This window comes from Sarcophilus harrisii, chromosome 6 (genome assembly GCF_902635505.1).
Source record: "Sarcophilus harrisii chromosome 6, mSarHar1.11, whole genome shotgun sequence".
Classification (NCBI taxonomy): domain Eukaryota; kingdom Metazoa; phylum Chordata; class Mammalia; order Dasyuromorphia; family Dasyuridae; genus Sarcophilus; species Sarcophilus harrisii.
In genome coordinates, this window is record NC_045431.1 from 84696036 (window position 1) to 84840214 (window position 144179).

The 144179-nt window shown below is 34.1% G+C and overlaps 2 protein-coding genes across 5 annotated transcripts in view; one reads left to right on the forward strand and one right to left on the reverse strand.

Annotated features, from left to right (window-relative positions):
• Positions 1–15740: 15740 nt before the first annotated feature.
• On the reverse strand, positions 15741–62789 carry GASK1B (golgi associated kinase 1B). 4 transcript variants are annotated; one of them, XM_031943438.1, is made up of 6 exons: positions 62400–62789; positions 61829–61998; positions 59966–61094; positions 40266–40480; positions 21482–21708; positions 15741–18615 (listed from the first exon to the last, which is right to left on the reverse strand). In XM_031943438.1, exons 3-6 carry the CDS (start codon positions 60852–60854, stop codon positions 18408–18410), a joined length of 1539 nt encoding a protein of 512 aa, XP_031799298.1. In that variant the 5' UTR covers positions 60855–61094; positions 61829–61998; positions 62400–62789; the 3' UTR covers positions 15741–18407. The 4 variants fall into 4 exon arrangements, with proteins under 4 accessions (XP_031799298.1, XP_031799297.1, XP_003773152.1 ...); XM_031943437.1 differs by having other exon boundaries at positions 59966–61209; XM_003773104.3 differs by lacking the exon at positions 61829–61998.
• A 34542-nt stretch (positions 62790–97331) lies between these two features.
• TMEM144 (transmembrane protein 144) overlaps positions 97332–144179 on the forward strand; it is a 53242-nt gene continuing 6394 nt past the window's right edge. The window contains 10 exon segments of the mRNA XM_023505891.1: positions 97332–97446; positions 108754–108876; positions 112777–112788; positions 112791–112875; positions 127198–127265; positions 127724–127737; positions 132238–132314; positions 134196–134314; positions 137937–138056; positions 141504–141596. Coding sequence (XP_023361659.1) covers positions 97332–97446; positions 108754–108876; positions 112777–112788; positions 112791–112875; positions 127198–127265; positions 127724–127737; positions 132238–132314; positions 134196–134314; positions 137937–138056; positions 141504–141596 — 826 coding nt within the window.

Sequence of the window (144179 nt, forward strand, 5' to 3'; positions counted from 1 at the left end):
ACATCAATATTATACAGCAATTAATTCTGATGAATGTGACACTTTCCAATAATAAGATGACTGATGTCATTTCTAATGATCTTATGATGAAGAGAACCATTTATACCCAGAGAGAGGACTGTAGGAACTGAATGTGGGTCACAACATAACATTCTCACTCTTTTATTTGTTGTTTGCTTTCATTTTGTTTTCTTACTCATTTACTTTCTTTTTTTTTGATCTGATGTTTTCTGTGCAGCAAAAGAATTTTATAAATATGTTTATAATTAAAAATATCTCATTTGATCAATATTTGATATGTCTGATACACATTGTAGTTTATAGTGCTAAACTAGTCAACTAGGATAGTGTTCACCAAATTTTAATATCTTTGGTTATCATTCATACTGATTATTTTTAAAAACTACATATATATGCACATGTGTTATATATATTACATACTAATAATTGTAAACATTATAAAATTTACACTAAAAATTTAAAAGGATTAAGATGAAGATGAAATAAATATTTGATCCTAGAATCACTGCAATCAATCCTACACTTTGGCAAAATTACTTTGGCAGTTTTGTAAATGATTGACTAAAGATGAAGTGGACTTCAGGCAGGGACTCCATATAAAAGGCTATTTTGGTAGTCCATTATAGAAGTAATCAATCCTAAACTAGAGAAGTAGCCATGTAAGTAAAGATGATTCAATGTAAGAGAAAAAAGGTAGAACCTATAATTTTTTGGCAATTGATTGGCTTTGTGGAGTGTGAGTGAGAAGTCTAAGACACTAAGGATGTGAGAACATGGGAGGCTAGAAGAGCTGTCTGGAAAAGGAGTGCTTTGTAGAAAAGGAGAGTGATAAGGCAATGTGATTGCAAGTTCTGACCTATCTATTACTGTCAACTTCTTCGTGACTGACTCACTATCCCATCCAAAAAGCAAAGGTGAGAGACAAAATCTTGGTGACTGCCACTGTGGCAAAACCCAACATCCATGAGACAGAAAACTACTAGTTGTGAGTGTCTGAAACCATCGAAGGAGTAACAACTAGCTTAAAAGGGGAAAAGATAGAAACATGCACAGAGGTAAAGGAGAAATGAAGAGAAATGGGAGAAGTTGGATGATTAAGAGAGGTATAATTATATTGTAGATAAAGCCAACATTTGAAATTGCAGTATATGGTGATGCTCATAACTTTAACAACCTCTTCTTTAGGGAAAAAAAATAGTATGTACAGCATACTTTGAAGTTTAACATTGTCTTTAACACTTTCTTAAGTCCAGACAACTAACAAACAATAAATCAAAACCAAATTTCATTTGCTGAACTTCCAGCATATAAATTCTGACATTGAAAATTTAACAATGAACTCCAGAAAGCAGGTATGAGCTTGCTCCAGCACACCTTTGTATCACAGAACTCCCATAAATTCACTACAAGAAGTCCTAAACACCTTGGAGACCTACTGAGCTGTGAAATGACTTACATATTTTAGGGTAATATAGCCAAATGTATCTAAGAGGCAGGATTTGAATACAATTCTTCCTGACTATGAAGCCATCCCCTTAGTTTCACCACCTTCTTATAATGTTGCATACTGAATGCTTAATAAGTGCTTTTGGACTGATTACTTACCTGTCAACCTCCTACTTAATAGTGGACATTGCCTCTCTGTGAACAGTCTCTCCTCCCTTGGATTCCATAGTATCACGTTCATTAGGTTTTCCTACCACTATTCTGACTCTGTTTCCTTCATTGATTCCTCCTACTTTATGTCCTTAATTCATTCTGTTCTTCCTTATCTCTTAACATGAATTTAAATATCACATCTCATTGAACCCCTTTAAAGTTTATTTCCCTCTTGAAGTCCAGATCCACATTTACAACTGCCTCCTGGAAAATTCCCTAGGTAAATGAATTTTGGCAACACCTGTGATTAGGCACATCCCTTCATCAGTGCAATAGCTGTCTTTGTTGAAGAACAGCAGAGGTCAGCAGTTTGGGGCAGGTGATAATAATTATAGCCCAAGGTAGATAATTACAGCACATAGAAAAAGCCACATCAGAAGTTCATCACCACTAATTCGTAAGCAACTCCATTGATTCTGGAGATACAAGAGTTATTATGGTACATCTAGGAGATATTTCATGCACAACTGGCTAAAATGGGACTGATAGATTAGCCTAGTTGCTAAGCTCCCATTGAAAGAGAATCTTTTTTCATTGATGTCAGTTCTTCTTGCGCTTCCCTAAGGTTTCTTCTTTTGGAAATCAACCACAGGAATCAGGCCGCAATTATACATAATCTCTAGGAGTGAAGATATCTGAAAAGACTTCCATCATTGGCATGTCTCTGTAGTCATAGAACTAAGATAAGAAGTTGTTTTAAGAAAAAATTCAACCCCAAGTTCTCCTGCATAGTGCATTTTCTTTGCTGATCTTAAATTCTTTACATTAATTTGCTCCAGTTCTTCCTGGCAACCCACTCACACCCCATAAGTTTTTCTGTGTCATCTTCTGGATGCATAATTTTCACAATTTTGGAAACTGTTAGTGTTCCATGTCTCTAAACCATACACTAGTAGCATATTAGTATTAAAATGATGGCTTTTGTTTCTGGGAGAAGTCAAACTATCTCTCTTTCTTTGGTTAAATTCTGGGCCTGATTTGTGCATTTGAAATGTCTGTCCAAGATATGCATGTATACTTTTATGTGTGTGTGTGTATTTATACCATAGACATACACATACATGTATATACTTATAAATGATAGATGGGCTCCATAAGTTTTTCTTGTAACTGCATGTTGTATTCTAAATAAAAAAGAGGTGCTTAACTGGGGGACCATTGACCAGAAAAGGTTTTATAAATGGATTTCAAAGAGTTCTGGAACTTAAATGAGATAAAAATCACTTTATTTTTTATTTTATAGATTTACTCCAATTATTTTATTTTCACTAATCATTAATTTCCTTTGAAATCCTACGCATTTTGTTTTGTATTTAAAATATTATTCTGAGAAGTATTCTGTAAGAAGTAAAGATAAACTAAGGCACAGTTTTGAGCATTATCAATATATTAACAATGCTAGTAATTGCCAATAATTTGGATCCAAAGCTCCTCAGAAACCAAAGATATCCGTGGCATAATACAGGACATTCTTATGATCTAAAAAAGAAAAGAACTAATCAACATACATATTCATGAGATCAATACATATTCATGGTACTGATGCATATTCATAGATTTACAGAAAAGTGAAGTAGGTTGATTTTAACTTTAGGGATGTGAGTGTTCCCAATGCCATGTGACTAAATCAAACTTTAGCTTTCTCATTGCTTTGAGTGATTACTGAAGCAACTCAATATCCTTTGAGAGCATCATGTACTATTTTATAAGTTTTCATGAGGCTAAATGAGGAATTAATATTTACAAAAAGGAAAACTAACACTAAAGGGGAAGTCTTACAAACAAGGAACATAGGCTCACAAATAATGGAGAAGTTAACTCTTAACAAGTTACTAATAAATGCTAGCTTAATTTAAATTTAATCATTCATACCAGGCCTTAACTAAAAATCAAGTCTGATTAAACTGATTGAACACAATTCTCAATTTGCATTTCTCATCAAGGATTCATAGTTTTCATCAGATTGACCAAAAGGTTCATGATAGAAAAAAAAAAAATTAAGAATGCCTAGTCTAGATAATAAATATTCTCCATCTTTTTTTTTTTCCTGACAGTTCCCTGAGATCAGAACCATGTTTTTTTGCCTTTCCTGCATTCTCCAGTATTTAAGCACAGTCTACTGGCATTTACTAAGTTCTTAATAAATATTTTAATGGCTAGAAATAGGTGTTTTGAATAGTACAGATCTGTTCCAGAAGGCTCTGCAATAGCCCGGGGCTTTTGGCTTTGTTGCTGTCACTCACATCTGGGTCTAGTGGCAAGATAAAGATCAGGATGGCCTCTGGATATGGTATTGAATGCAGTGGCCTTTTTAGGCTATGGTCTTTTACAAGTTTTAATTTGACTGAGGCAATACCTACACAGTGATTAAGGTTAGGTAAGAAAGAAATGAAGACTAGGTTTTGTTGTTGTTTGTTTGTTTGTTTACCTAGTCATAAATAAACAGATAGATAAAAGAGGAATCAGTCTGAAAGAGAGACTCTCAGGGCTTCTAGCCAAAACAACAATTGGTATTTACATACACTTTGAGGTAATCTGAGCCAAAACAAAGATCAAATGGACTTGTTCTGGGATTTTTTTTTTTTTTTTTGGCAACCCAATGGATGATTTAGGTTTAAAGTATGGTCCTTAAGGGGAAAAAAACCCCATAAACCCCAAGATAGGAAGAAATAAAAGCAAGAACGGAGGGAGGGAAGAAGTTGTGTTAGTTGGCCCCTCAGTAGGACTCCTACTCACAGAGGTTATTGTTTCCTTCCTTTTCGAATATTACCATGACATCAGGGGGGTAATTCCTTGATATGCAACTTTTTCCTCCAAACCCATGTGGATCCAGGGGCAAGATATAGATCAAGACGATTGGAGATAGTATATAGAATGAGTAAAAATATCTTCTCTATCCAGGTACAGGGTAAGTTTTATAATAAGTAGAATAGGAATTTTATATTCTGAAATACAGAGAGACAGACAGAGACAGAAGAGAGAGAGAAAGAGACACACAGAGACAGAGCGTTTCTTTTCCAGTTCTGTATTTTGGGGAGATAAAATTTTTCTGAATTTAAATTTATATATTCAAAATAACTGCATATAATATATTTTGTGGAGAACAGCTAGATGGGACAAAGGACTAGCCCTGAAATAAAGAGGACCTGAATTCAAAACCCACCCTTTGCACTTAAAACTTCCTAGCTGTGTGATTCTGAGCACGTCACTTAATTCCAATTGCCTCAGAAAAAAATGGTAATAATAAAATAATAGGCTATATGGGTAATCAAGGCTTTATTTCTTAAAGAGGAGAAAGTTCTGGATCAGATTACATTCCAGATGGAATGTAATAAGACTAAATCTAAGATAATCACAAGCTATAATAAACAATATTTCTTCAGCTAATAAGTTGTGAAAAATTCATCTTCATCATTTCATCAAAATAAAAAAGATATTATCTGTGATATAGTAAAGTTCTTTAAAAATAGTTCTTTCATCTCACATATTTTCTTCTCATAGTAGTTCCCATATTATAAAGGATTCTCTTGGATTTTGGCAATAAAGATCAGACTTTATTCCATCATGGGACAACATAATTTAATTCACCTAAGCCTAATAGGTAAATAGTTCTAATAACTTTAGCATGATCCTGTTTTATACTTATACTAATCTTTGTATAGCTGTGAGCCATGGCTCTTTATGTTGGCAAATCTTTTAAAGAATCTTGAATAATTTTGCAGTATGTATGGGAGACACTGTGTAGCAAAGTATCTAGTATTCCTCAATCCATCCATTCATCAACCTCATTTAAATGTCTATCATGTGCCAGACACTGTACCCGGATCTGAGATACATGTACAAAGATACAATCTCTACTCACCACAAGTTTACATTCTAATGGAAGAGATATCAAGTACAAATAAAATTATATACAGAATACATTTAATAAATATATAGTAGTTAATTTTGGATTTAGGTTATTTCAAAAGTTGGGGAGATAAGGAAAGGTTTCTTTTAGAAGATGGTGTCTGAACTGCATCTTAACAGAAGTGAAGGACTTGATGAGATAAGCCCTTATGAGCCGGAACAGATGTGGAACATACTGAAGGGAGAAAAAGCTACATTTGGCAACTAATTAGATATGTTGGCAAGATGTTCAGGATAAGGCTGTGGTTATCAATCCAAGATACTAGATCAAATCTGGTCCCTCTGACAGAAATAGAAAAGTTTGTAAGAAGAAAAAGATTTAGGGGGAAAAGAATGAATTTTCTTTGAAATATGTTAAGTTTAAGATGGCTCTGAAATATTCATTTTCAAATGGCAAAATGGCAAATGAAAATCCATACTCTCCTCTCCATTTCCACTTTCTATCTCCCTAGTTCCAATCTACATTGTCTCAGTCACTGCAAAGACTATTCATCCATCTCTTTGCTTTCATTCTACAGTCTATCAGAGGATTATTGCTGGTTAGTTTTCCAAAAATTCTCCCTTGCTCAAAAAAAACCATCATGTTGATCTGCTCTATGATATGAAAATGTAGGTCAATATTTACTTTAGCAAGTGTTTTGTTGTTATCATTTGTTCGTTTTCTATCTCTCCCAAATTGGAAGTATAGAAATAATTTATTGGCTCAATCCCACTACTGATTGTCATGGGAATCTGATCTGCTCTATTTATGACCTGGGATGATTGGCCAGGTGCCCTGACCCTTTCCAAAGTAAACCATATTGGTGGCAGAATGAATAGACAACTGGCTTAGTAAAGTGAAGCTCAAAACTCCAAAGCTTAAGTGGTCCAACAAGCCTCAACTTCATGAGTAGCAGGAACAATAATCACATACCAATAAGACCAGGCTAAGCAGGTTTTTAAAAATGTCTTGAGAAAAAATTTGACTCCAAAGAAGAAACATTAAAGGAAATGTCTCCCAGTATTTTGCAGATAATGGGTCCAAGATACTGAATAATTTTTTTTAAAAAAATAGTAATAAATTTTGCCAAATTTTTCTTTTCCAAAAAAAAAAAATTAAATGGGTCTTGAGGAAATATTGTACCTAAGAATTTGCATAGATATCACTTCATTGCTATAGATGATATAACACTAGAAGGGAATGATGTGCAAGAGTGAATTACAAAGTCTCCAGACGCTGAAACACAAAGAGAACATAGTTTCTTTTTTATAAAAAGAAATAAGGAATATAGAGCAAAGGAAACAGGACCAGGAAAACAGTTTACATAATGGCCATAATGATGGCAAACAAAACCAACATCAAAGAAAATCGGCACTCATTTCAATTCAGTGATCAATCATAATTTATCTTCAGAAGGCTGATAATGAAACAAATCTCTCTGGTGTCAATTGGAAAGAGATGGGCTGTCCGTGAGAAATGAGCTATCATAATCAGACATGGCCAAGGGGTAGTTTTGTTACACTTAACTGTACTTTGTTAGTTCAAAAGTAGGGGAGGGGGACAATCATTGGGAAGTAATATAAATGTAAGTAAAGGGCACCCATAAAACATCTTTTTTAAGGACCATGGGGTGATGTCTTTAATTACGAATTTGTCTCCTCCACTGCCAAGCCAGATGCTTAACATAATCTCTCTCCAGCTGGTATTTATTCACCCGCCTGGGATGCAAAGAATAATGACATACCAGAGGCAAAAGGGCATTCCATATACTGCTTTCCAGTCCCTGTGCCCATGGGACAGCCCAGCATGTAATCAGTGGCCTGTGACCTGATCTGAGGGGAAGGGGGGCAGGCTTCATTCTAGCTATAAACATTTTCATTGTATTCTTAAACAAGAGATGAACTGCAGCAGAACACATGGGACCATTCATACTCAATTCCCACAGAATTAGAGTGCAGAACTGGACTGCTCTTTTCAGAAAAATGTACTTGGGGTGATGAGGTTGGGGGAGGAGGGAGCAAATGTTGACTTCAATTTTAAATACTCCCCGAGGCCTGAAATAAGAGGACACAGAACAAGATCTCTTGTTCTCTAGCAATAGTTGAGCCAACTGAACTGTGTGCATGCAGCCTAACTACATAAGGTACCTTAGGAACCAAACAATGTCCGATGTCTCAGAGCTAAAGAAAATGTTGGCATAGCTTGCCAAGCCACAGCTGTCTCCATTTCATTCAGTGGTTATTCTCCCACTCTGGAGCCCACTTTGCCTTTTGAAAAGCAGCAGAGATTTGCTTCGGCATGTGATTAGGCCAACTGTCTAGTCAGGGTTTCTTTTCCTTAGCTTTCTGTCTTAAAATCCTGAGAGATTTTTGACAAGTGCTGATTTTTAAACACTATAAATTACTTGCCCAACCCCCACCCCAGAATGGTGAAAATGCGCTCTATTTTTATCAGCTGTGTGTGCAATTTGGCTCATGGGGGTGAAAATGTACTCTGAGAATTTTTAAAAACTTTTTTAAACCCAGCTTGTTTCTCTCTTACCACTACTTCTGTCATTTTTTTCAAAAGAGAGAGAAGAAATAGATTATACAATAAATAGATAAAGAGATACATATTTATTGTTGTTGCAATGCATGTAGTCTTTAAGGTTCACCCACTTTCTGACATCACAAGAGGATCTTTTCATCACAAGAGGATCTGGGGTTCTTCAAACCAAAGCATAATTTTCCCCCTTTTTTAAAAATAGAAGTCTCAGAATGGGACAATATATGCATAAATTAAAGCAATACTCAGAACCATCTCCAAAAGCCCAGATTTACAAAGGGAAAGAAAACTTTCTGTTGCACATTTCGTGGATATCTTGCCACTTGGGGAAAAAGAGTAATCTGGCTATATTGTTTTTCTTTTCACAAAGTAGCCACTCCAAGATCAGATTCAAAAAAAAAAAAAAAAAAACTGCACCACAACTGTGTGTAGGAGCTCAAATATAATATTAAAGTCCAGATTGCTCTACCATCTATGAAAAAAATTACCATGGAATCCAAGGCATTATAAGAAAAGTAACTATAAGAGCCTTCTGGCTATAATGGAAAATTCTAAGATTTTTTAGATGGGAATTATTTCAAGAGATATGTAAGTTCATATGTAAGTTCAGGGTACCCCTTTCACTGTCCCAAATCATGACATGAAGATAGTACTTCTTGAATTGCTATTGCCATTATCATTATCAACACCACCACAAAAACAATAATAATAAATTTGAGTTGTTGTAGATGGTGATCACCCTTTTAGTTATAGTTATTTTAGAATTTGTTCTGATCAACTATAAACAGTCTAATACCAGGCCTGTGCTAGTCTTTCCAGCTTGGTTAAAAACCTAACAGAGTTTGTTCTCTGTTGGCCTAGCCTTAAGAATCCAGGACCACCTACATTCCAGAATGAGTCTTCAGAGAACTTTAATAGAAAAAAAAAATAAAATAAAGATTTTTTTTTAAATGGGAAAAATAATAAGGTTCTCTCCTTCCCAGAACAAAATCACAACCTGATGTGTGACTGAGGCATGAACTTCAATGGATAAAGGGACAGAGGTTTTTTTTGCTTGTTTGTTTTGTTTTGTTTTGTTTTCTCTGCTGTAGGAGATAAGACTAGAGGTGAGAAAGCAGGGAAGGACAGAAAAGGTACCTGTATTCAAATAGTGTTCTAGAAGTAGTCATGATCTGTTTGACTTCAGAGCACTGACTTTGGGGCTGTGACTGTGGGTAGAACCTAAAAGTTGATAAATTTAGAACTTATATAAGGAAAAATTTCCTAACAATTAGAACTGCCTAAAAAATGTCATAAGCTACTTCAGAAGATAGTGGGCTACATCTAAGTTATTACAATAAAGTAGCACAACTTATCTAGAGAGACATGAAATTTATACATAAATGAACTTTCCAAATAATACGTTCAGTGTCAAAGCTCTTAAAAAACATTAAACAATTTTTATGGTAAACTCCCTAAAGCTTCTTAAAGTGAGTATAATTAATATAATTTATTCTTTTTTATTTTTAATTCCAAATGTGTTCTTTCTCTTTGATACCTCCCTCCCTCACTGAAAAAACAAGATAATACAATGCCCATTATACCTATGAAAGCATGCAAAATATATATTCCAATCTGTACTCAGTTCATCAGATCTGTCTCTAGAAGTAGAAAACAGTTTTTCATCATAAATCTTTTAGAATTGTCCTATATCATTGTATCAATAATTTAATCTTTTGGGATGGCACAAGGTCCTTATTATTAATCATATTAATTGTGGTACAGTTTGGCATAATAAAAAGATCCTGGGACATTGATTTAGAAGATCTTATTGAAAGTTCTGGCACTTTCTCTGACCTGCCACATGACACTGAACAAGGCAATTAACCTCTCCGAGCTTCATTTTTCTCTTCTAAAGTCAGTGGAGGTGAATTAAATGGTCTCTAAGGTCTTTTCCAACTCTTAAATCTATAATCCAACATCTGGTCTTTTTTTGTTTGTTTGCTTTTTGACTGACACAAGTCTTTATAAAAAGCATCACTGAGCTTCAAGATGAAGAAAGTGATATTATTATTTATTATTATTAATACAAATAATATTAATATTTAAAATAATTATATAATACATAATTGTATAATTATATAAAGTAATAATTAAAATAATAAATATTAATAATATTATTATTAATAATTAACATTTGTATGGCACTCCCTACATACTAGGCACTGCATTAAGTAGTTACCAATATTTCATTGATCCTCACAATAACTCTAGCAGGCAGGTATTAGTATCATCCCATTTTGTGGGTGGGAAAAAAATTAAGACAAAATAGAGGTAATGTGATTTCTCTAAGATCACACAACTGGTAAGTGTCTATGGATTTGAACTCAAATGTATCCTAATTTGGTGGTCTAACCATTGCACCACCTATTTAACATCTGATTCGTCTAGTTAGTTGACATATGACATTAAGCAGGTGAATTAACTTTTCTCTGTGTCAGTTCTATAAATATATTTATTTATTTTAAATTATAATATATAACCTACAAAATTACTATGATTATACTCATAATCTATCTCACCAACTCATTGTGATAAAAGCATTTTTTTACTTATCAGTGATTATTGTACTAGAAATATATGATATGAGAATTACACAGCATCAAATTGATGTACTTTTTTAAATTTGGAGGTTTTTTTCCCTATTTTCTACCTTACACTACAGCCTTTAGCTATTACTTCTTGAATACCTTATGTCAGCACAACTGCCTTTAGAAATATTAAACCCAATCCTTTTTTTGTAAAACTCTCTCAGTTTCCAACACTGTGAACCTGGAAACCAAATACTCAATTGCTAGAATTGTTTTAAAAATAAAGGAAATAAGATTTCCCTTAAATAATGTCAAAAGAGATTTATCTCTGAAAAAGATACAGGAACTCTAATAGTCGACCATTCTGACATCTATTTTGATTATTTTGGGTTCACTATTTTGGAATTTTGAGGCGGTAAGGAGAAATACTTTTCATTTGTTTTTACTTAATTGCTGGTTCTGAAGATATGCTTCAGATAATTGATTTTGTTGGATCAATAGTGTCTCAAAGAGTGAAATGTGCTATTTTTAAAAGTGACTTAAAAGCCCAATTTAAACTCAAAATTATAAAATCTCATAGTTGGAAAAGATCTCAGAGGCCATCTAATTCAGTCTACACCAGAATAAGATTGTCTTCTGCAACAAAGCCAACAAGTAGTCATCCAACCTCTGTTTAAAAAATTCTGGTGAATGAATATCTATTTCCAATAGTTGCACATCCCTCATCCTAAGAACTCTAAATTTTGAAAAAGTGTTTCCTCATATAGCAAGCCTGAATTTCTTTTGTGCAATTTTCGCGTTTTATTCCTATCTGCTTTCTGTAGCCAAGACTATTCATTCTTCCCCCAAAAAATCTTTCAAATACTTGAAGATATTTATCATGTACTCTCCTACATCTCTAGATGCATTACCTAACTCATAGAAAGCATGTTCTTGAAGCTTTTCAGAGGCATGTATGCTGCAGCCAGCTGGGGCTGGCTCATAAGATCTGATTTTGAATTTTCAGTTTGTCTTTACATCTCAGAAATTGGCAAATGCCACAAATGAGAACTTGATATACTCATCATTAAGGATTCAGATGAAACTTAAAAATGTATTTCTTGTATTATTTTTTCACTGCCCTGTGTCCTACTGTTTGCCTACTTCTGAATACTTTCCAAATTATCATCATTCTCCTGAAAATGTGCTGATCAGGGCTGCATGCAATAGTTGTGTTCTGACGAGGGAAACATACAGCAATACTAATGGCTCCCTAATCCTAGAAACTAGATGATCCTTAATACAGGTTAAAATCATGTTAGACTTGTTGGCTACCCTATTGTACTGCTGATTTGTTTAACATGCAATACACAAAAAACTTTAAATCTTTTTTTTTCCCAAAGTTGCTGTCTGAGTATGCTATTGTGAAATTGAGGTTTTTATTTTAATCCAAATGTAAAGACTATACATTTATCCCTATCATTTTGTTAATTTGGGTCCAGTATGTTAGCTTTTAGAACTTACTAGATTCTGTATCTATCACCTAGTATTTTAGCTTTCTCTCCAAGTCTAATGTCATCTGCACATTTTATGAGTATGTCAAGTTTAACTTCATCCACATCATCGATAAGAATGTTAAATAGCCAACCAAAATAGATAACTGAGGCACTCAATGGGAGATTTCCATCTTAACTTAAATGAACAAAATAAATGACAAGTCTTTGAATTTGATTCCTTCTCTCAGTTCCAAATATGCTAACTGAATTATTATCTAACCCATATCTATTTTTTTTCTGAAAGAATAGTATGGAATAGATAAAACTTTGCTAAATTCTAAGAAAGCTAGGTATACAATAATTCCCTCATCTAACTAATAATCCTGACATAAAAGGAAATCCAGATCTATTTTTAAACCCAGAAAAAGAAGAAAACTTGTTCAAAAAAAGTCAATATTTTAACAATACGCCTACTTCTCTGCTTCAAAGATCATGTTTGTTCTACAACTTGAGAATGTCTTCTGAATATATGACTTTTGACCAGGTCTTGAGTGATGAGCTGTTATGAACTTAGCTAGTCTGGTTCATAGACAATAAGCATAGAATCCATATCTGGAGCTATAACCAAAGCCTTTCTAGATTTGTTAAGATCTAAAGCTAAAGCATTCACACCACTTGGCATTGGCTTTAATAACTGGGGGTCACATACTCATCATGATGAAGAAAACAGAGGAACAAATCAATGGGAGATTGTATTTCATAATAGCAACATTTCTAAAGTCAAATCATTCTCCATTAAACAAAGAAGTCCAAATAGGTTTCCTTTAAAAATACAAAAGAAAATGCTAATATATGTAAACTATAGGTGTAAACTTATTACTCAAATACTGGCATTTTCCTTTCTCCCTAAAAAAGTGCTCTCTAGAAAAATCTTTTAGGTGGCTTTGAATGATATCATAAGGATATCTTCACCTTAGGGATGTGATATAAAACTCCAGTGTTAGTTGGCATAATTATATGTGATGAATAATAAAAGTTCCAAAGTGGACATGATCAGAAATGAACCAAGGTTGCTGCCAGGATCCATTACTAGGCACATTACAACTCTCCAGCTTACATCTTTTCTTATCTCTTTATCAGGGGATTTTACTTGGCTGTCTAGATCAAATTCTACTCTAATAATCTCCTCCTTCGCTGCTGATCTCTCCCTTCACTTAGAATTGTCCTATATGACCAGGAAGGTATGATGACAAAGCTCCTATTCACATGAACAGAATGATAGAGTTAAATTATTTCTATATTAAAAGAAATTGCTATTTTACAATAACTCCATTTTATTAACGGTAGGTGAAATTCTCTTCCTGTAAGGTGTTGAGAAGCTTCCAAACATTTAGAATTCAGTAATATAATTACCAGACTTTCATGAAAGGGAAATTTGTTTCAACAATTATTATTCCCCCAAGATTCCAAAATTTAAGCATGCACTAGAATTTTTGCAATTAATATTCCGATCTACAAGTATATATAGGTGGGTTTTATAGTCTATGCAATTACTATATATTTTTTCCTTTGTAGATTATGAGATCATCAATTAAATTCTGACTTTCTGACACTAAAATTCTATCATTCAAGAGGCAGAATACTGACATCTCTGCCTGATTCAATGAGCTGGAATATTTGGGTGGATTTTGACGTCCTGGGTCTGTATCTCAGCACAATCATACATTATCTGCATAACCATGAAGCAGTTAGGAGACTTAATTGCTAGAGACTGTAGAATAGAGTTCAATTTGGCCTTGAGCATTTCCTAACTGTGAGATCATAGGCAAGTTACTACACTTCTGCCTCAGTTTGCTCAACTGTGAAATAATGATCCCAAAGATGCCATGAAGTTCAAATTAGAAAAATATTTGTAAAGTGCCTATTTAGTGTGCTGAGTAGCATGTAGTAAATATTTAATAAAATGTTGATTTACTTCCATGGGCAGGTTAAAACATTTTGGGTTCTCCTTTTCCTGCTCTATTAAATAAATGGATTAGATTAAATGAGTGCTAAAGGTTCCTGGGACCTTTACAATCTCTAGCTTAGTCCCTATTATTCCATGGATTTTCCTATTCCATAGCACATTTACTCCTTCAGTAATGAAACTTGTTCTGCCTCTGCCTTTATTTGCCCTTTACTCAAATGAGCATTGTTTGATTTCATTGGACAGTTTATCAATGTGTCTATATCTGTCTTTTTTTTTATTCAATACATCCCGCTTGTAGTGGCCCCAGACATTTAAAAGCACAGCAACATCAATCAGATAATTATACAGTTTAACAGATGGTAAACCCTTTGAGGTTAAAAACCATGTCTTCTTATGCTCCGGAAGGTTCCACCAGTACCTAATAAACTCAATAAATATTGATGCTAAAAGAGAGCTTGTAAACATAACTATCCATGTCACCCTGAAGGCATAAAATTATACACTCAGACTCTAAGCAGTTTACAATGTAATTTAATTTGCTCTGTATACCATTTTGTACACTAGAGCATATAGAATGACAAATCATAGAACTATACCACCGAATGAACCTTAGTGGCCATCTGGTGCAATCCAGACTATATTCAAAAGGATCCAGCATCACTGATCCAACAAGGGAACACAACAACTACTATATACGAGGAAGAACCAGTTCAGCTATGTAGCAAAAGTGGATAGAGTACTGGTCTTGGAGTTAGGAGGAACTGAGTTCAAATCTGGCTTCAGACATTTACTAGGAATTAAAGTCTTAACTCCAATTGCCAAAAAAAAAAAAAAAAAAAGGAACTGCCTCCTCCAGATGACTTATTCCATTTCTGGCTAGTTCTAATTGCTAGGAAGTGTTTCCTGACATCAAGCCAAAAATGTCCTCTTGGAACCACTATACATTGCTCCTGGTTCTGTCTTCTGGGGCCAAATGAGATAAATCTAGTCCCTTCTCCATATGGCAGCCTTTCAAATACTTTAGGATGGATTTAAAAGCCTAAAGCTTTCTATAGATGAAAATGTCAAATATCTACATACCTGGCACACATTCTGATCGACTGATAGCTGGCAGGTTCAATTCAGTGGTGAATAAAGATTGAACATTCATTTACATGAAATGTGTTAAACTAAGTCTCTCTCCAATGGAAAAGGAATACCACTATTTGAAAAACATCTCATCTATTTTATTCCAAGTCTTGAAAAGATAGATTAGTCACCTTAAAACATCATCCATTTAAACAAAATGAATCTTTCAAGAAGATTCCTTACTTGCCATATCTTTCTGCTGAGCTTAATCAAGTCTTTCAATTTTGTTACCAGCTTATAAGTAAGCCAGGAAATGTGCTGATATGAATCAAACCGCAGAGGAAGGAACTAAATTCATTAGAAATAAGCAGAGTTTTCTCATTATTAACACCATTTTTGCTTTCAGGAAGAAAAATGAAGGACATTAGCTCTGAGAATTAAAAGCTTGGCCTTTAGCAATTCATTATTCATAAATAATACATCATGAATTATTCACCAATTTCATTTTAATAAAATAGGTAATAAAAGAGTGAGGACAACTGAAATGAACAGATGCTCCTGGAACTTGTATTTATTTGCTTCAAATTATACATTAAGCATTTAGATTAATCTGGGCCTCCCTATGTATAGGAAGAGAGGGCCACCCTCAATACAATATTTACAAGGCACCACAAAGGTTGCTTGTCAAATATGTCTCACAATAGCCACCCATGTTGTTTGGAATTGCCATCATTACATTTGGACTCCTTTGGACTGAAATATTTGATTTCCAGAAATCCTCTATTGAAATTTCAAATATGTTACCTACAACGAATAATATTTCAAACCAGGAGTTTATTTGGTCCTGTGTACTGAACACTCGATTGAGAAAAGTTCCTCCATCTAATTGAATCCTTACCTGCATTTTCCCCCTTTCACTCTGGAAATCTTAATTAAATCAATACCACCATCAATTCTCAAAGTGGTAGGTTAAACATCTTTCTTGTGGCTCAAGTCACCATCCCTGTGTCTTATTACACCAAAATACATTTCCCTGACCAGCACTCCCCTAGATCACAGGATCACACATCCTAAACTTAAAGCTAAAAAAAACAATCTTAGAAATCAAGTCTAAATTCATCATTTTATAGATGAAAAACAACTGGTGATCAAAGTGGTTAAGTGATTTATCCAGGATCACACAGCTATAAACTATTTGAGGAAACAGAACTAAGGGATATAAAAATAAATAGGAATGCTGAAGGCAAACTTCCATCACCATTTTGCCAAGGGCAATTGTCAACAAGAAGCAAGCATTTTTTGAAAGTAATGTATGAGTCAATGCCTTGAAAACCTAATACTATAAGATCCAATATAATACATTTCCTCCCATCTTTTCTTGCATTTAATATATGTCTTTTAATTGCTGCTGATAGATATTAAAATCAGTCTACAGTTGAAAACATCTTTTACTTCATTAAAATGTGATTGCTGATGTTATTAATATTGCTAATGAATCATTATTTTTAAAAGGGAAAAAATGAGGAACACTTACAGAGCAGCGTACAGCATTCAGGCGTGGAGTGGCATTTTTTGTAAACAATTCTTAAATAAATTCTCAATATATCAAGTAATTTCTCAAGTAAACCAAAAGAAGCTTAAAAAGAATAGCCCTTCCAAAATCATTTTTAAAATAAAGTTTAGGGGTGACGATAGAAATACTTGCTTTATTATTCAAAAATATTCAAAGGGGGTGAGACTCAATAATCACTTTTTTCTACTGTAAAATGAGAAGAATAATATTACCTACCTCATATTGTTGTTGTAAGGATCAAATGAGATAATTTGTAAGATTGTAAAAAAGCATTTAGCATAGTACCTGGGACATAGTAGGCATTACATAAATGATTATTTTCTTCCCTTTCTAGATGCTTAGGTTCATCCATGTTAATATAAATGGAATGAAGTAAGACATTGAAAAAGGAATGGGAACTAGCCTTGAGATCAGAATTGTGGTAAGGAAACATTATAAAAATCTCTGTAATTCATGATTTTTTTCTTTCATAGCAATGAAAAAGGGTTAGACATTACTGGTGACATGAACTAGGTTCAAATATTTATTGTCATTTTAGCAAAATCTGAATAAATTTTTCATTTTAAATCTGGTTTCATTATATATATATATCCTTCAAAAAATTGACAAACTAAATTCTTTCTCTGTCCCTAAAAAGAAAAAAAAAAATTTTCTTATGTATGTGTGTGTATAATTTCTAAATAATCAATCTAAGAATCATTTGATTCCAAGTCACAAGATATAATTTAGATCTCTTTTTAGAAAGAACAAGTTATGAATATAGTCAGATTTGAAATACAATTTATTTCCAAAAGGTCTGAGAATATTCTGCTTTTGCTATAGGTATGGCAGGGTTTTTAGTAGAAATGTCAGGGAATGTACTGTTTTTACAAATGATACATTGGATCTATTCAGGGCATTACTGAAATCTTTGAGGTTTTTTTGTGAATTCTGGATATGCATTTGCCAGTGCTGAGATAGTGACCATATTCTTTAAGCATTTCTGTTTTGAATGGAAGGTTCATTAACCCAAGGTTCCTCAAAACCTAGAAGGACAAAAGGCTCCAAAAACAAAGGTAATTTTTGGTCACTGTAATAAAGAGCTTTCTTTATGGTGTCATTATAGAAATGGCCAATATATTATATCTAGATTTCCTCTACTGAACAAAGAAACCAATGTGAGCACCTTCAGGATAAGGACTTTGTTGTTTCTAGTTTTATATTCTCAGTGCGTACTATAGTGCCTCGCATATAACAAGTACAAAAAAGATATTTGTTGAGTTTAATTGAACTGAACTTAGTCAATGTTAATACTGATTTGACTAAAATTAGATCACCTAACTTTTGAAACCATTCTGCAGTCAAGTATTTAGGCCAATCCAATACTTTCAATACCAAAAAAGACTAAAAAGTACAAGGCAACAAATCTAGGATATCAGAAATACAAAAAAACAAAAACAAAAAACAACTCCTGCCCTCAAAGAGCTTACATTCTACTGGATCCAGTTCAATATATGTGTAGAAAGAGTAAAGTGGATATTTTCTGTGAAGACAGAATATTTTCAGATATATTTCTGCAGACTCTTGTAGAAGTACGCAAATATTTCCATGTTCTAATACTTTTGTCCCAATTCTTACATTAATAAAAAGCCTTTCAAAGTCACTGATTCATAGGCAAAACTTTGGCTCCATGTGCATTGATGTAGGTGAGAAGAATCTTGGCCCTCTGTTCTATTACATCAATAAGTTTTTCTATTCCTTGTCGACCTCCTTGGCTTTCCCAATAAACTTTGTCAAGAAACAAGGATTGAAGGAGCTTTTCCCTTAAGTGCTGACTCTTCAGAACTGAAACTGCAGATTCAGGAAACCTGAAAACACAAAATGACATTTCAATCTAGCAAGTGTTTAGAAGGATTATAACTTAGCCAATATTTCTGTCTATCTTTGATCCATCATAAATCATAGTACCTTATTGTATGAACTTACAAGCTACTTTGAGCTCCCTGGAGAAATTTACTGTAAAAGTTTGTTTCAATGAAATATTAAGAATCCATGATTTGTGAATTCTATAGATTTTCAACTAATTAAACTGAAGCAAGAGAGTAGACATATGAGAAGAAACTCTTGCAATCAAAGGAGGGGGAGAGGAAGCTAACTTTAAAAAGAAACCCAATCTTCCTAAAGAGAGAAAAATGTTTTCTAAATACAAAGTAGTATTTATTTCTTATTCTTCAAAACAAACTGATTAATGAATCTATTCTGTACATAAATCTTGAATTAATTGCCTTTTAATTTTGCTTTTCAGTGCACACGTGTGAGTTTTCAAAAGAATTTACATTTTAAATGCATTCCTCACATGTGAACGCAGAGAAGCAGACAGCTAAACTCAAGACAGATCATTTCTGATGATTAATTCTAATGACTATTATTTCTAGGAAGCCATAATTTAAGAAGGCATTGAAGGAAACCTATGTATTATGGAACATCCTTCCTAATGGGCATATGCACTAAATGGCAATCTAGATTCCTAAGCCTTCCTTCCTACAAAAGGATGACTAGGGTTTTAGAAGGAAGAAAAACTTCTTTTCCACAAAAAAATATGAAAGATGCAGATATCAATAAAGCAGGCAGGAGAATTAAGATGGGATTCTGAATAATATAATAACTATAGAATTACCTCAAATTCCAAAACCTATAGTCTCCTGGAGATTATATTTCAGAAGTGTCATTTAAATACACTAGCAGAAGATGGAACAAAAGTGGCATTCAAGAGTGACTCTTCCTTACTCCACATGTCAGAGTGAAAAGAATACTGGTCTAGGAGTAGTTATTTCTCATTTAATCTCTCTAAGTTTTGATCTTCTCATATCTAAAACATGGATAATCATAATCTAGTGCCTCTTGAAATGATTGTAAAGATCAAATGTGATATAATAATTGTGAAATAATTCTAAAATATGCATACTTTTCATAATGCTTTATCATATATATGTAGCATTTATATTGTATCTATATATCACATATGCATGTTTGATATCACATATATTTACATATTGTATATAATTGGTATATATATATATATATATACACATATATGTGTGTTTGTGTGTAACAAGATCAATGGTAGCTTCAGATGGTAGCAGCAGTGTCCTGGAGCTAGGCAGACTTGCTCTCAAGAACTGGTTGTTAAATTTATTATTTTATTGATTATCTAGACTTAAGAAAATGATAGACAAATTATTAGTAATGAAGATTAAATTTTAAAATACATCATGCATACTCTTTCCCCCAAAGACCTGATCATTAAACATTTACCAGCACATTCCTGGATAATAATATTGGTAGCTTCTTCAGAAGTTCAAAATCTATAATTATGTCACTAGGAGTATTCCTTCCACTAGCATAGATTACAACTATTCTATAACTTAGAAAATAGTCTTCAAGAGATATTTGAACTAAACTGGGTATGAGATTGTCCAAACATAAGTGGGATTATCAACATACAATAACAAGGCTTTCTTTCAAGGGCTATAGTTTGTAGACCTTACATCATCTAAACAATAAAGGCTATATATGACTAGAAAAGATGATGGATCCATCATATTTTTGGAGATTGAAACATGACAACATTTCTCATATCTGACACACTTTTATCTACTCACATAGCAACCACCTCATTTCAGGCTCCCGTTATCTGGACCACTGTAATATCTCCTAATTGGTCTGCTCAGCCCAAGTTTTTTCCTATTACAAATCTGTCTTCCATATAGCTGACAAAGTGATGTTCTCTAAACACAGATCTAAACACACACTTACTCAACAAACTACAGTGGTCCCCTGTTGCCTCTAGGATAAAATATAAGTTCCCTCATTTGGTTTTTAAAGCCCTTTACAATATGCCCTGCCCTGATCATACTTTCCATTCTTATTATTCATTACTCTTTCTCCTTCACTCTATGGACCAGCCAAACTGGAGTCTCTCTGTTTCTCACATGACACTCCATTACCTACTCAATACCTTTGTACTTGAACTACCCAGTCATCTCCACTTCAAATAAGTCCTCTTTTCTTTTTTCCTTTAAGACAGAGCTGAAATACTATTTTCTGTAGAAAGCCATCTGAGTAAGTTCTGTGCCTTTCCTTCTCAATTACCTTGAATTTGACTACCTTGTATTTTATGAAAGATATAACCAATACAAGATATATATATTTTCTATTTATTTTGTATATTCATACTGCATATGCATATATGCATATAATATATATATGTATATATATATATATATATATATATATATATATACATATCACATCTTCCCATAGGATTCTCAAAAGTAAGAATCATTCCATTCTTTTTGAGTCCCCAGTGCTTAAAGCACATAGTAATTACTTAATAAATGTTGACCTGATCTGACATACTGGATAAAAAGGGGTAAAGGGGCTGTCATTTGCATTGGTGAAAGCAATACTCATGCCAATGAAATCACTGACCTTTGAAAGTGACAATGTTATTAGTAGCCATGAGATGCTAATGGAGATAATTCCTGTATATCTAGGTTTTGCTCTACTTAGTATTACTTCCCAAGATTCAGTGTTCTTTCCTAAGAGACACAAATTATATTTCTGTTAAAAGCAGAGCCTAAAGCTTAATTTCTTTCAGCTTTGCTACTTTTCAGCACTGAAAAAGAGTATGAGCTCATTATTATTATAATGTAAAAAAAAAAAAAAACTTACTCTTTGATTCCTTCTAATAATTTGAAATTTAAATTATCTTCACTTCTGTCAAAGAAACCTTTATTGTCTATAAAGACCAAATGCCTTGGGTCATGCTTTCTTTGAACAATGTGTGTTAACTCCACAGTATCTTGATTATCACATTTCAGTCTCATTCCCTTCTGACCACAGGCATCCTCCTTCCGGGGTCTGAATCCACAGCAGTTTACATCTAAGCGGTTGTAGATCTGAAAATACAAAGATTAAAAAAAAATAAGCCAAGCTACTAAATGTCACCAACATTTATTAATGCCAGGAGAGTTTTAAAAATGATCAGGGTATGCTTTATTAGGAAATAACTTGCCAAGATCAAAGAGAAGAAAATAATTTAATTAAAGGCAATTGTCAGGGTAAATATACAATTTGGAACACCATGGCCTTGGTAAAAACCATTGTAGTATAGGGGATAGAGAGCTGGATTTGAAGTCAGGTGAAATCAGGATTTAAATACCAACTTGAACACTCTAGGCAAATCATTTAACTTCTATGAAACCAGCTTTTCTCATCTACAAAACAGAGACAATAATAATAATAATAGGGAGAGTTAGATGGCGCAGTGAATAAAGCACCAGCCCTGAAATCAAGAGGACCTGAATTCAAATCTGACCTCAGACACTTCCTAGTGTCTGACACTGGGCAAGTCACTTAATTCCAATTGCCTCACCAAAAAAAAAAAAGAAAAAATAATAATAATAATAATAATTGGGATAGCAATAATAATAGAGTTGTTTTGAGGACAATGAAATAACATTATGAACTTTAAGAGCACTCTATCAGTATTAACTAGCTCTAAATTGTAATAATATAAAGAAGGCCAGATCAACTTGGTATTTCTAATCTTTACATACAAAGTCCCCAATGATATAACCTATAGATATGTGACAGAAAAATATTTTGCTTTATTCCTACTAACAAAGGAACTGCATAAAGCCTAAAATTTTTTAGTATAATTAAAACATAACAATAGATAGCATTATCACAATGAACAACTATCAAGCTTGGAACCTAAAAGGCCTGGATTCAAATCCTGTCCCTAATATTTACTAGCCTTGGGACCATGGGCAATTAAGTCATTTAACCTCTCTGAATTAGGCTCCTCATCTATAAAATGGACAGACGGGGAAAGAAAAAGTCATCAATAATAATACCTGCAATACTCAGATCACAGAATTGTTTTGACATTTAAAATGACATAACATCCAAAAAAGCATTTTGTAAACTTTTAAATTTTCTATACATGTAATCAATTTACATTTATAAATGCTCAAAGTGAGATCTCCTCCAAAGAGCAAGTAAGTGGACATTTGTTTAGTGGATTGCACAATTTACACATTATATCTTAACTTGGGGAGGAAATGTGTGAAGACAAACAGTAGCTCTCAAAGAGCAGATCTCCGCAGATCTCCACCTCCACAGGTCCCCACCTGTGACCCAAAGTATTTTATACAATGTATTATTAGGATAACAGGATTGTAGAAACAGAGCAGATTTTCCATACCTAAGGTCACATTATCAGTTATGTTTAATGCACTACACTAAGAAGTAGGGATACAAAGGCAAAAACACTCCCTGCTCTTGGGGATTTATAAGCCAATTATGGAGACAGATGCATGGAGACACACACGATGGAGATACACAGGTAGAAGTATGAATTTGAATGGACATCTTTTGATTCCAAATACAACTTTCCACTGCACCAAACTGTCATCCTAGTAGTCCCAGCTTAAATTTGAAGACATTCATAACTTTGTCTGGAAAGGAAGCAGAATGGGATACTAGATCCATATTCTAGACATAGTCAGAAGAATGGGTCTGAGTTCCAGATTACATGTGTCTTTATATGTTGCATCAAGACCAAGAATATTAGAATCACTTAAAATTTCATAGTCGCTCAAAATTCCACACAGGAAAAGCCAATGGATAAAGAATGCTTATTATTTTGACTGTGCTAGGCAGTTGAATAGATAGCTATAGAGATTGTCCATCTTAAGAGAGTAACCACACAAACAGAAAATTATCACTGTGACCAAAATTGAGCAAAAAGAGGAAAATGAACTGGATTATTTTCGGGAAGTTAAAAGTTTTATTTTGTTTTTAAATAATACCATGATATTCACAAACAAAAATGTACTTTTCCCCCTTCCAACATTATTCCAGAGTTGTAAAGGGAAAACGTCCAAGACTACTTTGGGAATTTTATCTAAGGTTGATCACCATCTTCACTCTTTGTTGCCTCTCTTTCTTTGTCCCCACCCCAGCATCCTTGCCACTGTCTATTCTACTTAGAATGAGCAGTGAAGGGATAAGTCAGTCATAGTGAGATGGCTCTGTAATGATGCTTAATTAAGAATGACTCGTGCACTAAAAAGAGAAATGATACTTGGAAGGAACTTGATGCTCTACGTGGCTATTTACATACACACAGTTTAGAGCAAACTGGTGGTGAGAGAAGCAGATGTTTCAAGTGAGACATTTCACTTGATACAAGTGAGATACAAGATCTCAGCAGATCTTGTACAGATACAAGAAGAGTCAGAAATTTCATCTAAGAGGGGTATTAGTATAGTATGGTCAAAGGAACAAATTCCTAAGGGAATAAACAGAAAACTAGGAACTTGCTCTGAATGTGGGCGAGAGTTCAAGAATCTGTCCTCAAGTTGACAGAAAAGCAAGTCAGCTGCCACAAGGGGTCATGATGAGGAAACAATAATTTGTCCAAAGGGTCACACATGCTAACCAACTGACACAAAGATCATATCATATAGGATTACCATTACTACTTTAAAGAGAATAATTAATTAGTCTAATCAGTATAACAGAAAATATTTAGATAATTTCTTTGAGCTAGAGGTTTTATTTGCAGATGCAATTTCTTGGCTATATCTGAGTAAAAAGAAAAGGAAATATACTCTAAACAGGATAGTTTCTGGAAGCCATTGCTATAGTTTTGTTAAGTACAGGGTGGGGGAAGAGGAATAAATCCAGAAATCTGGGCCTCTTTCAGCCCAATTCCTTCTTCCGACATAGGCATTAGCCAAGAAAAAATATGGAATCTCTGTGCAATTCACCCATCCTTTCTGCATATTTCTAGATATAACTTCACTGACAAAGTATGGATGGTCCAACCTATCTACAAGCCAACAATTGTAGATTGTATTTCTCTCAGTAGATTTTTAAGCATTCTGAGGACAACATCCTACTGTGACACCTCCTACCATATCCTGAACATTGGGCTTCTGTAACTGTGCTGTGGACTAATGATTATCACAGGCTCATGAAAACACATTTGCATTTGGATTATTTTTCTCTGCACTACAATTGCTAACAAAGATGTGACTATAAAGAGTTTCACTGGCATTAAATAACAATCACACTATAGAATATATCCCATTCCTCAGTGAATGGGTATTTATTCTACCAATCTATTTTCAAACTGCATGAAATCAACTAAAATTGGAGATGGAAAAGATCTATTTGGGTTCTCTTTTCTATTCCCTTGACAGCAGTAGGTTGTTTCCTGTGGTGTATTTTTAAAATGCTTTGTCCAATCTAGTTCTGAATGACTCAAAAGATGATGCTTTCTTCCACCATTTCCTTTGGAAAACTGCTGTAGTCTGAGTCTGTCAGACCTCACCATTAAGAAATGTTTTTTGTGTTGAGCCCAACTTTCCTTTTGCAAAATGTTATCCAATTAAATTTAATTGTACCCATTCATATAACCAGTAGACAGAAAGAACAAAGATTATTCCAAAATAACTTTAAGTATATACACATGTATGCATATAAACTTACATGTGTATATATATCTACTGTTATGTATTGCTTTTAGAAGTGGTTGTATATGCCCATGTATATATACACACATATATATGCAAGTAGTTACCTGTATGTATATATGACTAGTTTTAAAAGCACTATATAGTAGTAGACATATACATATACAAAGAGATTAGTGCATATAAATATATTTATAGATATAGATAAAAGAGGGTTTAAGTCCTTGTTTCAATTCTTGCCACTGACACTTATTAGTTTTGTGACTATGATCAAAACATTATGTTTCAGTGCCCTGAGAGAATTTTCTAAGACTAACTATTACAGATGGGTGACCCATTTGTAATGATGGAGAGAAATTCTAGACTGGATATATTCTACAGCAATAAAATCATGTCAAATTCCCGTTCTCCCTCTCCCTCCTAGAGATAGGTGTTTATACATATTTGGGGTTCTTTTATAACAAACCCTACTTTTCTTTGTTATACTATTCCAGAAGTTATAAATAAAGCCTTTGTGTCGTTGCTATTGTCTAGACAACTAATAATCAGTGAATCCAGTCCCTTTTCTACACTTCCTATTCTTTGGTTTCCTAAGATTTTTTTTTTCTCCCAGCTCTTCTCAGAAATCCATCTAGATCCTTCTATTTCCATTCATAGTCAGACTAAAAATAATCCACCCTCAACCCTCTAATCCACTCCTTAAAGTTTAGTGCCTCTCTGACTGCCAGTTAGAGGAGGAACATTCTGTAGAAATTTCTGCTTATTTTTTTTAAGGGCGAGTACAGTTTTGTAAAGTCTAATAGGGCAACTCTCACTGATACAGAAGTAGACTGCTCATGTTGAAACACTCCCATTTTTGACTGGTGCATTCCTAAGCACTGTAGTTCATGTCTGCATTTCTGTTGTGGTGGTAGTTAAGTAGTCATCCCCAAAAGAGGTGGCGTTTAGGGAAGGTTCTTAATTTTAAAAAAAAATAAAACAGCTTAAAACTGACTGCCAAACTTCAGAAGTGATCATAATATAGAATGATGAAATTCCAATGTCTTCTCATCTCTTACTTAAATAAAAAGATATGGGTTTTTCCCATTGTAACCTGCTGTATTCATCCATTTCTCATCATTTAGGAAAATGTGTGTTTTAAGCATTTTGCTAACTAAAATTAAAAGAATCCAGGTGTTTCTGCCAATTTTTCTGTTCATGGGGATATTTTTGGACAGATTTACTTGTCCTACCAAGGTATTTTTTTCCCTCTTTCCTTTTTGGTACCAGTAACCTTCTAGCTCAGCAAGAAAATTTTCCCAGTCAGTTACTTAAGTTAGGCCTACAGAATAAAAATAGAATGCCCCACTCTTCATGCTGTCCTTCTAGAAGCTCTATTTGAGATAGACCGCCTTATTTTCTAGCACTGAATGCTACTGCCCCACATACACCCTGTTTTTCCCCATGCCTGTTACCCCTTAAATCATGATCGTATCTACTCAAGAAAGCTCTAGTCAAATAATTATGTTAGTTATAATTGAAATATTATCGCAAAATATTCTCAAACAGCAAAATGTTGTCATTTTTTTTCTTTATAGTAAAATTCATTCTGATTAGGCCCCATATCTGAACGATATCATAGTACACTCTTAGGGTAGCTGATTACACAGTGCAAAGAGTGCTGGGGTTGAAAGCAGGAAGAGTCTCTCTTGCCAAATTCAAATTTGGCCTCAGACACTTGCTAGCTATGTGATCCTGGGCAAGTAACATAAACCTCTTTGCCTCAGTTTTCTTGTCTGTAAAATAAACTCAAGAAGGAAATGGAAAACCACTCTAGTATCTTTAGCAAGAAAAATCCTCAAGGGGCTCATAAAGAGTAGGACACAAGTAAACAAAAAAATGACAGTATACCTAGTCTTTCAGATTTCTTGATACCAGTGAACGCTTTGTCTTCACTGATTCAGTTATAATTCAGTACCATTTTTTTCTTCCTATAAGTGTGTCCTAGTCCTCTGACTCTGGTTAACTGTCCTCAATTATCATCACTCTTCTATACTATCTTTATAGAGCCTAAAAACCTAGTAGTATGTAAAAAGTTCCTTTCTTTTCTGTCATATATTTGCAGTCCTAAAATAAGCAAATGTTCAAATTTGGGAAAAGGGAGGTCGGTTTGTTTTTTAGAGAAACACTCATTCTCAGACATGTGAAATTCTACCCTTTTTATCTCTTACTCAAACATAATTCCACTGTCCGATTTCTTTGACAAAGAGATCTAACTCAGTTTCAATTGATCAGGATGGACAGAAGCAGCTACACCCAAAGAAAGAACACTGGGAAATGAATGTAAACTGTTTGCATTTTTGTTTTTCTTCCCGGGCTATTTATACCTTCTGAATCCAATTCTCCCTGTGCAACAAGAGAACTGTTCGGTTCTGCACACATATATTGTATCTAGGATCTACTGTAACCTATTTAACATGTATAGGACTACTTGCTATCTGGGGGAGGGAGTGGAGGGAAGGAGGGGAAAAGTTGGAACAGAAGTGAGTGCAAGGGATAATGGTGTAAAAAAAATTACCCTGGCATGGGTTCTGTCAATAAAAAGTTATTAAAAAATAATAATTCCACTGTCTATAGGATGAAGCTCAAAATTTCTTAGCCTGGAATTTCACAAATTAACTCCAATTTACATTTCCTTTTCACTCTTATACTGCCCTGAGTGAACATTTCCATAACACTAAATAAACATGATCTTGAGTAAACTTTGCCTTTTCCTACCTCCCTATCTGCATTAAACATTCTCCTACAATCTACCTCCATCAGAGAATGACATCATTTTCAGAACGTGTTTAAAATTCTTTCAGGCCATCCTAGGCAAGAGTCGCCCCCCAACACACATCCTTTTATATTTAAGAGCACTTAGATTCTCCATTCTACTAATTTAGAATTGGGTACACACAACCCACACTTTTAGACACAATATATCAATTTCTATGTCTTAAATCTATAGTGACTGTGCTGTTCATTCATTCTCCACTTTTGGAGGCACTTAACTAACATCTATTTGCTTAGCTCCAAACCAAGCCCAGGTTCCACCACAGTCACTATGTAATAAGGATTGATGAATTTATAACAAGTGATTCAGCCTCAACTCAGACTTGAAGCTCATCTTACTCTGGGTTTGTATCTCAGTTTTGATAACTTGGCCCTTCATTGTTCATTTGTCTCCAAACCCCTTCCCCTTATTTTCAGTAGTATAAAGAGAGCCTGACTTAAAGATAAGAGAAACTGTGTTCAAACCCCATTTCTGAGTCTCAGTTTCTTCCCATATAAAATGGGAAGAGAGTAAACTAGATCACCTCAACATCTTTTTCCAATTGATATCTATTATCATTGATAAGAATCATACCTACTTCTTAGAATTGTTGAGAAGACTGAATATAAAGCATTTCTAAAACCCTTAGCTGAGATATACATCTGAGCTATTTATTTGTATGGAGGAAGCCTGGTACAATGGATAAAGGGCTAATCTCAGAGCTGAGAATATTTGGATTCAAATCCTGCCTCTGCTCTATACTGAACCTGGAGAAGTTACTTAAATTTCTAGGGCTAAATAGTTTTTGACCTGCACTGATAAATAGTATTTGCTGACTGGCAGTTCCCTAACTCAGTGACAACACAGATCTAAACCAAAATATTTTTGATACTATTCTTAACAGCCCAACCACAATCATAGGTTGCATATGTTTATGGTCAAGCTTGGACACTCTGACCTGCATCCTATATTGAATGGGACTAAACCCTTGCTTTGTTCTTGATGGACCTTCTATTCCCCAAAATCCCCTCTCTGAACTAGAAGCTCTAAGACTATATTCATCCTTGCTATGTCCAGGCACGTATCCCTGCCACCAATTGTCTGCTGGATTTATACTGCTGTCTAATGCCTTGCTCTTGATACGTTTAAGACATTTTCCTGCCTACCCACCATGGGACTTTCCTCACTATTCTCTATCCCAGTCCAGAGGGTCAAAAATACATGCTTAGATATGACTTTACTTACCTCTAAGCCAAGAACTCTCACAGGCTATTCCCCATGCATGTTTGTACCTGATTACAAGTTCTACAATGTTGTAAGTATCTCATTCTCAGGTCTCCAGTTAAGACTGAAATAATCAGAAATTAATATAGCTATGTAACACACACATACACATAATTCTCTGACTCTGGTGTTGAGGCTGCTCCTACCACCCCCAAACCCTCTCTTTTTCCCAAGCAAGGACAATTAGGGGTGCATACCAACTTTCAGTCATGTTTCACATCCACTAGGGTAGTGGTTCTCAAACTTTTGTTTTCAGTATCTTTATCCTATTAAAAATTATTGAGGATCTCTCCAAAGTGTTTTTGTTTATCTGGATTATATTTATAGACATTTATCATATTGCAAATAAAAACTATGTTTGAATTTATAGACCCTCTAAAAGGGTTTCAGAGATTCCCAGGATTCTCTAGACCATACTTTGAGAACTACTGCACTAGGGCTTCAATCATCCTACAAAATGCATCCCTGTGGTCCTAAAATGATACTATCACCCATCCCTAAAGATTGTTCCTAGAACTCTGCACATGTTCAATCTCAGAATTCAAATCATCTGTGGAACAAACTAACCTCCACTAGCCCCAGGATCTGTTCTCTCCACACTCCCAGATGGTTCTGGATTCCCCAGCTGAGTCTGAGGGGCACTCCCAGCATCCCATGATCTTGACTTGAATAAACACTGTTCTTTAAAACATTCATAATCTATCCTCCACAGATACAGGCAGTAACTCACACCCTATGGGCAACACTGTGACTCACAGTCCCACTTTTTTCTCCATCAGTCAATGAGCATTTCGTAAGAACTTGCTTTTAGTCAGGTACCTTCTTATACAAGGACAAAGAATGAACCAAACTTCACTTTCAAGAAGCTTATACTTGGGGAAAGGAAAAAGTTTCACATATAAATATATACAGCACAAATATAAAATGATTAAATATAAATATATGCAGAGTAATGGAGAACAAATACAAATTTAGGGCAAGGTCTTATGAGAATAGTTATTAGATGTAGAAATAGTAACAATGATAATAATAACTAATATTCATGTAGTTTTTAAAATTTTCCAAGCACTTAAATAAAGATCACCTCATCTGACCTTCATAACTCCTAAGTGCTAGTTGCTGTATTCAATTTTCAGATGAGAGAACTGAGACTTGTACACAGGTAACTAATGTCTCTCTCTGCTCCTATACTTTGCATCTTCTGTTTAATCAGGTCACAAACATTCAGGGTCTTTCTTCGGGCCATGCTTATTTCACTGATATCCTACCTTTATATCAGCCACTACCTTGGACTTTAGCTCCCTTCCTCTCAAGTTTAACATCCCTAAGTCTAAAGCATATTATAAGGTGGTTTAAAACAAACCTCTCCCAAAGCATTTTACCCTGATCATTTCACTTAACAGAGTAATCAAACTGAGTTTCTTCCTGTCCCCTGTTGTCTTACTGTTTGCTTCTTTCTCCAACTTTGCTCACATCATTGTTTCCATCTATGGAAATCCCTCTATTCCTTCAAGACCCATTTTGGGAGCTACTTCCTTCCCAAAGCCTGCCCTGATCAAGTTGCATCTCTTTGAAGAAAAAACATGCACAAAAATATAAGCTATATACAAAGTAAATCCCCAAGTAATTTGGAATGCTGATGGCACAAAAGTAAAGCCCTACCACTACCTCCATAGCCATCTCTTGGGATCTTTCCCCTAGAAACATAGGACATTCTGTGATATGCTAAGATCACAAGGTCATTGATTTGGAGCTGGAAGTGATCTTAGTAACTTCAAACCCAGTCCTTTCATTTTATGAGAAGACATAAACTAAACGAAATCTTCCTGGGTCAAAATTCAGAATCTTTCCATTTTACCACGTTACTGCCTTCTAGACTGCCATGGCAAATGATGCTACTTGAAAAATTACATGTTCACATATTCATATGGGTACGTACATACATGAATGTATACCTATACATATATATATATATATATATATATATATATACACATAGCCATATATGACTGGTATGGCAATATATTAAAAGATGAAACAAGTATCCAAGTCATTTGTTCCCCATTCATTTGTCACAGGACATTCAACTTCCATCCACTGTCCCCATCTGCTTAGACTTCACTAAATTGCAATCATTCTGCTAAACATGTTCTCATTTTTAAAAAAATGTCGTATTTTGAAATAAGTGCTACTTCTGTATCTTAATTCAAAATAACCCCCCTCATCCATGAAGCAGAAGCCAAAACAAGACAATATTTCTTTAATTTCTAAGAAGTAGTAATTTGTAAATTTCCCTAGAACCATAGACCTACTACACAGGATCAGGATGACCCAAGGATCTCAAAGACTGTTCCAAGAGCCTATTCTACAGGCTCTCTCAGGTACTAAACAAGCTGAAAAGTATAAGTCCAATTACAAACTGAATGTCTTTCATCTAAGGACCGACTCTGTTAAGTTCAAATAATCAGCTAACAGATGATGAATATGACTCCTGAAGTTCATGAGAACTAATTATTAGGGTATGGAAAGGTTGTTGTGCTCTACCTAAAAGGAGGAAGCACTTACCCCAGTGAAATCAGGGGCCTTTTAAAGACTTACATAAGTATTTAGATCCTATGACACACTTGATGCTATTTCAATGGGGCTCATTCTATGTTTAGGATCAATATAATCCACATCTGACTTTTTATCAGATGCCAAACATTGCCATGGAGGGAGTTTGCCAGACAAGTGACAATCTATTTTTAGTCCCACCCACCAAAAAAAAATTCTAGTTCTATAATTTACCCAACTAGAGTCACATAAAAATAACACCCACTTATTTAAAAAGAATTTGAGAAGGGCAGACTCCTTGGTCTAAGGAAAAGCATAATCCTTTCATTTTAGGAAATGGGGATTTATATGGGAAGTGTAGGATTATATCTATGCTCAAGTTTAATACAAGAACTTTATAAGATTTAAATCCAGGAAGATGGAAAGGATTTCAGCAGCAGTGTTCACTCCATCATGTTTTTTGTTGATTGTTTTTTTTTTTTTTTCTGTTTGTTTTGTTTTTTTGTAGGACCTCCCACAAGCATAACAAACACTCAAATCTTTCACAGGCACCCCTGTGAGCTAGTTAGGTAATGTTGCCATAGGAACCTGAAATCTTCCTTGTCCTCATTTTTGTATGTATGAATTTCCAGCCTTCACATAATATTTCCATCAATTTCCTTTATATAATACTCTTAAAACAAAAACGCTGAAGAAAATGAGCAAAGAAAAATAAATCAGTCATGCTAAAAAGTAATTTTAGTAGAATTGACACTAATCCTATGGAACCAAGTCATGTACCTGACTCATACAAAATGATTTAAGGGAGGGAGAGAATGACTTAAATTTAAAAAAAAAAAAAAAAAAAAAAAAAAAAAAAAAAAAGATTTGTTTTTGTTTCAAATCAGTTCAATTAGAACAACTATTTTAAAAATTGGCGATATGGAGAGGAAAGGACAGGAAAAAGAAAAAGCTGGAAGCAGGTTTGGGATATGAGTATGTAATCTGTAAAATCCAAAACTGATATGAATCCAAATCTGGAACAAGGCCAACTGAGGACTTACAAGGAAGTTGCTCCCAATGGTAGTAATTCAGAGGTATTCAGGCCATCTCTGGACTTGCCTCTAGGGGCAAGAATTTCAGTCAATCCAAGTGATCTAAATCACTATAGAAATGAGAATTCTAAAACTAATCATCTACAATTCCCTGGAATGACAGTCTCTTTTCTTTTGCAAATAGACTCTGACTGATAGTTGTGGGAGAACCAAAAATGCCAAAAATCAAGTGTTACTATGTAAATACTGACTTCCTATCCCTATGTCTTTTTTCATACCAATGTTTTCTTTTCACCACATAAACAATAAAAACACAAAGGCAGTTTTTGGCCAACCCTGCAGCAAGCTTTACAATAAGCTTACAGGGCACAGAAACAGGTATGTGATGGATCCAGCTCATATTGTATCAGAAATCAAAAAAACTACAAAACAAGATTTTACTTATTGTTTTATTGATGTAAGTAAATAAGAAAATGATAGTGTAGTTTTTCACTTGTTTGTTGGGCTTTTGGTATTTTGGAGAGCAGATTGTATATTTATGGCATTTATTTGGATATCCTTCTCTGCTACATGTTTCTTTGGTGCACTCAAATTTTAAAATAAAAATATACAGTACCTGATACACAGTACGTGCTTAATAAATTCCCACTGACTTTACCTGACTATCCCTTCTCTTTATTTTTCCACTGACAACTAGTCTTTGAAATTAGTATTTTTTTAAATCTTTGTATTGGTATTCCTAATTTGCTTTACTTTACTTTACACTCAGTAGGCGATTAATAAATATTTAGCTACCATAGAATCTGTTTTGAAAATTTGATCCAAGTATATGAAGATATTATTATAGATAAAGTAATAAGTAGTAATCATTGCTGCATTATCAATAGTAAGAAGATATGCCATCCAGCAAGAGAGACAAAGAAAAATTGCATTTAAAATTAGTGTATATAATATAAAATATTTGGGAGTCTATGTGCCAAGAAAAAATCAGGATTTATATGAACATATTTAAAAAGCATTTTCCACACAAATAAACTCATATCTAATCAATTTGAAGAATATCAAGTACTCACAGATAGGCTGAGCTAATATAATAAAAATGACAATTCAACCTAAATTAATATATTCATTCAAATTTCATACCAATCAAACTCCAAAGAAATTGTTTTTCAGAACTAGAAAAAAAATAACAAAGTTCACCTGGAAAAAACAAAAGGTCAAAAATTTTAAGAAAATTAATGAAAAAAATGCAAAGGAAGGTGACCTAGTTGTACCAGACCTAAAACTATATTATAAAGCAGCAATAATCAAAATCATTTGGTATTGGATAAGAAATAGAGAAGTCAATCAGTGGAATAGTTTAGGTCTACAAGACACTATAGTCATTGACATTAAGTAACTAGTATATGAGAGGCTTTGTTCTAGTTGCTAAAGATACAAAGGCATTAATGAAAACCTTGGTTTTTAGTTAAAAGTTACTCAATCCATGGAAATAAATACGGTGCAGGATTGGTGTCAAATAGAACTGAACCCTAAATACTACTTGACATAATTAACATGTGACTCATCTTTATGTCTGAGATCAGCAACAAGGACTCAGATGTACACATGTTGCCACTCAGTGCATTCCAGACCAAATGGTGCCATTCAGCTAACATCTCAAAATGGAAGCAAAGGTGAGCCACTGTCCACATTAACCTAAGCTCTATCCCCTGTTTCCCATGCATCCCCATGTCCCTAGTCATGAGAATAGAGTCTTTGAATGTTCATGAATATCTTAAATATAATGTGGTGCATATTCTGCTACTGAAAAACTCCTCCTGAAAGCTTTGTTTAATCACAAATCTTTTAAATCCCCAAATCACACAACTGCCATCTTCTTTGAGAAACATTCAGCTCTGTCCATTTTGAACTTTTGATATCATGCAATCAACAAATTAAGGATCAATAACCCCAACGAGTAAAAAGAGCACTGAATTGGGGTATCCAGAGAAATGTATGTTTTAGGCACCATTCTCTTAACCAGCTATGGCTTTGGCAAGTCATGGCACCTCTCTGGGCTTTCTTCATCTGAAAAATAAGAATTAGACCAAATAATCTTGTCTACTTCTAGGGTTCTAAAAATATTCCTGAGAATCTACTCTTAAAAGATATTAAAAATGTTTAAGTTAAGATATCCTCAAGCAACCTACTGGCTGTTTAAAAAAAATAGTTAATGATGGCAGGCAGTTAAGTTTTCAATTGAATAGTTTCAAATAAATCCTATAGTTTATATCCAAAATGGGAGAGAGCTTGTCTAGTTTGAAGTAAACAGAAAAAGCAGGTGAGCTAGTTGAGGTAATCTGTCATATTCATTCATTCTTTCACTCACTTATTCATTCATTAATTCAACAAACATTAATTAAAGACCTACCAGAGAGATGATTTGTCATTCTGGTGGTTAGACAAATGTTGAAGAATGATTAGCATTTCCATAGATGAAAGAGATAGAGAAATGTGACACAGGAGAAACAATATGAGTAGAAGAATAGTCAAGAAATAGTGAGTGTCAAGGCCATAAAGCTCATAAAGGAGACTGATGGGAAAAGAGATAAGACTGGAGAAATAGATTACATGAGACAATATTCTTGTATGTCATTGAAAGACATCGTTATCCTGCTTGCTCAAAATCTTGAGTGATTCTCCAGAGGACAAAAGTCCAAAACTGATGCTTTAGGGAAGGACTCCTTAACCTAGGGTCTGTGAACTATATATATAAAACTATACTTATCTAGCCCATGGATTTTACATTTCATTGTACATTTAAAACCTTATTCTAAAACTGAGAAAACATTTTTTACAGTCAAAGGTTCTGATAAAGGTCTTATCTCCAAAAATATATAAAGAATTGACTCTAATTTATAAGAAATCAAGCCATTCTCCAATTGATAAATCGTCAAAGGATATGAACAGACAATTCTCAGATGAAGAAATTGAAACTATTTCTAGCCATATGAAAAGATGCTCCAAGTCATTATTAATCAGAAAAATGCAAATTAAAACAACTCTGAGATACCACTATACATACCTGTCAGATTGGCTAGAATGACAGGGAAAGATAATGTGGAATGTTGGAGGAGATGTGGGAAAACTGGGACGCTGATACATTGTTGGTGGAGTTGTGAATGCATCCAACCATTTTGGAGAGCGATTTGGAACAATGCTCAAAAAGTTATCAAACTGTGCATACCCTTTGATCCAGCAGTGTCACTAAAGGACTTATATCCCAAAGAGATCTCAAAGAAGGGAAAAGGACCTGTATGTGCAAGAATGTTTGTGGCAGGTCTCTTTGTAGTGGCCAGAAACTGGAAACTGATGCTCATCAACTGGAGAATGGCTGAATAAATTGTGGCATAAGAATGTTATGGAATATTATTGTTCAGTAAGAAATCACCAACAGGATGATTTCAGAAAGGCCTAGAGAGACTTACATGAACTGATGCTGAGTGAAATGAGCAGGACCAGGAGATCATTATATACTTCAACAACAATATTATATGATGATCAATTCTGATGGACGTGGCCCGCTTCAATAATGAGATGAACCAAATCAGTTCCAATAGAGCAGTAATGAACTGAACCAGCTACACTCTGGAAGATGATTATGAACCACTACATGAAATTCCCATTCCCTCTATTTTTGTCCGCCCGTGTTTGTGATTTCCTTCACAGGCTAATTGTACACTATTTCCAAGTCAGATTCTTTTTGTACAGCAAAATAACTGTTTGGGCATGTATACTTATATTGTATTTAACTTATACTTTAGCATATTTAGCATGTATTGGTCAACCTGCCATCTGGGGGAGGGGGTGTGGGGAAGGAAGGGAAAAGTTGGAACAAAATTTTTCAATTATCAATATTGTAAAATTCCCCATGCATATATCTTGTAAATAAAAAGCTATAATTAAAATTAAAAAACCTTATTCTAAGGAGGCATTCACTTGACCATATTATCAAAGCAGTTCATAATATGCATACACACACATTGAGTCCTGCTTTATAAATATTAACCTAAATCCAAAATGCTGGTTAGATTAAGGGCTGTGATGTGGAAGGTGATGCTGACTAGAGGCAGGGAGATTAGTTAGGAAGCCAGAGCAATAACTTATATATAAAAGTGCTTATATCTGAATGAGTATATTGGCAAAGGGAAGAAAAACAAGTTAATGGGCAGAAGCATTCCAAAGAAAGAATCAATAGGGCTTGGTGAATGATTGACTTTAAGAAGCTAAAGAGGGGAATGAATCAAAGATGGCTAGAAGGTTTCAAGCTTGGTTTACTGGGAGAATGGTAGTGTCTTCAAGAGAAGGAAAATTGAGAAGGACAGCTAGCTTGGGAAAAAGATAACCAGTATTCTTTTGACAAATTCAGTTTGAGGTGACAAAAAGGACTGCTTTGCCATTTACAGTGAATCAGCATCTGATGAACAGGGGACTTTTCTTCATCCTAATAGAATGCTTGCAAGATAATGGATAGAGATAACAGACTTGCAGTTAGGGAGACCTGGATTCAAATTCTGCTTCTGACATAAACTGGCTGTGGAAACATATAAATTCTCAATGCTCTAGGAAACTGTCTCTGAGATTATGAGCCAAGAAATAGTAGTAATCCAAAGAAAAAAGGAGTGAGGAGAGGCTACCAAAATTGTAAGATTTCAAAAGGTCAAAGGTAAAAGCTTCAAATTCATCCAGCCAGGTAAAATGTAGAAAGTTCAACAGAGTTTTAGTTGAGCTTAACACACTGATACTCGTTGGATCATGAAACACTGACAACCAAGGCCTAAGGAGTTGGAAAAGTATCACATCCAGTCTCCCTTTCTTCAAATAAGGAATTTCATATTGCATGTATATAATCTACATCAAAGTGCTTACCATCTTAGAAGGAAGGAGAGAGAATGGGAGAAAGACAAAAAAAATGAAACACATTTTTTAAATGTTAAAAATTATCTTTACATGTAATTGAAAAAATAAAATATTATTAAAAACAAACATTTACTATAGATTCTACAAGACTGTCAGATTCTTTGAACTAAAAAGAGTTGAATGATGACCATATATAAACAAATGGATTCATTCCACATAGGATCAATGGTACAATAGCTATGTTAGCCTTAGTGGTAGGAAAAAGATATCAGAATCAAAGGATTATAGATTTAGACATGGAAGAGACCCCATGGATCAACCTCCCTCATTTAAAAATGATAGAATTAAGGTTAAGAGAGCTATAGTTTGTTTCCCAAGGTCAAAAAGGTAGCAAATAACAAAGAGAGAATATAAATCCAAGTCCTTGACTATAATCCATTGTTCTTTTCACTATTTTATTTAAAACTCAGATTCCAGTGCTTCTTCTGATAAATCTAAGTTTTCTGATTATGGACAAGTCACTGAACTCCTCAATGTACCCAAGAAATTCTCTAAGGCATTAAGTTGTAGAGAATTTGCTCGTCTGCTTTAGAGTAGTGAGTTTCCATTCCTTAAATCCCCTATACTCATGAAAAATCTTTGCCCCATCCCCTAAAAATAAACTTGGACATTGAAAGAAAAAGGCGTTGAATCCAAATGTGCTGTTTTTATGCATTTAAGGAGCTTTAATAAAAAGTGATACATGCAACTTAAATCAAAGCTATGTCCCCTCCTTCGTTTCTAAAATAGCCCTAAATGCCTCGAGATACTTTTCAGTGGATTCAGCATTCTGAGGTATCCAAATTACCTGCTCCTTCAGTGCATGCAGGGACTAATAAGACAAGGGTATGACTCAGCACCTTTGTGACACAGAAAGTGCCCAAATGTACCAATGGAAATGGCATTAACAGACTGATGATCACACCAGTGTAGGAGATTGTAGGGACAAGTGGGCAAGAGGGGCAATATACTGCAGAGATGTCTAAATATATGAATCTTAGAGAAATTCATTGGTTGCTGTACTTCTGAGTTTCATGAATATACTTGGACAATTTTGCCATAATTGTGTCCTTTTCAATAAAAGTCATAGCCCCTAGAAATCAAAGAGACCCTAAAAAAGTCTTGGAATTCATTAGTTTCTTATGTTCTTTTCGTCCAATCAGGGATGTTTAGAGAATATGAACCGAAAAAAAGAAAACTCAGAAAAATATTGTTCTATATATAATAATCACTTCAGTTAAATCATTTAAACTTGTTTAAGTAATCCACTTTACTAAGCCTGCTAAGGGTTAATGATTCTTGAGGTTTATATCTCCAGGAAAAAACATTCAAATGACAATGGAAAGTAATCCACAAGAAATGAAGGAGAAGGTACTACCATAGCATCAGAAATCTAGAGAACATTTAAATGACAATGGAAGGTAATTAATTCACAAAAATGAAGGAGAAGGTACTATCATAACATCAGAAATCTAGAGCTGGAAAAGGACATTAGAAGTGATCAAGTCCCAATGACTCATTTTACAGATGTATAAATTGAGGCCAGAAAGATTAAATTATTTACCCAATGTCACACAATAAAATATCTGTGGTAGGATTTGAACTGATTATATATCCAGGGCCATATTCATATACCTAGAACCTCCCATGGTACACTATTAGATTTTAGAAGGGACCTAAGATGTCATCTAACCCAACTCTACCATTTAATGAGGTCAAATGCAGTTAAATGACCTACCTAAGATAAAAGACACAGCCTAGGTTTGAACTAAGATTCTCTGACTCTAGATTTATGTTTCTTCTCTATATGATGTTTCTTCTCTAATGCTTTTGTTAGTTCGACTTCACCATTATTTCAAGTACTATCCAGTGAGAGTTATAAAGATACTGGAATGCTATTACTCTTTGGGCATTTAGGTAATCCAGGGGATGGGGTGCAAGAACCAGACTCACAAAGACACATCTTCCTGAATTCAAATATGAGTTCAGACACTTACTAACTGGCTCATACACTTGAGCAAGTCACTTAACCCTGTTTGATTTCTTCATTTTTAAAATGAGACACAGAAGCAAATAACAATATCTTTACTAAGAAAATTCCAATGAGGTCACAAGGACTGTGAAGCAATTGAATACCAACCAGAAATATTCATCTTTCAATAAATAAAAAAGAACTTCCTAGAACTTTTGATTGGGAATCTAAAATTTCTAGCTCTTCTATTAGGTTAAAGTTTAAATGCAATTTTAAACTCACAAATAATTCCTCAAAATGCTGACATTCACTCATTCAACTCTACTATGGTTAGAATGGTAACAATTTAAATATTTGTTGGCCCCAACTACTGACGGCATTAGCTTCTTACCTGAAGCAGAAAATCAAAAAGTGCCATCTTGGACCATTCATGATGATGTACTTCAGTACATCCCCATTCAGCTTTGGGTGCTCTCCCATTTTGCCAACACTTCTGCTTGAGTAATTGTTGATAAGTACCCCAAGTGAGTGAAACGGAAGAATGACTTCCATTATATGTTGGAGACAGTGATGAGTCCCAGAGAATCACAGGGCAGGGATGGCCATCTAAAAAAACAAACAAACAAACAAAAAAATAAATAATATTAACATAGATTAATTACTTCTGAACTCTCTGTTCCAATTACCTCAACTATAAAATGAAGAAGTTATTGAAAAAAAAAAAGTCTGTGTCCATCAATTGAGAAGTGGCAGATTATGATATAAAAATGTAACTGGATATTGTTGTGCTACAAGAACTTATGAAAGCAACAGTTTCAAAGAAACCTGAACATGAGTGAACTGATGATGCCTAGAGAAGTGAGCTTGAACCAAGAGAAAATTTTATCACAATAAAATTGTAAAAACCAACAACTTTGAAAGACTTAAAGAACTCTGATCAATGACCAATCAAAATTTTAAAGAACTCATGATAGAATCATGCCACCCTCCACCTAATAGGGAAATGATGGACTCAAAGTGGAGAATGAAACTTTTTTTTTTTTATTATGGCCAATGTGGTGATTTATTTTGCTTGACATGACTATGTATATTTGGTACAGGGATTTCAGTTTTCTTTAATTTCAGTGAAGTAGGAGAAAGTAGAAGCGAGATTAAATTTATTTTTGTTCATTGAAAAAATTAATTAAAAATAAAAGCTTTATTTTCTAATATCTGGGATGGGGAAGAGAAAAGAGAATAATAGAAAATCATCTTGGTTTGTAAAAATTAAAAATAAAATGTTTGGGAAAAATAAAATCAGTTGAATGAGTCAGACTAAGGGATTTTCAACATCCTTTTCAGCTTCAGTATTCAGGTTCAGAATTCTGAACCTAGAATTCTGTCAGACAATCTTCCCTGATAGAATCTTCAACACTGTTGGATTATTTGGGAATCATTTTTTTACAAAGATATTTTATAGATGTGGTAGGAACTGGCTCCTAACCACCAATAACAACGTCCTCTGGTTAATGTGGTCTTACTCCACTTCTAAAAACAGTTACCACAGAAAAGGAAAAAACCCAGACATTTATAATTGTCTATTCAATGTCTGAGTAGAACTACTCTCCATTTGTAATAATAACAGCTGTCTGCTTTTTGGAGGCCACATTATGATGTCAGGAAAATAAGGATTTTTAAAAGTTACAAATAAAATTGTTTGACTTTTCTAAGTCTTCAATACAATCTGGAAAAAAAATACAAGCAAACTCAGCAAACATCCATTAAATTTCTATTACATGTAAGATGCTGAGCTAGATACTAGCTATAGAAAGCTGAAAAACAACATAATCCCTGGCCTCAAAGAGCTTAGAATGCGCTGAATAAGACAAGTATACAAGTAGCTCAATACGAAATAGAATGTAATAGAGGCAAAGCTGAAATCTCAAATGCTTTAAGAAACTTGAGTGGGAAAGATCATTTTCAGTTAAGGGGATAAGGGAATCCTTCACAGATGAGGTAACAGCTGAACTTGACTTTGAAGGATAAAAATAATTCTCAGAATTTCAAGATGACACTAGTGTCCATTCCAGGAAAAGCCATAACTAGGAATAACAACACCTGAGGAAAAGGTAGTCAAATAGGACATGGGAACCTGAGAAGAGACCTTGGGCACTGAGATACAAACAGAGACTAAGAAATCATTACTGGAGAGATCACTCTTAGGGGAAGAAGTAGGGCAGGACTAGGCTGCACTAGGTCCTCCTAAGCAGGACCCCTACTTCATTAAAAGGAAGCCCAATGAAAACACTATGGTTGCAATATCTTACTCTTACTCAGTGAAACTGTTCACATTGAATTAATTATGTTGAGTTCTTTTGGACCAAACCTTTTGTGTATAGTGTTGATTGTTGTGATTGCATTCTTTCTTTAACTCTTTATTTTAACTCTTCCCAAATGGGAGGAAAGTAAGAACCTCCAGTTCAACAGACTCTTATGTTTTTTCAAGTATATTTTAATAAAATTCTGTTTCAGATGGTAAATAAATACATAAAATAAAAATATATTATTCCATGAGTAGGAATTAACAGGATTTTAAAACAGAGGGAAGATAGTAGGGAAGAAGGAATCAAATATGAAGCTGAGGTTTTGAAACTGGATGCCTGAGGGCATTTTAGTGCTTCCCTCAGAAATAGAGGAATTAGGCAGAAGGAGAGGTTCTGGCAGCTCAAAGACTCCATTTTTTATGGGTTAATTTGAAATGCCAATGGAACATCCATGTGAAGATGTTCAGAAGATAGCTAGAAATGCAGAAATAGAGGAACATTAATGGGATAAGAAATACTGAGTTTTCTAAGTAGAAGTGTCACTTAAAGCCAAGGGAATGGAGGAGATCATCAAAAGCAGAAAGCAGAAAAATAAGAGAAGATTCAGGTTAAAATTTTGGTGGCCCCAAGGGAAGAGCAAGGACATTTGATTTGTCTGAGATAAAATGCCCAAAGCAAAAATATCAGTCTCAGGAATGGATCACATTTCACACCTTGCATGAGAAATAAAATTTCCCCAAATGTCATTTCTTCTTAAGCATATGTCTAGACAGTAAAAATCTCTCACCCAAATTGCTATTTTTTCCCTTGCTAATGACTTTTGAGTGCTGAAACTTCTTTCCAATTCTAAACTAAATGGAGAAAATGGTCAACTAGACCACTCCATAAGCCAAGACTTAGAATACATATAAACTCTCTGGGTCTCAGTTTTCTTATCAGGAACATGAAGGAATTGAACCATATAAACTCTTAAGAGTTTTTGCAAGTTTTTGCAAGGTGCTAAGAAGACAGAAGCAGCATTGTAAAGACATATTAATGCATAAGGCTTCCCCCTCCCAACTTCTCCCATTCTGAACAAAATCATAGAGAGTGAGTGAGTCTAGGGATGCACTTTTTATTCCAGAATATTAGGAAGAACCTTAAGAAGAATCTTTAGGAAGAACCAAAGGATACCCAAACACAGATTAAAAAAAAAAAAAGCTGTAAATATAATCTAGTCAGCTCATTCTTGACAGACTCAGAAAATAGGCAGATAACTGAAGCCTCAGAAATGATGATCAGAATGTTTTGACATGTCATGGGAATTTTTAAAGTCTTTTTAAAATAACCTCAAGTGTTCCTGAGTCTTGCTCTTTAAAATTTCCCTCACTTGTTAGTGGCTTGAATTTCACCATCTCAATCATTCGCCTTAATGTAAAAGTTCTTATCTCAAGCCTTTAATACAGGAAACATTCTTCTTCTCTAACCACCCTCTAATTTGGTATTAGAGTGACCTCAATAATTTTAACAGCACAGACTCAATCATTCTAATCACCTCCTTTCCATTTGGGGCTCTTTTCTTCCTGCAGTTAGCCTAGAAATTAGGGGGAGTACAGATCACAGCCCTTGATAAAGGGGCTATGGAAATTTCTCAGTATTAAGGTAAAAGTGAGAAGAAATTGTGCCACCTAATTTATTCATTTTCACTTAATCACAAAAGTCAGGAAGAGAAAAAGAACATGAGGCAAAATAGTCATTTTAAAAGCCCTATCTCTTTTTAACATAATGCACTCTTTTCCTTCACATTTCCATCTAATGTTTGACTGACTAAAGACCATGAAGGCATAATTCTTTCCTTTAGTGGGGGAAGGATAAAGGAAGATGGTCAAAACCTGTTATTTTATTCAAATAGGAAGTTCCTGGTATGGCAAATCCTTGGCATGGAGGCAAGAATTGCCTGGGAAATTGAGAAAGATATATATCCTGGTTGTGACCACACAGCTAGTTTTAAAAAAAAAAAGGAGTTAACAGCAGATTTTCTTGAGGGGAACCTACTATTCACCACACCATGCTACCTCTTCTAATTAGCATCTTACATATAGGAAAAAGGATAGAAAAATTGCATAGGACTCTGGACTTGGAATTGGGTTTCAATTCCACCTAGATTCAAATCCACCTTCAGATACTTTTTAGCTCTATAATTCTCAGTTTCCTCCAAAGTAAAATGAGGGTAACAATAGCACCTACAGCCCAGGATTGTTGTGAGGATCAAATAAATAATGTATATAAAAGTTTTGTAAACCTAAAAGCACTATATTAATATGAGCTCATGGAATCATAGCTTTTGAGCTATTTTGTGGGGCCATATTGTCTGAGCTCTTTTGTTTACGATATAAAAAAAAAAACAAAAAAAAAAAAACTGAAGCCCTGATCATATGATCTGGCTAAGGTAAGACAGTGGTTGAAATGGAATTCAAATTCATATCCTGTTCTAAGTTCAGTCATCTTTTCATTTTACTGCTTCCAAAATGTTACACAAATACTTCCCTTCTCCATCCTCCTCTCAAAACAAATATTCAAGCAAAAGAGTACTATATAGTGGGAAGAAACATCTAAATACATGATCATACAGATGATTATCATTTGAACAAAAATATTAGATGGAAGCAAAAAGAAGTAGATAAATTCTAAATTGTCTTTTTTGGGGGGGGGTTGTATAGAATAGCAAACTTGATGGTGACTAGGCGGAAGAGTAGGCTGGTCTTTTGAGATTCTAAATCACTTCTACTTTAATTTTAAAGAAATTTTGGAGATGAGATGAGTTTTGTATCTGGCTCATTTGCCACCATGATTTAGACACATGTTTAGACAATGTTTTGCAGTCATATTAATGATTTGAATCGCACCAAGCAATCCCACAATTATTTCAAAATTCCAGTGTACTAATAAACAATGGAAAGAGGCATCTCAATGGCCTTTCACCCAACAAAAAACCTTTTTTTTATTCCAAAGACTGCAAAATAATCAAAGAAAGTTAGAATATCACACAGAAAATAGCACATTGACCTAGATGAAAAAGTTGCCTGTGTAATTGTTAGGAAATCATGAAAAACAATAAGGAAACCATCACAATTATATATTAAATTCTAGAAAAAATATTCCCAGTTGTTAACATAAGCACCTCCCTAAGCCACACACACAAATACACACACACACACACACACACACACACACTCTCTCTCTCTGCAGAAGCTTCAGGTAAAGGCCTAAATTTTTTATTGTTGTTGATTTTCTTTTTTTTTCTTCTCAATAATGTTTTTCCCCTGAGGCTATTGGGGTTAAGTGATTTCCCTAAGATCACATAGCTAGGAAGTATTAAGTATCTCAGGTCACATTTGAACTCAGGTCCTCCTGACTTCAGGGCTGGTGCTCCATCTACTGCACCACTCAGCTGCCCCTTAATAATGTTTTTTCCTCCTCAAATATTTATAAAGATAGTTTTCAACATTCATTTTTGTAAGACTTTGTCTCACAACTTTTTCCCTCTCTTTTACTTCCTCCCTCCCCAGACAGCAAGCAATCTGATCTAGGTTAAACATGTGTAATCCTTTTAAACATATTTCCATGGTTGTCATATTATGCAAGAAAAATCAGACCAAAAGAGGAAAAAAAACTATGAGAAAGAAAAAGCAAACAAACAAAAAAGGTGAAAATACTCTGCTTCCACATTCAGTCTTCATAGTTCCCTCTCTGGATATAGATGGCATTTTCCATCTAAGGGCTCAAAATTAATATTCAGTTCCTCTCTACATCCATGCACATTTTTCAAGGAGCATTCAAATTCTTCTGATCATCTACTAAAAACATTCTCTGGCTAACCTTCTGGCAATAAATGCCTCAGAGGGAGGACATAGTACCCAAGGCAAATAAGTAATGAATACCAGATGAAAATTGAGTTCCACATGGATCAATCCCATGTATACTGCAACTCCTTAAGAGTTCCAATTGTTTCTTTAAATATGATGGCATGATCTTTGTGGAACAATTTCTTTATGTATCCACTCACATTACTTATTAGGTTTTTTTTGTTTGTTTGTTTGTTTTTTTGGCAGATTTGGCTCCAAAGTCAAGTACTATAAGTATTGCTGATAAGAAAAAGTATAATTGTAAAAAGTGATTTTTGAACAGGACTTGGTTGGATTTGAGGGAGTATAGATACTATTTCTTAGTATCTTAGTAAGAAATAGTATCTATAAACAGAACACTGGTTCAGTCAACATAGACTGAACAATTCCAATAGATTTTTCTCTTCTCACTCTGGCTTGTCAAAATGATGTACTGTTTTGCTCTCCAGAGATATGTTTATGGAGGGGAGACAGAATTCTAGCTGTCACAGTGCAGAAAAAGCAACCTTTATGGAATGAGAGAAGGTTCAAATAAACTAAAGCTTAGAATTATAACTCAAAGATTGAGACTTGCCAATATATCTTGCCTTTGTTTTCAGTCATGTTCAATTCTTCATGATCCCATTTAGGATTTCTTAGCAGAGATACAGGAGTAGTTTGCTACTCCTCCTCCAGCTCATTTTACAAATGAAAAACAGGAAAACAAGATTAAGTGACTTGCCCAGGATCACACAGCTAGTAAGCATTTGAGGGCAGATTTGAACTTACAAAGAGTCTGCCTCACTTTGGGCTTACACTCTATCCATTGAACCCCTTATATGTTGCCTAAGAAAGCCAAATACTTCTCCTGAATTTTTTCCTCTTCATAAGTATTTTAAAACAATTCTATGTAATCAAAAGCAAAAGAAGCAAATCTCCCTTGAATCAAATAAATTTATAAATTATCAGTAATGATAATTACAAAGTGCTTTATAACCATCATCTCAATTTTTCCTCACAAGAATCTTAGATTATTATACTCATTTTCCAGATGAGGAAACTGAGGCAGAAAAAAAAAGCTTAAGTGACTTACTGAGGATCACATAACTAGGAAGTATTTGAATCTTAATTTCAGTTTGAGTCTTCCTGACTCCAGTCCAGTGCAGTGCTCTATCCAATGTACCCCATCTGCTACCTACAACAAGAAGCCTAATTTTTGTATTTGGGGGAATATGTCATCAGAAATTTATACAAATATTATCATATAAATATTATTTGTAATTTCAAAAATTTGAAATAAACTTAATGTCCATCATGGGACAAAGAGAAAGGAGATAAAAAGAACATATAGAATGATATGATGGAAGCAAGATGAATAAATATGAAGAATATAAGGAAATGTGGAGAAATATTTTCAGTGATGCAAAGCAGGAGGATACTAAAACAGTGTATATAAAAAAATAGAATAATGTACACACACACACACACACACATACATAATGGCCATAGGACAAATCAATGAGAATAGACAAAGATCCCTACCAGAGACCCAGAGCAAATAAAAGTTATTTCAACAGTTTATGGATTGAATTTCATTTACTTAAATGTAAATAAACAATTGCAAAGCAGACTTGAGCATGTTGATTCCCTATCCAGTAAAAGCTGGTAGTTTTATATTGCCTCTAATATTAAATGTAAACTCCCCTATTTAAGCTACAGTTTGAAATCTTGCATGGTCTTGTCCCAATCTATCTAGCTTAAGAGGCATTATTCTCCATCCTCCATTCTTCGATCCAGCCAAGGTGGCCTTCCCTCTGCTCCTGCAACATGATATTCCATCTCCTTTCTGTGTTTTTGCTTGTCCCTCATGCCTGCCTCCCACTCACATAGATTGGACAGAATCCCTCTGTTTCTATAAAACAGCTCAGGCACTATATTCCACATGAAGTCATTTCTCATCCTATAGTGTCTAACTATATTATATTTAATTTCTATTTATTCTGTAAATTAGATATAAATGCCTTTATTGTCTATACCAGGACTTCATAAACTTTTTTCACTCATGACCCCTTTTTGTCCGAAAAATTTTTATGTGACCCTGTGATTATAGTTATATACAATAGATATACAAATCAAATATTTACTGATAATAAATCATAATTTCATGACCCCCACATTCCACTATGAGACCCCAAATTGGGTTGTGAACTGCAGTTTAAGAACTATACCCTTAGAACTTAAGCTCCTAACTAGTAGAGACTATATCTGTCACCAAATATATAGCTAGGTTGCTCAGTGGATAGAACACCTGGATTTAGGAAATCCTGAATTCAAATCCAGCTTCTGTCACTTACTAGATATATGACCCTAGGCAAGTCACTTAATTTCTGCTTGCCTCAGTTTCCTCATCTGTAAAATAAGGGATTATGATAGCAGCTCCTCTCTCAAGTCTATTGTAAGGATCAAACTAGATAATAATTGTAAAGTACATGGTACAGAATAGGTACTACATAAATGTTAGCTCTTATTAGTATAAGAGCATAATAAATGTTTGATGATTGATGGACAAACTTCTGTGTTGTTCTTCTTGCTTTGAAACTGTAGCAGGTAAGCAGCACAGTAGACAGAACCCTAGACTTGAAGTTAAGAGACCCCGAATTCCAATTCTGTCTCAGTCACTTGCCAAGTCATCAAGCCTCTCTCAACTTTTTAATTCCAAATATAGTTCTAAATGCAGAATCATTTGAATTTATCTTATTAAACAGCATCATACTAATATTTATTATTGTTTATAATAAATCATTTTAATTCACAAAGAATTGATGAGCTCAGTAGCATCTTTTGCCTGATTTGAACGTCCATACCTCTTGTTTTAAACATTGGTTCCCAGATTATAGCCAATTTTAGGTGAATGCTCAGAATGTTGGATGTAAACAAGTATATCCAGTCTAACTTTCTCAGTGTAGACTCAGTAAGAAGATATCCGAAGAACTTTTACAAGAAGCACTTTTACCACATGTGCCAAATTCCCAACCTCTGTTTGAACAAGACAAATTGGAAAGTGACAACATTGCTCATAGCCCTTCATTAAAAACAACTTTACAAAGCTCAGTAAAGGGAAATAGAAAAGGACAAATGAAAACTATGGCAAATTTTCATTAAAGAAAATGAGTTCTATGTGACTCTGAGGCAATTGTCAATAATCCATTACAGGGCACTGACGATAATGTAGCTATTCCCTAATTGTGGATGGCAATTGTCAATCCATTATGTGGCGCCAATGATAATGGAGCAGTTCCCTAATTGTTAATGAGATCCGCTTACCATCTATCTCTCTTTTTCTACAGTGCTTATCACAGTCAGATTGTAACATTTAAACAAAAAATATTAGACAGGAACATAAAGAGGCAGATAAACTGAAGAAGCACCAAACTTAAGGGTGTTCAGGAAGGGAAATGAACTAGGCTTTCAAGATTCAAAACAATTTCAACTTAAATTCATGAGAACTTAGGAGATAGGATACATTTTGCATCTGCTCATTCTTGGGTTATGGGGATTTGGGCAAATCTTTGGACAGGGTATTGAAGACAATAGGAATGAGAAACACAAGTCTTTTTCATGATTGAAGAATTAATTAAATCCCAAGGACAGGCCAATGTAATGTATGTTACAAGAATCTAGAACAGAAAATCAGAATAAAGATGTTTTTCTACTGTATGAAATATGTAGGCCTTAGCCCACTGTGTCAGCAGCCAGTATATATATTTTTATTATAATAACTTTTTATTGACAGAACCCATGCCAGGGTAATTTTTTACAACATTATCCCTTGCACTCACTTCTGTTCCGATTTTTCCCCTCTCTTCCTCCACCCCCTCCCCTAGATGGCAAGCAGTCCTATATAAGTTAAATATGTCGCAGTATATCCTAGATACAATATATGTGTGCAGAACCAAACAGTTCTCTTGAGCAGCCAGTATATTTTAACATTCATATAAGAAATGCTTCTTTCCCTCTGGCAAAAATATTATCCTGAGGGAGAAGAAGCCATGCTCTAGCCACATACAAATAGAAAGAAAACGTTTTAAAGCCCCCTAAAGTTCTTAGGGAATCAAGTATAAATAATAGATTGAGTAGTCCCTCAAAAATAGCCACCCCCAAAAACAGCCACCCAGTAGTATAATACCACAACAAGAGTAAGATAAAGGCAATGAAAGAGCCAGAGTGTATGATGTAGGATAAGATCTGGTAGAAAGAATATTTGATTTCGATTAGAAAAATTTGATTCTAGTCCTAGCTTCACTACTGACTTGGTAAGTGACCTGGGAATCTTTCTGTATCTTTGTGTAATCATTGAGAATGTATGAGAATAATGACTCTTATCCTATCTCATGGATTGCTTGAAACAAATGAAATGATAATTAGGATTATCTTTTAAAACATAAGGCTCTGGGGGTGGAGGATTATAAAGTCTTTATTATTTTTTTGAAAAGATGGATGAAATGTTGGAGCAACCCAGTAACCTAAGTCAAAGTCCCCAACTTAAGCAGCTGAACCTTTTAGTCCATAAGAGAGATTGAAAAATTGAGTATTCCTTGGTCACAGATTGCTTTGATGTGTTATGACACAGTTTCTCAATAATATATGTTACTTAGAAATCCATGATGAATTCAGGACGTATGCAATTTAGGAGATTTATGGAGTTTACTAGCAAATTAGGTGAGGATGAAAATGACTTTTTAAAATGGGGGAATGCCCTATTTTTAAAAAGGAATAGAAAAGCCTGTACCAAACTAAATTATCTGCTTTGCTTTCAAAATGAAATTATGTTCCCTATTCAGAACCTGACCGAACAAGCAAAAACTTCTACTCTCTACATCAACCTTTTGACTTCCTCCCTGCCTATGGAAATTCCCCGGCTTTCTATGTTTCAATTTTTCCCTATCTGCAAAAATAGAAGAAAACATTTGATTTTTTAAGGGAACAACATAATACAGTAAGACCCACATATACCCTTGTCCCCAAATCATAACATCCCTGAGAATTTGATCAGAGAGATACAAATCTACTTTTATCCAAGCCTTTTCTTTACATGAGGCCTTTTCTGATTTCAATTATTAATTCTCCCTCTTGAATTTCCTTTGTATTATTTATTAAAATTTTCATTTCTGTTTACTTTTTGAAATGGCCAGTATACCAAGTAAAATGTAAGTTCCTTGAGAGCAGGGACTGATTTGCTCCTGCTTTTATAGACTTATCACCTAATTCATACATCATGCACTTAATGGATTATTGAATGGACTTTGTCTCATTGACTCATCAGGGCTGATATAGAATTAAAATTCTGATTTGGGTTCCCTACTAGTAAGGAACAGCAAGTAGGCCCAGATCAACGGTATGGTCATTATCAATGGCAAAAGTCAGCTGTATACAAAGTAAAACTTTTCATTACTTAGACCCAATGAGGTCAAAGTAGTTTGCAAATTTGGGGAAGCCAGCATGTTTCTGAAAGTATTGCAGTGTCAGGACTATTTTCAAAATCTCCTCCATGCTCTACTGGACTCACCTGTCAACCTGGAAACAACCTGAGCCAAAAATCAAATAAGATTCTCTTCTCCCCTTTACCCTTTCTCTACCATCACCTAGCAATGGATTGTACTTTTATCAGAACCTATAAAGGTAAGGGGGTAAACAAGGGGAAAAAACCCAAAATGATTTTTCTCTTCTAATATAATAAGAAAGTTTATGGCAGATTGGGAAACAATGAGACTCTCAATGGGAGCTTGTGAAGTGCCTGTGGTTTGTCAACTAAGCAGTCATGACATACAGAATTCCTGGAACTGGCCACCTTCATTTAACATGACAGCTCTACAGCCATAAAGTCTCATCCTAAAAATAATATGACCATCATGTCTCTTCCATGCTGGGCATGAATAATATTAGAGTGCTTAAAGGCTGCGATGCAGTATCCCTTGAGATTGATTCACATTGTTAAACAGACTATGAGGGGAAGCTTTGGAAGTCTTGCTAAATAGTTCACAGAGGGGGTTTTATTTTATCTTATTTTACCCCATTCTTGGCTTCTACAAAGTCAAAGTCAGCTTTATCTTTTCCTAAATAAAATTTAAGCTACTTGAAAGCACGATTTTTCAAAGAAAAAAATCATCTAATTGATATAAAAAAACACAGAAGAAAGATCTGATGATCTTTACCAAGAAGAAACATGGTCCTTGATTTAAAACTTTCCAAAATACAGTTTGATATACACCCACATATACATGCTATTGGCCAATTTTGCTGATAAAACTTTTATTTCTTTGTAATATGAGCCAATTCTCATTTTAAAAATGCATTATTCCAACCATTTTGGGGAACAATTTGAAACAGTGCCTAAAAAGCTATAAAACTGTACGTAGCCTTTGATCCAGCATTATCACTTCTAGGTCTATATCCCAAAAAGATCATAAAAGGGGGAGAAAAGGGCCCATATGTACAAAAATATTTCTAGTAATTTTTTTAGTGACTAAGAATTGGAAATCAAAGGGATATCCATCAAATGGAAAATGGTTAAACAAGTTGTAGTTTATGATTATTGTGGAATATTATTGTGATATGAGAAATGACAAGCAAGATGATTTCAGAAAAACCTGGAAAGACAAATATGAATGGATGTATAATGAAGTGAATAGAACTAGAACATTACACACAATAATAGCCAAATTGTTCAATGAAGAATTGTGAATGACTTAGCTATCCTCAGCAATTCAATGATCCAAGACAATCCCAAAGCCATAATGATAAAGCATATTATCCACCTCCAGAGAAAAACTGATATTGTTTGAATACAGACTGAAGCATAATATTTTTAATGTTTATATATTTTTTCTTCTTTTATTTAAGTCTCCTTATTAAAATGGCTAATATGGAACTGTTTTACATAACTGCATATATATAACCTATATCTGATTGTTATTGACTTAGGGAAGGGGAAGAAAAGGAAAGAAAGGATAGAATTTAGAACTCAAAACTTTAATAAAATATGTTCTATTTCATTTTATTCATAGATTTTCTAATATGGCATTATTATTTTAATAAAAATACACATTTCTAATGCTCACAAAAGTACTTTCTTCCTAGCCTTTCTTCCTAGCATGAACACTGAGTATCAAAATAGAAAATAGAAGCATTATAATAAATATAATAAAAATACACATTTCTAGTGTTCACAGTTATATATTTGTTTGCCTTTCTTCCTAGCATGAACATTGAGTATCAAAATAGAAAAAGAAAGGTAAGGTAAGTAGAGAGAAGGCTAAACTTGGTGTCCCCATAGTTCAAATTCCAGTTTTGCTGCTTCCTATCTGTGTAATCTTGGACAAGGCATGTAACTTTTCTAGTCCTCAGTTGTCTTATCTATGAAATGGGAAGGTCAAATCAGATTTTGGTAGAGATCCCTATTAGGGGGTCTATTATTTGATCCTAAAAATAAAAATCATTACTTAGAGATGTCTGAATCTAGATTATGGTGATGCCAATAGGGCTTTGCCTCAGGGCATAGAAATTTAAAGGATACTAAAAGTATTTGCAGTCTGAAACAGCTGGATTTGGCATCTAATCAATAAAAATTGGTTAAAATGAGGAGTTTCAAGAGCTTTCTTCCCCTGGTGTTTATATCTCAAATTAATTCCTTTCTAGCTTAGCCCTACCCACCCATACACAGGCTTACTAGTATCCCAAGGATAATATTATCAAAGATCAAAAGCTGGAAGAGACCTTTAAAGTCATCTAGTCCAACATCTCATTTTACTAAGGCCCAGAAAGGTTAATTAGCTCATCCAAGGTACAAGGACACATAAGTAGTAAACATCAAAGGTGGCATTTGAACCTTCGGTATCTGATTTTAGAATGCTTTCCAACACATACGCAAGCACACACATCAGCACACAGGCACACAGAATGTGTTTCAAATTGCTTATCATAGGCTCAAGAACTACAAGTTACAGTTCTGTGACTTGGGTTGAAATTTCTAATGCTGGTTTCCATCTGTAACTATCTTGCCATAGTTTTATAGTTGAAGAAGTAGATTCATCAATACAAACATCAAATTTAAAAAGTCTCCTTAATTAAGGGTGAATTTCAGTTCCTTTTGTGAACTAGTGAATAAACAAATGTTGGAGGAGGAGTTCTGAAGGATGAGAGGAGATATGATGTAGTGGATAGAAAGCAAGTCATGGAATCAAGAAGGTCTGGCAGGGTGACTGGGCAAAGAACTTGTTCTCTCTTGTTCCAAGAAATTCTTTGGGATTATAAATTGCATCTTTATAGTGGCTTTTTCACCTGACATCACAGGTTTATCACTTCAATACACACTTATATACATAGAGAAAGACAAGGACTGAGAGAGGCAGAGTGAAGAGGGGGAAGAAGAAGGAGAGGAAGGGGAAAAGGGTGAACAAGAAGGAGGAAAGGAGGGAGAGGGAAAGAGAAACAAACAGACAGAGACACAGAGAGAAACAGACAGAGAGACAGAGAGAGAAAGAGAGACAAAGACAGAAGAGACAAGAGAGAGAAGAGAAAAGAAAAGAGAAGAGGAGAAAGAGAAAGAGAAAGAAAGAAAGAAAGAAAGAAAGAAAGAAAGAAAGAAAGAAAGAAAGAAAGAAAGAAAGAAAGAAAGGAGAGAGGAGAGAGAGACGAGGAGAGAGAGATAGAGAGACAGAGACAGAGAGACAGAGAAAGAAAGAGGAGAGAGAAAGAACAAGAGAGCTAGAGAGGGAACAAGCGAGAGAGAGACAGAAAGACAGAGATAGAGATCAGCCTAATAGTGGCTGGTGAGTTTTATAGTAACCACAGTTCCCTTCCAAACTATTTTCTAAGTGTTATATGAATTTTCGCTATTATTAATATAAATGTAAATTATTTTGTAAACCATAAAATATCATAGCTACAAATACATGAATATTAATTAAAATTATTATTATATGTGTAAATATTTTATACATATTACATATTATTATATTGTAAAAAAGCTATATTTATTATTATATATGTAAAGTGGTTTGTTAATTTTTAAGTACTGTGTGAATAATAGCTATTATTATTGTATTGTCAGGGGCTTTGTAAGCTTTTAAGAACTACATTAATGTTAGCTACAGTTATTATCATATGTATAAAATGCTTAGCAAACCATAAAGCATCATAGATACATATGTATCTAGGTATATTATATTTTCACATATATATATTATAAAGTCCTTTGCAAATCTTTAAGTATATGTAAATGTTAGTTATTATTATTATATTCTAAAATGTTTTGCAAACCCTAAAGAACCATATCCAAACTAGGTATCATTAAATGTGAAAAGAACTCTGCAAAACTTGGCTACAAAATTTAGATATTATTATATGTGTGTGCATATACATATAGATGCATGGACATACTACAGTGATATAACCCAGACTTCTCACAGGCTTCAATTACACATTGGCATGGCCCAGTCTAGACGACATAATTCCTATGTGCTTGGTCTGCATGTCCATATCTAGCTTATAACTTCAAGCATACTGATGGTCAACATATCCTCATTGTATGTACATCTATATATTTGTATGCTATGCTTTGGGCTGTCATATTATTATAAAAACATTCATTAAGCACATACTACATGCCAGGCACTGTGTGGGATGCTATTTATAACTATTATCTCATTTGATCTTCCCAACAGTCCTGATACTATTATTTTCCCTATTTCAGAACTTGGGAAACTGACAGATTGGAAAAGCGATTTTTGTCCAATAGCACCCATCTACCAAATGTCTAGGCTACAGTTGACTTAGGAAGCTCCTGTCATCTTTGTCATTTAAATGCTTAGCAAATCTGCAGTCTCGATGGCTTGTTTCCTCCATTAAACCAAATAAGAGTTCTTCCACATTCTATTTCATAACGGTAGCCCCAAAAGTGTCTCTCCTGGTGGTGCACTTCTCCACAATTAGCTACATTTTCCCTTTAAGGAAAGACCACTTGCCTCTTTTCCTGCATGTATATAAAGCCTTGCCAGGCTTATAGGGCTGACCAAAACTTATGCTCTGCTGGCATGGTCTTTGAGAATCCCAAATTATAGCACATAAATATAAGGCATGTGAGGTCTTTTGTGGAGGTAATTAAAGAAAAAGAATCATCCAAAAGATAAAAATAAAATAATAAGAAGAAGAGTTTATACATACAATACTCTAAAGTTTACAAAATGTTTTCTTCATTATTAGAAAAGCAGCAAGGTGTGATGGGGAAAGCAATGGTTCTGGAATCATAAGGCACGGGTTGGAATTTTATCTCTAAAGTCTATCACTGTGTAACCATAGGCAAGTCATGAAATCTCCCTGGGACTAGGGCTTTTCTCCTTTCCATTTCTATGTTGCACAAGTCCTTGTCATCATTTCCTGTTCTTGCCTCCATTCTCTAGTTTTCTGTTATCTGATCCCAATTCTTCCCAACAAGCACTTCTGTTCATATTCCCTCTCAAAAACTTCTCCCATAATCATCTCCCTTTCTCTTTCTCTTCATTTTTCCCTTCCTATTTACTTGTTCTTTCCCTGATGCCTACAGATATGCTCAAATTTCCATATCCTTAAAAAATTCTCAAAATCCTACCATCTCTTATTCTTCCAAATTTCAACCAAAAAAAAAAAAAAACTTGCCTTTATTCTCTCACTTCTCATCTCTTTTTACTCTTTTGCAGTCTGACTTCTGACATCATTGCTCACCGAAAGAGCTTTCTTTAAAGTTAAAATTGATCTTACCATTATCAAATCAAATATCCTTTTAATTTATCCATCTTGCCTTTCTCTTCAACTTTCGACATTGTTGAACATCTTTCCTCCTGGACAATCTCTCCTCTGGATTTTCATGACAGCATTCCCCCATGATTCTCCTTAACCTGGCTGATCATTCCTTCCTAGTTTCCCTTAGACTCTCATCCATAAGGAATCCTCTGTATTTCCCAAAGGTCTGCTCTGAGACTGCTTTTCTTCTCTCTGAACATATTCTTGTTGAAGTCATCAATTCATATAGGATCTGATTTTCATCTCTATGCCAAGGACTCCAAGAATTATATTTCCAGCTTCAGCCTCTTGAGTCCTAGTTGCCTATAACAAATTATTAGTAAGATATTCCAAATGGGATGCCTCAAAGGCACCTCAAGCGATATATCTGAAAAGCAACTCATCTTGCCTCTCAAAACTCCCTTGCAACTCAAAAACCTCCAGTGCTTCCTAATTACCTATAGGCCCGAAGCTAAACTTCTCTATTTGCTATTTAAAGCTCTTTTAAAAATGGTCTCTTTCTAATTTGAATATATTACTCCCTTCTATTCTAGCAATATTTGTCAAATTGCTGTTTCTCACACACATGCTGTATTTCCCACTTCCAGGACTTTAGACCAGCTATCCCTTCATATCTCGAATGCTCTGCCTTCTCACCTCAAACTCAGAATGACTTCCTGTAAGATAACTTAATTCTACCATCACCCGAAGTTCTTTCCCAGTCCACTCAGCTGCTCAAATCTTCACCTCAAAAGCTACTGTAAAGCTTCTTGGGATTTATCGTGTATGTACCAATGTAAGTATATGTCATTTCCCCATTAGAATAAAAACTCCTTGAGACCAGGGATTGTTTAATTTTAAAATTCTTTGGTTTGGTTTTGTTGGGATGATGGTTGTCATTATTTTGGACAAGGGGAGAATTAAAGGCTATCTGAATTAAGGGTCCAGAGTCACACAGCTAATAAGTTTTTGAATTCAGATTTGAACTCCGGTCTTCCTGATTCCAGGGCCAATATTCTTATCAACTATACTGCCTAGCTTCCCCAATAAATGATTATTGATTCATTGATTGATTGAACTCTTGAATTTTTGACTACAGGAGCAACTGCCAAAACTCCTTCAGTTAATAGATGGTCTTTTTCAACATATAATGATTAAGTCCTTCCCACTGATCAATCTATTTCAAAGAACTTGCCCTTGTCCTTACTTAATATTATAATTTTCCTCCTTTACATAATGAATGGCATTGAGAACTGTAAGAGCATCCTCATTCAGCTTTAATAGAAGAAAGTGATGTTGGGTTCCAAGATGAGTGAACCCATATATCCTAATGCTTTTTATTGCTTTGTTTGCTGAACTAAACCCATTTGTCAGGAGACCAGGATATGGTACCATAATTCTAAAGTACTCTGACCTGAATCAAGATGGTCAAAAAAATCTGAACTTTTCTGAGTAACCCACAGTCCCCTCAGAGAGTATCTATTTTGAACCTAAGCTCCCTAGTAAAAAGGCCTTCCACATTAGCAGCTAAATTCTAGAATCCATCCTCATAAATTTAAAAATCGATTTCATTCCTAATCCTGTAGGAATCTATCCCAAATATATAAGAACCTCAAGAGAAAGGGAGATGGTTACAGGAAGGAAGGGAGGTATCTGACTTATTCCTACTTGGTCTAGGGACCTTTGAATATTCTAACAGTCCATGCTCACTGAACACTCTCTGGCATATTCTTATTGTCCAAAAATAAAATCAAAAAAAGTTTACCAGAAACATTCTAATTTGAATCAGCATTTTGGAACCATGTCACAGGTCAAATTTGTAGTCTGATAATATTCCATGGCCTGATATACCAGTGACACAGCCCTGTTACTTACAGCTTTCTCCATATGCAGTGATTGGGCTCTTCCTGGATTGTACTAGAGGGTATACAACCCAGCCAAAAAAATCTACCTTACCTCCAAAAAAAGTTACAATTCAAAAATAAGGAAAACTCATCCATTCTCTTGTTTTTAATTACACTTAAGGATTCCAAAAAGGAAAGCTACCCTGTTTTTAAAGGCTTCTACTTTACAGGGCAATGAAGATCAAGTGAAATAAGGTGGATATTAAGACTTGGAAAAGATCAGTGGCCCAGTCTTGATTAAATAAATGCTTCATTGTGTTATGGAGATAATATAACACTTTACAAGATCTGCTTCCATTGTAACTTAGTGGAAAGAGCTTTGATTTTGGAATTCCACTTCTAACACTACTTGGGTGACTTGGGCAAATCATTTTATATTCTCAGGCCTCCACTTCTTCAACTGTCAAATGAGACTATATGCCTCTAAGGTTCCTTCCAACTTCAAAGTTGAGATCCTATTAAAAGACTCTGGCAGAAACAGTTATTCGGAAGGGTCTCATGTACAAACCCATTCCCCATAAGTCTGAAGAAATTCATGACTAGGTAGTCTTCAAGGAGATGAATTTCTCAGCCACAGCAACTCTCCAATATAGACTACTAAACTGTAGATGGATTTTTGGGGCACCTGTGAAGGTACTGACACACCAGAAAAATTACATCTTTGAAAGACTAAAAGTAAGATTTTCTCATGTTCTTTTATTTTAGTTACTTAATCACTATGCTTGTCAACAAATTTGTTTTTATATTTTGGTCAAATCCAGGGCATTGTAGGTTGAATTTAATTCTCTTCCATTCTATCTTTAATAAAGCTATTCAATTATCCTTAAAATACTTAAAAACAATAAACTCTGCCCCTACATTGTTGACGAGGACTAACACCGACTCTTCCCTTCCAGCTTCCCTGCTCCCTCCCAAATAACCATCGGATATAATAAGCATCCATAAGCCACTGGAAAGTACACTGAGATCTCTAGGGGTACCCAATTAACCAATGAGTTCATTTTTTTCTTTCTATAAAATTTCCATAGTCTACTAAGATATTAATGAAGGTTAACTCTATGGAAAGAAATTTGGCTACTGTTGCTTCTGACCAACAGACAAATGTGAGTGAGGAGGATCATTTAGAAAAATAAAGAGAAAGGTAGAGAACAGTCTATCCAAGAGCCTTCAGAAGCTGCAAAGGGATTAGAATATGAAGAAAGTTACCTTGAATGAACTCAGACTTCCTGCTCACAGATGGCAGGGTTCTGTTGAGTCCCAGGATCCGATCCAGGTGGAAAGCAAACACTTCACTCATGTCCAAGGGTCTCTTGAGCAAGCCACAGGGATTGGAGTCGCAAGAAGGCCATTTGTTCTTCGAGCTCCCCTCCAGCACCAGCAAGCGGGCCCCACTCTGGGACGGCAATTCTTGGATGTCTCCAATAGCACTGTCAGCCAGCAAACGCATCCCCCGGATGTCTTCTTTGCTCAGCCACGAGGGAGCGCTCTCACTGTATATCCTAATGTTGCTCTCCACGGTCCTGGGCAATTGGAGGTCTGGTCCCTGGGCCAGTCTCCAAGGGCGGCCCCAGCCCCTGTCCACTTCCTCCTTGTGGGGATTCCCAGGGATATCAGCCTCGGCTGCCACTAGCGGCCCATGGGGCTGGATGGATGGCTTAGTCCACATCTCCTGTCTCTGACTTAAGGAGGCCAGGACATATTTTTTCCTGCGCTTGGGCTTCACTGTTCCTCGAATGTTCGCTGGTTTGCTCCTCTTGGAGCGTAAGGTGATATATACCACATTGGGTTGCAGGGTGGTCCCATTTCCTTGGTTTGCAGGGGGTGCCAGTGTTCCATCCAAGGGCAGCTCCAGAAAGGGGGTCCCAGCAGCATCCACGTTCGGGTAAGGCCCCTTTTCTGGAGCCCTTCGATGCTGGGGTGACACATGCCCAACCTGGCTCACCAGGAAGCCCAGGTAGAGAGCACAGGCGGTCCCTAGCAACAGATTCCTCCTGGTCCTCGGGCGTCTGCTACTCCAAAGCCTCAGCACCCGTGGGATGCACAAGGAGCAGACAAACCAGTTTATGAGTTGGCCTGGCTTGTCCGGGCAGGTCATTTCTCCGGTGCATCCACATGGTGAAGAGACTTTAAAGCCTGCAGACTGCTCCAGCTGGGATGATACATGCTTTCAAACATTCAGCAGACCCCCTTCTTGGATTCCAAAGCAGTCTCCAATGAATAGTGGCGGAAGGAAAGGGTTGGTGAAAGGACTGGGAATGTTTTAAAGACTACCACACTTGGCCACACCAAGCTTCTGGATTCTTATCAGCCTCCCCAAGGGAAAAGTGATTTGTTGCTGAGAATGAATGGAAACAGAATTAACTGAGTCACCAGCTCAAACCAATCCAGTTCTTCCCCTATCAGATGAAGGAGATGAAAATGACACTCTTTTCCTTTCATAAACAGACCCACTAATTGTTGAAAAAACAAAAAAGGGAAGAAAGCAAATTAAAAAAAAAAATTCAAATGCAGATATGACATAAAGCAGTTCCCAAATGCAAGTTAAAATAGAATACCCACATCAAAGAACAGATTGCTATTGCCAAACCAGAATCATTTATTTTTGTCCTGAATGTGACTGTCAAGCATTTTTCTTTTTAGTTCTAGAAAGTATATGACACAAGTAGTAGATAGTTTCTTTAATATTTTGCTGTGACAGATCTTTGCATTAATTATATCTGAAGCAGCCTCAAATATAAACATTTTAATTTTCAGAAACATGCAGTCTTCATCTTTTTGGGAAAGAAGTTTTTTTTTTGACATTTTCTTCATTACCTTATACTAAAAGAGCTTAGTACAGTCTGTAGTCACATAATGATGCCTTCCATAATCAGTTACATTTTTCTCCTATTCAGTCACACAAAAACTCAGCTGGTTTTTTAAAAAATATATTATGATCACTACTGCAACTATTATTCCTTTCCTATCCCCCAAAAGTAATGGGGAAAATACAAAGGAACAAGGGTCTAATTCTCTTTCCATTATTAGAAAAAAAAGGGGGGGGAGGGAGAGGGGAGATAAGTAGCTCACCTATGCATCTGGTCCCATGCTTTGCTCCAGGAAGTGAAACTTTTCTAGACACTAGACTGACAGTAAAGCAAAGAACTTTCTAAAGGCTGAAGTATGTAAGAAGAGCATATTTCATGAAGAGTATTCTACATTTGAAAGATTTTAATATAACACAAATATTCCTTGGAAAACTTGCTTATTGTAAAGAGAGAGAGAGAGAGAGAGAGAGAGAGAGAGAGAGAGAGAAAGAGAGAGAGAGAAAGAGAGAGAAATTAGATTTCAGTACACTCTTATCAATCTCATTTATCTTTTTCCCACTTAATGCATATATTTTAAAAGACAAAACGTCTTTTTTTTTAGAATTGTGAAACAAAAAATCTCACGGGATGGATTTAGATTTCACTTGAAATCACATTTTTCCATTTCTAACTCCTGGGCTCCCTCTAGTGATCTGCTAACAAATAGCCGGAGAAATCAGCCGGCAAAATTAAAAAGGATCAAAATCGTTTTCTAAGCTTTACTGAAGTATTTGTAGGGGGATAAGTGAATTGTTAGGTAACCAATGTCACCCATTTCCCTCAGCCATACCCACCTGGTGATGAAGTCCCGGGATGACGAAGCGCCAAGATTGCCAGGAGCGCTGTGCTCCCCTCACCATCCTGCCTCCTTCAAGAGTTACTCTTCTTCCCACACGTTAGTCCTGGGGAAGAGAGGGGGGGAAAGGTCCAACTCTAAGTGGAGACACCAGGCTTGAAGAGAGCAAAGGAAATAAGAAAAGCATGGAACTGTGAGCTGCAGAGCTGTATATGATCAGGGAAAAAGCATTGAGAGTGGGCACTTATGCACTGGGAGAGTTCTCATGGAGAAGTTGTGGGATGTTTCTGATTGGAGGCTTCCAAGAGTAGGTCAGTGATTGGTTTGGAGAGTTTGCAGGTCTCAGCACAGAGGCAACAGCTTGTTAACCTGGAGTTTCTTCCAGTCTCATTTCTTGAAATTCGGTGGCAAATAGGAACTAGATCCGGAAGGATTTTAGATTTTTTTTTTTAAATAGTTCCTGGTAACTTGGAGATGGAAAAGTAAATAAAAATCCTGAAGATTAACATAGAGAACATATTTCTGACAATTCCTGCTTTTTAGTACAATTGTAAAAGTACAATTTAGTACAAAAGTACAATTGTACAATTGAAAAGAATTGAATATTACATGGGAAAGTGAAATAATCTGCTTGTAAATGGTAAATTCCAACAAATTTGGCACAAAGTATTTCTTTAGCCTATATAAACTCTCTCTAGCCTGTTTGCCAAATAGAAGGAGGAAGAGGATGGACTCCAATTTTTACAGCAGAGTAACATGTTCCTGTAGGTTTTGGCAGTGAGATTAAATAATCACACATTGTTAGTAACTGATTTTTTTACATCTCTTTATTTTAGTATCCTCCTCCTCCTCCCCTTTTCTTTTCTTCTGAATCTTTTAAAGTGCACTCACAAAAGTTCTGCATTACATTCTGGACTGAAGAACTCACTCAGTTTAAACCATTGGAAAAAATAGACAATGATTTTCAAATGTGTTTTTAACACATTTTTGTGTTAATTAAATTTGAAATTAAAAATTTTTTGAAAATTAAAAAGTACATGACCCTTTTAAGAATTAAAAGTAAGCCTGTCAGAGGCTAGGCCAGAAAGTTCAATAAACTGTACTAGCTGATAGAAAGGGAAGGGAAGGGAACAAAGCAAAAGCAAATAAACAGAAACCATTCGGTAGAAGTAGGGGAGAGATTTGAGTAAGTTTGCTTGTCAGACAAAATGTTATCCTGACTGAAAAAATACCATCAAAAGGGTAGATATGGCTTTGCAGATGCAGCTCTGACATTTCCATGTTTCTTCTTCCAGGCATAATTGTTCATGATTTAAAACAGAAAGAGCCCTCAGAGGATTTTTAAATAGAAGTCCTTCATTTTGCAGAGAGGGAAATTAAGGCTGAGGGGACCTTCAATTTAAGTCAGTAAATATGTCAGATTGGAATTCAAGTCTCTGACTTCATAGTCAAGGTCTTTTTTTCTGGTTATGTTGCACCACTTTGAGAATTATCTTGAACAAAGAAATAGCAGGAACTAGATGAATCTTCTCTATATGTAGGGTGGAGGGGAGATAAGCAAATAAACCAAAAGTAAATAAATAAACATTCATAAAAGACAGAATGAGAAAAGGGTTTTCAAAATCCAAGTGGTAAATTCTCACAAGATAAATAAACACCATTCCCATATGTAGTAAATAAGTATTTAAAGGCTGAAATGAGGTTCCTAGGAAGGGCTACTGAAGACAGAGTTAAGCAGAAACGTCAGGATGTCTCTGACCCTAAGAAAAGATTCAGGATGGGTGAAAGCTGTGAGAATATCAGAGTTAGATAAAATTATAATGTCAGAGAAACATTTTCTGGTGTGTGTGTGTGTGTGTGTGTGTGTGTGTGTGTGTTTGAGAGAGACAGAGACAGAGACAAAGACAGAGATAGGGACAGAGACAGAAAAAGACAGACCCACAGATCGTGAAAGACAGACAGACTAACCCTTCACCTGCCCTCTCACTTTCCTAGTTTGTCTACCTTATTCATTCAACAAGCACTTATTAAGCACTTAATATGTGTTAGGCAAAAATATATCATGTATTTGCGACTTTGAAGAGGCAGCTAAGTGTCACAAAGGAGAGAGTTCTGAACCAAGGTCAGGATTAACTTTCATGTTCACATATTTCCTATCCCTGTTACCCTGAAAAAAACTCTGTTCACTCAATTTCTTCATCTATAAAATGGAACTAATAATAGCACTTCCCAGTGTTGTTGGGAGGGAAAAAGGGATATAATATTTATAAACTGCTTTGCAAATCTTAAAAATCTCTATAAAAGATAGTGTGGAGTTTATTATTACTAAAATTTTCAGAGTTCACTATTTACAATGCCTCATTTAATCTTCTCAAGGGCCCTAAGGTAGGTAATATTAGGAATCCCCAATTTGCAGACAAGAAAATTGAAGTAAACTGACATGAAGTGACTTTCTCAGGATAATACAGTTAATATCAGAGGCAAGATTTGAGCCTATAGCCTCCTGCCTCCAGCTCCATTGCACCAAAGGGTTAAGTGTTCTTTTTAAGTGAACTTGTAATCTCAGACTAATCAAAATTCTGAAACCAGTTCTAATATTGCATAGATTGCTTAGTATAAAAAGGCTTTGGTGCTAGTGAGTCTTCTTTATGGAATGAGAATCACAAATCCTATTTTGTTGGGAGGGGGGAAACTGACACCTGGTCCTGGAGCAGCTAATTATTATTTCCCTCATCTTTCTTCTTTCCATTATGAAGCTGCGCTTTCAAAATAGTCCCAGAGTAATTAGAATAAGGCAGCCGTGCTGCATATTAGAAGGATATAAAACATAAAGACAAGGGTGAAGAGAGAGGAGGTATCTCATTAAATACCAATGAACAATAGGAGGTTCTAACATAAGTGGGAGGCACATCATCCAAAGATGGGGAAGACAGAAGACAGATTCACCGTAAACAATTTTGGAATTACAAACCTGTCTAGTCAAACAAGGACCTTTCTTTTTTCCCCAAATTTAATACATTTTATTTTTCCTCAACTACATGTTAAAACAATTTTTAATGCTTTTAAAAAGTTTTGAATTCCAGATTCAATCCTCCCTATCTTCTTCCCCAAGAAATTAAACAGATATATGTATATATATGAAATCATGTAAAACATTTCCATATCAATCATTTTGTACAAAAAGACTCAAATAAAAGAAAAAGAAAGTAGAAAATAATCTATATTCAAACAATATGAGTTTCTAAGGATCTAAGGATCATTGAATTGAGGAGAATAGTTAAGTCATTTACAATCCTTCATTGTACAATATTGCTGATACTGTGTAAAATGTTCTCCTGGTTCTATTCACTTCACTGTGCATCAGTTCTTGTAATTCTTTCCAGGTTTTTCTGAAGTCATCTTGTTTGTCATTTCTTATAGCACAATAATATTCCATCACAATCTTATACCACAACTTGTTCAGCCGTTCCCCAATTGATGGGCATGACTTCAATTTGAAATTCTTAGCCACCACAAAAAGAGCTACTATAAACAATTTTGTACAACTAGAGAGTGATAATACTGGATTAAAGGATATGCACAGTTTTATAGTCCTTTGGGCACAGTTTCAAATTGCTTTCCAATATAGTTGGATCAGTTCACAGCAATAGTGCATTAGTGTCCCAGTTTTCTCACATCCCTTCCAACATCCAACATTTTTCTTTTTTTGTCATATTAAAGGCCCCATCTTCTAGAGGGAGACATTAAGACATAAATAGGTAAAATGACTGATAAATCCAAGGGTATAATAATGAGCACCAAAGGAATTTTTACCAACTGCTATGCACATCTTTATTTAACTTATTCATCATTGGTTAATTCAAATATACTTAGAGTTAACCCCTTGAATTTGAGTTTGTTGGAGTTTTTTATCTGTGTCATTTATTTTACTCCTGAATATAAAACAATGTAAGCACTGAAGATCAGGACTGTCATGCAGCCTTGGCAGAGCTGATAAGCTTCTGGGTCAACATAAGTGTGTCATGTCCTGGATCAGGGCAAAAGGAAGCCAGATAAGAAGGTCTTAAACTAGCATAATATGTTTATTTTAACATCAATAAATTATAATTAGGGGAGTTCCCTGTGCTTAATGATGAAAGCATATTATAAATACCTTGGCATATCTTTTCTATTTTTCAACCATTTTATGTCTTGCTTCCAATCTCATCCTTAAATACTCAAGAGATCAGTTAACTTAAATGATTTTTCAACAGAAAGTTATATCAATGCACTTGAATTTTAATATTAAAGTCCCAGATGTGTTTATAGTGCTAATGGAAATATCACTAAAGGAAAAAAAAAAAGGAAAATGCAGTTGAACTAAACCAAATCTCCAAACAGGAGATCCATGCCAGAGAATACAAAATTTCAAAAATATTGAGAAAATAAGTTCTCAAGATATATGAAGGAGAGAAAGGTACCCCAGGAATAGGAAAAAATAGCAAACTTATTGGGGAAAATGACTGAAAACATTAATAATTACCAATTTCACAAGAGAACAGTTTATATGATAATAACATTGTAAGGACAAGCAACTTTGAAAGACTTAAAAACTCCAACTAATGCAATGAATAATCACAGTTCCAGAGAACCAGCGATGAAGTATACTTTTCACTTCTTAACAAAAAGATCTCAAGATATACATACATTTTTTTTGACATGGCTATTGTGGGAGTTTGCTATGCTTAATTACACATATTTTACAAAAGTTTCAGTTTTTCTTTTTTCTAAAGTGGTGGAGAGAGAAAAATAAATGTTTTTTAATTGAAAAAATTATGAGAATAATTTTAACACATCTATGAGTATATACACACATAAATGAATTATTAGAAGGGAATGGATAGGCTTTTGCAAGTGATATTCTATATTAATCAAAATCTTTTCCATTATTTGACTGATTTAAATATGTGGCAAGAACCCATTGCTTATTATGTTGACCACAAAAAGGAAACATCTCAGTAGTATAAAATGCCTCCTTAAACGTTTTCCCATATTTATGTCAAAATTATTTATAGTTTCTTGAAAGGAAAAGGTAGTACTAAGTTGACAAATATTTGGTTTAGGAGCCAAAAGATCCAGGTTCAGACTAACTTCTACTACATACCAGCTTTGTAGAAAGTTGCTTAATTGGTCAGGGTAGTAGGCAATTATCTAAAATTATAAGTTGCAGAAAAGGTACCCACATGCATTGGTAAAAGTTCTTCAGAAATGGAAGTTCCTATATCAGTGAAATCATATATTCCAGTTCCAGTTTCCATATAATAAAAATATAATGATGATTCTCTGACAAGAAAAACAAGTTAGTGAATAGTGAATATTATTGAGATTATGATATAATAGCTGACATTTTCAAATGACAAGATATATTTGCCTAAAAAACTATTTTATGGTAAACTTGTTTTTACAAGCACTCACATGGAGGTCAGAAGAGTCGTTACAAAAACACTTTCAAGGTCTCCCCAAAGAACATTTCAATACAGTAAGAGATACGGAAGACATTGGTACAGCACTGACTAGCATGGGGTGCCTACATCAAAAAAAAAGTATTGTTCTCTATGAGCAAAGCAGAATTGTAGTAGCTCAAAAGAAACATGAGATATGCAAATTTAGAGACATCTCCACACCAAAATAATCACTGGTGTCCATCTGAGGTTGTCTTCTGAGTTCATATTGGTCTGATCAGCCACAGTCACAGTCAGATTATACCTTGAGTCCAACATAATGATGTTATTTTGGATCTCTTTGAGCATGAAGACCAGCAACTAATGAACCAAGAAGCATTTAAGCACTTCAAATTTGCCATGCACTTTAACTATGTGATCTCATTTAATACTCTTTTTTTCTGATGTTATTGTAAGTGTGAGAAGTGCTACCCAAGAATCACTGAAACAAATTGATTGTTATCTAAATGATGATAGAAGGGCTGGATAATCTTTATGTTCCACTGGTTTTCAGAGATGTCAAGTAAAAGTGAAGAATACCCAGCAAATTCAGTGGACTCTCCGTGGTGAATTTATTTAGGAGGACCTAGAAAGGACAGGTAGTCGTTGTGACAGTCAGAACAATATTGTAACAATCATCAACTGTGAAACACTTGGCTATTCTATTTAAGACAATGATCTAAAACAATTCCAAAAAACCCATGGGTGAAAAATGCTGTCCACCTCCAGAGAGAAGTGATGAACTTTGAATTAAGTTTAAAGCATAATTTTTTTCACTTTATTTTTTTTGCTTTTCTTTTTGCAATATAGTTAATATGGAAATATGTTTTACATGATTTCACATGTAAAATTGATATCATAGTGTTTGTTATCTTAGTGGGTGGTGGGAGGGTAGTAAATAGTGTGAGAATTGAAACTCAAAAGAAAAAAATTAAAATAAATTTTAAAATAATATTTTAAAATATAAATACTTAAAATAAATAATTTTAATAAACTATTTAAGAAAAGAAAGAAGGAAAGAAAGAAAGAGAGAGAAAGAAAGAAAGAAGGAAAGAAAAAGAGAGAGAAAGAAAAAGAGAAAAAGAAAGAAAGAAAGAAAGAAAGAAAGAAAGAAAGAAAGAAAGAAAGAAAAAAAGAAAGAAAGAAAGAAAGAGAGGAGAGAGAGAAAGAGAAAGAAAGAAAGAGAGAGAGAAAAGAAAGAAAGAAAGAAAGGGAGGAGAGAGAGAAAGAAAGAAAAAGAGAGAGAAAGAAAGAGAAAGAGAGAAAGAAAGAAAGAAAGAAAGAAAGAGAGAAAGAGAGAAAGAAAGAAAGAGAAAGGAAGGAAGGAAGGAAGGAAGAGAGAAAGAAAGAAAGAAAGAAAGAAAGAAAGAAAGAGAGAAAGAAAGAGAGAAAGAAAGAAAGAAAGAAAGAAAGAAAGAAAGAAAGAAAGAAAGAAAGAAAGAAAGAAAGAAAGAAAGAAAGAAAGAAAGAAAAAAGTTTATACTTGTAAAGGAAGCCGGTAGCTCCCTCTAGAGGGCAGTAACTGATATTGGTATTCTCAGATTATATTTACTGGGTCAAGTCAAAATAATGAGAAGTTCCCAAAGTGTCCCTTAGCACCCTGAGTCAAAAACTAATGCTGATACAAGAGTTACCCTCAAATTCCTTGGTAAGATCCTGAAATTTTCTAAGTCAGACTCTTTAGCCCAGGTTCCACCACGTAGATATCTAATCCCCCTACTGTATCTTTGACAATTTGTTTCCCAGTATTCTAGACTGAGTTCTTTATTTATTTCAGCTTACCAGGTTTTGTAAATTTAAGTGCCTCTCCTAAATCTCTTTACCTTCTTTTTTTTTTAACCCATCTTTATGGGCATGAATCCTCCTAGAAATCTTTATTCCTGGTAATTTCCAGAATACCTTGTTTTGTTGACCTTCAAGAACTAAAGTGATTTCAAAAGAAAACACTTGATTTATAACTAAAAAGGAACTAAAAATTCTTTAAATCTTGCTGTATATTGAATGAGAGCAACTGGTATTTAATTAACAACTATGCTTATTTTGTTAAGGTGTAATTTGATGGGGAAAGTGGAATTGATTATGATGTATGCTGTAATCAGAAATTCAGTTGTTCATGCTTAAAGAAGATCCCAATCATTGTACCATGAGATAGTCCCTCTCAACTTCCTGTTCTACTAATCATCTTCTATGTTCCAAATACATGAAAATTCTTTTCAATGCTAAGACTTGCCCCATAAGTATAGTTTCATCTCTCATCTATGCAAATTTAGAATCTTTTTACACTAACATATAGACATCACTAGCAGATTTAAGCCTTATTTGTTCTTTTAAAAAAAATTGCAATATAATGACTCAGTCCAATTAGTGCATTCATCCATACATACTTATGGATTAAATAAAATGTATTTCCTGATGTATGCCAGGCTTTGTGCTAAGCAGTAGAGACACAAATATATTTTTTCCAAAATCTGGACTCTCACTCTATTTATCAATATAAGCAAAGTTAACTTAGAGGAGGAAAAGTAGTTTTTATGTTCCCCATAGATTGCTACTTTTTATTTTTTTCCTCTTCTCTATCTTAGAGCAAGCCTTACCTAGATGAATTAGAGCCAAAAATAGCTCTATTTTCATTTTTCCGTTCAGGCCTTTCTTCTCATTCTTCTAATCTTTCATCTGTAAAAAGATAATCTTATTAGTATTATATTTACCATGCTGCATCAAAGAAATAAGTTTTGATGCTGTGTATTGACAGCAAAGAAAATTTATATTACTCTTAAAAGAAGAAAAATAACTATATCCTCTTAGGCAAAGAAGGAACAAGCTAATTTCTTTAGTCTCAGAAGTGGAGCTTTCCATAAATCTCTGAATTCTCATGAATCTGCCCTTCATGAGAATGAAGGGATTAGTTTTTGAATCTGAGTCTACAGAAGGAGAACTTTTTCCTATAGAACTCTGGCTAGTCTCATTTAACCTCTATCTGCCTAAAATGCAGATAATAGTACCACTTACCCCCAGAAAGAGGATCAAATGAGATAATAATTATAGAGCACTTGGTACAGTGCCTGGTACATAATGAGCACTGTACAAATGTTATATATTTATTTGTTAATGTACTTATTATATGTTGTAAAAGAAAAGGTACATAGGCAAAGTTAAAATGCAGAAAGTAGATAGGATATTGCCTAAACTCTTCCCACTGCCTTCACAATCAATGGTAAATCAAGCGTCTGAAGGGATTTTGGAATGATAGAATGCACAAACATTTGAACTTCAATAATTTCCAGCTGAAGATACTTTGGAAGGACTTTGGAAAATATCTGTCTCATTTGGACAAGGGGGAATACAGTCCAGCTTGGCATAGGAAGAACAGGTGCGGGGAATATAATAGGAGGATCTTAGCCAAAATACAAAAAACATTGACTACTCTGACCTGATTCAAAAGGTCAGTAGATCAATAGACCATCTGTGACACCTCCAATGTAACTACAAAAGGCAAATTGTGATCCCCCAAACTCAGAGGTCCTCAAACTTTTTAAATAGGGGGCCAGTTCACTGTCCTTCAGACTGTTGAAGGGCCAGACTATAGTAAAAACAAAAACTTTGTTTTGTGGGCCTTTAAATAAAGAAACTTCATAGCCCTGGGTGAGGGGGATAAACGTCCTCAGCTCTGCATCTGGCCCACAGGCTATAGTTTGAGGACCCCTGCCCTAGCATGGTACTTGGCCAGGCTCACCCACCACAGTGGGGAAGCCTTCAGCACAACTGATCCCAGAGCAGTCAGTGAAAAATCCTTGTCACTAAAAACCATTACATTGAATTCCCAATCCCTATATTTATGCACACCTGCATTTTTGATTTCCTTCACAAGCTAATTGTACAATATTTCAGAGTCTGATTCTTTTTGTACAGCAAAATAACGTTTTGGTCATGTATACTTATTGTGTATCTAATTTATATTTTAATATATTTAACATCTACTGGTCATCCTGCCATCTAGGGGAGGGGGTGGGGGGGTAAGAGGTGAAAAATTGGAACAAGAGGTTTGGCAATTGTTAATGCTGTAAAGTTACCCATGCATATATCCTGTAAATAAAAGGCTATTAAATTAAAAAAAAAAAAAAAAAGAAAGAAAAATCCTTGTCACCCTTCAGAAGTTCAGGACAATCTCTCTTGTGCTCCTCTAAGGAATATTATAGTTAAATAATAAAATTATTAATTCAAGGAGAGAATACTGCAAGCAGACAGAAAGAAACAATTCAAATATAGAGGAGCTATAATCAGGATTACCTGAGATTTACCAGTTTACACATTAAAGGATTATAGGGCCTGGAACATGATTTTCCAGAAGGCAAAGGAGCTTGGACTACATCCAAGAATCAATTACCCATCAAAATTAAGCACTATCTTTCAGAGAACAAGGTGAAAATTTAGTGAAATAAAGGATTTTCAATCATTTCTGATGAAATGACCAGAGTTGATCAGAAAATTTGTTCTCTAAATACAAGACTCAACAGAAGCACAAAAAGGCAAATGGAAGAAAAAAAAACAATTGTTTATAAAGGTTAAAATGTACATATCTCTACATAGGAAGATGATATGTCTAATTATTAAGAATTATATCTTTGTCAAGTCTATATTTAGAAGGTGTAAGTATAAGTTGACTTTAATGTGATGACCAAAAAAATGGAGGATTAGAAAAGGAGTTGTACTGTTAGAAGAGGAAAGGGGAGGCAAAGAGAGGTAAATTATATCACATAAATAGGAACAAAAGACATATTACAGTTGAGAGAAAGAGGGAGGAAGATGAGCATTTGAAATTTAGTCTCATTGTAACATAACAACAAAATTCATCTGGAAGAACAAAAGGTCAAGAATTTCAATGGAATTAATTAAAACAAAAGCAAAGGAAAGTGGCCTAACTGTATCAGATCTAAAACTATATTATAAAAGCGGTGATCATTAAGACCATTTGATATTGCCTAAAAAAATAGAGTAGTGGATTGATTAGAGGCTAGATTAGGTTCATAAGACACAATAGTTAATGATTATAATAATCTAGTGTTTGATAAACCCAAAGACTCTAGCTTTTGGGATTAGAACTCATTATTTGAGAAAAATTGCTGGGGAAAATGGAAAATAGTATGACAGAAACTAGGCATTGAGCAACATCTAACACCTTATTCCAAGATAAGGTTGAAAAGAGTTCATGATTTTGACATAAAGTGATATTATAAACATATTAGGAAAACAAGGAATAGATTACCTCTCAGACCTGTGAAGAATGGAGGAATTTATAGCAAAAGAAGAACAAAAATTAAGAAATGAAAAATGGATAATTTTGGTTCCAATTAATTAAAAAGTTTTTGCACAAACAAAACAAATGTAGCCAAGATTAGAAAGAGAAGCAGGAAGCTGGGAAACTCATACCCAGTGTTTCTGATAAAAGCCTCATTTCTAAAATATAGAAAAAATGGAGTCAAATTTATAGGAATACAGGCCATTTCCCAGTTGACAAATAGCCAAAGGATAGGAACAGACAATTTTCAGATGAAGAAATTAAGGCCATTTCTAATCATAGAAAAAAAAAAATGTTCTCAATCACGATTGATTAGAGAAATGTAAATTTAGATAACTCTGAGGTACCCCCTCATACCTCTCAGACTGGTAAAAGTAACAGGAAAAGATAACTATAAATGTTGAAGGGGGTGTGGAAAACTGAGACAATAAATGCATTGTTGGTAGAATTGTGAAATTATCCAGCCTTTTTGCAAAGCAATTTGGAGTTTGTCCAAAAGGCTATAAAACTATTTATATCCTTTGATTTAACATTGCCACTTCTGGGCCTGTTTCCCAAAGAGATTGTAAAAGAGGGGAAAAGACCCACATGTGCAAAAGTGTTTGTAGCAGCCCTTTTTGTAGTGGCAATGAACTGGAAACCGAGTGTATACCCATCCTCGCGGGAATGGCTGAATAAGTTATGGTATATAAATAGCATTGTTCTATAAGAAATGATGAGCAGGCTGAGTTCAGAGAGGCCTGGAGAGACTTATATGAACTGAGGCTAGTGGAGTGAGTATAACCAAGAGAACACTGTGTACTGTAACAAGATTGTGTGATGATAAACTGCAATGGACTTGGTTATTTTGAACAATGAGGTGATTCAAGGCAATTTCAACAGACTTGTGATGGAAAGTGCCATCCACATTCAGAGGGAAAACTAAGATTGAATGTAAATCAAAGTGCAATATTTTCACCTTTCCTTGTTGTTGCTGTTTGCTTATTTGTTTTCCTTTTTAGTGTTTATTTTTTCTTTTTGATTTGATTTTTTTTTCAACTTGATGAATTTGGAAATATGTTTAGGAGAATTGCACACGTTTAATCTATATTATATTGTTTGGAAGGGACACGGAGGACAGGAAGAAAAATCTGAAACAAGGTTTTGCAAAGTGAATTTTAAAACTTTTTTGCATGTATTAGGAAAAATTAAATATTATCAAAAAAGACAAGAAAAGAAAAAGCACACAGGATTTGAAACTAGGTGTCTCAAGTTTAAACATCAGTTCTACCACTTATTAGGTTTTAGTTTCTTCATTAGTAAAGTAAAGATGTTGAGCTAGATCAGACCTTCTTAAACTTTTTCCTTCATTATTCTTCTTCTGAGAAATTTTTATATTATCCTGGAAATAAATGTATATAAAATAAGTGTACAAATCAAACATTTACTGATAATAAACCCTAAAGATATTATTTTAAAACAATTATTTGATATATATATATAATTTCCCATTTACATAAGATGAAAGTAAATTCACACACTAATGACATGGATGTGCTTTTTATTTTTACATAAAGAATTAAATCTTAGAGGAAGACAATAACTTTTACTGTTGTCAAATTTTTCACAACTCCTACATACAGTTGCATTATCCTATATGGGATTGAGATTCCAAGTTTAAGAAGTTTTGGGCTAGGGACCTCTTTCATGGCTGTCAGTTCTAACATCTATGAGTCTATTTCCTGTCCTACTGCTAATGAGATCTTTCTGGGAATAAAATGAGTAAAAGATGCATACTGCTTTGCTGGAACACCTAAATACTAATTTTCATGTACCAATTAAGTTCAATTCCACCAAATAATCAAATTGCACAAGCATCTGTTAAATTCTTTCCATTTTCCTGGTTTCTACCAGGAATACTGCCAGTTTCTAGAGATACAAAGATAGAAAGGAATATATTCCCTGACCTGAAAAAGCTTATATTTTACTAGAAAAGTTTAGGTTCTCCATGCAGGCACAGCAATACATCGCACTGCACATATATCTATGGATATTGCACTCATCAAAAGGTTAGAGAAATGTATTTTGAACTCATTTAACTCTAATGAAGAAGAGAATTTCAGTCTCCAATTTTTCCTTCATCCATTCATGGTTTAGACTCAAAATGAGCCAAAAAATAGATGTTTCACATGCCATGCAATTGCATTCAGACTTCAATTCCACTGCTTGTTTTCCTTTGGAGACAGGAAATGGAGTGTCGGCCATGTGTGAGAAACAGAAGAAGGCCAGTTTGTCTATACCAAAGAATATGTAAAGAGAAACATGATTGGAAAAATTGGTGGGTGATGAGTTAGATAATGCTGGATTTGGAGTAAAGAAGATCTTAGTTCAAATCCCACCTCAGAAACTTAAAGTTAGTTGTATGGCCCTACACAAGTCATTCAAACTCATCAAACCTTAGTTATTTCATCTGTAAAATAAAATTTAAAAATTAGAATAATAACAGTACCTATGTTACAGGGTTATTGTAAGAATCAAATGAGATAACCTATACACAGTGCTTTGAAAATTTTGAAGTGATATATAAATGCTAGTCATCATAGTCAGTTGTTTCAGTTCCAAATAAGGGAGTTTACATCAAGAAACTGGATGCCCATCAGTTGGAGAATGGCTGAATAAGATATGGTATATGAATGTTATGGAATATTATTGTTCTATAAGAAATGATCATCTACACCCAGAGAGAAGATTGTGGGAACTGACTGTGGATTACAACAGCATTTTTACTCTTTCATGTTTCTTGCTTGCATTTTGTTTTTTCTCATTTTTTTCTTTTTGATCTAATTTTTCTTGTGCAGCATGATAATTGAATAAATATTTACATATATTGGATTTAATATATATTTTAACATGTCTAACATATATTGGATTACTTGCCATCTAGGGGAGTGGAGAAAAGAGGGGGAAAATTGGAACAAAATGTTTTTCAAGGGTCATTGTTGAAAAATTATCCATGTATATGTTTTAAAGAAAAAACTTTAAATTTAACAAAAGAATAAGAACCTATTCCTCAATTGATAAAAGGTAAAAGGATAAAAATAAGCACTTCATAAAGGAGAAAACCCAAGCTATTTATAGCCATTGGAAAAAATATACCAAATCACTATTATTTAGAGAAATATCAATTAAGATAATTCTGAAATTCTACCTCATACCTATCACATTTGCAAAGATGACCAAAACAATGGCAAATGTTGGAAGAGCTGCAGGAAAACAGATGCATTGATGCATTATTGGTATAGCTCAAAGAGAATCAAGAAAAGAGGACAAGATTTACGGGAAAAAATCTGTTTATAACAGTTCTTTCTTTGGCAATAAAGAACTGAAACAAAGGTAATTCCCCTCAATTAGAAAATAGCTCAATAAAATATGACTTAGAGGTATAATCAAATACTATTACACTCTGTGAAATAATGAAATGGATAGCTTCAGAGAAATCTGGGAATACTTGCATGAACAGAACCAAAATAAAATGAATAGAACCTGAAGAACAATTTAAAGGATGACAATCTTGTGATAGTAATTTAGAATATCTAACAATTCTGATCAAGATAATGATCAACAAAGATTGCAGATGATGAATGATGAAACATATTACATACTTTCTAATAAAAAGGCAATAAACACAGGGTTCTGAAGGAAACATAGTTTTGGACCTGTCCAATGCAGAAATTTATTTTGTTTGACTATTCATAATTGTTACAAAAGTTTTGTTTTGTTTTTGTTTTTTGTTTTTTTCTAAGTGGGAGTGACTAAGAGGAATAGAAAATAGATTATTTTAAAATAAAAATGAAATGAGTGTGAGCTAATTTTAGGAAGCAGTCAGAACTAGGACAAAAGGCAAAAAAAAGACATGCCAATCTGAAAGGCAAACCTGAGTATCATTCAGCATGACATAAGATGTTGGATGGTGACAGTCAAAATCTATATTCAAAAAACAAACCAATGAGAGGATTGTTATTATCCCCTCCAATCAAGAATATGGTCCCAGCTAAATTCAAATCTAACAGAATTTTTATTTATTGACACATGGGGAAAATTTTTCCCCTTTGGGAAAGAAAGTAAAAAGAAAATTACTTGGCTTTCAAGACTCACTTGTATAACAATATTTGAGTTAGATAATGAATAAATCAAAAACAGATGAGTGGTTCTGCCCTTAAAATATACAGAATTTTTTAAATAAATAGAAAAATAATTTTTTGATAAAATGGCAAAAAATAGTAAATGGGGAAAATGGATATGGGATATTAATGAGCAAACGCAAAACAATTGATGATTCTAGAATCTCCCAGATATACTTGATTAATTTCATGAATTTTCTAAAAAGGATTGATGTTCGTTAATGAATAAATAAAAAATAACAGATGCTTTTTCTCTTCCCATTAATCTTAAAATTACTAACTGCTAAGCCAGTAGTTTTCTTTGAATTACCTTTGCTTCTCAGTAAACTGGGAAACCATTTTTATAAAGGGTTCTGATAAAGACCTCATTTCTAAAAAAAAAAAAAAAAAAATGGAGAATTGACTTAAATTTATAAGAATACAAGCCATTCTCCAATTGATAAATGGTCAAAGGATACAAACAGACAATTTACAGATGAAGAAATTAAAACCATTTCTAGTCATATGAAAAAATGTTCTCAATCACTATTGATCAGAGAAATGCAAATTAAGACAATTCTGAGGTACCACTACATATCTCTCAGATTGGCTAAGATGACAGGAAAAGGTAATGATAAATGTTGGAGGGGATGTGGAAAAACTGGAACACTGATGTTGGTGGAGTTGTGAACTGATCCAACCATTCTGGGAGCAAAGTATAAGTATGCTCAAAAAGTTATCAAACTGTGTATACCCTTTGATCCAACAGTGTTACTACTGGGCTTATATCCCAAAGAGATCTTAAAGGAGGGAAAGGGATCCACATGTGCAAAAATGTTTGTGGCAGCCCTTTTTGTAATGGCAAGAAACTGGAAACTGAGTGAATACCCAACAGTTGGGGAATGGCTGAATAAATTGTGGTATATGAATATTATGGAATATTATTGTTCTGTTAGAAATGACCAACAGGATGACTTCAGAAAGGCCTGGAGAGACTTACATGAACTGATGCTGAGTGAAATGAGCAGGACCAGGAGATCCTTGTATATGATGACAACAAGATTATGTAATGAACAATTCTGATGGATGTGGCTCTCTTCAACAATGAGATGATTCAGGCCAATTCCAAAGAATTTCTGATGGAGAGAGCCATCTGCACCCAGAAAGAGGACTGTGGGGACCAAGTGTGGATCACAATATAGTATTTCATCTTTTTGTTTCATACATATACACACATATACATATACATGTGTGTATGTATATATACATATGTATACATACATACAGATAGATAGACAGACAGACAGATAAATAGATGGATAGATAGATAGACAGATGATGGATAGATAGATAGATAGATGAATGGATGGATAGATAGATAGATGAATGGATGGATAGATGGATATATAGATATGCTGGGTTTGTTATTTGTCCCATTCTAATACCTGAACTTATGAAAGCTTTCTGAGCTACCTAGCAGAATTGCTTTACATCTTCTATGCCCTTGGATCTCTGACACCAAATGGAATGAATCAAATCTTCCATCCCCATAATGGGCATCCATTCAAATATTTTACATTGCTACTGCTAGGTCTTCTTTAGGATAAATATCCCCATATTCTTTCAACAGGAATGAACTCAAGGTCCTTTATTATCCATATTGTTTGTGGACATTCTCAGGCTTAGCAATCTCTTTCCTCAAGGCAGTGCCCATAGCTGAGCAAAAATATTTCAGATATGGTATAATGAGGACACAAAACAGCAGGACTATTATCTTCCTAGTCTTGGGTGCCATATGTCTTTTAATGCATCATCATGTGTCCCTGAGAGCTCACTTTCATTCAGCTACTTTTTACCTGGCTCATTTAGATATTGCTACACCCTCTGACCAGTCAGCTGAGATCCTCTATGGCAGGGACTTGGCTTGGAGGAAGTTTGATGTCAGAAGTAAGACTTGAACTAAAATTTTCTTGAGTCTAAGAAAGGTCTCCTGCCTATTATGCTTTACTGTTTCTCCTAAATCAACTAAATAATAATGACATAATAAAAAGAGTTTACAGAGCTTTATAAGACATTTTAATAATATGTTATTAAATATAATTCTCTGAGTCACATTTATCCAGCTTTCAAACAAAAATCATGGAAGATCATTCTGAAGGCTTATGATAAAGTACTGAATGGGTAAGAGTGAGTGTTCCTTTTATCTACTCAGGACCATTGTTGTCTTCATTTGTTCATCCATCCTCCTTCTTTGGTCATCTTTTATCTAGACTCTACAATCTTCAGTTACCCAGGGTGCTTTTGGCTCAGGAACAAAGCAGAGTGAGTTAAAAAGTAAAAACTGCAGAAGGAAAAGAGAAGAGCTAGATGAGAACTAGCTATCACAGAGTGCTAATTTCTGAAGTCAGAGAATCTGAATGCAAATATTATCTCTGATTTTTTACCAACTATGAGACTTTGAGGAAAGTAACTTAATTTCTTTGGGTCTCAGTTTCCTCAGCTGTAAAATAGGAGAAGAGAATTGGGCCAGTAGCCTTCCGAGGTCTCTTCTAAACTTAGGTTTCTGATTCTCTGATACTAGAATCTCTTTCAACAAAAGTAAATATAAAACTAAGGCCAGAAGTAGGCTTAAGAACAGATTTTTGCCATTCACTGAGAATGCAAAAGACTCTATATATTATCATAAATGATGATTTGTGGATTTTTTTCATGTTATGCGCCCTGCTATAAGTCAATTTAATGACTTCCTTAGGGAATTATTCAACTGGTGAAGAGGAAAGAATCATATATTTTAACTCTGAGTACCTGGGATTAGATCCTGGCTCTTCCATTTACTTCCTGTGTGATCATCAGCAAGTTAATGAGTCTACCCTAGTCTCAGTTCTGTTTTGTTTTCTTTTCTTTTCTTTTCTTTTCTAAGATGAGTGAGTTTCACCAGATGATCTCTTTCAACTCTACGTCTGTCTTTCTGTGTACAAAATGTCAGACAGATACTGTTGAAGGAGAACATCATTGGAATCTAACATAGAATCTCCATTACTGACTCTGCAACTTAATGTTGGGGAGCACATTTGATAAAATATATTGAGTCTTTAGATATATATTACAGTTTTTCTGTTTACAAGCTGGATAAATATGATCCAAAGCATTGCTAAAATGATCCAGGAGACTGATAAGCCAAAGAGTGTCCTGAAGTAACATGGATGGTGAAGTACCTTGAGTTCATAGCTGCTGAAAGAAAATAGAGACATTTATTCTGAAGAAGACCTAAAAGATGCAACTTAAATACTTAAATGGATACCCCTTATGTGGATGCAAGAGTGGACATTCTATTTGGTACCACAAGTCCAAAAAGAGACTCTGCTATGAAATTCAAGAAGCTATCATAAGTTCAGATATTAGGATGGTGCAAATTACTGATTATGATATATACTGACTGAGCCAGAGGTTATAGCAATAGTAGCTGTCTTGGTATCAAGGAGCTAAATTAAGGTTTAGAAGGAATGATTATCTATTTTATAAATGGAAATTTTATTGTTGTTCCTTTTCCCTGCTGTCTTATAATCTGTGATCCTCATTCATAAAATAAATTTATTATTTATTATTCATTTTATTACAAATAGTTACAAAGGATTTCTGCCTAGAATGGCCTATAATGGTCCAGTCTCCATTTTCTGAAGAGATGATTTCAGGTGCTTGGTTTAAAGTATGATTCTTATAGTAAATGTTCTCTCCCTCTTCAAATGTGATCCCAAGTATAATGACAACATTTTGATAACTTATTTTTCAATTCCACAATTCACAACTATACTTTTGCCTATGCATTTCTGTGGTGTTCACTTGATTTAACACATTACTGGTATTTTTAGGGATGCCATCAGCAGTTCAGATGCTTCCCTGTCCTTCTCAAGTGAAGTGGAGTTGGAAAGTTGTTGCCATGGAAATAGCATTCAGCGCCTCTCTGTTACTCTCTCACCATAAATGCAATGTGATGAGAAGGACTAATATATTACCTCCTACCTGAGCTTTATGGGTATCAAGATCCATTACCTAGAAAAGCTATAAGTCATTATGGGCCTTGACAGATTGACTTGATGAAGTATGGATTTGACAGCTTGTCTGAATGGATGGATCAGAGCTATCATCTGGAAATCATGCACTGAGCAGACCTGGGAAAATGTTTTACTACTTAAATTGACAAAAAATGCCAAGTCACGAGGAAGATTTTATTTTATGGGGTTTGAGGTGGTGATTTATTTGGGACCCATAATAATATGGCACAATGAGATAAGAACAGCAACATTTCCCAAAGTGCCATGTGGGAAAAAATCTATTCCCCAAAACATATGTGTAGAATCAAGGGCAAGTCCAATCAGGGCAAGGTAGAAGTGAAAATAGTGAATTCTGGAGGTTGCTGAGACTCAGGCTATAAGTATAGAGCTGGATAGGGATGTTGATTGAATAAAAAATTAAAATCTTTATATCTGATTCTGACTTCAGCTCAGAGTTCACAGATGAAAGGGCAGGGAAACCATTATATAGAAAAACCTGAAGTGCTTTTAGGGAACATAAATTTTAAAATGAACTAGAGGGAGGGAAACAACATATGGAGGATGTATGGAAAGGAAGAATAACTGTGAAGAGATCTTTCTCAGGAAAGGAAAGAAAGTTAATGAAAGGAACCTTTTTCCCATGTGATAATAGGGGTGAAAGGGACTTCCAGAGCCAACTAGGCCCATTCTGTCATTTTACACATAGCAAGGCTGTTTCCTCTCCTTATTTTTACCTCTTCTCTCTCCTCTCTTTTCCTAAATGCTTTCATATAGTTGGCAATAAAAGAAACTTTATCTCATCAAACTCATGCCATGTGTTATGAAATAATTCTATCACAGAACAGTATTACAAAATTAAAAAGCTGATGGCATCTTAGAGATCAATTAATCCAATTTTTGCACTTTAGAGATAAAGAAACTGAGGTCTAGAAATTTAAACTAATTTGTCCATTGTTATATAAAATATTCATTAAAAAGTGGCAATTTGAAACTGCCTCCCTAGAAACCAATTATTTTGAGGGAGCTGACATTAAAAACAAAGTCTCTTGACTCCGGCTATATTTTCCACATGCCTTCTCTGGCTTGTGACATATAGTCATTTGGAAATTATTCACCCCCAGTAAAAGTATTGCCAGTAATAATAGTAACTCAAAGTCATATACAGCTGTAAGATTTACAAACCACCTATTATAGTCTACCTGCTATTCTCTCTGGTTACACCACTGGCTTATCTTCTTTTCAATCAAATCAGCTTTCTCTCTGTTCCTGACAAACATTTGATCTTTCAGACCTGAATCTTTGCCCAGGTTATCCCTCATTTCCAGCACTTGCTCCTTCCTTAACCACCACAGCACTCCTTCCCCTGTGAATTTCTCTCTTCCTTTAAACTCAAACATTATTTTATGCATGAAAACTGTCTTAATCTCTTGCGACTATTTCTAGCAACCTCCCTCTTAAATTGTGTTGTATTAATTACCATTATTTGTATTTATTCTTTTTAATATTTGATCTGTATGAACTTATATATGGTCTCATTTCCTCAATTAGACTGTAAAATCCTTATAAGTAGGACCTTTTTCATTTTTTTCCCCAGGGCCTGGCACAGTGCCTGGTATATAGTAAATACTTAAATATTTGCTGATTATATGAAATTTTAGTATATTCTTATGCATAATCATACATAAAATAAAATACAAAAAATAAATACATACAAAAATACAAGATGTATGATGTAGATTTATGTCCATCATGCATCTCAATATCACCTTTTGACTTAGATTTTGATTCTTCAGAGATTTTGGGAGGCCATGATTCACAGCTATAAAGCATCACTGGGTGAATTTGGGTTTGGGAAGGTAATAGATTTGGATCATTGAAAGAAGTCATGAAACTCCCTTTGGTTCAGGAGAAAATATTGCATGTAATTAATTACAACTTTTTTTTTAAGTTCCTAATGTTCCATATAGACAACAAGCATAATAAAATGGAAATAAAGAAGAGATCCCCTCAATTAGGGAATATCTAAATAATTTATGGTACATTAATGTAATGGAATATTTGTGTCCTATAAGAAATGATAAATATACTTAATACAGGAAAGCATGGAAGGATATAAATTGATACAAAGTGAAGTAAGAATAGCTAATAAAATTACATATATATATATATATATATAAATATACATATATAACAACAATATAAACAGAAAGAACATTCAGAAAACAAATGGGTAAAAAGTTGCAAAATACAAACAAGAGATATGAGAAGACAGTCTCTTTCATGAGTTCAAGAAAATGGGAAGTCCAAAGACCTGGAACAATGCATATATTTTCAGATTTTCTTTTATATTTTAATAGTCTTTGATGATTAGGATGAGAGGGCAGAAGTCTCAGAGAAAAGGCACAAAGATTAAGGACTGTGAAGAGAGTCTTGTAAAAGATGGGGCTTCACTAAAAGTCATTGGAAGCCAGGGAAAGTAGAAGATGAGGAAGGAGAGCATTTTTAACATGATTGGTGGTCAATAAAATGTTCACCTATAGTTAAAAGAGAAAATGTTGTATAAAAGGAACTGTAAGGATGTCAGTATTACTAGAGATGTCAGAGCACTTAGAAGAGACTAAGATAAAGAATGGAAAGGAAAGAAGGGGACAAGCAGTAAAGGAATTTAAAAGCTAAACAGGATTTTATATTTGTTCCTGTAGGTAGTAAGTAGTCACAGGAGTTAAATTATTAACTAGGGGAAGTGATATGGTTAGACTTAATAGCTGATTGGAAGAGAGATTAGGGTGGGGAAGGAAGAATGAATCAGAAAGACCAATCAGTCATCACTATAATACTTAGGACATAGGTTAATGATGGTCTTTAATTACAATCGTTGCAATCTCAAAAGGGATACAGGGGAGTAGATGAGATGTTTCAAAGGTTAAAAAATACTAAGATTTTTGCCTGATTCTATGGGTGTATGGAGGATAAGAGTGAGAAATTGAGGAGGACTTAGAGTTTGAGCATGGGGTTACCAAAAGGCTGATGCTATCCTCAATAGTAATGGAGAAATTAGGAGGAAATTCAGTTTAGTTTAGTTTGGACATTTTAAGTTTGATTATGACATATCTAGCTTGACATATGCAATAAATAGTTGAAGATGTAAGACAAAGGGTCAGGAGAGAGCTTAACCTAGTCTACATAAGTCAAAGGCAATTAGAATAAAGATAACAATTGAGATTATTGGAGCTTTTGAGTTCAGAAAGTGAAATAGCATAAAAGAAGAAGAGGATAAAGAACATAATATAGATAAAGATCCAGCAAAGGAAGTACAGAAGTAGCTTTCCAATAGGCTGGGGGAAAACCAGGAGAGTAATGTCCCCAAAACCGAGAGAGAAGTGAGAATCATTGACAAGATAAAAAACTAGAGAACTAAAGAAAGATGGGAATTTAGAAAATGTCATTAGAGTTGACAATTAAAAAACTGTTAGTAACTTTGGAAATAATGGTTTTGGTTTAATGATGAAGTTGTAAAAAAAATTACAAGACTAAGAGGAAAATAAATGGAGGCAGCTTTTGTAAACGACTTTCTGAAGAAGTGAAGAAGAAATATAAGTGGATTGGTAAAGGGGATAGTTAGATCAAATGAAGGTTTTTGAGAATAGGGGAACATGGGCATGTTTGGAGGCAATGGAAATAGAGCCAATAGAGAATTGTTGAAGATTAGTAAGAGAATATAGTGATAGAGGGGGAAATCTGCTGAGGAAGATAGGATGGGATCACTTGTACATGTGTAAGGGTTTGCTTAAACAAAGAAAAGAGCTACTTCTTCAGTTAAGACAGAAATAAATGAAGTAGTGACAAAAAGTGTCTAAATGATGTGAGATGAGAAGGGGAGAAAAGGAAGAGAGTTAATAGGCCTCGGTTTTTTCAGTGAAATATGAAGCTCAGCTAAGAGGGGGATGAGAGCAATAGGAAATTTTAAAAGGGTAGATAAAGATGGGAAAGGAAGAAACTGAATTCAATCTGAGGAGAGTGAGAAAATTGATTGGTGACCATCTAATCTACATGAATAAAATGGTTTGAGTGGTTTAAATTAACAAAAAGATGATTTACTAAGTACTTATTAATATAGCTCTATAAATTAATTTTGCGGAGTTTGATAGCAAAGTGAAATAATCCTATTTAGAAGTTCACTTTTAATTTGTTACTTACTTGCCCAAAAGTGTATAAATGGGGGTGGGCCAACAGTATCTAAAGAAAAGTACAATTTGATGCCTCCTAAAGATATTTCTAGCTGGTCTTGCTAATTGAAAGGGAAAAACTCACATAGTACTACATGGCTACAAAGCATTTTATAGAAAGATACATAAGCTATTATTATTCCTGTTTCACAGATCAGGAAAATGAAGTTTGAAAAGGTAAAACAATTTTTTTCAAGATCATATTGTTAAGATAGAACTCAGTTTTTTGACTAAAAGTCCAATGGCTTTTCTACTAAATCACACAAAAGTATAAGATCATAGAGCAAATTAGAAAAGGAGCCAAAAAGGGAAAAGTACTGGATAACTGTCATCCACCAAATGCATTGAGTTAAATTAAATTCAAAACCATTTAGCAAGCACTTATGTGCAAATCACTACTCTAGGAACTGAGTATACAAAGTATAGCAATAGGATAGGGTCTGGAATTTTCATTTCTCTATTGTAGAGCCCAACTTCTTTAAACTGTAGGTTGAGACCCATTTGGGGTTTTGTAACTGAATCTTGGGTGTTGCAAAATTATGATTTATTATCAATTAATGTTTGATTTGTATACCTATTTTATATATCTATATACCTGGGGTCATGTGAAAATTCTCAGGTGAAAAAAGGATCGAAAGAGGAAAAAGTTTAACAAATCCTAATATAGAGAGCTTCCAGGTGAGAGTTCGTCACCATCTTAGAACCCCAAAACAAAATTCAAATAGTAACCTTGCTCAAGAAGTTTACATTTTGCCAGGGAGACAAATCATACAACATGCTCTATATTCAGAGGTCCTCAAACTACGGCCCGCGGGCCAGATACAAACAGCTGGGGATGTTTATTCCCCTCACCCAGGGTTATGAAGTTTCTTTATTTAAAGGCTCACAAAACAAAGTTTTTGTTTTTACTATAGTCTGGCCCTCCAACAGTCTGAGGGACAGTGAACTGGCCCCCTATTTTAAAAGTTTGAGGACCCCTGCTTGGAAGGAAGGAAAAAACATTAACAGGTAAGTTAAAACTATTTAAAAGATAAGTATTCAAACTCAACTATGAAAGATGACAAAAAGGCTGAAAGACAAAATGGATGAGTGCGTTCTAGGCATGGGGCAGTCACTAGAATTCAGAGGTGAATTAGGACATGAAGACCGTGAAGAAGTTTTCTGGTTTAGATAAAAGATAAAATAGAGGAAGGTAAGAAATTACATATAAAACTGGAAAGATTAGGGTGGATCTTAAATAGCAGATCAAGTGATTTATATTTTAATCTTAAAGGGAATGGGATTCTGAGTGTCTGAGCAGGAGAATGGACACTGACATTTACCTTAAAATTACCATTTAAAGAGCCCATGTGAAGGAAAGTTATTACATTTCCCTGGGCTGTCCTCCACATATAAATGGTGGCATTTTTGTGTGATTCAAAAGCAAACAGAATAGACATTTCTAGCCTCTCTAGCCCCCATACCATTCTCAAAAAGAGAATTTATTTACTTATGAAAATGGAAGCAGGGATTTGGAACCAGATACCACTCTGCTGTTCTCAGAGAATGTGAGGATGCCAGAATAGAATTGTATCTATTGCCTGAAATATTTTAGGGGGATGTGATAAGGCTAAAACTAATCTCTGATCACATGTCATTACTGAAGAGGATGGAAAGACCCCAAGCTATATGGAAGCCTGGACTGCTTTTTCACCAAATGTCAGTTCCACAATAAACATACATAGCACTTAGCCAAGAAAAAACATTTATCTATATTGGTAGTGAAACAGAAATCAGAGGTTATACCTGAGAACATTACTGTACAATACAGGTTATAGGATCTTTCTCATTAGGAGTGAGGAAACAATTCAATCAAGAATTGTCCTAGATCTCCCAAGGATGTTTTTCAATGTCTCCACTGTAACTAGTTGGGGATAGAAGCTGATGTAGCTAACCAGCTCTTATCATATTTCCCCCACAGTCTTTTCCTTTAGCAATATAAAGTGAAACTTGCATCATCCATACTATATCTCAAAGCTGGAAGCTAGAAATAACCAAAATTATTGAAGAGAACTCAATCTTAACAACCTCTCTTCACAGAGACTGAGGACACTGACTCTACAAAAAGGAAAGAGTTGAACACTAATTGACTTTGACAGTGAAAAATCACAGCCTGGAAAGACTTATATGAAGTGATGCTAAGTGAGGTAAGTAGAAACAAGAGAACATTGTATACAACAACAACAAGATTATGTGATCATCAACTCTAATGGACATGGTTCTTTTCAATAATGAGGTGATTCAGGCCAGTTCCAACAGACTTGTGATAGAGAGAACCATCTGCATCCAGAGAGAGAGAGACTGTGAGGACTGAGTGTTAATCAAAACAGTATTTTCACCTTTTTTGCTGTTAGCTTGCTTTTTGTTTTCTTTCTCATTTTTTCCCTTTTTGATCTGATTTTTTTGTGTGTGTAGCATGATAAATATGGAAATATGTATAGAAAAATTGTACATGTTTAACATATATTAGATTACTTGCTGTCTAGAGGAGAGGATAGGAGTAAGGAAGAGAGAAAATTTTGGAACACAAAGTTTTGCAAAATAAATATTGAAAACTATCTTTGCATATATATTGAAAATAAAAATCTATTATTTATTTTTAATTAAAGTTTTTATTTTGAAAACTTATAGACAGGTAATTTTTTTCAACATTAACCCTTGCATAGCCTTATGTTCCAAATTTTCCCTCTTTCTCCCCACCCCTCTCCTAAGATGGCAAGCAATGCAATATGTGTTATACATGTTAAAATATATGTTAAATCCAATATAAGTAAACATATTTATACAATTATATTGCTGCAAAAATAGATTTAATTAAAAGAGATAAAGGAAATGACATCTTGTTAAAAGGAATCACAGTTAATGATGTGGTATTAATGCTAAATATATATGCACTAAGTAATAGAGCATCCAAAACCATAGAGAAGTTATTAAAGCCAGTCACAAGAAAAAAATACAAAGCAAAACTATACTAGTTGGGGACTTCAACCTCCCACTATCATAATTAGAAAAATATAAGTGGAAATTTCACAAGAAAGAAACTAAGGAGGCTAATAGAATCTTAGAAACTTAGATATGATAGACATTTGAAGAAAACTTAATAGGTATAAAAAGTAATATACCTTTTTATTTTTATTAAAGCTTTTTTATTTTCAAAACATATGCATTCATAATGTTTCAACACTGACCCTTGCATAGCCTTGTATTCCAAATTTTTTCCTCCTTACTCCCACCCTCTCCCCTAGATGATAAACAATCCAGTATATGTTATACATGTTCAAATATATGTTAAATGCAATATGTGTAAACATATTTATATAATTATCTTGCTGCACAAGAAAAAGCAGATCAAAAAGGAAAGAAAATGAGTAAGAAAATAAAATGCAAGTGAACAACTACAAAAGAAGTGATAATGTTATATTGTGATCCACACTCAATTTACATATTCCTCTCTCTGGATGTAGATGGCTATCTTCAAAACAAGATCATTGGAACTGGCCTCAATCATCTCATTGTTGGAAAGAGGCACATTCATCAGAATTGATCGTCATATAATATTACAGTGGCCATGTACAATGATCTCCTGGTTCTGCTCATTTCACTTAGCATCAGTACATGTAAGTCTCTCCCAGCCTCTCTAAAATCATCTTCCTGATCATTTATTATAAAACAATAATACTCCATAATGTTCATATGTCATAACTTATTCAGCCATTTCCCCAACTGATGGGCATCCACTCAGTTTCCAGTTTCTTGTCACTACAAAAAGGACTGCCTCAAACATTTTTGCACATATGGGTCCCTTTCCCTTCTTTAAGATCTCTTTGGGATATAAGCCCAGTAGAAACACAGCTGGATCAAAGGATATGCACAGTTTCACTACTTTTTGAACATAGTTCCAAATTGCTCTCCAGAGCTAGATCCATTCACAATTCCACCAACAACAATGTATTAGTGTCTCTGTTTTCCCACATCCCTCCAACATTCGTCATTATCTTTTTCTGTCATCTTAGCCAATATGAGATGTATGTAGTGATATCTCAGAGTTGTCTTAATTTACATTTCTCTCATCAACAGTGATTTGGAGCACCTTTTCATATGACTAGAAATGGATTTCATTTCTTCATCTGAAAATTATCTGTTCATATCTTTTGTTCATTTATCAATTGGAGAATGGCTTGAATTCTTATAAATTTGAGTCAATGCTATATATATAGATATAGATAGATAGATAGATAGATATGTATTTCAGAAATGAGTCCTTTATCAGAACTCTTAAATGTAAAAATGTTTTCCCAATTTATTGCTTCCCTTCTAATCTTTTCTGCATTAGTTTTGTTTGTACAGAAACTTTTTATCTTAATATAACCAAAATTATCTATTTGTTTTTCAATTATGAGTTCCCATTCTTCTTTGGTCACAAATCTCTTCCTTCTCCACAGATCTGAGAAGTAAACCATCCTATGTTCTTCTAATATGCTTATAGTATCATTCTTTATGTATAAATCCTGAACCCATTTTGACCTTATCTTGGTATATAGTTTTACCTCCTTTTTCCTCTTTTTCCAGTACAATCACCTTTCCACCTCCAGTTTCTTTTTCATATTATCACAATAAAATCAAATTATACCCATATTCTTTAAATATACCCGTAACAGAAATACAGTTCTCAAGAGTTCTTTGCTTTTTACCTTTTAATGCTTCTCTTGAGTTCTGTGTTTGGAGATCAAATTTTGTTCACTTCTGGTTTTTTCATCAGAAATAGATGAAATTCACCTGTATCAATGAATGTCCATTTTCTTCACTGAAAAATAATGTTCGTTTTAGCTGAATGGCTTATTCTTGGGTATATTCCAAGTTCCTTGGCTTTTTGAAATATCAGATTACAGGCCATTCGATCCTTTAAAGTGGAAGGTGCTAGGTCCTAGATAATTCTGATTATGGCTCCTAGGTAATTCTGATAGTGGCTCCTAGGTATTTATATTGTTTCTTTCTGACTGCTTGCAATATTTTTCCTTGGTATGATATCTGAAATTTAGCCATGATATGGAGTTTTCATTTTGTGGTCTCTTTCAGGAGGTGATCGATGAATTCTATCAATGGCTATTTTACCTTTTGATTCTAGGATATCAGGGAAGTTTCCCTTTATGATTTCCTGTAACATAATATCAAGGGTCTTTTTTTCAAAAGTCCAACAATCCTTACATTGTCTCTCCTAGGTCTGTTTTCCAGGTCAGTTGTTTTTCCTAGGAGGTATTTCCTATTTTTTTCTATTGTTTCATTTTTTTTTTTTTTTTTGGTTTTATTTGACTGATTCTTGAAGTCTTATTGAGTCATTCACTTCCATTCGTTCAATTCTAATTTTTAGTGTATTATTTTCTTCAGTTATCTCTTTTTAGCTCCTTTAGTATTTGCCAATTGAATTGTTTTGTTCGCTGAAATTTTTTCCATTTCACAAATGCTGTTATTCAATAAGTTGGTATCTTTTTCATATCCATTTCATAAAGAGTTATATAGTTTTTCCATTTCATCAAATCTATTTTGTAAAGAGATATATGCTTTTCCCATTTCATCAAATCTATTTTGTAGGGAGTTATATGTTTTTCCCATGTCATCAAATCTTTTTAAAAGGAGTTTTCTTCAGATAATTTATATTTTTACTTTTCCAGACCCTCTTGCAAAGATCTCATTTCCTTTTCCCATTTTTCTTCTAACTCTCTTTTAAGATCCTTTTTGAAATCTTCCAAGAAAGCCTTATGAAATGGGAAACAGCTCATATCTCCTTTTGGGACTTTATCTGGAGTTGATTGGCCTTTAGGAACCTCAGGGTTTGAGGTCTTTCTCTCCATAAAAGTTGTCTATGTCAGAGTTCTTTTTGCTTTTTTATTCATTTTTAAGGGTTGAGATCTGCTCTTAAGGCAAAGGAGTGACAGCAGCTTTATTTTGCCCTGGGGCTGGTGTTTCTGACTGACTTTTGGTATTAGGTAATCTCCACCACCTAGTGAGTTCTTCCAGGGCTTTGTGGCTTACAATTTGCCTTTTGTATTCACTTTTGGATGTTTTACAGTAAATCTGCCCTTTTGAAACAGACCTGTTAAGGAATTCCTCCAGAATTCTTCTGCGAATGTGTTGTACTCCAGATATTTATGGGTTCTGTCACTCCAAAACCAGTTTAGAGACTTAATCTATTGTTGGTTTGAGAGAAGGTTAGAGGAGATCACAGAAAGTCAGGTCTGTTTTCTGCCATCTTGGCCCCTCCCCCTCCCAAAAAAAGCTACTTTCCCTTGATTCTTCTAGCAATTTGAGTGAAACACATTTTTTTCTTGGCTTACTTTAGATGGCAGTTTATGAACATAGGAATTGTTTCAAGACAATTATATGTGCTTTTCTATCTTCTGACCCCCCCCATAACATATTGTTACTGCCTTCCCTGTGCTATATATATATGTGTGTGTGTGTGTGTGTGTGTGTGTATACACATAAATACATGCCATTTATATCTATCTTATATGTGTGTATATGTTCATATCATATTATATCCATACATATTATATAATGGATATATGGTATCTGTGGTTATATCATGTATATGTATATATAAATACAAACCATTTATATTTTTAACATGTTTCTATTTTGAACATGCATGTATACATGTATACATACTGTATTATATCTATATATATTTTGTGACGGGGTATGTGTGGTTGTACTGTGTTGTGTATATATACATATATGTGTACCATTTATATTTCTATATCTATATAGGTATATTTGTGTATATATGTATATATCATATTATATCCAAATATATTATAAGGTGTATGTGTATAAATATATACCATTTATATTTTCAATATATCTATATATACTATATGGTATATATGTGGTATGTGTGGTTGCATTATGTATGTATATACATATATATATATATATATACATACCATTTATATTTACATATCTATATAAGTATGGATGTATGTATATAAATGTTCATATCCTATTATATCTATATGCATTGTACAGTGTACATATGGTATGTGTGGTTGCATGGTGCATGTATGTATAAATATGTAGCATTTGTATTTTGAATGTGTATTTATGACATGTATACATATGTACATATGATGTTATATTTACATATACTATATGAAATATGTAGTATGTGTGGGTTTCCACAGAGAGAGAGTCCTGCTGTTCTGCTATAAGTACAGTAGTACCTAGTGGGGAAACTTTACAGCCAAGTGGAAGGGGTGACTATATAACTGAAGAATGTCTGCATTTGGGGCAGAAGAACTAGGAAAAAAATAAGCTAAGCACTGACAAAGAGGCAGTACAATTAACAGAGAATGAATCTTTAGAAGAAATTAAGGAAATCAGCTGAAAGGAAAACTAAGTGGGGAGAGGGGCCCAAATCCTTTCAACTGCAGCACCTGCTCGCAGTGTTAAAGTAGGAAGGGGAAGGCGGCACTGCATGGGTGGGAGAGGGGACATTCACTGCATCTGGAATTCAGATCCTGCCTCTGATTTTCTCTGCCCAAGGAGTGTAGACAGACTTCCCCTCTAGTTTCTAGGGTTTTTTGTTTGTTTTATTTTCTTTTAAACAAGAATAGATAGGACTAAATGATATTGGATATTCCCCTCTAGCTCTATTATGAAGACACTGAGAACTCATTACTGGTGCTGGAAGTCACAGAATTCCTGTTGCAGGAATGGGCCTGGTTATTGTTTTTTGTTTGTTTGTTTTTTGTTTTGCTTTTGCTTTAGTAGTAGTAGTTGTTTTGCCTTTATATCCTTAGCATTCTGCACCTGTTTTTTTGTTTGTTTGTTTTGTTTTTTTGCTGTTTAAATACAATCGGGAAATGAAAGAAACTAGTTAGAACCAGCCTTTCATATAGTAAAGATTTTAGTGATACGTATTTATATGGCATTATATAGAATTTTCAAAGTACTTTATGATACACTTCACAACCTGGAGTTGTGGGTAGAAAGGTGATAAGTATTGTTCCCTTTTTACAGAGGAAGAAATTGAGGCTCAGAGGGAGATAATCAACAGAGAATCTAATTCTAAACATGACAAAATTTGTTTTCTGTGATTTAGCATTACATTATTAATGATAACCCCAATATATGTTTTTTTTTCATTTTCCACCAAAAAGCAACCTGTTTACATAAAGCTTTTTTAAAAATCACAATTGCCTTCAGTTTACAAAGGTGTTCCTCCCATGATCAAGAAAAAAAGTTTTAGCTTTCTTTTAGAGAGTAAAAAATTATCCATTGTCAATATACCTCACTTGAAATAGCTTGTGATGTTTCATACCTTCAAATTTGTTTATATCATAATCATTTCTGTAATGTCCCTGAACTATTGGGCAATAGGATTCAAAATATCCTCAGACACTAATCTTAACAAAAATGTGATACTTAACCTTGGCTAATGGGCAATAAGCGGTCAGAATTGAGCCCAAGAGCTCTATTCCACTCTTTAAATCAGTTTCTCTAATGCAGAAGTGAATGTTGAGAGTTATTTTCAAATATTATTTACAACTCTACTTTTAGTATTATGCTTACAAAAAGCCTTTGAATTTTCACTCTGACCAAATGATTTCTCACTTTAGGTCTTAATATTTTCTTTTCATTTCTTTTCTTCCTTTTTTCTTTTTTTTTTTTTTTTTGTTTGTTTTGTTTTGTTTTGTTTTGTTTTTGTTTTTTGCAGTGCAGGGAGTGAAAGGTGGGAAGGGGGGCTATTGCAGGGCAGACCTGTGATTTCACTGGTGTATGGAGTTCTAGTTAAGGAAACTTCCTCTAACAGCAATTTTGACTGTTAGAGAGCTGACAGAGACAGATAAGAGTTGTTAATTGACTCTTCTCTGACTTATTCAGCTAGTATGTGTCAGAGGAAGAATGTAAAACCAATTCTTTTTGACTCCTCTATCTTCCCTTTTTGAAGGGGGAAGGAAACTGTTCCCTTTACTGAAACTGTTCCCTTTAAGATTATCATTCTGAAACTGTTCCTTTTTGATCTGTGATTCCTTTTAGAGTCTTTCCTCCAGATAGGGGATGCCAGACCTTTTGATTCAATTAGAAATCTTGGTCAAAAAGCACCCTTTTGAAGTGTTGTTAATTCCAATAGGAGATGTGGGCCAGATACTGATAATCATCTAGGCCTGGGCACTTTGGCTTCCTAAAGCCTCAAGACTCTTTTTAAAGGGCAGTTTCTAAATTCACTCTTTGCAGAAAGTCCAAAGCAGCTTGCTAAGACCCTGCCCATTGAAAAGGCATTCTCTTCTTAGTGTCAGCCTCCATTTCCCTAACAGAACTTTGCCACTAAAAAAAAGTCAGTCTCTTAGCAGAACTGGATTCTGTCCAACAATAAACTGTCATTTCTGCCAATTAATAATGTGGGTATCATGAATTCTTTCATGAAGAACCTCTGTACCAACCATACGGGGATTTTAACAACTCTGACTGCCACTAACCTCATGATATCTTGCCTCCATTTCTTATTGGCCTTTTATAAAAATAAAATGTAAGGCAGAGATGAGAGGTAAGCTGTATGCCCTAAAAGCAGAGGAGTTGAAATAGTTTGTATGTATCTTTTTAGTTTCATGATTGTCATAACTCTCATTTCTGGATAATTTCCTATAACAGTTTCTACCAGGAGTCTCGCTCACTAAATCAGGGTAAATCTGAAAGAAGCATAAGCAACATTTAAAAATAGAACTGACATTAAAGCCAGCACTTTTCTAAAGGCAAAATATGTTGAGTTTTTAAATATATGTGTTCTGTTTCTTGAATGTATAGATCTATTGTGGCTATTTTTTTTAAAGATAAATATGATGCATTCCTAATTTTTTTTAATCTCAACTAGGCCCTCACCACTACACAATAATAATTATTTTATTCCTGTTGCTTCTCAGTCATGTTTCCCCAAACAGCTACTTTTATGTACAATATTCACCTCTAGGTGAAGCAAACAGCTCTTTATCCTTAAAAACTTTCATTTTAAATTTCTAATTAAATCATTGACCTAACTCCTATCTTCCTTTTACTTTTAAACTCCTATAATGACTTATTATTAAATTTCTAAAATGATTTCCTCATTACTCCTTTCATTCCAATCACCTGGTTTTCACACTGTTCTAAAATCGCTCTTAATCAAAAATTACCATAATTTTATTTGAATAACCTTTTTCTGAGCCTTTTTTGAATTTTTGCTATAGATTTTGGTTCTCTTAACTACTTCCTTATCTTGGATATTCTTCTGCCTGGGACATTGATTGCACTGATGTTTCCTCAATCTCAGCCTGCTTATCTTACAACTCCTTTTCAGTATTCTCAGATAAATCAAATAGCTTCCATTCTATAAATAGTTATTTCCCTTAAGGCTATGTCTTGGGCTCTCTTCTCTCTCTAAGCTCCCTCTTCCTTAATGATCTTATCTGCTCTAGGCAGGTAGCTCACAAATCAATATATGCTTATCCTATTTTTTTTTTCTCCCTGAATTCCAGTCCAACAAACTTCCTTCTAAATATCTTAAGACCAGAATCTCCCACCTTTACTTCAAAATGTTCAAAATGGAACTCCTACTCTGTCTAAATCACCCTTCCTCCAAATATCACTATTTCTATTGAGAGTACAAGCATCATATGAACGGTCTGCCTAGTTTCTTAATTATAAAGTTGTGCTTGGATCTACCTACTTCTTTATCTCTTCTTTTATCAAGATTTTTCACCAAGTCCTGTCTGTTGTACCTCCTTAATATTTCTTGCCTCACTCTCATTATCTCCAGTCCACCACTACCTGGAGGTAGCATATTTAGAGAAGAAGATAGAGGTTTCAGTTTCAGATAGTGAGTTTGAGTGCCTTTAGGACTTAGGAAAATTTCTTAATTTAACCTCTTTATTTTTCAGTTGTAGAAACTGAAAGCAGTGGGAATCTTTTTTTTTTTTTTTTTTTTTAAATATAGTGATTTCATAATGTATCCCTAAACCTCTTTGGCCTTGAGTTTCCCAATCTGTAAAATGAGGTTGTTGCCCTCCATGTGCTGTGAATTCATTATAAGTAGATAAGGAGTTAAAACTAGTGGCAAGGAAATGAGTTCAAATCCACCCATCCACTAGCTATAAGTCACCAGACAAGACACTTAACTGCTTTCTGTCTCAGTTTTCTCATCTGTAAAATGGGTATAATTAGAGCAAAGACTTCCCAAGGTGAAGGTTTGGATCAAATGAGGTAATATTTGTAAATCACTTAACATAGTGCTTGGCACAGAGGAGGCCCTTAATTAATATTTGTTTCCTTCTTAATATTTTGAATAATTAAGCAAACATGGAAATTTTGAAGTATGATAATAATAATAATTTGGACACTCACATGAATTATTGTTGTTTTCTAAGCATCCATTATCGAGTAATATTCCAAAATTTCATAGAAGCTAACCCAATCTCAGACATCAGGGAGAACCATTGAATTAATTCTGACTTGACTGTTGGACTTCTCTCATTTATTTCTAGATTTAGGATACATGACTCTAGAAAATGTAAAATACTAAATTTCTCTCTGTCACATTCAAGGTGAGATAATGCTTATTCTCTTCCATTTCTTCATTTTTCTTCTTTCAGAAGAGAAACTACACCAAGCTGAATCTACATCAAACCTCAATATCTTCAGCTGGCTCCCAGGCAGTGTCACCACCATGGAACACAGCAACAATGGAACAGATCTCATTGTTGGCTTCATCTCCTAGGATGTAGCTGTTATCTTATTTGGGTCCAACTTCGTTCCAGTTAAAAAATTTGATACTGGAGATGGTAATACACACACACACACACACACACACACACACACACACATACACATACACACACACCTTTTTAGCCAGGAGCATTCTGATTATTCTTAATAGGAGATTAATTTATAATTTTGAAAATGACAAATCTCTAAAAATTATCATTTTTTTCCTTCAAGTAATCTTCACATGGTACATTTTTATGTCTTGTTACCATTCTAATCACTCTGCTTTGTACTTGATACATTACCATTTCTCAGTATCCTTCCCAAAATATGGCACCTAGAACTGGACATAAAAACTGGCAAAAAAAAAAAAAAAAAAAAAGGAAAATTATCATGTCTTCATTCCAGATATTTCTACTAATGCAGCCAAAATCATATTAGTTTTCTTAGCTGCCTTGTGATATATAATGTGAACTCATTTTGAACTTTCAAACCACTAAAACTTTCTCTTGTTCTTGTTCACCTTAACCAGTTTCTAGCTATACTAACTCCTGTCTCTAATCTTCTTTTATTTTCATTTGATTTTTCAAAATCCAAATGACAAAATCTAGATATATTCTTACTCATCACACCAAGCTGTTAACTTATTGTACCTTAATTTTTTGGTACCTAACAATATCAGCCATTTTTTCCCCATGTTTTGTTATGTACAGATTTAATAAACATAACATCTATATCTTTAGATCTTTTTTTTCCTTACGTCTTAAAATCACAGATTAAAAAAAAGAAGAATTGAACAGAACATAGTCAAGGATCGAGGCCCACAAAAAACCACTATGAACTTCTATTCAGGCCAACAACAATTAATTAATGGACATTTGGAGTTTAGTAGTTCAGTTCCTAACAATGTTTCCATCTAATCCTGATTATATTGGCAATGATATCATGAGACAGTTGTTTGATGCCTTACCAAAATGCAGATAGACTGGTCTATGGAGTCTTCTCAATTAAACAATCTAGTAACCCATCCAAAAAAAGAGAATTATGATTAGCTAGGCATGATTTATTTTTGATGATTCCATATGCTGCCTTTGTAATCTCTTTCTTTTCCTTTTTAAGCTATTTCTTCAACAATAGCTTCTAGTATTTTCCCAGAAATTCCCTAATCTACCTTCTTTGCTCTTTAAAAAATTGAATAATATTTTTCTACTTCTAAGCTCTTGAATCTCTCCTGAATATTCACAGCTAATTTTTAAAGTTCACCTACAGGTCAGCAATTCACTATGCCAGAAGATAAGTCCTAGGGGAAAGATAATGATAATTTGAACTCATGGAGCATACTTAGATGCTCTCTTACCATCTCCTTACTTATCTTCAATTTCTCTTCCCCATAAATCATTTTTATTATATCATTTTCAGTTTGAAGCTCATACTCATTATTTGAACAGGGGTGGGGGGAAGTAGAGAATTGGGATTCAGTATCTCTACCTCCTTCTAATATCATCATCTCTCTCAGCCAAATACAAACAATAGATTTGCCCCTTCTTTTTTATGACTCTCAATACAACTTGAAAAGAAAACTTTTATTAAGTTTTATTTATTGTATTCTCAGTATGTATCATAATAATCAATTCAGATCTGACTTTGGCTTTCTTAAGGTTGTTGCTTTTGTATTCATTCTCAGTTTTTTTGTTTTTTTTTTTTAATTTATGGAATAAAACACTTCCATAACAAAGTACAATAAAATATAAATTTCTTTTTTTTTCTTCCCTCATCTCTCGTAAAGATGGCTACCATTAGAAATATATGTGTATGTATGTGTCTTTCTAATGGTAGATATATATATATAGATAGATATGGGTATGTCTTTGTATGAAGCTATATCTAAGTGTATATGTATATATGTACACACACACACACACATATATATATATAAACATATGTGTATATATGTAAAACTGTTCTATGCATAGTTATATTAGCTCTTTCTCTGGATAGAGACACATTCTTTTTTCATAAGTCCTTTTGAGTAAATGTGGCTACTTATAATAGTCAAAATAACTTATTTGCTCAGAATTGTTCTTAAACAATATTGCTGTTGCTATATAAGATTTTCTCTTGGTTCTTGCCTACATATATCATATAAGCCATTAAAGATGTAAAATCATCTTCTTTGAGTTCCCTTTGCAGCCAACACTGGTCTCTTTTCACATATCCTTTTTTCCTTCTTCACTGGAATCGGTGATGAGCTGGTAAATACTTTATAACTACTTAGGAGAAGGGGAATGTAAAGTGGTTTTTTAAAAATCTGCATCATTTATATTTTCTTCATTACTTTCTTAACTTTAGAGTTCAATAACACAGTAACTCAAGCCCTAATTTGGAGTGTTTGTCCATTTCTAAGATATAAATTCTCTTACTGAAAATATGTCTAATCTGACTGGTTTAGAGCTTCAACACAGTCCTTACTGGAATCAAATGCAACTATAATTGAAGTATTTCATTCTTGAGTACACAAATTCAAAACCAATTTCCTTTTTTTTTTTTAAAAAAGCTATAAGATTGGTATTCTACCTTTTTTACTTCTGAACTCTTTGAGATCTACTTTTCTAAAATCTATGTTACCTAGCTCACTATCCTTAGCATTTACTTCCTCATCTCAGGTCCAGGAATATCATCTTATGTGCTTTGGCAACTAGTTCTTCCTCATATTTTGAAAGGTGAAATTAGTAGCAAGGCAAGTAGAAGATTTAAAGGGTACTATATAGAAAAAGACATAAGTAGGCTGCCATATATCGCCAGCAATGATTTATGTTCCAAGAACTATGAAATACCATTAAGGATTTTGTATACCTGGAAAAGTAGGTTAACTAATCACTTTTGGAGAACAAGAGAAGACAAACTAATAGCCTGTGAAGCTCTGGTATTCCTAGAATGTTAAAAAAGACTCCAACAAATGTCCGGAGAATGTTGAGTTTTTCCTGCAGAGGACATTTAAGGCACAGATAACAATTACATAGGATAAGAAGGGCATACATAGGTGGGTTGTGATTTCTATCTTTGAAAGCAGTGTTGTTTTTGTTCAATCACTTCAGTCATTTTTGACTTTCCATGACCCCAAACAATTTTCTTAGAAAACATACTGGAGTGCTTTTCTATTACTTTATCCACTCATTTTACAGATGAGGAACTGAGGTAAACAGGATTAAGTAACTTATCCAGATTCACATAGCTAGTAAGTGTCTAAAAACTACATTTGAACTCAGAAAGGTCAATGAATTTTCCAGATGCTAGAGCCAGTGCTCTCTCTACTGCACCACCTAAAGAAAAGAAATACTTTAACAGCAGATATTGACAGAAGCTTTGATGATAAAATAAAAAATACTATATAAGCAAGTTTGAGTTGTTAAAATGGGAGATAATACTTATAATGGCTAAGTTATATAATCTGTAAATTACAGATTTCTGAGGATTAAATGAGATAAAGCATTTAAATTACTTAATAATTCTTTAGTTAGATTTCTACACAGGTATATATTATTGATGTATCTTGCTATTTCATTTCCCTCATGCTTAATCCTTACTTTTAAATGAGTATACCCTTTTATTGGTATATTCCAATATAGTCACATTCTAGTTAAGTCTCAAAAATAATCATCAATCCTTAATTTTTTAATTTTTATTTGTTATTTCCCCAGTTACATTTAAAATAATTTTTTTCATAATTGTCTTTAAAACTTTGAGTTCTAGATTCTCTCCTTTATGCCCAACTTCCATTAAGAAAGCACAAGTGAAGTTATGTAAAACATTTTCATAAAAGCCATGTTGTTAAAGAAAACAGATATCCTTGCCTTAAAAAAAAAAAGTCAAGAAAATCAAGTTAGAGGAGAAGGAGGGAAGAGAGGAGGGGGGGAGGGAAGAGGCAGAAAGATGAGAAGGAGGGGAGAGGGGGAGGGAGGGAGAGGGGAAGAGGAAGAGGGAAGGAAGGAGGGAGGAGGGGGGAAGTAAGAGAGAGAGCTTTAATTTGTATTCAGACACAATCAGTTGTTTTTCTGAGTATGGATAGAATTTTTCATAAGTGCTTCAAAGTAGTCATGGATTATTTTATTGCTGAGAATACCAAAGTCATTCCCAACTGATAATCCCAGAACATTCCTATTAATTTATATTAAATACATTTCATTTTGTTTGAGTTCTTGAAGGACTTTCCAGATTTTTCTGAGAGAATCCTGTTCATCATTCTCATAGTATAATAATATCCCGTCATAATCACATTTTTCCCCTTCCTCAACTGATGGACATCCCTTCAGTTTCCAATGTTTTTGGCTAGGGAAGAAAGCTGAGATAAATATTTTTGTACATTTTTTCTTTTGGAATTTGTGCCTGGTATTGGTGGTATTACTCAAAGGATGCATGCTTTTATGGCTCTTTGGCATAGTTAATATCTTTTGATCATTCATCAGTTTGGAGCATGGCACTTATTTTTTTTTATAAATTTGACTCAGTTTCCCTTATATTTGAGAAATGAGGCTTTATCAGAGATAATTGCTCCTAAAATCTTTTTGTAATTACTATTGTAATTATTCCCCCCATTTATTCTCTCTCTCCTTTCACTCTGTCCCTCCTCAAAACTGTTTTGCTACTCACCATTGCCTTTTCTATATGCCCTTTCTTCTATCAACCTCCCTCTTTCCCTTATTCCATTCCTCTCCTACTTTCCTGCGGGGTAAAATAGATTTCTACATCCATACTGAGTGTTTGTTATTTCTTCTTTGAGTTAGTTCTGAGAGAGTAAGGTTCACTCACTCACCCTAATCTCCCCCTCTTCCCCTCCACTGTAAAATTTTTTTTTTTACCTATTTTTATGGCAGATAATTTTCACCATTCCACTTCTCTCTTCTCTCTTTTCCATTCTTTTCTCTCACCCCTTAATTTCATCATTTATTGAAAAGTTATTATCCTTTCATATTCAGTTCACACTATTGCTCTCTCTCTCTCTCTCTCTCTCTCTATATATATATATATATATATATATATATATATATAGCTTCTAACTGTCATAATAATGGAAAAGTTCTGAGTTACAAATATCTTCCTTCCATGTAGGAATGTAAACAGATAAACATTATTAAATTCCTTAGGATATCACTTTCCTGATTATCTCCTTGTGATTCTCTTCAGTCCTGTATTTGAAAATCAGATTTTCTATTCAGCTCTGATCTTTTCATTATAAATGCTTTCAAATCCTCCATTTCATTTAATGACCACCCTTTCTATGAAAGATTGAGCTCAATATTGTTAGGTCAGGGATTCTTGATTAAAATCCTAACTCCACTGTTCTTCAGAATATCATATTCCAAGCCTTCCAGTCCTTCAATGTAGAAGCTGCTAAACCTTGCATCATCCTGACTGTGGCTCCACTACACTTGAATTGTTTCTTTCTGAATTTTGCAATATTTTCTCCTTGACCTGGGAGTTCTGGAATTTGGCTATGATATCCCTGGGAGTTTTTATTTGGGGATCTCTTTCAGGAGATGATTGTTGGATTCTTCCAATTTTGATTTTATTATTTGATTCAAGAATAGGACAGTTTTCCTTAATAATTTCTTGAGAGATGATGTCCAGACTTTTTTTTTTTATCATGACTTTCAAGTAGGCCAATAATTTTACAATTATCTCTCCTGTATCTATTTTTTAGGTCAGTTGTTTTTCCAATGAGACATTTAACTTTTTTTCCTAATTTGTTTTTCATTTTGGGGGTTTTGCTTTATATTGCATTTTATTTTTCATAAAGTCATATATCCAATTCCAATTTTTATGGGATTATTTTCTTCAATAAGCCTTTTTATCTCCTTTCCCCTTGGCCAGTTTTGCTCTTTAAGGCATTCTGCTCCTCATTAGTTTTTTTAAATTTTTTTGTGCCACTCTCAATTCTTTTCCTGACTTTTTCCTATATCTCTCTCATACTTGGTTTTCAAAATTCCTTTTGAGCTCTTCCATAGACTGATTCCAATTCTGTTTTTCTTTGAGGCTTTGAATGTAGATAAAAGTTTTGACTTTGTTATCTTCTTCTGAGTGTGTGTTTTGATCTTCCTTGTTACCATAGTAACTCTGTATGGTCAGAATCTTTTTTTCTGTTGTCTGCTCATTTTCCTAACCCTATTATTTGACTTTTAACTCTTTGTTGAATTATGGCTCTATTTCCGGGGGATAGTGCACTGTCCCAAGCTTCAGCTCTTTTGTGCAGCTGTTTTCAGAGATCCTTCTAAGGACCTGATAAAAAGCATCCTTTTCTGCCCTGGAATAATTAGAAGTGCTCCTGCCCCACCAAAGCTATAAGATCTAGGATCCCAAAACAACAGAGTTTTTTAGTGTTAATGAGGAAACATCTTCTGAGTTGAGGCCTTAGGAGGTAGTAGAGCCTCTGCCCATGTCCACTTGTGGTTTTCCAAGGTCCTCTCACCCTACTGACAAACTTTTCCTGCCAACTTTCTAAGTAGTCTTTGCTGTTTATGGGATGAGAAGTCCCTGTGCTGCTGCTGACTCTGACTAGTTCCTGTTTTCCTGGCATTGGGATTGGGCCAGTGCTACACTGGTGCATCTTGATCTGGAATTGCACACTGAGCTGCCATCCTAGTTCCACAGATCTTTTCTGCTGACCTTCTAAGTTGCCTTTGGATGGAAAAATGTTCTACTCCATCTTTTTGTGTGTATTGATGCTCTAAAATTTGTTTAGAGCCATTATTTAAAGGAATTTGGAGCAGTTTGGGGGAGAGATTGGCAAGTTGCTGCCTTTCCTCCACCATCTTAGCTCTGCCATCCATAAAAAAATTTTACATATCTACTACATGCCAGCATTTAGCTAAACGCAAGGAATACAAAAAGAGGCAAAAAACAGTCCCCTGCCATCAAGGAGTTTACAATATAATGGTGGAGACAACATGCAAACAAATATATACAAAGCAAACTATATATAATATAAATATAATATAATTAACAGAGATAAAGTACTGGAATTACCAATGATACTATACCTGTTAATACATCTGGTTCCTTTTCTTACCCATCTCACCACATTTAGATATAAATATCTGAGACCATATTATCATTTTTGCCTATATATATATATATATATATGTCTCTTATAAAATTCCTGAGTTGAATTTCATCTTCCTATATCAGATCTCTGAATCACCTTTGAATCATTCCTCTGACCAAAAGAATTGTCTCACTTTGAACTGCATTGCATCCATTTTTAATAACCAAATAAAAATTTCTGGGTCATTGAAAAGTTGTTTTTTTTAATGCAAGATTTAACACAATGGGAGGGAAAGTTGCTTCCTAGTTTACCTATTCATGTATCTCTTTAGTGCCATGATCAAATGTCTTTGATTTTTAAATACTTCTATTATTCTTCTTATCCTACTTACTATTTTAATGGTATCTGATTTCATAGTTATTGCTAGGTACTGTTCTGTTGCTCCCTTCTGTCTGAGTTTAAAATGTCCTTCAATCAGATTAGCCAATCTCTAAGCAAATATAATTTTCCCAGTCCTCATTAGATGTACTCTTATACTGGCCAAGAATCATCAATTCCTGTATCTTGAGCCATGGATCTTAAGCCAAATACCACTCTCTGATCTATTTTCTTAGTAAATGATTCACTTTCAATACTATGCTTTCTTTTACCTTCTTACCATCAATCTAATATAATGATAAAATGCATCTCTGACCCCAAATCCTTGTTTCTCATCTACAACTTTCTTTCTAGGTCCCAGTATTGATTTTTTTTTTTATTCCCAATTGAATCATCAGAAAAGAGTATTGTTTAGAAACTTTGAACAAGTCTCAGAAGACAATTCATGATGTGTCAAATTCCTGTGTTATAAGGACATCCTAACTTTTGATTTTAACCATGGGAAGTCAAGATATGCATTCCTAAACAGTGCTGCCAAGATAAGTATCTATTCTCTCTGTGACTAGTAATAGATGATCTCATTTCTGTTGGCCTCTGTGGTACCTATTCATTTTGTGAACATAAAAGCTGTTTCTTTCCCAGGATTTCAAGATCAGCCATGGCAGGAGTAGAAAGAGAGGCTGGAGAGAATCAGAAATCTCATAGGTAACCCCGAATGTACAGCAGAAATCTCTGTTCCCCTTTCCTTCTCTATATCATTTTTAGAGAAACAGAATTGTATAGTAGAACAAATGATGTACTGACTAGTCCATGAAAGGGTTGGGTTCAAATGTCTTTTGTCACATGTAGAAGTTGTCTGTTGACAAGTAAACTCATCTCTTTGAGATTCAATTACTCTATTTGTAAAAAAAATTGGGGGAAGAGGAATAGTAGTATTTTTACAAATATTTCACAGGGGTATTGTTTAGGACACATGAAAACAACACACAAGATGTCCCAAAAAGTCTTAGTGTAGTTTTAATCTCCTAAAGTTTAAACAATGTCTAAACCATAAAACATTATATGACTATCAGTATTATTTTTCCCACTCTTCAGATTCAAGACCATTGTAGATTTCCTTCTTCCTCCTCCCAGACTTTTCTCATAGAATGTCATAGGGGAAGCAACATCAAAAGTCATTTTCCTAACCCCTTCCCCACAAAAAAATCCCCACCAAAACATTTCAGCAAATAGTTAGCCAGCCTTTGCTCAGAAATCTAATCACAAAGAACCTGCTACCTTTTGAACAGCTCATTCTATTTTTAGACAGCTATAATTATTAGAAATCTTTTCCTGACATCAAGCATGAATTTGTCTCTGCAACTCTCCACTGGGGTTCCTTGTTCACCCTTCAGGGACCAAGCAAAACAAATCTATTACTTCTTTCATATGATAGCCTTTAAAATACTTGAAGACTTCTATCATACTTCCCTTGAATCTTCTCTTTTCTAATCTATCAACCATTACTCCTTCCACCCTCCTTCCAATGGAATGGATTCAAGACCCTTCTCCATCCGGATGGAACTCCCCTGGATGTTCTGCAGTTTGGCAGCATTCTTCCTAAGATTTGGTACAAAGACTTGAATATAATATTCCAAATATGACCTGACCCGTTGAGTGTAGCACAAATGCTGTATGCTCATTCCTGAATCTCTGCCTCTCTTAATGCAAAGTAATATTGACTTAGCTTTTTTTAAGGCATTATATCTCACTGCTGACTCATATTGAGTTGGCAAGCCACTTTTAAAACCCCTAATTCTTTTTCGGACAAACTGCTGTCCAATCCTATCTTTCTTGTAAGCATAAAACTTTCTTGAAATCAAATATAAGATGTAACATATATCCTAAGTTCAATTTCCTAAAAAACAACCTCGTGTTTTGTTTGGTCAAACTCTTTCTGAATTTTCTCATATAATGCATCAGCTATCACTTTTGGTTTGATATCTTCTGCAGATAAGGATTCTGTGTATGACTTTAGACATGCCATTAATGGCATGTTAAATGGAAAAACCTTAGATCCTTGGCATATGCTACCAAAGAGAGAAGAGAATAAGCATTTATACAGTTTCTTTTATGTGCTAGGTACTATAGGTAAGTGCTTTTTTGCAAATATCTCTTTTGACACCCAAAAAAAATATTATCACCTTTTTATAGTTGAGGAAACTTACCCAGGGTCATACAGATAGTAAGTACCTGAGCTAGATTTGAATTCAGTGTGACACCAGCTGCCTTTAGACAGCTAGGAACAGCCAGGTTGCCTAAAGGTTTTCAAACTGTTATGGAATCATTAATAACTATTCAGTTTAACTTTCTCCATTTTCTCCAAAAGAAGAGCATAAGATACTCTTACCAAACTCTTTTTAAATTCTAGTTCTACTGTATTTTTCTGATCAATCAAATATTGCTACTTTTTAAAATGATAGGTTATTGTTTAACCATTCCTTTTCTAGATATGTACTAATCATCTATTTAATATATTCTACAAGCTGTATAGTCACAGGAAAAAGGAGCTGCCTTTACAATTAGACTTAAGATCAAATCTTTTCTCTGACACATACTGATTGTGTAGTCCTGGGAAAATCATTTGTCCTCTTAGTTATATGTCATTCGATAAGTCTGTAAGTTTGGGACTTGTTACCTATTGGCATTTAGAAGTGAAAATTAATCAGCAAAATATGGCTGCTACACTGATGAAATCACATCTGATTTAAAATAATAATAATAATAATAATTTTCTAAAATTTTCCCAGAATTGATGTCAAACTCATTGGTTTAGAATTGATGAATTTCATTCTCTAAGCATTTTTGGAATAAAAGCACATATCTTTTCAATTTTCATGATACCCCTTCTGTTCTTAGTTTCCCAGCCTATAACAATTACCTTACTAGGAAAGATGACTTCACATTCCCTGGTAAGATGGCAAGAAAAGAAACCTTTTCATCTCATATAGCAGGCAATTGAATTTGTACCCAATAAATACATAGTTTATAGCTGAGCTATTTCTGTTCCTTCAACAGGGATAATCTTGTATAGCTTTCTGGTTTTTTTCATATTTTAATGAGAACATCTTTGATTCTCAATACTTCCTACTGACCATTCTTTCTGCTAAATTAGGGGCAAACTGCCATGTCCCTTTATTGTACTATACCTCTGTCTCTTTTATAATGAACTCTTTAAGTTTTTTTCCTACCACATTAACTGATTGTTACCTAGATCTAGGGTATGAGTAGATTCCTAATAATTAAAGCCAAGGCATAAAACAACCTACAATCAGCCACTGTCATTGTGGTTTTCCACCAATTTCTATCACATTAGTTTTCTTCTCTTCTTCCTTCTCAGCTAGGCAAATGCTTACATTACAAATTACTTGCTTATAACTCTAGCTTCTCCCTTTTAAATGAACCTTTTGATTACATACTTTCTTGTCTCTCTTTAAAGTTGACTTTTATTGTTTTTGCCAATAGTGGATGAAATCTAACGGACTTCATCCACTATTGGCAAAAACCTGCAGGAGATGCATTCACTTACTTAACCCCACATCACTAAAAGGCTGCTTAGAAATTAGAAAGTATATTTTCACTTACAAGAAGCTAACTCCCAGGTTTTTAAATGTCCCAGCCCACAAGAACTTAAAATAATTCAACTTTCTATGCATTTCTTGCCTTAGTAAGAATCACAAAAACATGGACTTTAGAAAACTGATGTATGAAATAACAATTCTATATCAGTTTTCTTCAGTAGATAATAGAAACCAGCATGGTACCAAGATGGAAATGTAGAATCACTCACTAACTTCTAGTTATTAGTGGGAAGAACTCCAGTTTGCTTTGAATAATCAGGACAAGTAAGGCCCTAAATATCTCTAAGTATACACATAGTAAAATTCAGGTATAAACTATTGATAATAAATTATTGCTTTATTGACAGGAATGTTTCTTCAGTGGATTCTCTGTGCTGCCATATGGACAGTTTCCTTAATGGTCAATGTGTTACTCCACTGTCCCAAGTTCTGGCCTCTTGCAATGCTTGGGGGTTGTGTTTGGGCCACAGGTAATGTATAGAAAATATTTTGTTACTAAAAACCCTATTACTAAAATAATGCAAGTTTACATTTTAATGTTATAGATGTATTGTTGCCTTTTTAAATGTGTTGTCAGAGATATAGAATTGGAAGAAATGTTAGAGGTCAAATCCAATCTCTTCACTTTGCAGAGGAGGATAGTAAGATCAAAGAGATTAAAAGCCACAATTATGGTAATAGGCAGAATGTTACAGAATCAGAATTTGAACTCAAGTCTTCTGACTTGTGCTACCCTTTTCCCTCTAACACTTAGCCTCTACCTTTTCCTTGAGATCTCTTTAGTTTCCTTTGTGTATGCTAGTCCCAGTAGTGTTTAATGCTTAATACATTCTTTCAATCATTTCTTGACATGAATCCTTATTGGATGGAATAAAAACTCAGTAATTTAGTGAAGAAACATCACAGTACACATTTTGGGCTTTTCTATTTGTCATATATTTAATATAGCAAAAGGACATAAAAAGGCACATGTGGGTATCAATAAGCTAGAATATATATATATATGTATATATATATACATATATATATATATATATGTACTAAAAACTTGTGATGAAGACATAGAATAAAGAATATTAGCTAAGAGTTATATTCCTGACACAGGAAGGATGTTGGTCAGGAAATAAGAGAAACGCATAAGCAATTAATAAACTTCATTGGTAGCCACACAAAATCAAAGAGGTTCCCAATACATCAAATACTATCCCAATTACCCACATAAGATTTTGACAAGAGTTGGGAAAAGTTGTGAGTGGTTAAAATCCTTCCTAGTAGAGGCAAAAGTGTACACATCAGTGCGATCATGGACCCATCCAAGTAAGATCATAGAATTAGACCTAGATGTGACCACTGAACACTACCCTTTCATTTATAGACAAGGAAAATGAGACCTAGAGAAATGATTTGTCCTGGGTTACAAAGCTAGTGTCAGAGATGAAATTTTAATTCACAGTCTTTCCAATTCCAAAACTAATGCCCTGTCTACTACACTATCAAGGAGGCAATGAATTAGAATCAAAAGATTGGAGTTAGCATATTGACCCCAATATTTCCTGCCTATATATTTTTAGGCAAGTAACTTTTCTGGACCATTTACCTCATCTGTCAGATAAAGTATTAAGTCTAGATAACCTCTCAAATAACAAGCTACTATACATTCAAGGCAGGAATTCTACCCTCTTAATTCTTTTGGCAGGAGATACTTTATAGCATAAATCCATGAAGAATGCGTGAACTACAAAAGTTTATGCTATTTTTAAAACAGAAAGTCAAATTTCCCCAAATCAATGGGTCTATTTGTTTAAAAATGCATTAGTAATATATTTTCAAGTGGTCTTCCTGATCCATTTTACAAAAAACATATGATTATATTGATTAATCAATCACTCAAAAGTTAATGATTGGGAGGCAGGAGCAATTCCAAAACCATTTATTTAAAAACCTACTTATATCAATCAGATGTGTCAGGTTTTTGCTTTTTTTTCCTACACAGTCAGGAACTATTAGCCCAATATTTTAATAATATTTTAGCAATCTTTTTTGGATGAACAAATACATCTAAAAGTACCATTAGTCAAAATGGAAAGATGTTCTTTAAGGTTCTGTCAGAGTTAAAATTTTCAGTCCTTGAGCAGAGATTCCTGGCCAAAGCCATAAAAATGAATTCCACCATATTGTTCCCCAATTCAGTTTAATTAGCATTTATGATTATGACCTCCTAGATACATACTAGGTATTTTCATCTACAAAAACTAGCAACAACAGCACCACAGATAAAGTGTTGGACCTGTAGTCAATTGGACCTGAGTTCAAATTTGAATTCAGATATTAGTTCTGTGACTCTAGGCAAGTGGCACTACCTCTGTCTCCCTCAGTTTCCTCCTCTGGAAAATATTCTATCCCTCAAGGTTGTCATAAAAATAAAATGAGATATTTGTAAAGTGTTTTACAATCCTTAAATCATTTTAAAAGTGTGAACTATTCTTATCATCATATTCCTGTCCACAAAGAACTTACATTCTGTTGCTGGGATAAGTGAATTACAAATTAGTAAACACAATGTATCTAATTAGATACAAAATAATTTCATGTTGGGAAGAGGAGAGTATTTATTACTCCAAGGATTAGGATGAGCCTTGAATATAAAATGATAATAATATCTACCACACACTTTACAAATAGTATTTCATTTGATTCCCATTTTATAGATGAGAAAGTTGAGACTAAAATGAGTGCCTTACAGTTGGTAAGTGTCTGAGACCAAATTTGAACTTAATGTTTTCCTGACTGTAGGTCAGATGTTGTACAGGTGCTGTACCACTTGCCTTTCCCAGTTGGAAAATAAATTAAGCCTAGAAAGAAGCTAGATATTACAAAAAACAGAAAGAGCATCCCAAATCTGTAGAAATGTCTGCAAATAGGAGAAGGAACGTCCAATATAAAAAGACTACCTTGGCAATGTCACTTCTTCCACTCTTCCTTTGGTTTTTCACTCTAATACCTCAGGTGCTCTTTGTAAAGTAGCTTCCCCACTGGGAAAAAGCTTCCCTTCAGATCAGGTGACAGAATGAAAAGCATCCCATCCTTCCCTCACTACAATACTCATAGGGCTGTTATGAGAATCGAATGAAAAAAACATATATGTAAAGTGTTCAGCATAGTGCTTCCCACATAGTAGATAGTTAATTAATGTTTATTTGCCTTTTTCTCTGAGCATCTGTCCCTTTTAAAGTCTTGAGAATGAGAAGATAGTAACTGATCTTGCCATTCCCAGGGTCAGTCTTATTTAGGATTGGAGAGAACAATAAGAGTAATTCATGTTTCCCCAAAACCCTAACATTTACAAGGACTTTCCTTCTTGACCTTGTTTGAATCATGAATTTCTCTGAAAGTCTACAAAAGACTAAGACCCCATCAATGGTTTTTAAATGAATAAAATGTATAAGATTACCAAGGAAACCAATTATATTGAAATACTTTAAACATCTTTTTTTTAAAACTTCACGGGCCCTCATTAAGATCCCCTACTTTAAGTGTTCCTACAAATTGTATTTCAAGTTCCTCATTGTACAAATTAGAAAACTAAAAGTGGAAAGATTATAAATGTTTTGTCCAATGTTGGGTCTTTAAGCCTTAGATATTTATCCAGGAATGAAAAATCCCATGACAGGTTTTGATAGGAAGAAATATAGATTTAAAAAAAAGGACAAAAATAATTTAATTCACTTGAGTATGACTTTTGGTATGGATTTTCCCATGGGTTAGTTTCATCTCTAATAGTTTGCTTCAAGGTCAAATGCCTCAGTTTCCTCAAGTGTGCTATAAGTGGCTTGAACTGGATAGCATTTTAGATCTCTAAAGTCCCTTCCAGATCTAAAACTGTCTTATGTAGAAAATATTATTCACAATACAGATAATGACCCTTTTATAACTAACAGTCTTAGAGAATTACATGACCTTCAGAAAGATATTGTCCAAGGTCAGAGACATTTTTCTGATACAGATCCAACCCTACACCCTGCTTTACTTCTATGTAACAGTATTGCCAACATAAAACCACTACCATTTTCAGCATTAACAATGCTTTCTAAAAATAGTGTATGCCTGATCAAAGGCATATACCAAGGCTGGAGAATATTTCTGCAACTTAGTAGTTAATTTTTTCCAACATTTTTCTGCAATGGGAGTTTTGTTTTGGGGACTTTATAACTTTAAGACATACACAAAAGAAATATGCTCTTGTTAATAAATAGGGAGAATCAAAATTGTAGGTGTAACATAGGCATTCAATTACTATTGATTTCTTTGAATTTTCTGTACTTTTTATAATAGCAAAGGTGTTTTTTCCCCCTTTGACTTTTATCTTGCAGGTAACATCACTATCACCCAATTGTTAAAACAATTGGTTTAGGCCTTGGACTTTTAATCTGAGGATCATTTAATTCGTTAACAGGCTGGGCAAGTTCAAGGTAACACAATTCAAACAGAATTGTCATCTGCAACCAGTCCTCACAGAGCTTCTCCTCTGTGCAAGTCACCAAATTTTCTTTGTCCTTCATTCTTGAAGAGTACCATGACATCAAAAAGGTGATGTCATGACATGCAAGTGGCACTAAGAATACAAAAGTTTATGAAACATTCTTTGAAAATTTACTTCCAAGGTCTGTTCCAGCTCCAAATCTGATCCTAGGATCCTCTGTATTCCCAGATAAGCCTCTTAAGATTTTAAATTGTAGCCTGTACCCAAACCAGTTCTTTCTGGAGAACACTGATCCTATCCTGTTTCTGTTCATCTCCTTCTTCCCCGAATTCATGAATCAGAAGAAGGAACAGAATAAGGAAAACTATGGAGATGGAAAACCAGACATCTTCAAAACATCTAGCTAGGCTATACTGTTAGTATGAAATTTAACCTTTCCATATGTTGAGAAAATAAAGAAATAAATTATTCCTTACCCTACACCCCCCCCCCACACACACACACACGCAAAAAGATTTTACCAGATTAATGACTCTACATGGTTCCAGGACAAATGTCAAATGGGAAGTGCAAAGAGTGATTTAATAAGCCTTAAGAGAAAAACATTTTAATTAAATTTTCATTATAATTTTTAAAGGAAATTCACTAGTAAGGTAATATATTTAAATTTTGGTCAAGCCATGGAAAAGGATTATCTGATCTGTCAGCATTACTTGATAAGATCAAAGCCTTAGCTGAGAACAGGAGGTAGGATATACTTCCTCTTTTGAAGTCGTCATCTAATCTTTAACTGAAAATTTACTTCATAAAACCAGAGCCTCAGTGGGGTGAAAAGGTCAGGTATATCGTCTATACTGAAACCTTTCTCCATTTTCCAGTGATGGTGTGGAAATAACTCTGGGTTCCCAAAGACTATACTAGTAAAATGTCAGCTTTAGAAGGTCCTATCAATCTGGTCAAATGAATAAATGAATAAGACCAAGTTATCACTCATTTTTAATAAAAACTACAAAGTATCCCCAGCTTCTCTTCATTCTCAATCAGCAAGTAATATGAAATGGCCTCTACTACTAGACATTGGAAGACATAAATACAATGAATGAAATATTCCTTACCTATAAGGATCTTACATTCTAGTAGCACTAATGGAAGTAAGGAATGTTTATAGTGATTTGGGCCAAGCCAAGGACCATGGAGTGAGGAAGGAAATCAAGATGGATGGATAGGATAGAGATTTTTATCTGTATTATCTATCCAGTTTTAAAATTCTTTAAGCTACTTCGAGCATTGCCCAAGATTTATGTGAAGAATGTTCTATTAAAATTAATCATCCCCTTGATTCCTTTTTCTGAGACTCAGAACAAAGTTCCTTCTGTGACATCAAAATTACTAGGTGTGGGACTCTGGGAAAGATACTTAACCTCCTCTATCTTCCATTCCTCCTTGGTAAATTGGCATATGCATATCACCTGCCTAAATTAACTATGGCATGCAAACACAATGGAATATTATTGTATTATAATAAGGCATGAGTTTTACTAAACATGAAAAATATTTATATGAACTGACACAGAATGAAGCAAACAGTAACAAAACAATTTATACAATAACAACAAAATTTTAAACACCAGAAACTTTGAAAGACTCGAGACTTCTAATTTATGAGATGATTAATCATTTCCAAAGGACTACAATTGTACCATGCTATCCACCTCCTGACACAGATAAGATGGACTCATGGTATGGAATGAGACATATTTCTTTGACATGAGCAAAGTGGATTTTGTTTTGCTTGACTAAACATATTTGTTTCAAGAATTTTGTTGGGAAGAAGGAAAAATGATTTAATGGAAAATGTAAGATTTGATTTTTAGAAAGTCAAAATAATGTTAATGATGATAATAATAACATTACATACCTCACTGGATTATTGTAAGGATTAAATGAGATAGTCTATATGCAAATCTCTGTGCAAATATTAGATTTGGATAAGAGGAAGAAGAGGAAGAGAATATTGAACTTTCTGGTAAAGAAAAATCAAGTGCATTTGCCAGAAATTTGCAAAAATCTGTATGAGAGATATATAAAAGAGAGAAAAAGAGAGCTAGCCTTGGAATCAGAAATCTCTGCATTATCTGTGGGGCAAATAGGTTGTGTGTGTGTGTGTGTGTGTCTCTCTCTCTCTCTCTCTCTCTCTCTCTCTCTCTCTCTCTCTCTCTCTCTCTCACACACACACACACACACACACACACACTCTTCAATCAGGTTGTTTAACCTCTCCTTATAAGGAGAGGTTATATATATATATATATATATATATATATATATATAGAGAGAGAGAGAGAGAGAGAGAGAGAGAGAGAGAGAAGAGGTTTTATATATATATACATATACATATATATAAAACATATATACATATATATATATATATAAAAAACCTCTCTTCTCTCTCTGTCTATATATATATATATATATATATATATATATATATATATATATATAACCTCTCCTTAAGTTGTACAGTAAGTGGAGTTGTAGTGTGGGAATGAAAAGAGGTGGGCCATAAATTCATTTTTTTTTCATTTTGTTGCCTGCAGATTCCCCAAAGATATCTCTAGAGCTGAAATTTCTATACTGAAGAGTAGATATCTAAAACTCATACCTTTTATGTTCAATGTTATTAACCTGTAATTGGTTTCCTTTGTATTTTATCTTGTTCATTTAAATCAGTTTTATAAGAATTTCATAGACTTCACTTGAGTGCCAAAGAAAAGTCCAAGAGACACACAACATTAAATTTAAAAATCCCTATTCTAGATCCTTTTAAAGCTCTGTCTCTCTAGCAATTTATAGAATTTTTTTGTGCCTAAAACTGAATGAACCAGATTTGGGTTGATATGAAATCATTATTACATAGTTTGAGGAATACTAGGGTTGTAAGTTTAAGAAGTTCAGAGTAGAAAGAGTTGAATTCATTTGATCAGTCTTCTTATAAGTGTTTTTCTTTAATTATCTCTATATCACAGATTTTTCTTATGCCCTGCTTTAAAAAATAAATCAACTTTGTAACTCTTTCCCATATACTGTATTTAATATTTGTAAATGAAATGTTTCTAACTCTATTTAAGGCAGATTTCTTGGGGAGGCAGTTTTTTTTTCTTTTTACTTTAAAGGAATATAGGTAACCAAAAAAGGGAGGGGGATAGTTTTTATGATGAGAGAGGAGTATGTTTAAATGGGAAAAGAAATTAGCAATAAACTAGAAAATAGCAAATATTGACCTATAGTCCTACTTTCCCATTTATATAAAAGGTTTGTGAGAATACCCTTTTCGAGGACATTCTTTTAAAATAGATTTTTATTGATTTTTTTTCACATTACCTAGATTTGTCCTGTATCACTCCCTCATTCTTTATAAGAATTTTTAATGAAATTAATAAGAGGAAGAATTTTTAAAAATCAGCAAAATGTATCAACTCTGAAAAGTTGGATATTAAATATAATGTTCTACACCTATAGACCTCTACAAAAGAGTGGGTAAGAGGGATGCTCCTTACATTACTAAGGACATTTCTTTTGGTTATTAATAGGCTATTTGTAAATTATATTATACCACAGTAGAACATATCTACATCACCACTCAGAAGTTGAAAGATGTGAATGCAAGATTCACTGGACTTATTTTTTGTTGACTAAGAGATAGCACTTGAATTAGTAGAGCTAAATTTTATCTCAAAGGTTCCCATCCAGGGGGAAAAAAGTGGATCGCAGCCAAGGTGAATTCCTGCCAAAACAGGAACCCAGCATCTCCCTCAAACCACTCTAAATTCCTTTAAATAGTGACTCTAAAGAAATTTGAGAGCATCAGGACACCAAAAAGGATGGAATGGAACATTTTCCAGTGGAAGACAACTTAGAAGTTCAGCAGAAAAGGTCTACAACACCAGGGTGGAAGTCCTGGTGCAAGACACTCTAGGGTGATCCCAGATCCAGCCACAGCCTGGCCTGGGCCCAACCTCTGAATCAGAAGCAGTGTTGGAGGCTTCTGGACTTCTCAGTCCAGGGACATCAGGGAGGAATCAGAAGGTCAGTGGAGACGGTCTGTGGCAAAAGGATGGGAGTCTGGTGTGCAATCCCCGTGCATCCCCCATGAGCACACTAGATCTTACAGCTCTAGTGGAGTGGGAGATACACATAACAGCTCTGGGGCAGAAAAGAGTACTTATGATCAGATCCCTTGAAAGAGCTGCACAAAACCCCTGAAACTTGGGACAATGCACTCTACTCTGAAAATAGAGTCTTACTTTAACAAAAAGTTAAAAGCAGAGTAAAAGGCTGGGAAAAAAAGCAGAAAATTTTTAAAAATTCTGACCACTGAAAGTTATTATGGTGACAAGAAGGATCAAAACACATACTCAGAAGATGATAACAAAGTCAAAGCTCCTACACCCAAAGCCTCTAAGAAAAAAATAAGAATAGCGCTCAGCCCATGGAAGAGCTCAAAAGAGACTTTGAAAATCAACTATGAGAGATGGAGGAAAAATTAGGGAAAGAATTGACAGAAGTGCAAAAAGAAATACAAAAAGTACTCAGGAGAAAATGCCTTTAAAAAGGCTCCCTTCCAAGACAGTGTGTTCTATCCCCATATCAAATTTATACAGATTTCCTTGAAAGATATAATGATCTAATCATCAATATTAAGAGGACCATAAAATTATGACATGTATGCTTGTCAGAGATATTCACCATCATCATGGAGATCTAACACAAAGTTCAATGTTCCTTATTTACCAAAGATTTCATGATGATGACATCAAGCCAAAAAAATTGAAATGGAGAGCAGTTTTCATCATGTGTTCTTTGGAACTGTCATGAATCACTGTAGAGAGTGCTAAATTTTTACATTTGATTGTCATTGTAATATTGTGGTTACAGTGTAACTTGGTCTTCTGGTTCTGCTCACTTCACTTTAAATCAGTTCATATAAGTCTTCTCATCTTTTCCATCACAACCATATATCACAAATTGTTTAACCATTCCTCAATTCATAGGATAGATGTCCTTTCAGTTTCCAATTCTTTGCCACCACAAAAGCATGTCATTTTTTGGTCTTCTTTGTCAATCTTATATGAGGTGGTACTTCAGCATTGTTTTAATTTGCATTCTCTAATTATTAGTGATTTAAAGTTTTTTTTTTTCATATTGATTGTTGAGTATTGGTAGCTTTGATTTCTACTACAAACTATCTGCTTATATCCTTTGGCCATTTATAAGTTGAAGTGTGGGTCTTATTTCTATAATTTGATTCAGTTTCCTATATGTTTAAGAAATGAGACATTTATCAGAGAAACAGCCTATAAATTTTTTCCCAGTTTTACACTTTTCTTCTAATTTTGGATACTTTTGTTTAGTTTGTGCAAAAGTTTTTTGATGTAATGTAACCAAAATTATTCATTTTACCTCCTGTGATCCTCTCTCGCACAGTATCTCTCTCTCTTTCTTTCTCTTCCTCTCTCGTTTTCAAGAACTTTTCTCGTATCCATAGATTTAGGGAATAATTTTTCCATTCTCTCCTAATTTGCTTATAATATCACCCTTTTTGAAATCATATATTCATTGGTAAATGATGTAAAATGTTGCCTTATACCTAGTTTCTTCAATGACAGACTACTACTCAGTTTCCCCAGAAATTTTTGATCAAATATGCAGTTATTGTCCTAGTATTTTGGATCTTCAGTGAAAATGCTACATTACTATATTCATTTATTTCTATAAATTATATGTCTATCTTCACTAATTAACTACTATATTTTGTATCTAGTACCAGATTGTTTCGATGATTTTTTTGCGATCTGGTACTACTATATGGTCCATTTAAAAACAATATTATTCTACTAGTAGTGTGGTATGCCTTTAAGGCTTAGAATATAGCCATCTCTGAAAAATTAAAAATGAACATCAGAAAGAAATCAGTGAAAAAGTGCATGATGAAAATAAGAAGACTGCAATATATCACAAATAAGAAACTCAGAAGAAGTGGAATAAAAAATATCTTCATTGGGGGATTCCATGAGTGAAAAAAAAAATGGTCTGGTTGTGAGACCAAGGGATACTTGATGGCAAGCCTAAGCCACTCCAAAAAACATCTTATCAATATCAAAAAATGAGAAAAGCTTCCAGCCTGTACAACACTTCCAATACCTTGTCTGTGGCAAACTATGAGAAGACTTGGACAGGAGGCACACAGGATGGGCCAGCATTAATGATGAATCACAAATCTATTTGTGCATTTGAAGAGATTGGAAAAGTGTTCATTCTAGCTAGGTTACTTCTGAAAGCATGAGATATGTATATCATCTACTAAAAAATGAGCAAAATGGAGAAATTGAGAATTGGTGGAATCTGGAGTTTTTGATCATGTAACAAAGAGAATGCACGTGGAAAATCCAATAGACAAATAGACACTGAGTAACAATAAAGAAAAAGCATGAGTCTATTATGGTTCCTGATTTCTTAGTAAGCAGTTATATTTTCTTCAAGCCCAAGAATTAACTTAGGTGCCTCATAAAAATACCCTACATTTATATCTATCTTTATCCCCAATAACTCCTCTATACTATATTTGTACAAAGACTTCCTTCAGAAATGCCCAATTTCTGTTGATTCAAATTCCCACCTAGATACTTAATTTTTTTTCCCCACTAGAAGACTTCCAGGTAATCTGATGTCCACATTCCCACTTACAAACATATATTGGTCACAATGTTTCTAGATGAAATTTAATTGAGATAAGCATCACCTACAATAATTCTTCATTGTTTTTTCTACCCTTTTATCCTTTACTAGTGTTATATTTTTCATTCCCTTACCTTCCTTGTACAGAAAGTCTTTTTCCATGATGGGGCCTCTGCCCAAGACCTGATTCCATCACTTAGTAGGGTTATGTGATCAACCAGAGGGAAAGAAGGTGGGTTCTATCCATCATTCTTCTAATAACCAATAATGGGTTTTGTCTCCAATATAAACCTGACTGCTCTTATCCAGCACTCGCCATTCCACTTTCTAGCTCTTTTGGGGTAGGTTCTCTCCCTTAGAGCAGAAATAGCATCATTGCTACCTGGACAACTACCATAACACCTCGAAAGGTAGCATTACAAAAGTTTTCTCCATGCAAAATACTCATATCTGCCCCTCACCAGCTAAAATAAATGCCCCTCATAAATCAAACTCTGCATTACAAGGCAATGCCTAGTAAGAGTCTCACCTCCCACTACTGGAATTTTGGTGAGATAGAACAAGCGGCATAGTATGGTCAGGCATGAATGATTATAACAGATCATAGATGTTATATTGCCTTGTGGTCCAAAAAAATCATCCTTTTTCTGAACCTCCCGTTAATATCAAAGGCTTCATCATCCTTCCAACCTCAATGCCATTTGTTGTTTCACTTCTCTTTCACCTGTAATCCTTCATTCCAGTCACATTACCCTAGCTTGTCATCATCACATCTGGAGGACTGCTACAGACTCCTAATTGGTCTCCTTCTGTCAAGTCCCTTCACTTTTCAGATCCATTCTCAATATAACTTTCAAAGTGATTTTTCTAAAGAACAGCCTAACTCTGTCATTCTCCATGTTCACTGAGCTGCACTGGTTTGAAGAAATATAAATTTATCTTCATCGTTTTTTTTAATTTTGATTTCTATGTTTTTATTACATATACCTATTAGTATAGTAATACATGTGAATAAGTAAATATACAGATATTGTGGGTGGCATTTGCTCAAAAACAATTCACAAACATTTATTGATCAATTTAATTATTTTTAATTAATTAAGCATCTGCTATTTGTCAGGTCAAAAAAAGAGGTGACAGCTAGGTGGTGCAGTAGTTAGAGCTCCAGCACTGGAGTCAGGAGGACCTGAGTTCAAATCCGACTTCAGACACTTAACACTTCCTAGCTATGTGATCCTAGGCAAATCACTTAACCCCAATTGCCTCAGAGGGAAAAAAATGCCACTTCCTTCTCCTCCTCTCTTCTTCCTCTTCCCCCTCCTCCTCCTCACAGTTAAGGACATATAATCAAAAAAGTTTAAAAGATCTCATAGGGAGACTGATTATAATCAGCGTCCCAGAGGGAAGAGAAATACTGGGAATCTAATAGGTAGAGTGAAGTGAGACTTGAGAAAGGTGATTGCCTCATATTCAATAAGTCTCAATTGGGTCAACTTTGAGTAGCAGTTTTTTGGCCCCTATTTATGACTCATGGTTCTCAGGGATGTAACTCTAAAGGTGAGGACTTATTGTATTATTTATTATGCCAGAGTCAAATTCTGGAAGTACTAGATTCCACAGTGCAGTAGTGATCATTCCTCAAAGTCATTTTCCTAAATAAAGATCTTAGTCAAATGTAACTGTTCCTTCCTATAGCAGCCATGTCAGATTTTCATGGTCTTCTCCTGCCAAAGTTGCTGCTGAGTTTTGATCGGTTCACATATGATCAAAAGGAATATAGAGACCTCATCCAACTGATCAGTACTCTTCAGGAAAAGGAGAAAAAAGATATTTCTCCTAGGTACTTTCCTCCATAATTCTAGGCACTTTAGGCAGATCATTCAAGGGTCCCAGACCCATTTTTACCTGATCACCTCCCTAATAATTTCAATGGAGAAGTCTTTATGAAGACTTTATAGATATTTTATAAAGAGAGGAGCCTGATAATATTTAGGAATTAAAAGTAAAAGACTAATAAGTGTTTTTCTTCCAGAGTAGCATAAAAGCTTCAATCTAGGATAAATTCTAAATGCTTTTAATTTTTTTAATTAACATTCATTTATTTTCTCTATCTCTTGCATCCAAAATGAAAAACAAAAAACAAACACACACATGCTGATATCAGTAATATATCATCCTATAAAACAAATGCCCACACTAGCCAAAATCATTCCATCATATACATTGATTCTATAGCCTTCTATCAGAATGTGGGAAGTATGTATCATCATCTGGAATCATCATTGCTAATTAGATTGATCAGAGTTCCTAGAACTATTTGTCTTCATAATGTTGGTGGTATTATATAAATTACTCTCCAGTTTCTGCTCACTTCCTTCTGTATCAGTTTATATGTCTTCTCAGATTTCTCTGAAAGTATTCCTTTTATCATTCTTAATAGCATATATTCTATTATATTCACATACCATGATTTGTTCAGCCATCCCTCAATTGATGAGCACTTTACATGTACTTAGTTTCTAGTTCTTGATATTTCTAAAAGGAAAAGCATGGAAATGTATCTATTCCTACAAACCAATGTGCAGAACAACCAATGTGCAGGCAATTATCATACCTAAAGGAGTATGAGATTATTTAAAATATTAGTAGACCATGAGAGTACTGTGGGGCTTAAAGTTGAAAGTTGATGCAGAGTAAGAGCGGAGCAAATCCCGTCCACTCTGCCCTCAGTGATTATGTGGAATTTTTAAAAGCAAGCTTTCATTCTGGGGACAAGGAAAAGCTGAGGCAAATGGAAATTGCTGCTGTGGGAACTTCCACTTAAGAAGTGAGGTTAGAGGGAAAATACTAGAGAAGCTGTTGATGTTCCCACAAGTAGTTTGGTTCCAAATAAGACTGGTCTCTGTGGCATGAAGGAGTTTGATGGTGAGGAGAACACTTAATGCAGGTGTTTTTATCTTTTTGGTGTAATGGAAGTCTGATGAAACCTGTGTACCATTTCACAGAATAATATCATTAAATTAATTAAAATAAGATGACAAAAAAGTCAATTACTTTGAAATACTTTTTTTAAATTGTCACATACTCTTGTTTAAGAATAGAAAGTTTAATGTAAATAAAGAGAACTTGCAAAGGAAGTCTCTATGTGTATTTGCCTGTTTTTTTTTTCTAAATAAAACGGAAGAAAAAATATTCTGGTGACCAAGGATTTGCTGAGAGCTCATTACTCAGGAAGATATATACTTTATATATCTTATGTGTGTGTGTGTGTGTGTGTATATATACACACACACACATACACACACACACACACACACACACACACATATATATATATATATATATATATATATATATATATATACACAAAGAGACTTCCTCAAAGATATTTAACTTGTGGTTCTTTGTGTTATCATTGTGATTTGTGGGGTTGTTCTCAGAATTTACAATTCAGGTCATTCATCTTTTTCCTTTTAGAGCCCATACAGCTTACATGAGGAAAGAGAGAAAGCAGCAATTAATGTGTGAAATTTGAACCAGTCCATCCTGTTCACCTGAATCGTGCCAACTTTGCTCTCTCCATTCCCATCTCTAAAGCTTAGAATCGAATCCTTTGGCTTTCATAACATAAATTGCACATCTTAATTTGCTTTTTTATTCATTGACATGACCATATCAACATTCTTTTTAAAATCCTAACTTTGAAGACTAGGCTCAGCTAATGTCATCTCAGCTGTGTTCATAGCTCCCTGCCTCTGTTAATGCTCCATATATTGGAAACAGCTGAGTTCACAGATGGTGGGCAAAAGCTGGATGCCAATTTAACAGATTATTACCCCCCAAAGTTTGCTGATTCCTTGAATTAAAATTTGCTGCTTGTCAGTTGTAAGAAGAAAAAAAATCACTTGCTCAAAGCATCCCCTTTTCAGAATGTCTTTTGCAAGCCTTCAACAAACTGACCAATTTTTGATTAGTTCATAAACCTCTACGATCCCAGCCATCCCTAAAATGGAACTTAATATTTCAGAAGAACAGGTAAATTTGCAGAGTAAGTAGTGTTAACTTTGTAGAGGATGGTATCAGAAATTAAATGCAAAAAAGCACATCTGTCCTTAGTGAAGTCCTTCCATTAATACAAATATTTTAGTATTACCTGCCAGGAACCCATTTCCAACCTAGTGTTCCCTCTAAGCCAGTTCCAAGGGTTCACCTACAAAAACATATAGAGACGTGTATGTGTGTGTGCGTGTGTATACACACACATAAGATATATAAAGTATAGGCCTTCCTGAGTTATGAGCTCTAAGCAAATCCTTGGTCACCAGAATATTTTTTCTTTAGTTTTATTTAGAAAAAAAAACAGGAAAATACACAAAGAGGAATTGTTTTATCATGTAAAACAATCAACATTTATTTATAAAAAATTTGAGTTCCAAATTTTCTTCTTCCCACCCTGCCCCCACACACTGTGAATGCAAGCAATATGATATTAATTATACCTTGAAGTCATGCAAGACATTTCAATATTGGCTATGTTGCAAAAGAAAACACAAAAATAAGCCAAGTAAAATAAGGTTCAAAAAAGTAAACTTCAGTCTGTACTTTGAGTTCATCTAAGTTTTCTCTCTCTAAAGATGAAAAACGTTTTTATCCTGAATCTTTTGGACTTGTCTTGGGTCATTATTCTGATCAGCTTAATTAGATCTTTTATAGTTGATCATCCTTACAGTATTGTTGTTACTACATACAATGTTCTGTTTCTACTCACTTCACTTTGCATCAGTTCATATGAATCTTCCTCAAATTTGTTTTTTTCTGAAACTATCCGGCTCATCAGTTCTCATAGCACAATTGTTACTCTATCACAATCATATACAACAACTTATTCAAACATTTCCCAATTAGTAGGCATCCCCTCAATTTATAATCCTTTGCCACAGCAAAGAGAGCTGATCTACATAGTTTTGTACAAATTGGTCTCTTCCTCTCTTTTCTTTGATCTTTTTGGGATACAAACTTAGTGCTGTTGCTAGGTCAAAGTATGATAGTTTCATAGACATTTCAGTAGCATTCCAAATTGTTCTCAAGAATGAATGGACTGGTTCACAACTCTACCATTGCTGGACTATTATCTCCATTTTTCCACATACCTTCCAACATTTTTTATTTTCTTTTTCAGTGGTACTATTGGCATTTCATCCATTTATTCATTAGCCCATTCAGTGGGCCATTCTCCACCCCAATTTCACAGATCTCTCCTTCTACCCTAACCTTTTATTAGATCTTTTACTTGAGAATTTTATTTGAGGTATTAGTACATGCTCTCAAGGAACTCATACTCTAATGATGAAAATAACAAGAAAACAGGAATGTATGAACATGATATTGAAAATAATCAATACAGAAAAGGGGATGGTATTAAGGGGAACCAGGGAGGGCTTTTCATAGAAGATAGAACTTTAGCTGGAGCTTGAAGGAAGCCAAGAGCAGAGATGAGAAAGTCAAACCACAAGTTTTTGTAATTTATCCTAGAAGTGATATGGCAGGGGGACTGGAGTTGATTGAATATAAAGGAATGAAATTCAGAAAGATTAGTTGATTTATCCATAGTTACTCAGCAAAAAGATGCCTGAAATGCAATTCAAAACTGTCTCCTCTAAGTATTTAGTAAATATTCAGTAAACTATTCAGAACAATATTCAGTTCAATATTTAGTAAACTATGCTGCTTCTTGTGATATTAAATGCTAAAAATGTACATATTTAAGTGGATTTACAGCTTAGAAAGATGGGTTTTTAAGGCTACTCATTAATGCGTCACCAGTTACTAATAAATTGACTGGAAAGTGGTGTCAGTCTCATGGTTTATGTCCCAGATTAAATTATAATTGGGAAATGTTTAACAAAACAAATAAAAACATAATAAGGCATAGGTAATGCTTATTTGTGATTTTGTAAGTTACTATTTGTCCCAAAAAGTTCTGTTTCTGTTTGAGTTTAACGACACTGAGTTGAAGTACTGAATTATATTTTAGAGATTGTGGAATCATTGAAGTAATTTAGAGGAACTCCAACTAAGTAGAGGTGATAGTAATAGCTTTCATTTATAGAATGCTTTAAGGGTTGGTACTTTATATGTGCTAGCTCATTTAAGCCTTACAATAACACTGAGAGTTGGATGCTATTATTATTCCCATTTTATAGCTGAGGATACTTGGGCCAAAAAAGGTTAACTGACTTGCCTAGAGACATACAGATAATTAGTGCTGAGGTATAAGTTAAATTTCTGTTTTACCGACTCCAAGAATAGCACTCTATCCACGATCTAGCTTCTTTAAGTGGCCATCAAGACTCAGGGAAGAGGTAAGACTCAGCTGAATCTTATAAGAACTGCACAAGTTCAGAAAACTTTAAAGGTCAATAAGGAAAGGGAGCAGCATATAGGAAATGTGAACAAATGTATTGTAGATAGAAAAGAAACATGAGGGTCTATGGAGCAGTAAGGAAACACCCAAATTAGAAGTGTGTATGCAAGTAGGAAATAGCAAGAAATAAAGTATGATAGGATTGCTCTGGCCAGATTATCTCCAATTATTCCTACATTCATCCTATTGGTAGATTGTTGTTTGAATGTTTTCTGCTTCATAAGAATTTGATCTTCTTGTGATCACAGACTCTGTTTTGCCTCTCCCCAAGCTTAGCAGAGTACCTGGAATTATAGTAGGCAAACAATTAATAAATGTTTATTTTGACTAGCTTAGAAAAGGAAAATAATAAGTTTACTCTTGACCTAATATATGCCCTCATACATCTTTCTACCTCAACACAATTTGAGTCAACATTTATAGGAATCTTAAAGAAAAAAATTTAAAATGTTACAAAACATGAACCAATATTTTAAAATGGTCAATACAACTATTTCTCCTGAAGTAATCAATGGGGAGGTTGCAATGATCTTTAAGCAATCTTTCTGAATGGGGATAAAAGGACACTGCTTTGAAGCCAATCAGAGGACAGAAAAGAAAATGATCACAACTAGACAATGTACTTTTTTGTTCTAAATTTGGTTATGACCATAAATCCATCTTCTTGAAACCTAAGATTTCATTTTCAACTCTTTATCCATTTCCTAAAACAAAAAAATCTGGAAAGGGTTTTAGACTGCAGAAATATTGTTTCTTTATATTTTCAAAAGGGACCAGAGAGAATGCAACAATTATAAAAGACATGTCAGTAGAATAGACTGGATTTACTGACTAGATATGACAGATAAGTCAAAAGTTTGAGTATATGTGACAGTAAAAATAATAGAACCACTAACAGGAAAGTTGGAAAGGAAAGTTCATTTTAGGGAAAAGATGATGAGTATAGTTTGATTCATGGTTAGTCTGTTTTGACTAGGAGACACGACAGAAGACTAGAGAAAAAGATAAGACTGGAAGTACATTGATCATTATTAGCATAAAAGTACAATTTGAAATACCTGGGTGTTAATTTGTGCTTCCCCCCTGAATTTTGATAAATATGACTGTGAATTAGGAGTATAAAATATCATTTAAATGTTTGCTTTCTTACAGTACTGTCATATTTTTGTTTGTAAAAAGTGAAGTACCAAGTTTAACAAGTTCCATTATTAATTGAATATGTGAGTATGGTTTATGTTATTGCCAGATAATACTTCATTTATAAAGTCAAATTTAGCCCAAGGGAAAAAAGTATAGATTGAAATTCATAGATTTATTGTAGAGCAGAGTAAATTTAGGTTATAGAAAATATTTTAGCATTTATTTGTTATGACTAGAAGCCAGCACAGAAATCATACAGTTATGAGCAAAATTGATTAATTTGAGCTATTGAAAGATGTTTCGCCATGAACAAAAAAACTGCTTCTTAGATTTATATTTTTCTGACCTGCAGAATATCAACAGAGAATAGATTCTTTCTACAAGACTTGATCTTCTCATATATATATATATACATAATGGTAATGATAATAGCAAAGCTAACAGTTATATTTATATTTATATAATTACATTATAAATATATATATATATATATATTATATAACATGTATAAAGAGCTTTATATACTGAAATATGCTAGTATTAAGAAGTAAGGTCTAAGGATCTCAGAAAGTAGATGAATCTGAACTTTTGAAGTTTATTGAAGAGTAGCATTTTTCTTCTTCCATAATTTCCTTCTTTCAAGAAGGATCAGGTAAGGAAGGATCTTCAAGGGAAAACTCTATTGAAAGAAATAAAATGGCACCACAGACAGACCTGGGGCATCTAGATGACACAATAGATAAGAGTTCCATGCTTGGAGTCAGGAAGGTTCATTTTCCCAAATTCAAATCTAGCCTCAATCACTTCTTAGCTATGTGAACTTGAGCAAGTCACTTAATCTGGTTTGCCTCTATTTTCTCATCTGTAAAATGAGCTGGAAGAAGAGAGTGGCAAACCATTCAAGAATCTTTGCAAAGAAAATTCCAGATGAAAAGTCAGAAACAACTGAAAATTCCTGAATAAACAAATAATTGCCATGGTTATTTTCTATTGTGTATTATGAACCTAATCTATTCCACTGATCCATCATTCTTTCTTAGCTAGTATCAGATTGTTTTAATGACTGCTACTTTGTAATATAGTTTGAAATCTGGTACTTCTAGGCTACCTTTCCTTCACATTTTTTCTCCATTGATTTCTTTCATATTTTTGAGTTTTTGTTCTTCCAGATGAATTTTGTTTTTGTTTGTTTCTAGTTCACTAAAATAGCAGTTTAATTCTGAATAAGTAAATTAGTTTATGTAGAAGTATCATTTTTATTATATTGGCTCAGTCAAATCATCAGAGTTTAATATTTCTCCAGTTCTTTAGTATGGTGTTTTTTCTTCTTTAAAAACTTAACAGTTTGTAAAGATTCCAACAGTTTAGATCCATCTTTATTCATATGAAGTTTTCTGTAAGAATATGATTTGTGTTTATCTTGAAAAGTAGACTCCCAAATATCTTATATTGTTTGCAATTATTTTAAATGCAATTTTGGTGATTTATATGACTGTTGAAGGTTCTGATTGTTTTAACTAGTTTTTTAGCTGATCCTCTAGCATTCTTTAATATTAGAAATAATACTACATATCAATTGCAAACAATGATAATTTTGTTTCCTTGTTGCCTATTTTAATTCCTTCAGTGTCTTTTTCTTCTTTTATTGCTATAGCTAGTATTTCTAGTACAATATTGAATAATATAGATTATAATAGGCATTCTTATTTCACACCTGTCTTATTGGGAAGTTTATCCCCATTGCAGATAATGCAAAGTCACATTTTAGATAGATAATACTTATCATTTTTTTTATTTATAATTTTTTATTTTTTTATTTTATTTAATAGCCTTTTATTTACAGGTTATATGTATGGGTAACTTTACAGCATTAACAATTGCCAAACCTCTTGTTCCAATTTTTCACCTCTTACCCCCCACCCCCTCCCCCAGATGGCAGGATGACCAGTAGATGTTAAATATATTAAAATATAAATTAGATACACAATAAGTATACATGACCAAACCGTTATTTTGCTGTACAAAAAGAATCAGACTCTGAAATATTGTACAATTAGCTTGTGAAGGAAATCAAAAATGCAGGTGGGCATAAATATGGGGATTGGGAATTCAATGTAATGGTTTTTAATACTTATCATTTTAAGGAAAATTTCACTTATTCCTATGTTTTCTGGTGTTTTTAATAGTAATGAGTGCTAGTAGTAGTAGTATTTTGTCAAAAGGTTTTTCTGTATCTAGTGAGATAATTATATGATTTTTGTTGTTTTGCTTATTGATAATGGTCAATTGTGCTGATCATTTTCCAAATTATTGAAACAGCATTGCACTCCGGTATAAACCCCACCTTGTCAGAATGTGTTATCTTTGTTTCTACAATGTCCTTGCTAGTATTTAATTTAAAATTTTTGCATTAATATTCATTAGGGAAATTGAGCTACAGGTTTCTTTGTGTTCTTCTTAGTTTAGGGATCAAAACTATATTTGTGTCATAAAAGGAATTTGTTAAAACTCCTTTGCCTATTTTTTGAAAATAGTTCATATAAAATTAATTTTCCTTTAAATATTTAGTAATATTCATTTGTAACTCCATTTGATACTAAATTTTTTTCTCATGTAATTTTCTCATGAATGGCTCTTTCAATTTTTTCTAAAGGATTATTTAAATATTATTATTCATCTTCTGTTAATCAGAACAACTTCTATTTTTTTTGTAAATATTCATCCATTTACCTTAGATAATCAAATTGGACAAAATATCTTCTAATTATTGCTTTAATTTCCTCTTTGTTGGTTGATTCATCCTTTTCATTTTTGATGCTTTTTAATCAGATTAATGTTTTATTTTATTGGGTTTTTCATAATAAAATTTTTTTAATTAATTCAATGATTTTCTTATTTTCAATTTTATAACCAATCCACATTCCCTGGATGCATTCTAAAAGATTATTTTGGTATATCTCTCTTTCTCATTCCTTAATTTTTTTGAGTGGATCATTCCATCTTACTTAACTTATACTTGTGCCATCTATATATACTTCTTCTAACTGCCCTGATGATGATAAAGTCATCTTCTGATATAGAAATATAAACAGTTTAAACTCTTAAGTTTCTTACAATTTCTCTTTTATATTTATATATTTTTTTATTTCTCTTAAGTCTTGTATTTGAAGTCAGATTTTCTATTCAGCTGTGGTCTTTTCATTGGAAATGCTTGAAAATCTTTTATTTCATTTAATATCCATTTTTTTCCTTAAATGATTATGTACAATTTCACTGGCTAGGTTTTTCTTATTTGCAATTCTAGTTCCCTCACCTTCTAGAATATCATCTTCCAAGTCCTCGACTCTTTTAATGGGGAATCAGTGAAATTTTGTGTGGTCCTAACTATAATTCTACAATATTTGAATTTTTTTTGGCTGTTTGAAGTATTTATCCTTGCCATGATAGCTCTGTAATTTGGTTATAATATTCCTGGAAATGTTCATTTTGATATCTTTTCCAGGAAGTGGTCATTGTATTCTTTCCATTTCTACTTTACCCTCTGATTATAGGAAATTAGGGAAGTTTTCTTTGATAATTACTTGAAACATCTAGGTTCTTTGATTATACCTTTCAGATAGTCCAATAATTCTTAAGTTATCTTTCCTGGATCAATTATTTTCCAGGTCAGTTATTTTCCAATGAGATATTTCACATTTTTTCACCTTGTTTTATTGTTTCTTGATGTCTCTTGAATCATGAACCTCCAATAATCCAATTCTAATTTTTAAAGAATTATTTTTTTCACTGAGCTATTATGCTGCTTTTTCCAGGGTGATTTCCAAATTAAAATTTCCTACCATTTAGCAAACTACTAAATCTAAAAAGACTTTGTCTAAAAAAAGATGGATGATTAGAATTAAAAGTAGAAATATAAACTTAGCCCTAACAAATAAATCTGTTGTTATTTATGATTTAATTAATTTTATTTAATTTATTTATGTAATAATTATGCTGAGTTCATATGCTCCCCCATATGTAGTTGGAATTTTCCCTTGACCCTAGTTTTCTAAGTATAATTTGCATTACAAGTGAACAAATGAACAAAGAACTACTTTTAATTGATGCTAATATCGCAATTAAAACTTGGCTATATCAAAGAAACTTAGACAAAGAATTTACCAAGCCTGTGGATCATTTCCAAATCAACAGCACACCAGAGTTAGTGTGACTAATGAAATAAGATTCATGCACTCAAGTCAACAGCATTTTTTAAATGTATACTTTGTGCCAGGTATTATGCCTACTTTGGAATATAAATGAAATTATAAATAAATAAAGACATCTCCTACCGTCAAGGAGCTTACATTTGGATGAAGGAAATTAGAACTTCAGTAGGAGCTTAAAGAGTTGGACAACATGATGGAAAAGTCTACAGATCATCAGGAACTGAGCAGGGAAAAAGAGGGATACCAAGAAATGTTCTGTGATAGAAGCCAACTCATTTAACCACTCTGAACTTTACATGTTTTGATATCAAATGAGAGATTGGATTCAATTGTCTCTGAGGTCCCTTTCAGTCCTAATATATGATCCTATATTCATACAATGAGAGTAGATCATGAAGCTAGAACTTTCATATAAATATGGGAGAGATATTTTTAAAGGAAAGAAAAATTTTGTGTGGTCATAACTATAACTCTACAATATTTGAATTGTTTCTTTTTTTGCTGTTTGCAGTATACATATATATATATATATATATATATATATATATATATATATATATATAGTTTCATACTTTGCACTGGAGGAAGGAACCTCAGAGGTAATATAGCCCAATCTCTTCCTTTTACAAATGAGGACATTGAGCAAAGAGGTTAATTAATTTGTCTAAAAACAGATTTGAGCTTGCATCCTTTGACTCCAGAACCTGAGTTCATTTCCACTGTACTATGCTGCTTTTCCATCCTTCCCACCCATCTTCTCATGCTTCCCAAATCCAGGAATTGCCAAACATGAATTTCAAACAGATGGCTATCAAAAATGCTTTTTTGCTTGTCTTTTTGATAGGCAATCAACTGTACTCAGACCAATGGCCTGGATTATTTGTGGACCACAAAGCTTTCTCAATTACAAAACAGAATAATGTAAGCAACAATTTTCATTCTTCATTGTTATACTATGTCACACTTTGAAGCATCTAATATGGAATTGCAGAGTGTAAGGAGTGATGAATTTAATAGCCAAGATCTGAACTTCAAATTTTGTCATCATTGATTTCCTACTTGACTTTGAACCAAATTATCTAACCCTTTAAGCCTTAGATCTTCATCCACAAAATAAATTATATTCCTTTATATTCTGGAAGCAATGTATTCAACCAAAGGGCCCCTGGAGATTTTAAACTGCTGTCTCATCTTCTACTCTCCAACAGGATCTCAATGCTAGAATTGGCTTTAACATTGGTCAGATCCAACCCCCTTGATACTGCCAATGTAGAAATGGGGCCCTCAAAATTAAGTGAATTGACCAAAGTCAACCAATTTGTTGGTGATAAAGCCAAAATTGGTTCTAAGGTCTTTGGGCCCATAAACTGCAGTAAAATGAGTACTGGATTTGAAGTCAAGAGGATCTGGATAATCTGGCTCTAATATTTACATAATGCCTATTTTCCAGGCACAATGCTTAGCACTTTACAAAAATTATCTCATGAGATCTTCACAACAACTTTGGAAAATAAATTGACTTCACGCTAAGGATGAGTAAAATGAAACTGAGAGAACATGCAATTTGCCTGAGTCATATAAGTATTAAATATCTGAAGATTTTAATTCGGGTTTTCCAAATTCTGTCCACTGTACCACCTAGCTGCTTTTTATATTAAAGCTTTTAAAGCTCTGATGCTAGTGTTCATAATAACAGTGCAAGGTTTACTTTATACATATTATTCTTATTTTTCTCACAAAAATCATCTAAAGTAGTTGCTATTATTATTTTGATTTTGCAGCTGAGAAAATAAAAATAAATAGATTAAGTGATTTGTCAGGAACATATGACTAAAAATATCTGAGGCCAAATTTGAACTTGAGTCTTGCTGAATCCAGGTTCAGTGCTCTGTCTACTTCACCAACTATAAGCTTTTATTTAATTGCCTATTCAAACTTGAGTAAGTCAAACTCTGAGGGGTTCAATCTTTAATCTATAAAGTAATTATAGAGTTTAGCTCAATGAATAACCACCTCAATAAATTATGATTCATAATCCAGGGTATCCTAATTCCTAAAATTTAGATCAATTAACTCCAGTGATTAGTGACAATTAATTGATCTTTTTTGAGAGACCTTGATGGAAAATAATAAGGTTGTAACCCTAGCCATAGCCTAGAATAAAAATGTAAATACTATCCCATGGTCCAAACAAAAAATTAATTTTCGATGCCAACAAATTCATAGAGTTTTGAGCCATTATCATGAGATGAATGGGGGGAGGGAAGGGAAGGGTTTGAGAAAATCAGAGTAAGCAAAGATGGGATATATTGACAGTCTCTGATGGGAGAGAACCATAGAAAGCATCAGGAAGACAGTTTTACTCTACCATATAATTTCTTCAAGACAATCCTTCTTTGATCAGTTGTGTGGATACTGCTTGCTAGTCATTTTGAGACATTGTATCCATCCCCCCTTTCTGAATTACTTGGGGCAAAGAGTATAACTGTGAAGTATAGTAATAAAACTACAGTTGAATACTTAAGGAACGTCTTTTAAACTTCAAAGAAATTGCCTATCTTTCTGAATTTTTTGTCATTTCCCTGGCTGGTCTTCATAATAGGAAAGGAATGATAATTGTCTCTTTCAATATCATGGCGTACCTTTACTATAGCTTGACTTTGTTCTGCCATTTAAAGATCTTGATACAGAGGTTATGATTTCTATTGATTGCTTGTGACTTGTATATTGTAGCATACCTAACTTATTATTCTATATCCATGCATTTCAAAAATGCTATTATACAATGTTTCTTTTTTTAAGAGACTGTGTTCTTGCAGTTGCATCTGGAATATTCTATGGATGCAGTTTTGTGGCAATAATTTATATCAAGGACCATGGCAAAAGGAACAACAGTATATATAAAGGGTCTAGTCAATATGGTAAGATTCCATTAGTTATATTATTTTACATTTTGAATAAACTGGAGTTTTCTACTCAATAATAGTAAACAAAAATAGCTAATCATAAGAGTAAATCAAACAACACAGATTTTATCTTGCTGCTCAATTTCTCTCTCTTCCTTCTGCTTTTCTTCTCTCTCTCCCCGCTCTGTCTGTCTGTCTGTCTTTCTTAATGAAAAAAGTATCATGGCTTTGAAGGCAATAAAGGACTCCAGGAGTCAGTTCACTATTTGAAGTCATGAGAGATCAGGATTCTAATTCTACCTCCATTATTTAGTATCTATAAAAAGAGGGATGTATAGGATGTTCATGGAGGACTAGCTCCTCTGGTATAAGGGATTCCCAGTCCCTTTGAAGAGCTGCTACTATACCTTTGGTGTCCCCTTTCACTCAGCTCTCACCTGTAGCTCTAAGAAGATGAAGCATGAATAGCAAACACATTTTGGTAAAGATACCTTGGCTGATGAGCTAAATCAGGTTGAAGATAACTGACAGGTGAATGGTGAATTAGGAAAATGTTTACCCCAAGCATCTGAAGACTTTCGCTGGTGGAATGACCAGCCAGATGAGAAAAATTGTTCTATTGGACATAAAGATAGCTAAAACAGGCAGATGGAGTGTTAGAACTTGATATCAGACATTGAAGACCCCATTGAAGATGCACCTGGAGCATCACCAATAGTGCTGACTTTTGTCTTGACACTGGACTTGCATAAATGTGGAAAAGAGAGTGAGGCTGATGACTTTTTGTGGCTTTGCATCTCTTATATCCAAATCTCTATAAAGCAAGACATCACCCATCATGTCATTTATCTTCTTTAAAAACTAAGAACAACAGCAGCAATATTACCAGGACAAGTCACTTATCTTGCTAAGTTCCAGTTTTCTAATCTGGATAATTATCTCGTATGATTTACTAAAATGTAGTATTCAAGAGGTTGTTTTTTTTATTTTGGGAGGGTGGGGGAGAAAGGAAGACTTATGATCCTTAGACTCTTCAGCCTTCATCATCTTTGTTTTATATAGCACTTACATGTTCTAATCATATCATCTTTTCATTTTGCTCAATGAATTTTTCTTCTATCTATAATTTTGGAATTCAATTTGATGATTTTCTTTCTCAGAGATCCTACAGTTTTAGAGAGTATCCCCATTACTTGTTCTACATTCTCTCCTTTTTAGTAAGAGTTTCAATTCTCAAGATCTGTAGTTTCTTATCTTTAATCTGTTCTCAATTCTTTTTGAGGAAATATGGCTTAGTGCAGATTTGGCCCCAATACCAAAAAGCCATGCAAATCTTTCTCTTATAAATCCTAGATATATGATCCTGGGCATGTCACTTAATTTCTTGGTGTTTCCAGGCAACCTCCTCTAGTCAGGGAAAGTTTTAACATATAGAGAATATTTCCTTATCTGGCAGATGTCTATATTAATGAAATCACAAATTCAGTTCTTTTCTTTAATTCTTCTAAATTATTCTAGGGATTTTTAGAATTGTTTTGTTGGCCTTTTTAATGTCATAGATTCCTTTGGCAATCGAATAAAGCTATAAAATTACAAAACAAACCAATTATGTTGAAATGCTTATTAATTTTTTTAAGTTCATGGGTACTAGATTAAGAATCCCTATAATTTCTAGATGTCATATACAATTTATTATAGTATTTATTCCTTTATCAAAAGTTACTTTGTCAATTTTGCCTACAAAGTATTTGTTTCTTGTGTTAGAACTTTTCTTTACTTATTTGCTCCTTTTACCCCCTTTGTCAGTTTTTATCATTGTTTTCTACAAAGTTAATTTTTTCTACTTTCAGAATAAATTTTGAAATAGGTCTATTCTCTTGAATCCAACTCTATACACACAACCTTTCTGCCTGTGTTTGTTTTCCTTTATCTACTGATTGTAGCTCTCAAAGAAGGCAAGATTGACCCAACTGGCTCAGTGCTACAAAGACATCAAGGACCTGTTTTGACCTTTCACGAGTTCTACTCTTCTGGCCTTCACCCTCATGATCTTTTATTTCTTGTTAGGAGGTCTCTGAATCTAGGCTTCTTAACCACCTTCCATCTTAAAATACCTTTTCTATGCTTTGGAATTTAGGTTCTGCCCATTCTCGGGCTCCTACTCTTGCAATTGTGTTTTCTGTCTTCATTTTCATGTAGGATAATGAAAATCAGGTTTAATTTATTTTTTTTTCTAACTGGGATGCAAGTAAGATAATAGAAAGTATATCCAACTTACTATCCTGCCTCTGATATTAGTTGGACTATGGGAAAATTCCTTCACATTTCTGAATCTGAATAAGCTCATCTCTAAAATAGAGGTAGTGATAAATGTTTTTGACTTACCTCTTAGGGTTATTGTAAGTATCAAAGAAATTATGTATGTGAAATGATTTATTAATTTCAAACCTTACATTTGTTTCCTATTAGTAAGGGCAAGACCTCTTTACTACCCTTATGTGACCTTCCAGACATATCTTTATTTCTATTGGAAAACCTGAGTTGTATATCCTTTTCTCTTCAGCAATTTGTTCAAGCTTGTAAAGTTGACAATATCTGACCATCTCCCATATATTATCAGGTAGACGCAATAAAACATGCAAAGACTGATTTTCCGATGTGATGTACTGAAATATTCCTTTGGTATACATCCAAGGGTTATTTAATTGTCATTTGTCAATCAGATGCCATAGTCAACTAATTCACTAACTAATCTGACAGCAAGAATTTACTCTTTTTCTCCTTGAATTTTACCATAACTATAAATGTCTATACTCCCAAAGAGTTCAATAAAAAGGAGGGATGGAAAGATAACAAAGTATTCTTAGCAGCAGTATTGCTAAGAGAAAAAAAAAAAAAAAAAAAACTATAAATAAATAATGTACCTAGTTACTAGGGAACAAATGAACAAAATGCAGTAGTGAATGTATTGTGATATCACTGGCACCATAAGAAATTAAAAATGTGAAGAATTCAAAGAAATGTCTCATGGAAAGCTAAGAAAATAAACCAAAAGAATAATGTATGTATGTACTACCATAATATTGTAAATGAAGATGGCACTTTAGGGCCACAAAACTCAAATGATCAAACATTCATCCTTCCTTTCCATTAAAACATGTGAACTAGAAAACTGAAAAGTTTTAAAAAACCAATTACTACTATTTGCAGCAGTTTTTCTTAACAATTTGTTGTTTTTTAATAGTTCTGTGGTGGATTATTTATTGGGAAGTGATTTTTCTTTCAAAATAAGATGTATAAATTAAAGAAAACATTTACATTATTATCTATATTTATTTCAAATGTGGTATTACAATTGTGTGTGTGTGTGTGTGTGTGTGTGTGTGTGTGTATATATATATATATATATATATATATAGTCAATGAGGAAAAGCTCATTACCTATTATTTTTGTATTTTAAAAAAAGATGTTAAAGTCCACAGTAAGATAGTTAATTTCCTTCCCTCCTTCTTTGACAATCCTCCATCTTCTTCTGGGTCTTTATTATCAAAACTTTTAGCATATTTTACATTCAGTTATTATATTGTAGTTACTTAAATATAACATTTTTATGCTTTTAATATTTGAATTTTTCAGATTTGGACTATGTCTTTTCATACTTCAGCAGTATATTTGTTACAAGCACCATCTACTTCCTGGCCTACTGCGAAATCATGAAAAATAATCCCAAAGTTTATTCTCAAGTAATATTACCAGGTATGAATATTTAGTCCAGGGTTTCAAGTGTGTGTATGAGATACGAGTGTGCGTGTGTATACATGTGCATAAACTTTGTCTAATTATTTTAGCTTAGATGTCTTTTGCTTCAAACAAAAGCAGCCTTTGATAGTCTGCTTTCCTTTGAGAATATACTTCTTTTCATGTTTTCATGATCTAAAATCTGACATAATGTGCTAAAGAACTTTGAAAACTAGCATTTAATGATGCGAAATGGAAGTCCTATTTATAAATTTTATCAGGCTGTTTCATTAATGGCCCTGGGAACAGAATACTTCTTTATGAGACTTCTGTGATTATTAACATTGAACTACTTATTTATTGCCATTTTTATAATAAGATTAATAGGAACAAGCAATTTTTCTTTAACACACCCTTGAATATTTAGAGAATTGATTAAAACATTTACTTGCTTACTACATGGCTGTCACAGAATGATTGAATTAGAAGGAACCCCAGAGATTTTCTAGTCTAACCTACACCTGAATAAAAATCCGCATTATCATATATCCCCAAAGCAATCAGTCAGTTTTTTTGATGTTACCTCCCTTGACATTTCATTCTTCTTTTGGATAGCCCTAATTATTAGGAAGTTTTTCACTCTATCAATCCATTGCAACTAATTCTGCCCCATGGGATCCAGGCAGCATCAGTATAACCAGTCTTCCATGTAAGGAGCCCTCAAGAAGATAGTACTCAAGTGTCCCCTAAATCTTCTCTAATCAAAATACCCACCTAGTAGCTTCAAGCTATCATTCTATGGAATGTTTCTCTGTCTCCTCTCATTATTCTGGTCATGGCTCTCTACAAATAGTATATTCTAGTCCATAAAGACTTTTTGTAGCCCACTTCTGGTAGTTATTCCTTTCAGCTTTGATTTATAAGTTTATTAATAAGTATAATCATCTGCATTTTTATCCAAGCCAGTGATTTTAAATAGTAAATACCAGAGGATCATGCTCCCTAGGAGAATATTTTTCCAAAAGCCTTCCAAATTTATATCTGACCAGTAATAACTCCGAAAATAGAATTATTCCCTCAGCTCCAAATCTACCTAATTATATGTGGAGAGAAATGTCTAGCCCATTATTTTATCACAATAAAGATCTGTGATAAAAAGAAACTAAGCATAGATTTCTGAGGGGGATCAATTTATTAGCAAGGTTAGCAATTGCCAAAAAATAAAAAGGATCCAAGATACCTCAATAGCAAAAGACCAACTGAGGGGTTTATAGAAAGCATAAAATCAATAAAGAGGAACTAAAATATGTATTCATTAGACTAATATATATTCACGATATACATGCATAATCATAGGAAATAAGGAATTATTGCAAGGATCAGGAAATAGGTCAATTTGTAACATTAAGGTTATTTGCATTCCCAATTCCATGTGATTTTAAATTAAAGCATACTTTCTCATTGACTCCGATGTCTGTGATTCATGAAGCAACTCACTGATAGACTATAAGAGAGCATCATGGAGTGTTTGATAAATTTTCATGAGTCTGGATGAGAAATTAACTTATGTATCAAAAGAGGACCTTAAACAGAAAAGGGGATGTCTTACAAAATATGGAACTTAGGCTCACAAAAGTGGGAAAGTTAAATTCTAACAACTTACTAATAAAAGCTTCAAGTATAATCATTCACATTCAGAGAACAAAAAACAATTTACAAGAAAGTACAGAAAAATGGACATTCATGAATATAATTTTTTCAGCTAACAAACTTTCTTGAACTGGTAATTCATTGTTATAAATTTTGAATCCTCCCTAATGTTCTGCTGGGCACATGACAATGTTCTCTTTTGTTTTGTTTCATTTTGTTTTGCATTCTTTCTCTGTTTTTCTTTTTTGTTATTCTTTTTTTTAGATAAAATTTAAATCAAACTAAAAATTTAGTCTGATTATATTAATTGAATGCAGTTTTCAACTTCCTCTTCCTTTTCTCAGTTCCCCCATTTTATCAATAAGGACAACTTGAAAAATTTTATCAAACGCTTTACTAAAATCTAGATTAAACCATATTTATGTTTTTTTCTAAGGTTCTAGTTCTAAAATTCCATAATTATATTTATTTAATAATTTCCATTTTAAAAAATCAAGAGTATGTCAAATATTAGGCAAGTTCTAAAATTCCATAATTTTGCTTAATAATTTCCTATAAAAATATAAAATCTAGAACATATTGAAATGCATTAGAGTAAAAGAAAAAGATGGGATGATGAAGACATTAATTTCATTGGTTATATGCTTGGGAAAACAACATTTTTTCCAGATTTTAAGTCAGATGTCCAATCACTGTCTGCTACATAGGACAAAAATGAGTCCTATAGTAGTTGTAGCTTAAAGTTCTACAGGTAGACAATGACAGAACCAGGATTAGAATCTAGATCCTCACTATTTTCTCTATACAATGTTGCTTCATTTTAAGAAGCAATAAAAAGAATAGGAAATAGAAATACAAACAGATAAAAATTCCAAGGGAGTTTTCCATTCATTTTGGCAAAAGTTCTTTAGCTGTATGGGTTTTGCCCCGTTAACATGGATACCAAAGTCCCTTTGGCAAGGAATTTTAAATGTTAGAATATTATGGCTGAGAAGAAACATGGCACCAGAGGCTAGCTGACTGACTCAAGTTCTGGGAAATCTGAGTTTCTCTGGCTTTTGACATACTGGCTGTAAGATCTCTCAATACCCCAGGCAATTCACTTAAACTATGATTTTCTAAGTCAGAAGTGGCAAACTCACAATACCATTTAATGTGAACCAGATTCAAATACAATTGGGAAATGTTTAATAAAATGTAAAAATATATATGAGATATATTATGTGGTATTTTAAAATTAAGTCAACATGAAGCCTAGAAGAATCCTGAAGTATACATATGGATTAATGGCTCCCTTTTGAGTATGCCGCCACTGCTCTGAGTCTCCAATGAGAGTTGGTGATCTCTATCAGTGGGATGGTGAGCTTTCAAATCAGGAAATCCCCATATTGCTAAAATTACAGTTCCAAATCAAATAAATAAATATTATGGCCCCTGGCTTTTTTTGACTTTAACATGCTTCTTCTGAAATTGCCCTAATACTTTCTTTTTTGATAATAGTCACAGTTCCCACTAAAAGCAGACAAGATTTTATAGATAATTAAATAATTCTCCAATAATAATATTCAATATTGAAATAATTTCTAATAATTTTCCTTCCTTTTAGAATCCAGTAATCTGATGCCCATATAGAATAGCTGAGAATTATACCCTCACTCAGCTGGTAAAAGGGTAGAGAAGCAGATTCATTTGCATTCCCAAAGAACTATAAATTCTGGCTCAAAAATCGACCAAACGGTACTGACAGCAAATAAAATGATAGATATGAAGGCAGAGATACAGTATAATAATTTCTATTTTCTTGTTACATTTCAGGGTTTTTTTCTGGAGTGTTTTGGGCAGCAATAGCTAGTTGCTGCTGGTTCATAGCTAATCACTCTCTAAGTACTGTGATCAGTTTTCCAATAAATAATCACTGCAGTAAGTAAATTTATTTTTCCTCCTGAAGTTTTATTTTAAAATTGTCTTAATTTTTGCTGCAAATGTTATTCAAGTAAATTGTGGTGATGTCATTTAGCTTTACAAATCTAGCAAATATCACCCTAATCAGGCTTATAACTTGCCTTTTTCTGAATATATCTAATTTCATTTGAGTAAGGCTATTTTTCTGTCTCTTCAAGGACAAATCTTCCCGTTTCTCCCTCTAAAACATCTCTTATATCTATAACCTTATCTCCATTCACATGTGACATACTATAATTCAAGCCCTCATCATCTCCCTTCCCAATTATGGTGGTAGTATTCTAACAATGCTTTTTGTTTCTCATCTCCAAAATCATCCTCCACACAACTAACAAAATAATCTCCCTATGCCTTTGGGAGATTATCTCAGCTCAGTAAATTAAAGTAGGACTTCATTGCCTGGAGAATAAAATACAAATGCCTTTGCTTGGCATATAAAATATCTCAGTTTAGCTCCAGCATACCTCTTGATATTTTTCTCCTTATTGCTTCCTCTTCATACATTCTACAGTTTGTATCAACTAGCCCATTGCTATTCCTTATACACAACATTCTAACTTATCCCCATCCCTATCTTTGTGGCTTTGCACAAACTAATACCATAGGTATGTTTTTCCTCATCTCTGTCTCTTAGAAGCCATAGTTTCCTTCAAAGCTCATCTAAGGTACCTACCATCTCCTGTAAGTTTCTAAAACTCAGTGTGTCCAATGTAGAACTCATCATTTCCCCTCCCCAATCTATCCCTCTTCCAGTCACCTAGGTTTGCAACCTCAATCCTTCAATGTCACCCTACATGTGCAATCACTTGTGAGATCTTGTGATCTATATTTCTACAGCAAGCCTCCTGTATCCCTTTTATTTCTGAAGATCCTAGTTCAGGTCTTCAGCACTTTTGACTGAACTATCATAATAGCATTGTAATTGGTCTTCCTGCCCCAAATTTCTCCCCTTCTCCAATCTTCCCTCCATCCAGCTGCCAAAATAAGCCTTAAATACAGGCTTTACCAGATCACCATACTGTTCTCTATTATCTCCAGAATCAAATATTACTTCCTCTATCAGATATGCAAAGTTCATTATAAGCTGAATTCCTACTGACCTTCCCAGTTACCTATTGTTTTTTATAGGGCTAGCTAGGTACTATTTGATTAAGATCCTTCTTCTCCTAACATGGTTTACCAAGGATTCAGCTCAATAGAAAGATAGATTTTTTTTTAAATAGGAGAAGCAGTTTTCCTAATTCTCACACTGAAGTCCTCTGCATTCAAATCTGTTCTCAAATATTCTGGGGGCAATTCTGTTTGACTCCTCTGGAGTTTCTGCTTCTCTAATTCATGAAGTTAGGGCAAGCCCAGAAGTTCTTCTCAACAGACTGATAAGAGCTTAGAATCAAGATGTTCCAAGTCCTAAGAGTAACCTTCTATCAGACCATGCCTTCCCCTGTCTTGATCTGAAGACCACCAAGCTTTAGACTCTTTTGTGGCATCTATGATTGTATCCCTTCCTTTCCTTGATCCCCCTCTCCTCTTTAGAAAGGGAGTTGTCAAACAGGTTGCTCTATTTCAGAAATGTCATCCCCAATTAATCACCAGAGGGGTGATTAATACCTAAAATGTTTCTTTTATTCCCTATACCTCTCTTCTCTTTGCGAAATGGCAGATAAAAGAAAGGAGAGAGGGAGAACTACAAAACAATATCTAGCACATCATATGAATTACTGACTGTATCATATAAATAGTCAGCAGTAAAGTATTTCTGTGGTTAGCATCCCCAAAATAGTCAGGAAGACTTAAAAATCAAATCTTAACACAAACACTGTGACCCTGGGCCCCAATTAATTCAGCCCTAATTATCCTAATCAGCAAATTGAGGATAATAATATAATTTACCTTACAAGATTGTTGTGAAACTAACATGAGATTATTTTTAAAGTACTATGATGAATATAAGACAGCTTGCTTTATTTCCACATTAACCAATATTTAGAAACTCCGATTTTAGGCAGGTTATAGACTTATAAAGTTGTGGGAAGATGTGAATTTAGATTCCACTTCTGAGCGGTAGGTACTGTTTGATCCTGGTCAAGTCACTTCATTCCATGATCCCTTCAAACAACTCTCTAGGACAGTAATTTGCAGAGAAGCTCCCAGTCTGGACCTGCAATGGCAGATGGAATTTTCTCACCAGGGAATTCTTTATTAACCAGAAAAGCTACAGATCTGGTCCCTCCCTTTGTCTTTATCTGGTACTTTTCATATCACAAGCTTATTATCTGTCTTGTTTCATTCTTTATCCTATAGACTTTCTTCATTCTTTCCTTGCTATGTTCACTTTTCCTCCTCTATTTTCATCTCTAATTTTTCATACTGGGATATACCTCTAATTTACCTGATTTCACTCACCTTAGCACAATGTTTAGCATATTGTTGTTGTTGTTAGCTAGGATATTGGAACAGTTTGTCATTTCCTTCTCCAACTCATTTTACATATGAGGGAATGAGACAAATAGGATTGAGTGACTTGCCCAG

Excerpts from the sequence above, each read along its gene's own strand:
- GASK1B (XM_003773104.3), bottom strand. The coding sequence starts at position 60,854 with ATGACCTGCCCGGACAAGCCAGGCCAACTCATAAACTGGTTTGTCTGC. Across the intron at positions 40,481-59,965 it reads GAAGTCTGAGTTCATTCAAG|ATGGCCATCCCTGCCCTGTG; the intron begins GTAACTTTCTTC and ends TTGTTTTTTTAG. Across the intron at positions 18,616-21,481 it reads TTATTAGAAGGAATCAAAGA|GTTTCCTGAATCTGCAGTTT; the intron begins GTAAGTTTTTTT and ends TTGTGTTTTCAG.